We start from the raw sequence: 144,179 nt of genomic DNA on the forward strand, positions 1-144,179 counted from the left end.
CTCAGAAACTGGTAGTCGCCTTGCGAGAAGTAATTGTGAAGCTTGTTTCAGATGGATGGTAGGCAGTTTTGGTTGCAATCAATTAACATATCCATCACTTTTTAGAACATAGATAATTACAAAAAATTACAAACTGTCTTGAAATATAGTGCACTAACAGTAAAGTGTTACGAAACTGTACATTCACAAATAGAGCGCTGTACATTATCATTACGTGATTTATTAATATTTTGGTGGTGGCTAGTCGACTGATTTGATTTTTAACTCTATGGTATTCATCAAATTAGTAATCAAGAATAGTGGTGACGCCGGGTCGACACTGGAGCAATGCGAAAAAAAAGGATTGTATCTGATTTTTTGCAAATATGTTGTGCAGCACAAAGGGGACTGAGCAATCACAGCAATGCATCCAAACATGTTCTACCAGGAAACAACAGAATGTAAAACCGAAGAGTGATGAAACACATGGTTATATTTGTAATTTTATTTCAAATTACTCCAATCTATAAAAAGGCCATTGAAATTACAAGTACATTTTTTTTGGTTGTTTTTTTTTTTACTGCGATTGCCATTGAATGAAATGAATTATGAATTAAAGATGGAATGAAAACATCAGGGAGTACGTTGCCACGGTAGAGTAGTACTTGTATTTATTTAGGTGTTCAGTCTCTTTCTCTGTGGTTATTGTGATTGAAAAAAAAACCCACAGACTCATTTTACCCAGTCTAACCTATATTTTACATATGTATGGTTCTCCATTGCCGCCTCCTGGGTTGTAGAATATCTCTCAGTTATGTGAAGAGCAGAAAGCTGTGCAGACATGCCTTAGATGTATCCTATAATGTGGGTTAACAAGCAGGCTAAATAATAAAGGTGTCTGGCTCTGTGATGTGTGTTACAGAATGGAACTGTTAAACTAGGCAACGTACAGTATGGTGTGAAGTATTTCACCAATAAAGTAAATGTTCTCTGTGCTTGTACCCGCAATCCGTGTATGGGCTCTGTTCTTTCTTCTGTGCTCTTTAACAGTGTCACAGTGTACATGTAAATACTAATTGTCGTCAAAAACTAGCTCGTCTCAATTTAGCTTCATCCCAAGTCAAATCATACAGAAGGACAGTCAGACTTAAGTAAAATCAGACAAAAGTCTTCATTAATGAAATTAAGCAAACTGTGGCAAACCAGGTTACATGCATAAATTATATATATATATATATATATTATATATATATATATATATATATATAGATATATATATATTACATATGTGTGTGGTGTGGTGTGCACACACACACACACACACACATATATATATATATATATATATATATATATATATATATATATATATATATATATATATATATATAGATATATATATATGGGAAAACTTTGCAAAATTACTGTGGATAACTTTCTGCAAACGTGTAGTACTAATAATCTGTATGGTGTGTACAATTTTGTTTTATATGCAAGTCAGCAGAACTTTGTTGTCAGAAAATAAAATTCCATTCAAATCCTTCCCACCACACCTATTTAAAGTATGTGTAATACCCAGTGTAAACAAATAACCTCAAATAGTATTACTAATACATGACACATTTTGTTAAAAATAGTCTACATTATCTTTATTATTATTACTGATTGACACAGACTACCTCATGCATATACAGTAATTATAAGAATGAGGATCAGTATGGTTTAGAATTAGGTGCTATTTTCATTTATCTGTATTAGAACATACTGTACATATTCAGTACTGGAAAGTTCCAGAATTTCTATCCAATAGACAATGAGATAAAATTGCAAAACAATTTGCAAACTCTAACTACCTAGCATTGAGTCTTGCCACCTCTAACTTTAGAAGAAAGTTTGGATTGGGCAATGGCATGAATTGGATAGAACTGGCCAATCTATACAACGTGGGAGGCAGATTTTGCTGAAGGAAAAAATATATCTACCTTTTCAATATTTATATTAATTGAATAATAATAATAATAATAATAATAATAATAATAATAATAATAATAATGGATATATATGACGGCGAAAAGCTGTATAGTTCCGTTGTCCGTTCATCCACCCAAGTGTATGGAGCATTACATTTCAGCCCTGGAGAATCGAATTGTACTGGAACATTTACTTGCCATTCTTATCAATATCATTCTGTTAGTGCCCTTGCTGCGGTGAGGGGGAGAGTCATGAACTGCCTCCACCTTGGAGAGGAGGAAGAGGGACGACCAGAGGGCAGCTGGGAGGCTTACCACAGCGCTCTTGAGGCCTTGAACCTATGCCCTGCCTGCGTGGAGTGGAGCCACTCTGAAGTCAACTGCCCCCACCTCCAGGAAGTGGAAGAAAAGGAGCACCAGTTCCCAGTGCAACAGGCAGAAGCCCCGCTGTCTCCAGCGCGAGAGGGAGAACCGCACCAGTATCCACCAGCAGAGGAAGATTGCCTGCTGTTTCCACCTTCACCAGCAGAGGAAGATTGCCAGCAGCTCCCACCTCCACTACAAGAGGGAGACCACTTGCAGCAACCACCTCCACCACCATGGGACAATTACCTGCAGCTCCCACCTTCACCGCCAGAGGGAGACTGCCTGCAGCTCCAACCGTCACCACAAGAGGAAGGACCTGGCCATTACATAGGGTGCTGAGGGGAGCACGGGAGAAAACAGCCTGGCCGCAGCAGCCGCGAAGAGGGCCAACACTGCTGCAGCCACTGCCAGAGTGGCCAACCCCAGCACCACAACTGGCCCTGATTCCATCACCAGGGGTAGAAGTGGAACTCCTGCTGTCACCTTATTGGCCAGGGGCTCCCCTCCTGCCATCACCTCCTGAGGGTCTGCACTTACCGTCGCTTTATGAGGGTCTGCTGCTGCCGTCACCTATGGCTGGACCGCTCCTGCCCTGTCCTTCACCGCCTGGGGTTGCCTGTCCCACACTGCCTGCAGCGCCTGGGGCTGCCTGCTCGCTGTCGCCTGGGGTAGCCAGGGATCACTAGCTCTGCCTCGCCTAGGATCGCCAGCTCTGCCTTGCCTGATGCCGCCCGTATACTATTGCCGAGGTATTTTCTGGAGCTGATGTAGTCAGCCTGGAGTCAGCCTACAAACTTTCTCTTCGTCAGTCCCAGCAGGTGCTCATCTATTTCACATTCAGTTCACTAACAAACATGCATCATTCTCCCCAATAGCTCGAACTAGAAACACTTTGTTTCAATAAACGCCTGCCTGCTCTGTCCAATTGCAAACAAAAAAAATCCTATTGTTTCTAAAAACATACTTATCACCCTGGACTGAGTCGACCTGACTCACTAACCCTGTGCCTTGTTTTTGTCTACATCTTGTTGGCTCCAGTCCTCTCTCCTCTCTCGCTAAACAGTAATCTGCAATCTGCAATCATAGGAGAATAGGTGCAGAAAGAGCTTTCAATACCGCACCCGTCTGCAATCAAAAGGATGAAATTACCTTCAGCTTGATTTTATTTAGTCACCAGCGTGACAAGTATTTTGTTTAAATCTTTTATTTGTTGTTGTTAATAAAAAGCTGAGTGCCATAGCATCTCAGTTTAAACCCCAGTCTGCTGTGTTGAGCTGCAGCTACTTCCTGGTCTGACGTCACCATACACGTCATCCTGTTCACAATGCCAAAGAGAGATTCAGGAGAAGTAGACACTCACAAGGGTACAACTTAGCAACAAGTAACGATGCACATAAAAAACTGATGTACTGTATTGTATCTTTCTTTCATTTTGGAAAGAGTTTTTTTCAGACCCAGTAACACCTTTGTTTAAACATTCTGTGCCTTACTTTAACAGCACATGTGTTCTCTGTTTTTAAACAGTTATTGTCTTCAGGATTGAAAGGCCTGTTCAAAACACACCGCAAAAGTCATAGTGTAGTATCACAGTTCACAGAAAGTGCAGGCATTTACTTGGAGGTTCTCACAAGAATGGTGCCCATATAAAAATGGCATGACAATAAATGTAACTTTCCTTATTACAGCAAGTGCAGGAGGATACTACAACTCTGACAGTGCGAAATTTGAAACATGTACTGAGAGAATATGCTCCCACCCAGTCCTCTGATGAAGAAAGTGACATGCCAATCTTTTATATTCAAACAAAGAACAGTGACACACAACAAGACTCACAAAACAACAACAAAAAAGACAACAGTATATTGCATGTGGTTTTATTTTTAACTTAAACAGAACAACATAATGTACTCCACATTCACCTGACATAATGATTGTGTCACTCTATATTGCTCTGGTTTGGGGTGATCTGAGTTCTTGGCAGAGACAGCACTAGTTGATTTAAACAGGACAGATCAATCTCCATTAAATGGATTTTATTAACACAGGAACAGGCCGACCACGAATCATAACTAACTCTGGGTACACATAACGTAACTACACACTCACACTGCATTGCTTATGTCATGCCTTCATATTACGGAAGCATATCCTTACATACAGTATGTGACCATTGCTGAAAACAAGCTGGTTGTAGTCTTCCCAGCTGATAGAAATGATATACAAAGATTAAGGTCTGAGTTATTCAGATGTAAGCAAAGTATAAGCAGGAGAAAGCAACTATAGCTTTTTAAGACATATGATCAAATACAGATTACCACGTTTTTTAAATATAGGAAGAGAATAATACATTAATTTGTATAAACAACAGGTATGATAAATGCTTCTGAATAGGTAAAACAAAATAATTATTGGTTGTATTCTTTTTGCATAAACAAGTATAAGCTTTTAGAATAAATTATCTATGTGCATTCTGACTCTAAGAATACATTCTATACGCTAATTGGCATTTTAATATTCAAAATTATTCTTCACAGCTTGATAAAGTAAATATTGAATTAAGTACAAGTTGTTTAACATAAACACTTAGCTAGAGTTTTAGCAGCTAGAGTTTGGGTGGAATAAGTAGTGAGAAAAGGATGGATTTGGTAAGATGTTGCTAAGAAAGAAGTGGCAAGTGCGTCTCAGGGAAGAAATGTGTTAAGAGAAGGAGAGGGAGGGGTCAAGAGTAACATCTAGGTTTTTAGCAGAAAGAGATGAAAAAGAGTGATAGAGTCAATGAATACTGAGATAGCGAGATCAGGGGAGGGAGAGGAAGCAGAAGGAAAATAGAGGTCAGATTTAGAGAGGTTGAGTTTGAGGTAGTGAGAATACATCCAAGTTTTAATGGTGGTTTTCAATAAAAGCCAGGATTGTGCTCTCCACGATAAAAGGTTTTAAACATCAAGCTTTGGCCTTCCCTTCCTGATTTCATGGCTAAGATTGTGTTTTATTTCTTTTATTAATTTTTCTGTGTGTGCGGGACAGCATCCAGTCCTGTGGCATCTTATTTATATTGTTTCTTTGATACGGGTATAACCACTAGTGCTGATTTATCACTGACAGGAGGTTACATTTTATATTCTGAAAATCACTAAACTTTATAATTACCATTAATAATAATGTCAGGAAAGTAGTACATGAAAATTCAAGTCAGAGTGGTCATTTTGATGGATTACTGTTTTTAAATGCACTGATTTGGCAGTTAGGATTTTTTTGACTTGTCCTAAATATATGTATTAAACATCTTAAATCATTAATAGACCCAGGGTTGCAGAGACTTATGGAGATATATTACGTTATACCTAGAACTACCGGAGCTCTCATTTTGACCGTCATTGTAAAAACAGTGGGTTTGGCTTAGTGCACGTGAGATTGATCACATGATCGAGCTGCTGAACTTGAAAGCTTTGGGTTTATTTTGAATAGCTACAACAGGAGACTTTTTCAGACCTGATTTATTTATCAACAACTGTAAAAATACTTATTGTCTATGAAAATGAATAGACCAACACAACGTAGGACTGCACAACAAGTCTTGTAGTATATCAGAAGATGAACCTGGACACGAAAATGCACCAGACCAAGACAGTGATGAAACTTACTCTGATCAAAATTAGGTTAGTGACAGTGAAAGAGAGAACGAATTTGCAGAAATTTTTGGACAGAGACAAACACAGCCACGCACTGCACATGTACAGAAGTGGCATCTCTGTGTTGATTGCACAAACTGGACACAAGTTTTTTTTGTTTATATTCCACATTTTGAACAATTTTATGTTTCCATCTTTTGAACAGTTGTACATTCCATCTTTTGAACATTTTAACAATCCATGTTTTTAACAGTTCCATCCTTTAAATAGTTGTAAGTTCCATCCTTTGAGCTTTTGAACATGTTAATAAACCACTTTTTTAAAAATGTAATCCCGTTGTGCATGATTATATTGAAAAACAAAAATAAATTTACAGAATAATAGTGTAGCAAACCAGCATTTGTATAAACTTTTTAAACAACACTCAGCTCCCATTCCAACACCACCCCCAAGTCTCATGCTGTAACAGGTGTCCCTCCCGTGTATCAAGCAGGCTGCAAAAACAGTGTCACAAACATAATCCTGAAGAAACAAACAATAACACAGAACAGTTTCGTAGCGTTCGACGCAACAATAGTTTTATATGCATTTTAATATAGCGGTTAAAAAGACTGCACTGGTATTTCTGGGTACAGTTGTAGACAAAAGTTTACATACTCCTATGGTAATGTATAATTTATAGAAATTTCTCAAAAACAAAAATGAGGAAATAAGTTACAAGAAATAGATGTCTACAATTATTTATTTCAGCAATTTTATTTTGCAAAACTCAAAAAATGCTAATTCAAAAGTATTCATACCCTGACAAGGAAAATGAAATTAATAGCTAGTTCAGGCATGTTTAGTAGTAATAAACTCTTTTAAATTATTAGTATATTTCTCAGTGAGCTTTATTAGACAATACTATCATAGCATCAAAGGGTATGAATACTTTTGAATCCACATTTTTGGAGTTTGGCAAAAAGAAAATGCTGAAATAAATAATTGTAGACATCTATTTATTGTAACTTTCTTTCCTCATCCACAAAAGCAAAGCTTTTGCTATAAAGATTGTTGCTAAAATTCTTTGTTTTTGAGAAATTTCTAGAAATTATAAATTTCTAAACTGTATTTCTTGAAATACACATCAAATGTTGACACATTTTACCAGCATTTGTCTACATTTTAAATCTTATACCGACACCAGACTAGACAAGTTGCATCCTTCAAACATTGTAGATATTTGATGTTCATGTATGTTACCAGTGACTTGTCACCTACCAATGACTTGCCTTCGGGACAGTGTAAATGAATCATCTCTGCAATAAATCAAACTCCACACAGCACAGTTTCATGATCATTGATTTCTAGTAAACACACAGCAATGAGTGTCAGATTCTTAGAAACACAGCCCTTTTATAACATTTCACCACCTGTTACAGGTGTTATCCAAGCTGATTGTTATCATCCCAGTGGTATGAGCCAGTACAATAGGTACTTCCAAGCATGCTGACAGATTCAATTCATGATTAGTTCACAATTCTCAGGCATGTCAAATTAAAACTTTATCAAATACACCTTAAATTACAGATGTGTGCCTTTTTACTGATAAGCTCCACTCAGAATTACAAATTGTATTATAGTTGTTTTGGGTTTTACAGAACTGGTCAGTAAAATGGACACAAGTTTGGTTCTGTATTGCTTAATGTTACTGAATAGCCAGTTGGCAAGCAAGTCATTTTAATCTCTCCCAGTCTGGATTTCACTAGAATGCTGGCATATATCAATTTGACCACTGGGGCCTTCTCATGTAATTGTTTCCAAAAAACATAACAAAATCCACCTCTTCAAAATTCAACATTATCAGTGAGTTGCAGAATGTAATTTATATGTATAAATAAGTACCAAATAAAATATTGTGTGTGTTTGCCGGTACTCGTCATCCTGCACATGTCTTGACTACTTGCATGCAGTTTCCAGCATGTTGTGCTCTTGAGATCGCATGTTACACAATAAATTATCTTGTACGGCGTTCAAAACCAAGAAGGCTTCATTGGTCAAAGCCAGTCAGATGCCCCTGTTACACAGCTCAGAGCTTCAGGGTTGCTGGACAGGAGTGCAAACCCTCTCTTGAATTCAGCTGGTGGTTGCTTCAAGTTGCAGAGGGATTCTGGGAGACAAGGGCTCTTAATCACTCCTGTCAGTAAGCTAACACTGCAAAGGTTAAATCGACTCAACGTGCAAGAGGGGTATAAGACAGGAATAAAGCATGCTCAACCAGGGTCACATTCAATAAGAGAAATCAGATCTGAATGAGGCTTTCTCATTGAAGGTCACAACTCATTATGTAATGTATTTGAATGGGTATGTGGAAACAAGAGACTGTATGAGAGAATCGGCCCAGCAGAACACTGAATAAATCAGGTGCAATTGCATAGTGATGTCCTAGACCTATTTAGCACTCACTGAAAATTAAGAAACTTCATCCACACATAATTGAGCAAGGGAAATGTCTTAAATATTCTGCTTCTTCCTGGTTAACTTATTGCATTCTCATGGGGTGCCGTGTGTAAAAAAAGCGTTCATATTTTAACATGTCTTTTTTTTTCAGATTTAACTTAAATCTTGTATTTTTTCCCAGATTTAACTTAAGAACATAAGAACATAAGAACATAAGAAAGTTTACAAACGAGAGGAGGCCATTCGGCCCATCTTGCTCGTTTGGTTGTTAGTAGCTTATTGATCCCAAAATCTCATCAAGCAGCTTCTTGAAGGATCCCAGGGTGTCAGCTTCAACAACATTACTGGGGAGTTGATTCCAGACCCTCACAATTCTCTGTGTAAAAAAGTGTCTCCTATTTTCTGTTCTGAATGCCCCTTTTTCTAAACTCCATTTGTGACCCCTGGTCCTTGTTTCTTTTTTCAGGCTGAAAAAGTCCCTTGGGTCGACACTGTCAATACCTTTTAGAATTTTGAATGCTTGAATTAGGTCGCCACGTAGTCTTCTTTGTTCAAGACTGAACAGATTCAATTCTTTTAGCCTGTCTGCATATGACATGCCTTTTAAGCCCGGAATAATTCTGGTCGCTCTTCTTTGCACTCTTTCTAGAGCAGCAATATCTTTTTTATAGCGAGGTGACCAGAACTGCACACAATATTCAAGATGAGGTCTTACTAGTGCATTGTACAGTTTTAACATTACTTCCCTTGATTTAAATTCAACACTTTTCACAATGTATCCGAGTATCTTGTTAGCCTTTTTTATAGCTTCCCCACATTGCCTAGATGAAGACATTTCTGAGTCAACAAAAACTCCTAGGTCTTTTTCATAGATTCCTTCTCCAATTTCAATATCTCCCATATGATATTTATAATGTACATTTTTATTTCCTGCGTGCAGTACCTTACACTTTTCTCTATTAAATGTCATTTGCCATGTATCTGCCCAGTTCTGAATCTTGTCTAGATCATTTTGAATGACCTTTGCTGCTGCAACAGTGTTTGCCACTCCTCCTACTTTTGTGTCGTCTGCAAATTTAACAAGTTTGCTTACTATACCAGAATCTAAATCATTAATGTAGATTAGGAATAGCAGAGGACCTAATACTGATCCCTGTGGTACACCGCTGGTTACCACACTCCATTCTGAGGTTTTTCCTCTAATCAGTACTTTCTGTTTTCTACATGTTAACCACTCCCTAATCCATGTACATGTGTTTCCTTGAATCCCAACTGCGTTCAGTTTGAGAATTAATCTTTTGTGCGGGACTTTGTCAAAAGCTTTCTGGAAATCTAAATAAACCATGTCATATGCTTTGCAATTATCCATTATCGATGTTGCATCCTCAAAAAAATCAAGCAAGTTAGTTAGACATGATCTCCCTTTCCTAAAACCATGTTGACTGTCTCCCAGTACCCTGTTACCATATAGGTAATTTTCCATTTTGGCTCTTATTATAGTTTCCATAAGTTTGCATATAATAGAAGTCAGGCTTACTGGTCTGTAGTTACCTGGTTCAGTTTTGTTTCCCTTTTTGTGGATCGGTATTACGTTTGCAATTTTCCAGTCTGTCGGTACCACCCCTGTGTCAAGAGACTGCTGCATGATCTTGGTTAGCGGTTTGTAAATTACTTCTTTCATTTCTTTGAGTACTACTGGGAGGATCTCATCCGGCCCAGGGGATTTGTTTATTTTAAGAGCTCCTAGTCCCTTTAACACTTCTGCCTCAGTTATGCTAAAGTTATTTAAAACTGGATAGGAACTGGATGACATGTGGGGCATGTTGTCAGTATCTTCCTTTGTAAAAACTTGTGAAAAGTAATCATTTAACATATTTGCTATTTTTTTTTTCTTCCTCTACGATTTTGCCATTTGTATCTCTTAAACATTTAATCTCCTCTTTGAATGTTCTCTTGCTGTTGTAATATTGGAAAAACATTTTGGAATTGGTTTTAGCTCCCTTAGCAATGTTCATTTCTATTTCTCTCTTGGCCTTTCTAACTTCCTTTTTGACTTGCATTTGCAGTTCTGTGTACTCTTTCTGTGTACTTTCTTTTTGGTCCTTTTTTAATGCTCTGTAAAGTGCCTTTTTTTGCTGAATATTTTTTTTAATTGATCTATTAAACCATTTTGGCAATTTAGTTTTACATTTAGATTTGTCTACTTTAGGGATATAATTGTTTTGCGCCTCTAGTACTACATTTTTGAAGAACAACCATCCTTCTTCTGTGGGTGTTTTCTCTATTTTACTCCAATCTACTTCTGTTAGTCTCTGTTTCATACCTTCATAGTTTGCTTTTCTAAAATTGTAAACCTTAGCTTTAGTCTTTACTTTTGGGGATTTAAAAAACACTTCAAATGAGACCATGTTGTGGTCTGAGTTTGCCAGTGGTTCTCTGACCTCTGTTTTAGTTATTCTATCTTCGTTATTTGAAAAGACTAAATCAAGGCATGCCTCCCCTCTAGTGGGTGCCTTCACAAATTGTGTTAGGAAGCAGTCATTTGTCATTTCCACCATTTCTATTTCATCCTTCGCGCTACCCACCGGGTTTTCCCATTTTATTTGGGGGAAGTTGAAATCCCCCATTAGTATGGCTTCTCCTTTGCTACACACATTTCTAATGTCATTGTATAACAGATTATTGTGCTCACCGTCTGAATCTGGCGGTCTATAGCATGCTCCTATTATTATGCCTTTTGAATTTTTGTCTGTTATTCTGACCCATATTGATTCGGTTTTATTTTCTTTGTCCAGGTTTAACACCTGGGCTTCAAGACTGTTTCTTATGTATAGCGCTACCCCTCCTCCTCGTCTGTCCTGCCTGTCTTTCCTATACAGTGTATACCCACAAATATTATATTCGTCCCCATCACTCTCAGATAACCACGTTTCTGTAACACCTATCACATCATAGTTACCTGTTAGTGCAGTAGCTTCAAGTTCTAGAATTTTGTTTCTGATACTTCTAGCATTTAGATAAATACATTTAATGGTTGTCTTACCTGAGTTGTTGTTCTTGTTTTGATGCGGTCTCCCTTCTGTTTTTTTGTTGATTTCTCCCCCCTTCCTTTCTAGTTTAAATGCTTCCGAACCTGCTCGAGGATCTTTTCTCCAAGTAGACTAGTTCCCTTGTTATTTAAATGCAGTCCATCCCGTCTATACAGATAGTCCTCGTTGTAGAAAGTGGTCCAATGTAGAAAGTGGTCCAATGATCAAGATAGGTGAAGATTTATAAATGTTGTACATTCAGATATAATTCATATATCTAGTTACAAGATTTAACATTCAGCTAAATATTTAACTAAATCTTAAAATTCTTAACAGGATTTAACATTAAGCTAAATATTTAACTGGCCAGCTAAATATAGAGTTTGTATGCAAATGAGCTCTGCCCACTTTGTGTTTTCCCGTAATTTGATTGGCTCATGTAATATGAATTGTCGAATTTGGACATTTCAGCGTTACAAAAGTCAATCAAATCGCGTCAAAACATAAAGGAGGCAGAGCTCATTAAATATTTATTTATTTTCACAACATTTATAAATCTGAGGGTAAAATATAATATTTAAGTTAAATCTGAGAAAAAAAATACAAGATTTAGTTAAATCTGGAAAAAAAAGACATGTTAAAATATGAACGCTTTTTTTTTTTTTTTTTTACACATGGCACCCCATACATTCTCGGATGAAAATTACACAGCAGACACCTGACCAAATATTATCATCAATGTTTTTGTTTAGCCATTACAAATTCAATGAAAACACATTTCATTTTGAATAAAACCGATCATTGTGGCACATCTTCTTCCAAGTTAACAATCATTTTATATTAGAGCGGGAGAATGAATATTGTCACATCCATCTTCCAGTTATAGCTATGTTATGACAAGTGCTTTGGCCTTTTCTTTATTAAGGTCCTGATTTTTTATTTAAAAAAAAAACATGTCAAAGTCAGTTAATGCCGCTACAGCTATGAGTTTGAACTGAATCAGTCATGTGATGACAGATTGCTATGGTATTCTGTGCTGTCAGTGGAAGCCATTAGGACATCCCTCAAAGTGGCCTGTGTAAAGTCAATGGCAACGAGATTCCACTTGGTGATTTACAGTGCAAGCCTCTGAATATCTTACCATTTGTTTTTTTTTTGTTTTGTTTTATTGTGGTAATTCCCCGAACTGCTGTAATATTGAGATTCACTGAGGTGACAGTTTCACCATGCTTGACCTGCTATTTGTTTTTGAATGATGTCAGAACGCATTCCTCCTCTTTAGATCATTGAACATGAATTATCTATCCATTTTATGAAATAACTGGAGGTCTTGATGAATGAGCTTATCTAAGGCATTCCTTGTATTAAATTTCAAGCGTATAACAATGTGAAGTTGCATTAAAGCAAGCATAATATCTGGTCCTGGAGAACCCATTAATGGCTGTTATTATGACTAATTTCTGTAGCCAGGAATGTCCCGAGTTTTCAGCCAACCTTTACACCAGCAAAGTATTAAATCTGTGCTGTAAATCTGAGAATTTTCGAAGTTTGTGTGCAACATTGTCATCTTGGAGGTTGATTAATGACTGGAAGGAATACAAGCTATGGACATGCTTTATACATCTCAGGTCTGGATTCAGTCAGGGTCCAATCCATTTGTTTCCATGACAAATTAATATTTGCATTTTAATGTGTGCATGTGTTGTTTGCATTTTGTTCCACATGAATTCTCTTTCTCAACCCACTGTTGTTTGGTTGATCCATATACATAGTTAATGATAGACTGCTAAGCATAAGATTTATGTGACAAGAATCTAATCAATAAATTCAGGGAATGACACCTATCATGTCCCTGGTGCTGGACAGGTGAATGTTGTATCGCTTATGGTTTATTTTTTGACCTGTTTCAAAGCCTGTATGGTAGATTTTATTCATTGATTGGAATTTAGGGGGAAGTGTTGCCATTCTTCTGTTAAATTTAAATGATAGGAAGTAATAAAGACAAATGTTTATTCAGGATTGGGCCTTGTTATGAACTTTTCTCTTTTGGATGATATTATAGTCAGCTACAATTTCTGAAACTTGTAAATTCATTTTATGTTCAGTTCACTCTGCAGAATATTTTCCAGTCTGTGTCATAATTTATTTGACATGTTATATCCGTTTTGGCTGGAGGCTGTTGAGTTAAACAATGGCAGGTTTTTTTTTTGTTGTTGTTGTTTTTTTTTTTAATCTTTGTAGAATGCTAGTGTAAGATGTTTTAAACCTTTAGACCTTTTTTGTTCAGTGTTTGCTGAATTCATGGGTAGGAAAAAAATATGATATTTTTAAGGCTGTGGTTGAATTTATATTATTCGATATGGTCTTGAAACAACAAATGCCTATCTAATTATGTTTATGTTGACCACATAGTTACATTACAGATTTGCTTATCACACTCACCACACCTTGGGGCCTAAAGTCTAGGTTTTGGTTGGGTTGCTATAGAGACTCTTTTTGTTTGTGATTCAAGACCTCCAAATTTTTAAGCCCTCAATTTCTACCATAACAGAATGGATTTTATCTAGTGAAACCTGCATGGCAAAACACACGTATTTAGCTGTTTGGGTTAGCCACAAATGAAATGAACACATGCAACATAACAATAGTTAGCCAGATAAAACTTTTGTTGGATTCCTCTACACATATGAACACAACAGGGTTGCTATCCATTGGCATTGTACATACAGTTTTATATAAAATGCACAATTAGCTCAGCACCTAATTGGACTTAAGAGCACAACAGTACGTATTGTACATTTCAATTGCACACCTGTTTCATAGAAACATTTTGTGAATGAAGGAATTATTCTGTTCATACCAGACATGCATTTGATTTCTGTCTATGCAATTATGTTCACATTCATACAGTTTACAGTAAGTATCGGGGTCCCGAAAAATATAACGATATACGTCCCCACATGTTAACATCCTGATAGATAGAAATCATTTTTGCATGATGAAAGCTGGTCCATAAACCCTGGTAACACAGGTCAACCCAAATCCGGTTTGTAAGATGTGGTACTGGCATCACTTAATTGTAGGACAGCAAATTCACTGACATGATTGAGGACTGTGTAGAGGAAAGGACCTCAGGAATTGATAATAGAAGATATGTGCTTATAACTTAGAGAAGAGTAATGTGATTCCCCTTGGCTCGCGGAGAGCCGCCCTCGCAGAGGTGAGATCGTACCGATCGGTCTCCATGGCTGGGAAGCAAGCAATACTTTCCCCAAGGGTGACCTAGATAGTTAGTATTTGGCCAGGAATCCCCCTTGACTCGTAGAGAATCTTCCTTGTGTAGGATGAATCCAGCCGCGGCTGGGCTTTTAAGGTTGGGAAGTGAGTTTCACTTACCCCCAAGAGGGAGACCATTGCAGAGGAGGGTGCTGTTGTAGGTAGAGAGCCAAATAGAAGACGAAACGTAGTAGTGGAGGAGAGGAGGATGGTCGAAAACCAAAAAAAATAAACACAAGACAGAGAGCAAACTCAAGGCTTGGGGTTTAAATAGGGGATTAGCAGATGTTATTGGTAGGAGGGAAGTAGGGGGAGAAGCCATCATTCATGCCCACCGAATAACACACAAGTTTCTGTTCAAACAATGTGATCAACATAGCTTTCTATTTTATTGACTGCTTCTTTCAGTTTTGCAAGAGTTATAAAGAAAAAGGTTACTGCTAACAAAAGATCATCACTATAATACTGTCAATCCTATGACATTCAGCCATAGTGTCTGGTACAGTACTATAAAAACATGCTGTCTCACTGTATTAAAGGTATGGAAATAATAAATGGGAGTTGTATCTGGATTAATAGGCTCATGACAGTTAATTTCATGAGATGGGTCTTACCAGATGGTAAAGCTCTCTTCCTACAGAAGTATATCTCTACAAAGCATTCTTGGACTCTGAAGGCAACTCAGAAAGAGACTAGTGATTATTTCTTGCAACGTCCTTGCAAATGTCATACAGCTCACACAGACATACACAACAATTAAAGCAAAGGGATTGGTAACTGCACTAACAGCGTAATATAATTAGCATGCATTCACAGATCAAGTGGCTGCTTTCTTAAATACAATTTATTTCAGAAGGGTTTTACTTTGCTGCCAAAGTTTTTTTCTTTAAATACAGAAACATGACCTTGAAAGCAGGCAGACAAATAGCAGATAGCAGGTATACTGTTATTTTGCCTCTGTCATGTACCTCACTATTAAGATAGTATGATATTCAGAATATATATTCTAATATGTCCTGTACAGTATGTCCAAGAACTCTCATTTTCACTTTTTATTTTTATTGTCGGTAACTATAGTTCAGGATTTACAAAAAATATATTTTTATTCCAAATTGTTATCTGCACATTATACTTCTGAAAAAAAAAAAAAAAAAAAACACTACTTACAGTTTTAAACAATATAAGCAAAACATGTACTTGCAATCCCCTAAATTAAATGTACAGTATACAGTATTTTCCTTTCCAAAACTTTACCCCAGTAGGGAGTGCAGCTGTAAATAACAATACATAAAAATAGAAAAATATAACTACAAACATTATTTTGTTGGTCTAAATGCTGAACACAAGGCATGTTAACCATAAACACGTAGAAATCAGTATTTACAAGGACTGCATTTAATTCAGCGGGGTGGTCCAGATGGTGGAAATAGCTGCTTTAACCTCCTGGAGACTGGGGTTTGAAATGAATCCAAGATCAATGAGTCCTGACAGCTGTCATTCTTTTCTGCTGTACTAGGAGAAACTGAGAAACAATACTGACTTAAGTACCTAAAGAAATAATAGTTAGTAGGTCAGTGTGTAGGTCATTTGTTTCCTGACTTACCTGCAAGCATTTCTTTGACATCTACCATGGCAGCTGATGGTTTTGAAGGTTGCTGAAGGTTGCTCTTGTAGTGGTTAGAAAGCATATTGTGAAAATGGTCTTTGCAGCAGTGAAGTAGTGTCATTACACTGTGGGTGCCAGTAATCATATGCAATCAGCACAAGACGATTGCAATTGCATGCTGATTTCCAAGAGGAATTAACAGGTCAGAGTCAGACGAGTGGTAAAGACTATCATGCAGCATGTAAATAAGCAAGGCTAATTGTAAAAAGATATATTTTAGTTTTAGCGAGTGAGAAGGCAAGTTATCACCATTAAACTCAGTCACGTTTAAAATACATATTGTAGCTTCTTGTTTTTTTTTTTCTCATGAGATCTTTGTTAAAGCTGATATTAAAGGTTATGGTTTACTAGACTGATATTAACAGACACTCTGCTGTATGGGCTCCTCTGTCCGTCATATCGCTGTGTGGTGCAAACCGTGTGTCTGTTATATGAAGCTGTTGTCTACATTGAAGTGTTTGTGGTTATTCCTTTTAATTGGGTTTTCTAATAGTCTTTAGTGCCAGGCAGTTGATATATGTGGTGCTCCCTTTTTTTTTTTTTTTGGTAGAACCCCATTTTTGCTTACATTTTTGCTTTGCTTCCCTGAGATATAAGTGAGATTATTTGTTTTTGTCCTGCAGCTTGCAGCTCCGGGTAGAAGACAGAGCACAAATGTCACAAACAAGGCTTCAAGGAGGGAGGATGCTTATAGTGGCGCAGCTAGAACCTGTAAACTGAAATGTAAACTGATTGCAAGGTCTACATCATCCATGGCAACACTCTCAAATACATGGGGGAGTATATTCCAGACGTGAACTGCTGTTTTCAGAAATAACCATTTTACAAAATGAAATAAAAGCCTGTTATCTATTGAAAATCACAGGTGCTCTTTGCAATGTAATGCGGTAACCCTGCTTCGTGGCAATGGTGCCCACTGGATTCTGAGCTGTCCTTCATATTATATTCCTGCTACTACACAATTTACTGTGTACCGATTCTTATCACACTTTTGTCTATTACCATATAGGCTAAAATAAATGTTTAGCTACATGGTTCTGAATTGGCTGGTTTACTGATGATTTAAACACATTTGAAATCAAATCCTGAATGATGTGTTGAGGTAAATAACAGAGACACGCACATAAAACATTACAAAATCTAACTGATATCAGTCACTCTATTGTTATTCCACAAGCAGATTGGAAACAGCACCAAACATGTTTTCGTTTACACCAAAAGTTATTGCAAATATCACAAGCAGGTCAAATAAGTTTCCAACAAAAAATACACCAGCATGGTCAACACTATGTGAATTTCACACTTTATGATTGTGACGGAAAGATGAGTTCTGGTGATGAATCTTCCTCCCAACCTGTGAGGGCGCTAAAGAACGAGAGGAGAAGTATCTGGAAGGGCTGGCCTGACAGTTCGTTTCCGGGTCAGGGAAGCGGGTCAGCCTGGAGGGAAGTGCAACTCTGTTGTAAGACCGTATTGATTTGAGAGGTAAACGAGAAGCAGCTGCAAGTAATAAGGCAGCTGCAACCGTTTATCTCGATATCATGCGGGATTACATATAGGGGCCAGGGTAACGCTGGTCTTCTCCTTCGTTTGGGTTAAACGCTTGGAGAGAGAAGGATCGAGAGAGGAGCTCTCGTTGTAAAGAGGAATTGCGTGTTGTGTTTGTTTTGTAATTGTCTGCGTTTTGCACCACCAGACAGTTAACTCACCTATCCGGAGCTGTCGATCAGGGTCAGCACAATCCGGATCACCACTGCACGGAACCGTCACGAAATACAGTGTCTTCACCCACCACAAGCACGTCTGCACTCACCCAGGATTGGTGACCGTGTGTTCGTTTTGTTCGGGACTGTGCCCTATTATTGCTATCCCCGTGCTTTACACATTGTTGTGTATAGCCGGGGATTTATTATTTAACGGTCACCAGACCTGGATTATAAATAAAAGCACCTTTTCACTGGAAACTGTTGTCTGCCTGTCACTCCTGCATCGCATCACCGCTATACCTGTTCCCCTCCACTAGCCACTTTGCCACACGTGGTGTCAGAACACGGGACTATGGACCGCAACGCGCTGGCGGAGCTGCTGCAGGCACTGGAGACCAGACGGGATGCAGAGGAGAGACGGAGGGAGGAGCGCTATACGGCGCTCATTGAACAGGTAGGGCTGATCGTTGCTGCAGGAGCGACCCCTACCGGAACATCATTGATGTCGGCCCCGAAGGCACGGGCCATGAAAATGACGGCGGAGGATGATCCGGAGGCATTTTTGGTGGCGTTCGAGCGGCTGGCAACCGCGGCGGGATGGCCTCGGGAGTTCTGGGCAAGCCAGCTAGGACCTTGCCTGGTCGGGGAAGCGCAGGCAGCTTACCAAGCCCTGAGCGACCAGTACGCCACTGACTATGACCTAGTCAAGCAGGCTATCCTCCGTCGTCTCAACATCACCGCGGAGACCCACCGGAGGCGGTTCCGCGAGTACCGGAGAGCCCCGGAGACACGCCCCAGGGTGGTGGCACAGCGGTTGTGCGACCACATGGTCCATTGGCTGACCCCAGAGAAGAAGACCGCTCAACAAATGGGGGAAGCCATTGTGGTGGAACAATTCTGCCATGTGGTCGGCGCCGAAACTCAGGCGTGGGTACGGCGCCACAACCCTGACACCCTGGAGGAGGCGGTCAAATTGGCCGAAGATTTTGAGGACTCTTTGACGTCAGCCCGGGTCGGGATCCTGTCAGCCCCTGCCCTGCTCAGGAACCAACCTCTCCCTCCCTCTCCTCCAACACCACCACCATCACCCTCGGTCCCGGCACCCAGACCTCCCAGACCGCCGACCCCGTTGGGCCCCCTTGCCTCCCCCCCATGGAGACCAAGGATGGCCCCCAGCTGGGGTAGAGGTGTTGCCCCTGCCCCGTTGCCCTACCAGCAGCGGGACAGATATTTAACCTATGCCCCCTCTGTCCCTCCACTCTGTTTTAGGTGTAACCAGCCAGGACATAGGGCCAGGTCATGCCCCGCTGCTATGGAGTGTGACGTGGCTGCATGCAACTGGACACCTGGAACGGGTAAGCAGGGGGAAAACGGTTGGGAGGGGCCCTGTCTGATTGACGTGGTTTTAGGGAATGTGAAAACCCACGCGTTAGTGGACACAGGGTGTGAGCAAACCTTGATCAGGACAGCTCTCTTGGGCGGTGTGTCGTGGCGGCCACAAGGTCAGGTGGCCATCTCCTGTATCCATGGAGACACGGCGGCATACCCCACCCTAAAAGTATATTTATCGGTAGGACCGATAAAACGTCACCTTGTAGTCGGGGTGGCGGAAAGGTTGCCGCACCCAGTTATTCTGGGCCGAGACTGGCCAAAATTCAAAGAATTGGTGCAAATAATGGCAGTCTCAGCCACACACGTAAACGTGGCAGAAAAAGGGAAAAAGGAACGGATTGGTGATGTGTTTCCTTTTCATCCTGAAATGTTTTCCCCTCTGTTCCGTCCTAGAAAAACAAATAAGGAGAGACGGACCGCGAAATGGGAGGGAGCGTCTTTGAGACAAGGCTGGGGTCTGGTGGGAGAGTGCTGTAATGGTAACAAACGCCAGTCGAAGGGAGTGGGAACGCAGTGTGACCGAGAGAGCGAGGTTACTGGGCCGACTAGGGCAGAGGTTATTCCAGCCCCTCTCAATATACCGGACCCGTGGTACTCAAGCGCGGACCTAGTGTGGGGCCAAAAGAACGACCCGTCACTGGTGCACGCTTGGGGGCAGGTCCGGTCCATTGAAGGTAAGGATGTTGATGGCGCTGGGCCGCTAGTATATCCACATTTCAGTATAAAGGGGCAATTACTATATAGGGTAAACCTAGCCGCGGGCACAGGACAGCCTGTAACACAATTATTGGTTCCCCCGTCTTGTCGGACCGAGGTCATGAGGCTGGCGCATGATATCCCTTTTGCGGGGCACCTCGGAGCCGAGAAGACGAGGGAGCGAATATTGGCTCGATTCTATTGGCTCGGTCTTCATACTGATGTGTCGAAATATGTAGCCACATGCCCAGACTGCCAGCGAGTAGCGCCAGGTCGAGTGCGCCCCGCTCCTTTGATCCCACTGCCGATTATTTCCACTCCGTTCGAGCGCATTGCAATGGACATAATGGGCCCATTGCTACCTTCTGACTCTGGGTATACGCATATATTAGTAGTGGTGGATTATGCAACGCGATACCCAGAGGCAGTTCCATTGAGGTCCACTAGTGCAGCTGCAATAGCCACCGAGTTAGCGCAGATTATGGCTAGAGTAGGGATCCCCAAGGAGATTTTGACTGATCACGGAACCAATTTTTTGTCCAATACGTTACAGCAGGTGTACAAAATATTAAAAATACGTCCCATCAGGACGTCCGTTTATCATCCACAATCGGACGGTTTGGTTGAACGTTTTAATCAGACCTTAAAGTCGATGCTGAGGCGATTTGTAACACAGGAGCAGAAACATTGGGCATCGCTTCTTCCCTACCTCCTTTTTGCGGTGAGAGAAGTGCCGCAGAGTTCAACGGGGTTCTCCCCCTTTGAGCTCCTGTACGGCCGGCAGCCTCGCGGCATTCTCGACCTGCTGAGAGAGGGGTGGGAGGAGCACAAAGGCTCGTCTAAAAATGTAGTGAAGTATGTGCTCCTACTACGAGATCGGCTGGATTTGGTCGGTCGTTTGGCCCAAGACAACCTCAGATCGGCTCAGCACCGACAACAGCAGCATTACAACAAAAATGCACGGATTCGAACCTTTCGACCAGGGGACAAGGTAATGCTGCTACTTCCCTCATCTGAATCGAAACTGTGTGCTAAATGGCAGGGGCCGTATGAGGTGATTCGGGCTATAGGGAAAGTAAATTATGAAATTAGACAGCCCGATCGCCGAAATGAACGTGAAATTTATCATGTCAATTTGTTAAAGCCCTGGCAGGCAAGGGAGGTCTTATTTATAGCCCCAGGCAATATGGAGGATGATTTAGGTCCCTGTCCAGAGACCCCGAGCACAAGAGCGATTTCTATGGGGGAACAATTGGTTCCGGATCAGCAAAGAGAGCTGCGTAAGCTTATTGAGGAGTTCAGCGATGTTTTTTCTGACGTGCCCGGCAGAACAAACTTAGTTGAATATGACATTATCTCTCCACCAGGTGTCACAGTGCGAGAGAGACCGTACCGGATCCCGGAAAGTCGACGAAGTGGCGTTCGCAAAGAGGTATGGGATATGCTCGAGCTTGGGGTGATTGAGCCTTCCAGGAGCGAGTGGTGCAGTCCGATCGTCATAGTGGCTAAGAAAGACGGCACCAACCGCTTCTGTGTGGATTTCAGAAAGGTGAACGCTATTGCTAAGTTCGATGCATATCCTATGCCTCGGGTCGACGAACTTTTAGACAGACTGGGAAAAGCGAGGTTTATTTCCACTCTGGACCTGACGAAGGGATACTGGCAAATCCCTTTAACCCGCAGCTCCAGAGAGAAAACCGCATTTTCAACACCAGAAGGGCTGTTCCACTTTAAAACCATGCCGTTTGGGCTACATGGTGCGCCCGCTGCCTTTCAGAGACTGATGGACCAGGTTTTACGCCCACATCATGAATATGCAGCAGCGTATATTGATGACGTGGTGATATACAGCTCCACCTGGCGAGAGCATTTGGCTAGGGTTGCAGCCGTTCTTCAGTCTCTAAGGGCAGCCCGGCTGACAGCTAACTTGAGGAAATGTGCGTTTGCCAAAACAGAGACTCAATATTTGGGATTTTTAATGGGGAATGGAAGGGTGAGACCTGTAGTCACCAAAATCCAGGCTTTGGTTGATGCAGCGATCCCCAAAACCAAGACTCAGGTGAGGTCACTACTGGGCTTAGCCGGTTATTACCGCCGCTTCATCCCCGAGTACGCCACAGTGGTTAACCCGTTAGTCGACCTCACCAAAAAGAGTGCTCCAAATTTAATTAAATGGTCAGCTGAGTGTCAGGGAGCGTTTGATACTATTAAGCGTACACTTTGCCAGGCCCCCACTCTTATCACACCGGATTTCACCAAGAGATTCATCCTCCACACCGACGCATCGGATGTAGGTTTGGGTGCAGTCTTGTCCCAAAAAGTAGCTGGAGTAGAGCACCCGATATTATACCTCAGTAAAAAAATGTTACCTCGGGAACGCAACTACTCCGTAGTCGAAAAAGAGTGTTTGGCCATTAAATGGGCTACTCACTCTTTACGATACTACCTGCTGGGACACTCATTTGATCTTGTCACAGACCACGCCCCACTCAAGTGGTTAAGCACAATGAAGGACAGCAATGCCCGGATAACTCGGTGGTATCTGGCATTGCAGCCCTTCATGTACCACATGGTACACCGTGCGGGGAAAGACCACCAAAATGCGGATTATTTTTCCCGGGAGGGGGGAGTAATGGGGAAGGTAGATTTAGCCGAGTGTTCCTTCGGCTCCACTCTGAGCGGTGGGATATGTGACGGAAAGATGAGTTCTGGTGATGAATCTTCCTCCCGACCTGTGAGGGCGCTAAAGAACGAGAGGAGAAGTATCTGGAAGGGCTGGCCTGACAGTTCGTTTCCGGGTCAGGGAAGCGGGTCAGCCTGGAGGGAAGCGCGACTCTGTTGTAAGACCGTATTGATTTGAGAGGTAAACGAGAGGCAGCTGCAAGTAATAAGGCAGCTGCAACCGTTTATCTCGATATCATGCGGGATTACATATAGGGGCCAGGGTAACGCTGGTCTTCTCCTTCGTTTGGGTTAAACGCTTGGAGAGAGAAGGATCGAGAGAGGAGCTCTCGTTGTAAAGAGGAATTGCGTGTTGTGTTTGTTTTGTAATTGTCTGCGTTTTGCACCACCAGACAGTTAACTCACCTATCCGGAGCTGTCGACCAGGGTCAGCACAATCCGGATCACCACTGCACAGAACCGTCACGAAATACAGTGTCTTCACCCACCACAAGCACGTCTGCACTCACCCAGGACTGGTGACCGTGTGTTCGTTTTGTTCGGGACTGTGCCCTATTATTGCTATCCCCGCGCTTTACACATTGTTGTGTATAGCCGGGGATTTATTATTTAACGGTCACCAGACCTGGATTATAAATAAAAGCACCTTTTCACTGGAAACTGTTGTCTGCCTGTCACTCCTGCATCGCATCACCGCTATACCTGTTCCCCTCCACTAGCCACTTTGCCACAATGATCCATAATGAATTGTCTTTTTTTAATTATTATGTTTTATTTCTTAGCATGCGCCCTTATCCAAGGTGACTTAAGATTGTTACAAAATATCACAGTAAAAAGTATTTCATTACAAAATATCACATTCAGAAATATTTGCAAGCCTTTTAGTATGTGATTTTCACGTATCAAAAAAAAATCGCAAATGTTTTTTGCCGTAAACAATGATACCCATGGTTGACTCAAATGAAATTCATCCTACCACTAGAGGGAGTAAGTAACCGACAGCACCGATATTGATGTGGACCTGAAAACATCCACAATAAAGCCAAAGCATGCAAACTGGCTTATGTTTTATCTCTACAAACTCTCTCTTTCAGGGATATTGAATGCAGTTAAGGAAAGCCGCACTACCAGCACAAGTGATATTCCCATTTAGAAAAAAAAAAAAAAAAAAAAAGGATTTGAAATTGTTTTTTCAGATTGGTTTAGAGTACAATATCTTCGTATTTGGTACAATTTAGACTCTCTTCTAAATAATAAATAAAAGCCACTGTAAATGTATTCATTTTCATGTTTTGCTACAGTAGAGTATAATTCAGTAAAATCCATGTTCTAACTGTGTGGGTGGCGATTTATTTATTTGTTTATTTTAAACATTCCACATAGCTTTTCTGTGACCCTCTCTGTTGTAAATAAAAAAAATAGAATGTTTGGTTTTAAGATGCTAAAAAAAAAACTGTTTTAACTTTGGGAAATACTTTCTAGTAGTATTCTGTTGGTTTACTATGATATCAGAATTTGCATTCAGTTCTGTCTTGGAATTAATATTGCACTAGTTGGCCTATACACTGCATACAGCACTTTAAATGTTTGTATAGTTCTTGCATGAGAACCAGTTTTGGTTGATTGATTTTCATATTAATTTCCTGTCAGTAAATTATATAATATTAACCATCATCAGGTCTTCATGTTGTGTCTAGAGTATTATGAAGTAGTATACAACTTTAAAGGTAACAGGTCTCCAACATTTCTGGAGCAAAATTGGTCTTCTGGGTGTGATTCGCCAAATATTTTGGCTGCAAATATTCCTGGATTTACAGAGATGAAATTCGATAACAGCAAAAAAATAGAGAATACAGTAAATAATTACATGTAAGAACATGTTTGACTAAGAGCAGTGAACTTATATTAAAATATTTGCTTATATAAAAAATATAAGCATTGGTCGATTTTTTTATACAAGGCTATACTATGTAAGCTACCTCTGTTCATAAATTCATACTTTACATTCGCTAGTAGTAACTACAGTCTTAGATTACACTCATTTTTGTATTTTACGGTTCCTAAAGTGTGTACTGAGGCTGCTAAGAGATCATTTCCTTATTTTGCTCCATGGTCTTGTAATGACTTACAGTCTAAACTTAAGTTGCCATCCCAAATAACTTTAGTACATTTCAAGAGTAATCTGCATGATTCTTTAACTGAGAGCTGTGCTTGTTTTAAGTAGTCAATTACACCTGTATTGATTGTCACTAACTGATTGTTTATTGTATTAAGTATGGCTGTGTTTTAAAAGTATTTTATTTCTGTATTTGTATTTTTGTATTGTAATAATATTTTATTCTATTGCTTCTACCTTTCTTGGCTAGGCCTTTTAATCGCAATGTGATTTCCTAGTAAAATAAAGGTTTAATAATTATACAAGTAAAGTCCAGTATGAGCACGTAGTAAGTAGGATGAATGGATGAGAATGATTTCAAATACGACTGCAATAGGCTGTCATTTAGAAATTGCTAAGAATTGTACATTTGAAAGATTATTAACTCACTGGTCTGTATAAAAAAAAGAATAGTATTTCTGACCTAAATTAAATGGCCTTGTAATGGATGACCATTCAGTATCGGTTCATATCATTTGATAAAGTTCAACCTGACTTGTCTTTGTTTGGCCTCATCTGGGACCTGACAACTGGGTTTGTGCTGCACTAAGGATAACCAACCCAGTGAAGAGCTCCCTGTGTACCCCTAACTCAGCACAACCAGGATTCAAACCAGAAAGCGCATAATCACTTGACTCACCCCCCAAATGATCATTTTCTGCTCATACCATTGTAGCTACCCCTCAGCCGCATTTGAACATAAGTACAGAGCTGTTGCACTGTCATTGCATTTGGAAAGGGTTTGCAATGTTACAAACAGTGTTATAAATTTATAGTAAAGCCTTTAATATCCTAAGACTATAACTCTTAAAATGGAGGCATTTGCAAAACTGTTTGGTATTTATATAACGGCTTCTGTTTTATGTCGTTAGTGATTAGACATTAAAGGTGTTTTCAGCAGAAATAGTTTAATTAGAGATACTATCAGGAAATCTTGGCTATAGCAACTTTCGTTTAAGACTAATTCCCCTGCCTCTTTATTGTTTAGTGCTGCCTTTCTAATTACATTTCTAATTCACCTACAGCACTATATAACTAATGTCATGAGACTGCTTTCAGATAAGTGTGTTGCTCTAAGTGAAGTAGCTTGAGGAACTGCTACAGGTACAGATCAATATGGAAAATCTGCATTTAAAACTATAGGGACTTCAGTTTTCGGTAAAAGAGCTAGATGAAAAAAGCGGCTACACTTTACAATGGATGCAAATGAGTATGAATTTAAATGTATAAGGTGCTATTCCTGTGGTGATATCCACATGGTTAGTCAAACCATTACAAAATAACAACAAAACATTTGTTATTCAGATGTTACTCCTGTGCAATCCTATGCATTGCGGTCATTATTTTAAAGTGTACCAAAAAAGCTACGAAAGATAATGATAATCCAAAATAGCATACAACTGTACCGTTAGGAAGACGACGCAGTAGATCAAAATATGTACAATGGTTTTTTCGATGAGACGAAAGAAAAGCTGAAAAGAAAAAATAGAAATCTGGTTAAGAAAGCAATATGTAAAAAACAAAGAAACTCGACATCGTTCGAAAAAAGAAAAGAAAAGTTTAATTACATGCGGTACTTACCATGAATCTTAATGATAAACAAGACGGTTCGTTTCACAGTTCCCATGGACTGCATATATGGTGCTTTAAATTACCTTAACGGTGTATAAAGTCTTCTGTCATGCGACTGCTTTCCCATAAGGTGTTGGTCTAGAGACCGTATCTTACAGTACAAATGGGACCAATATTACAGCTATTTGTTGGCCGCTTGCATTTATGTCCGGAGTTCAGTTTGCATTGCGGTCTTAATTCTACTTTTTGTATTTAAACTTAATTCTACTTTTTGTATTTAATTAATGTACTAACTCACAATTAAATTTACTTTCTACATGCGTTTCATTTGAAAAGTAGTAGATAAAAATTTAATAATTCAGCCATCTCATTTCAAAAGACTACAGAGCATTAATAATCTCTTTTAAACTTTATTACACAGACCAATGATCTCTGATAGGTGCTTCATTATTACCCTGCAGTATAATTCTGATAAACAAAGGCATGAATACAGGCCTCATCATTGACCATCCGATAGTATGCAAGTTGTCAATGAGACTGAAACCTGTAAACAAAATACATGTAACTGACATTCTGTAGACCCTAACATGTAATCGACATTCTGCAGAGCATAATGCCACAAGTGCCTGAAGTTATTGCATCTTTTTCTTCATTGAAATATTATCCTCCAGCTAGAACATTCTGGTTCGAGGTCGTAGGTTCGAATCCCAGCTCAGAAATTGATTAATTGCGTGGCCTTGGGCTATTTAATTCCTGCGAGCTTCTTTTTCAAACAGATCTTGACCTTGGTATACATTAGGCCTGCTACATCTCAGCTAATGTATTTCAAAATACACTGTCCTGCCACTTTAACAGGTCCAGTCCACTCAATTGGATATTGCAGTGGAATGCTCTTGATTACCCTTGTGAGTCGCACAAATGCTGTAGTTTATTTAAGCATAATTACAGATCAAGTCCACCAAACAATGCTGTGCTTGGACCATGATGGCAATGGTTACTTTCAAGACAACAATACACCCATCCTCCACGCCAGAATGTTTTGAGGAGAATGACACTTCAGGCATCTTCCAGGACACCACAGAGCCAGATCTCAATCCAATTTAGCATGGCTGGGATAAGCTTGAACAACATATTTGCCGTCATGATTCTCTGTATCTAAGCATTTCAATGTGCCTTTATTAAATATAGTACGATTTCAATGTTACTTGGAGAGAATTCTCATTGTTACAGTATGATGTACTCTGAACATCCATGAGTTTTAAAGAAATATACATCTTTAATATCTTTATTTACCACTGATTCTTTAAGCCGAAAAAAAAAAAAACACCTGCTTATTTTATTAAACTACAAAGCAATATATTTCAAGGTCTCTTAATTCAAGACTGGACATAACAAAAATATGGCCCACTATTTTATCTTCTGTCATGTCAATTATTATTTCCTGCCCTCTTTTCTCCTAACGAATGACATGAATAGAATTCAATTAATGATAAAACGTGTATTGATTCATTTTTAAACAAAACCCAACTTATAGAATTGATAGAAGACCAAGCAATTCATCTTAAAAGTCAAATGTATTTGCAAGAAGTGTTGAAGTCTATGAATTTATATTTTCTTGAGATCCCCTTCCAACTTCCCTCCCTCCATGGAACATGTTCAGTTTGGAGGAGGATCGGAATCAGACAAGCAAAATTCTCACAAAATTCCACCTTTATTGTAGATATTTAAGGCTATACACGGACTTGGACACGGAAATAAACAGAAAAATACTTTGTAATTTTTTTCCCCCAAGTGTCAGAAAATGATAGACTTTATTTTTAAAAAATCACAAGGTACAAGGTCACTGCCGTTTCTGTTTCTGTGTTAAAAGTTGTGTGTGTGTGTGTTACGCTGCAACAAAAAATCTATAAATTGGGCTTGGGTGTCAGAGAAGTGATCTTTGCTTGCACCTGTTAATCTTCCTGCCTACCATCTGTTTAGTAAATGAAATGTGTTTGTTCTCTGTTGTCAACCAAGCCCTCTACTTTCCTTCTTGTCACTAATGAAGATTAATTTCTTCAGTGTGTTGAGTATTCCCAAGGGCACACTGATGGCATCGAGCTTGCTGCAGTTCTACATAATCCATTAGCCTTGTAGCCTGGATGCCAATTAAACACAATGGACCAGAATGATCAAACAAAATTCCAAAGCAGGGTTATTATTGGCTGGCCCAGCATGTTTATGTCTAGTCCAATCTTACCTGTAAAAGGCTTATTTGGAGCTTTGAATTCGATTGGATATGCAATAAGCCAAGGGAGGTTTTACCTCTACTGGACGCAAGTCACTTCAATTAAGATCTGTCTAAGCTGTGATCTACACATCTGAAGGAAAAAAAACAACAACATTATGGCAAAGTGGTTGGTAAGGGGAACAGATGTTGTGGTGATGCAGTGCAGGACTGATGAACAGACAACAGTGATTCAGTGGAAAAAAAGTGCTTTTATTTGTAATCCAGGTCTGGTGACCGTCAAATAATAAATCCCCGGCTATACGCAACGATGTGTAAAGCGCGGGGATAACAAAGCAGGGCACAGTCCCGAACAAAAACGAACGCACGGTCACCAGTCCTGGGTGAGTGCAGATGTGCTTGTGGTGCGTGAAGACACAGGAATGTTGTGACTGTTCTGTGCAGTGGTGATCCGAATTGTGCTGACCCTGGTCGACAGCTCCGGATAGGTGAGTTAACTGTCTGGTGGTGCAAAACGCAGACAATTACAAAACAGACAAAACCCAAAACGCAATACACAATACGCTTTTCTCTTTCTGCACGAGAGCTCCTCTCTCAGTCCTTCTCTCTGCTGAGCTTTTACCCAAACGAAGGAAAAGATCATCATTACCCTGGCCCCTATATGTAATCCCGCATGATATCTAGGTAAACGGTTGCAGCTGCCTCTCGTTTACCTTTCAAATCAATACGGTCTTACAACAGAGTCGTGCTTCTTTCCAGGCTGACCCACTGCCCTGACCCGGAAACGAACTGTCAGGCCAGCCCTTCCAGATACTTCTCCTCTCGTTCTTCAGCGCCCTCACAGGTCGGGAGGAAGATTCATCACCAGAACTCATCTTTCCGTCACAATCATTTAATCCTCTTTAGCGATACTTTGTACTGTGATAATTTTGTAACAATTCCAGGATCGTTTAAGGGCACCTGCTAATAAATAAATAAATAAATAATAAATAATTTATGTCAGCGGGAGTTTCTCATTACAGTGTACTGCAGTCTTAGTTATAATGTAAAACTGGTACTGGGATTATTGGGTTGAAACAAACATATCTTATTCCTTCATGGGAAGGTTTTGTTCTGGCAGCACTGTGGGGATATTATAATTGAACAGTAGTTATCACTGGTAAATAATAAAAATGAATACAGTAATTTTTTTTGTTATTAATATGAAATAGCACTATGAATATTTAACTATTGTGCTGCCTGAAAACAGGCAGGTATCTGCGGCCTTTGAAACAGTATGACTTAAAACACGTCAAGAGCCTAGGAGCATTGCCACTTCATGTTTTATCCATCTATTGTTATTATTACACTGTTACCCAGTTATAACACGACCCATTACAGTGCAGAATCAGTTATAACATGGTAAGGTTGTGGCTCCCATTTCCCCCATAATGCAATTTGACTCACAAACATTTGGTCTTATTGTTGCTTCACATCACCTTATTTAAAACCATTTACATAAGACTATGTTGTTTATTTGTGTGTGTGTGTGTGTGATTGTGTGTAAGCAGGAAAGGGGTAAGCTTGCCTCAGCTGGGATTGATTGACATCCGGGTAGGCAGGGACATGAAAGCCCACATCAACGTGGACAGAGCCAATAGCTGAGTCAGACAAGCTGCTGTGTGAATGTGCAAGACTGTTTGTTGTTTTTGGTGTGGTCCAGCCTACAGGAGCCAGAAATAATCATTCCAATAAATCGTGGATTCGAGCACCTGCAAATTGTGTGTGTCTCCTTCCTTCATTTTTCACAGTACGCTACAACATTAATTTGGCCATTGTAAATCATTTCAGGAACAAAAATGCCAATATTCGTTATAAGGCAAAACACAAATAATGCATTCTCCAATTATGGACCGCAGCAACCTCGTTAGAATGGGTTGCACTGTAGTATGATTGTGCTTTCCTATCTCACAGTTCATATCTAAAAAAAAAAGGCCAACAAGATGCTCGGATATATAGCGAAAAGTGTTGAATTTAAATCAAGGGAAGTAATGTTAAAACTTTACAATGCATTGTAAGACCTCATCTAGAAAATTGTGTTCAGTTCTGGTCACCTCGCTACAAAAAGGATATTGCTGCTCAAGAAAGAGAGCAAAGAAGAGCGACCAGAATTATTCTGGGTTTAAAAGGCATGTCATATGCGACAGGCTAAAATAATTGAATCTATTCAGTCTTGAACAAAGAAGACTACACAACAATCTGATTCAAGCATTACAAATTCTAAAAGGTATTGACAATGTCAACCCAAGGGACTTTTTCAACCTGAAAAAAGAAATAAGGACCAGGGATCACAAATGTAGATTAGATAAAGAGGCATTCAGAAGAGAAAATAGGCATGTTTTTACGCAGAGAACTGTGGGAGTCTGGAACCAACTCCCCAGTAATGTTGTTGAAGCTGACACCCAGGGATCCTACAAGAAGCTGCTTGACGAGATTGTAGGATCACTATCAAAAGATAGGCCGAATGGTCTCCTCTCATTTGTAAACTGTCTTATATTCCCCTAAACACTATGTGCATTGTAACTGAATTTGCAGTAGACAATTCAAGTTTGTCCCCTGATTTGCCCCACCTGCAAATGGGTTAAATTCTAATGTTGAGGAGCAGCACTTACTACTCAAGTATATTACAGACAACAGTATCAAGATGTTTGGCAGCTAGCAGCTGCCACAATTGTAGTAAATAAGGGATCAGATAATCCCAGTCAACAAACGTTTAATTGACCACCAATGACATTTAGAAAAGCTGTCAGGCCAAAAAAATAGGAGCTTTGATCAAAATTTAGGGAACAAATCCAAGGAACAGTGGCTTGCGGATGGCATATTGAAAACTGGGAACAATTCCCTCCCTCAGTGCAATGATAAAATGAGAGACAGAGAGAGGGGGGGGTCACAAAAATAGAGTAGGAGAAGTATTTAGGCTCCATTTAGCCCCTCAATTTTGGTTTTTAGAGAAAATACTGCTGATACAAGAGACATCTGTGTGTAGCCAAAGTTCCAGAAGTCTGTGGAAACAAAACCACCAAAAAAAATACAAATCCATAAAAATATATTTTGACATTTCAGTGTTGCAGTCGTATATATATATATATATATATATATATATATATCTATATATATATATATATATATATATATATATATATATATATATATATATGTGTACTTCACTTCTTATGCGTCAGTAAGAAATAAGTGAGTACAATGTTACTGAATGCAGCACGATAACCCATTCCCAGTGTAGGAGAGCAGTTTTTCTGCAGCTGTAGAACCAGTACTTGATGTGTTATTTCTTATTGCTCCACATGAAGAAGAAAGCCAGGAGGCCAATTAAGTAGTTGACAGCATTCATTTGTATTCTTTACAGATCCTTTAGTCAGTGAATTAATTCTCCCACAGAGAAATAATACACTTTCAAGTGAAACAGACTACAATTCGTTAAATGAAAGAGGAAACTGTGCTTTATTTTTGGAAACTCCATAAATGTGCATCATAGAGTGGTAACTGGATTAAAATGCATTCAATTGGAAATCATGTTCTAACCCAAAATGATTTCCTGTGCATTTCTTCGCACTGGTCATATTATTTAAGGTTTAGTGTTGGTGCCATCTAGTGGTGACAGAAGTCATTGATTTTTTCTGGGTGTTTGGAGTCATCTTTATGTTTGGCATTACATTGCATTTGTGTATGCTGTTATCCAAAGCAACATTATCAACAGTTTTAGACATATTGCACTTTGAATATTGCTGATCCCTCAGTCCCTCTTGTTTGTGGTTCATATTTTGGCATATCCTTGGGAATACAGAATTTCTTAAATTAAATCATGGATATTTTTAATTAAAAGACAACTATAGAGTCAATTAAATGTTTAACAGTCAGGGGGTAGTACATTAGGATGGTAGATTATTGTCTCAGAAACACTTTAGTTGCAGTTATCATGTGCCATTCCTATTTAAGGTTCTGGAGTTGACAGGAATCAGTCTGTAGTGGCAGTCTGTGCTGGGAATATGAGCCTCTGTGTTGGTGGTTTATCAGAGCTGTATTGTTTCACATACTAGCTGGGTTACTGGGCTTGGAATTCCAATGAAGATTAAATGAATGGCAGAGACTGTTGGAAATAGAAATGGATTGCCAATTAAATATTAGTGGGATTTTCATTCTTGTCAGTAATAGATGGTTCTCTTCACTGACAGGGAAGCCTTACATCAGAAACTATAAGCAAATAGGATAATGTTCCACAAGCTGCAATACATAAATAGCTTTGTCAGGTCAACATTATGTTTAACTGTGTGAAGCTATTTATTATTTTTCAGATTTTTGCAATGACACAGGAACCAAAAAAAAAAAAAATGTAGCTTCTGCGTTCCTGTAATTCACAACTGCTTTTTAATCACTTCCACATAGTGACTTGAGCATGACTCCACACAAACAATGTGTAGGTATGTTGAAGATTCTGATTCAGCACCTTCAATTACAACCAAATAATTTAGTCAGCTGCCTTCGTGTCATGTATTTCTTCTTTACTAACTTCAGAAAATCAACTGAATTTGATAAAAGCAAAAAGCACATAAATCTGACATTCATGTAATTAATCATTGTGCTTTAACCAGAAAACCTGGGTCACTTCAACTAGAACACTTTCAATCTCTGCAAATTGCTTGCAGTTGCCACTCACTGGCCAGAATTAGACTAGCATAATAATATTAGTGCTTTGGAATTAGAGGTGTTCACTTTTGGTTTAAACAAGGCAGCACCTCAGAGTACATGTTCTGGCACTTTTATGTTTTTTATAGTGTTATTTCTCACCACTCGGTAAGGACAGAGTGTATAGGTCCCAGAGTGTGATAAAGTTAGAGGTTCCTTTATCTAAATAAAGCTTTACAACTAAGAAAATACAGCTGTGCATGAGTTTAACTTAAGCATGTTAAGTTCAAACAGGTCTGGTTATTTCTGTGCAATACAAACATGTTTGGCTATTAGTTTTGTATTTACAAAGCAGTGTCAACATTGCCCTGTCTTTATATATACATAATATACCAATGTTTATGGTTAAACCTTGCTAGTTTTTGCAGTTGAACGAGATGTCTAATGCTAACAACCCAGTTTAATTTCCACCCCTGCAAAGTCAAATGACTATTTACCTGGCTTGAATACTAATGAATAGTAATTTAGTTCTTTTTTTTTTATTCTCTCTCCAGGTTGCACTCAATGCATGTTTTAGGTGTTAGATTGCTAAAATGTTAGAACTTTGTTCTTGTTTTTGATGTCCCTCTGTATGAAAACAATGGAAAACAACGTGGGGTTGGTTTATTTTAGCAAAGCTTATGTAAAGTCATGTATTTTTGGCATCACTCAACAGTTCAGGTAAAACAAAGCAAGTCCATATTAGATTTATTTTTTTGCCTTGAGGGCTTTATATATGACTAGAACTTAAAAATGAAAACACATGTTTTTTAATTTTTTAATTTAGAAAACAGCTATCGTTTAAATGGCACAGATATCAAAAAACCTATGTAATAAATAAAAACAGATTTATAAAAGCTTTATGGATAACTGAATCATCAGCATTTTGAATAAACTGGAGTTTTATGGCTGTTAGAACTCATAAAAGTGGAAAAATATGTATCAGCAAAGGCTGCAAATGTTGAAATGTGTGACATTTTCCTGGAATTCTGATATCGATGTTAACTTAAAGCAGCTGGTTAAAGGAAACAAAACACTAATGAAATGGATTGGTCACATATGGTAAGCTAAATGTTGCATCTCAGTGGAAAGAGTTACAGAAGCATATTGCTTTGAAGGTTAAAGATAAATGATTGCTGTCTGCTAGTGTATTACACAACATGCATTTTGATCAATTAGCACAACAATTATAGGCCACATACAATCTTGTGTGTTTCTGAGAAAAAACTCCAGAATTACTTAATAGTACTCAAGCTGCCGCCCACGCAGAAGAAAGGAATCAACATCTATAGAGCTTGAAGTATACAAGGTAATGTGTTTCTTGTTAAGGAGGGCTGACAAACAGCATACTTAGCTATTTCACATCAGATGGCCCTACAGGAGATCTTTAACTATTAATTATTTTACCCCAAATTGTCCTCTCTAATTTCGAATGTCCAATTGCATTCCCACAATGCCTGGGCTCACTAGGGATCTTGCTGATGAGGAGAAACAGTCCCTGCCAGCTTTATCTTTCTAACTTGCACAAGTGTCAAACCAATGCAACATAACTGTTTTAGACTTGCTGAAAATATTTAAATTAGGCCTATTTTCAATTAGACTTGTGCATGGAAGAAACTAAAGTCTATATTGTTTTATTTTGAGCAGGATTTAAATTCAGCCACACAGTCCTGATAAAGCTGTTATTTACCACTTAGTGTTAGATGTTAATTGTTGGACTTTTGAAACAGTACTATGGTATTACACAAAGTAAATGCTGCTTTTAAACTTTCTATTGTTCTGATGCAGTCAGGCCAATGCTAACTGTGCATATCCATATTAAACAAATCAAGGTATTAAAGTCATTGTTAATAATTGGGTTAGCCACAATAATGTAATCCATATTAGAAAGGGTTGTTATGGACACTTTAATAAAATTAGAACATTTCAAAAACACCTATAGGAATAGAAAATTGCACAAAAAGTGTATGACATACTTGCTGCTTAGGAAGGGTCAGCGCCATTATTACCAAAGATCATGTAGGGGGCCACTCCATTATTACGAGGGAGCCTAGGAGAAAAAACAAACCAACAAACAAAAACAGTTTAATGGACCTCCCAGAACACACTTCGTACAGTACATGCTGTAAAGTAATTTTAGACAGTGATTGGTGTAAAACATTACACTAATTCTTTCAACAATGCAGATCATGTCAAAGTAATATTTGCAGTATAGGAAAGAGAATTCCACTCTAAACAGACTGCTAATGTTGTGTAGGTCCTTATATATTCATGGCCATTGTTATTTCTTTGTTCAGTAAAAGTCACTTATTAGTTAAATCCAAGGTTTATCTTCATGTGAAAGACACTTAGTGCTGAAAGAGTTAAAATATCACCCTATGCAGAAATTTGCAAATCTCAACTCAGTGATCTCCCCCTCATTGAGAAAAATGTAATAGGAGGCTTTCAAGCGCCACAAAAAAGGCTATAGACTGCTAAACAATTATTATTTTGTGTGAAACACAGTCAGGTACTCTATTACAGTCATCGATTGGAGGCACTTCATAAATTTCAGTTTTGAGAAGATTGTCTTTTAAATGGCACTGTGTCCAAGCTCAGAAAGCAGTTTTTAAATTTTAAATTGACTCGCTGATATGAATTCCTAGAAGTATAAATCAGTTTTTTCATATGTATGCAAACGTAAACTGTGTGTTGTGTGTTCCTCAGTGACATTATCTTTCTTTGTAAACGAAATATGCAAAAAATGTAATTCGCTTTTTTAGTTCAATAGATTTATTATCAGTATGCTTTGGTAAACCTGCCCCTTGCGTAATTAATACTTATCACTTTCTCAATACAACAAACACCTCCTCTAGAGAATACGTTATTGTATGTTTCTCTTTAGAAGACATTTCCTGTTCCACAGACCTGGCAGTTCTCTGCACCTGCCAGATTAAAGCAGTACCAGCAGGTTATTTCCAAGCCCAGTTAAAGACCTGCCATTCTCCTGAGGAGATAATAGGTTTAAACACTGCTCACAAAGAAGCCAGGAGCAGGGGGGCAGGATATAGCAGCCTGCCGCCATTCTAAATTGATTAAAATTACAGCCTTTCTGTGCACTTCAGTAGAGAAACACATACTTTAGGAGGTGTTCACTAACTTCACAGAACACACACAGTATACATAAAAACCTCACAAACAAAAAATGTATTGGATGAGAAACTGAATTTTCCCTTCAACAACTATATATATAAAATATATATATATATATATATATATATATATATAGAGAGAGAGAGAGAGAGAGAGAGAGAGGAGAGGAGAGAGAGAGAGAGAGAGAGAGAGAGAGAGAGAGAGAGAGAGAGAGAGAGAGAGAGAGAGAGAGAGAGTAATGTTTAATATCCATTGAATTGGATATTAAACATTATTTCACATATACTACATTACTAAGCATGTTTGTAAGATAGAAAAAATAGATACATAGGGAATTATACAGGCTTATCTGCTGCTTAATGGTAGTTCATAGTTTAGGGATTTTCTAAATGTTTATTACTAGTAAACTAAACAGAGGCGTTTAAATGTTTAAAAGGTGGCAGACTTATTACATTGCTTGGCCCAGTGTGCCCACCATACAGTCCCTTTTTTCATATTTATATATATTTTGGATCTCATATCATTTCATGAAAATGTGATCTTCACCAAACCAATTTCCTTCAATATTGCCACATTTTCTTTGGGAGATTAGTTCAGCCTTTTAGAGGCAATATAGTTATGGATTCAAAATCATATAATGAGGCAGAGAACCCAAAAGTCCCCAAAAGTGTTTAGATTCAAATGACAGTAATTGAAAGGCTTTGTATCCCATTGCCTGTCTACACAGCCACCATCTCTGTCATTACAGCTACTCTATAATGTTAAGGATGACCAGAGTACTAATACTGCTGATTTTGTTTCTTCTTTGTCGTTTTCTACAAGCATTTTAAGTCTTTAAATCATGGCCGAACACAATAAATAAAACAAACTGGCGCTGAAGTCATCCTATCCGTATATAGTTTAAGTTATTTTGTGTAAGAAGCCAATAAGTTTGCAACAGGATTTATGAATACTGGCCTGGTTCCAAATACATTTTCCAAACCATGCTTTATCAGAGGAATTAATCAGTCTGTTTTAAATGAGAATTGAATGTGCCTGATAATTACTCAGGCCATGTTTAATCTTTCTATCAGCTAGTGTGATTTATTCATCAACACTTTGCTGTAACTTTCACCAGCTGTTCCCAGCAATTGCTAATTACACAGTCCATACAGTTTACCTACAGAAGCATCCTGGACCAATAGGCAACCATACATGAAAGAGAGAAACCCTTTGGCTTTTCTTGGTCCCCAATGCCACCTGCAGTCATTCTAAATGCCCTCATCCTCCAGATAGGGGGCACAACAAATAAGCATTGCCATTTTCTCTAGAAATATTTTTTAACAACTTGTTGGAAGAACTGGTGTCAAAATAATATCTAGGCTTACATTTGCCTTTCCATGGTGAATGATTTGACAGTTTGTTGACTGAAAAGACAACCTTGTTTGGGCTTGCATACACCATACTCCATTCATCGTGCTTTGACTTAAATGAGAGTTTAGCCTCAGACTGTGTGTGTGCTCTTGCTTGAAGTCTTATTTAAGGCTGTGTACTATGGAATCGGACGGATGGAGTCAGCCCAAAACCAGATTGCCAAATTGGATAATAGTCACGTGATCTGCAAGTCAAATCAGATCAAAGTCACCTTGACTACGCTTTAAAATTGAGCTTATAAGAACACATTTAATAATAAGAAGTCAGGTGTTCTGTGTGATTTCACTGGGGCTGACTACTTCACCTGATTAGAATTGTGACCAAAGAGCCTTGTGTTTGTCTGAGCCAACAATACTTTCATCTGATTTAGGTCGATTTGAGGATGAATGGTACAGTAATGGTGTAGAAATCATAAACTTTAGCTTATTTTTACCTTAGGAATGCCCTGAGTCGTTCATCCCTCCTCCATTTGTTATAGAATATATAGCAGAGAAAGATGAGGACCAAAACCCCAAGACAGCCAAACACAGCTCCAGTAAGCACATCCCTGGAAAAACACAATGCAAAGGAAACTAAAGGAACGCTAGCTTTACATACCAGATAAAAAAGCAACAAAAACTTTGTATTCATTGTCACATACTGATTAGCCCCTAAAGAAAAGGATTAAAGTACTTTTAAAATGTTTATTTATTTGCTGAAAACTGTAAACATAATTTGTTATTGTACAATGCATAGGGTTGGCACAAAGTTACTTGGAGACTAAACATTAATGGAAGCGATAAGGCATTACTCACAGAGTACTGGTCAAGTATTGTGCTTCCACATAATGTGCTTCACATTGTCACAGTGTGGCCCACCAGGAGTCCCTAGCATACATAATGTTACATTAGCTAGCATCTTCATTGTAGTAAGGCAGCTATTGCTGCACTTATCAGTTTAGCTCTGTCCATCACAGACAACATGCTGACCCTGGAACACCTTTAGCATGAAAACAGAACCATGGTGCTGTAGTTCTAGAACTTTATTTCAGTTAACTGCTTCAGCAAGCTGTTGAAGCAAATGGAAATCACAGTGGTATGTACAACTCCTACCAATTATTATTATTATTATTATTATTTATTTTTTTTTGGTATGACAAAACCTTTTTTGTCTCCAAATAAATTGTTTGAAAATAAAAAAGAAAATAATCTTAAGCATCAAGCAGTGTCCAACTACTTCATACACCTTAGTGATGCTGATGTACTGTTTTTCAATGACTGTCTCATGTTCCTATTAAAAAAGAAAATGTATTTTCCAAATTATATTTGCTCACTTTAATTGGATTCCTGTTTACTAGGTACTTTCATAGAACTGAGCAAACTGAGCTGCAAGCATCCCTTCTGCTTAACAAAACACAAGCTCCATCATTAGGTTATCTGTGAGCTTCATGGGAAATCTCCTGATATGCAGCAGCAGAACACAAGTGGATATGATAGATCAGCAAGCAAAACATCATAGAATATAAATAAAATCCAAAAAATTTAAACTCTTACTAAATTTGTTTAGCTTCTATCTTAGGCTTAAAGCTAAAAATAAAATGCAATTAAATAAAAACTGGAAACATACATTCTTGAAAAACAAACATACTGGTCTATTTAATCTTGCTGTCATAATATGAAAGCAAACTAATTATTTTTATTTTTTTTTGACGGTAAGCCATATTCTCATAGTATTGCAATTCTAAATCTCGAAAGATGAAGTTGAAAGAAGCGTAAGTGTGACTGTCCTATTGCTAATTGAATGTGGTGTTTATCAGTTTCTATATAAACTACACCTCCACATTCAAGCAAAGGTTAAATCGGAGGATTGGCTTTGGTACAATGGCAAAGAATCCAGATGACTGTTTGTGACCTCAGCACGGATGTATAAAGTAAGCATCATTCTTACAGAAGCAGAAAATCCTAGATTGAGACATTTTAACTGCTATTTTAACTACAGCATGCTCGGATAGGTACTCAGCAAGCACCATGTGCCCAATTCACAAAATCTTAGGGACTGAATGTTTTAAGAACCATATTTAAAAGCTTTCTTTAATTTTGTATTAATTGATCAGGTTCATGAAACCTTTTCCAGCTGCTTTAATGAGGGTTTATTAGTTCTCCATGTTATTTATTTATTTACAACGTATATATTGTTGCACACGATTGGACTGAGGTTATAAAGTTTACTATTGTAAAACTGCTAGAAAGACAAATGGAAGAAAACATATCAATTCTAGATTTTAATTCTGCTGCTATAACCTAAACTATCCCTGTGCTGTAGAACAGGGAAGAACACAAGGCGGTTAAACACAGCGTTGTTCCATGAGTAGATAATGAAGAGCATTATATAACCTCTATTCCACGAGGAGCTGAATTGCAAAACTGTTTTTAAACCATGCTTATCAGTGGACAGGAAGCACACTGGAATACAATTAGTATTAAGAACATTAAAATTAAATGTAGCACATTTCCAACACATTTCAAGCAATTAAGGAAGTTTGTTTTCAGAACGCCCATTTGGTACAGGCTGTGTCAGTTTATGTACTTTTATTGCCTACAACTCCAACCTTTGGGATGGGGTTTACTTGTCAAATCGCCTGATCTAAAGTTCTGTTGAAATAGAGATTTCCTGTTGTAGTTCTCTGCAGAAAAACATCTCTTCCCTGAGATATAAACACTTTAGAGAATCTACTCATGCAAATGTATTAAAAAAAAAAAAAAAAAAAAAAAAAAAGTGCCCACTATTATTTATGATGCTAAATCTCTAGAAAGTCTGTTGATGTAATCTATAAATTGAGAAATAAACACGGGTGTTGCTAAAAGCTATGATGCAGATACACTTCTTAAAGTAAATAAATTGAGTACGTAATAGATAAACATGTGTGTGTGTGTGTGGGGGGGGGGGGGGGGGGGGGGGGGGGGGGGGGGGGGGCATTATTATGGAATGGAATAAAAGTGGTATGAGTCAAATAGTGGTTCATCCATGGTTTGCCAGTAGTCGGACGTAACAAACATTGTATTTTGACCCCTGTGAGGTGGTTTGGACTCATGCAGGGAAAAGTCGCTTCTTTAAAATAGGAAAATTATACACATGCACTTGAGCATTTGCTTACTTAACAACCGAAAAATGGCTGTCTACATATCTGTGATGTAATTTTTCAGAACAACGTAAACTAAGATTATTGAGGAAAACCAAATAATATGAGAGACAAAACCTAAACCTGATGTTATGGTAGCAAAACAAATCCACCATGTATGCTAGAAACAAAATGCAGTCTTTACAATTAAGTATGTAGTATATTATATATATACTATATATATATATATATATATATATATATTATATATATGATAGATATGCAAAAAAGGTTCCTCATGTATGGTCATGGCTCACATTTACCCCATAATGCCATTACATTAACATTTGTATTTTCATTATAAGGTGGAACACAAATAACACTGTCATTTAATTATGGTTCCCCACTACAGTGTTGTAGAGGGGGAGCACTGTAATATGAGCAAGGTAAACAATAGCCATGGTGTGAAGCTATCTTGCTTAAGTGACTCTGCATACAATGCACAGTTCACAGCCTACCCCTGTAAAGTGCTTTGTGATGGTGGTCCACTATGAAAAGCGCTATATAAAAATATATTATTATATTATTATTATTATTATTATTATTATTATTATTATTATTATTATTATTATTATTATATTATTAATATTATTATTAGGTGTATGATAAAGCAGTAAGGTGTATGATAAAGCAATATGTAAAAAAAAAAAAAAAAAAAACAGAAAGCATTTTATAATTTTCAAAAGCATTAAATAAATGCATGCAGCTATGAAATAAAATATGCTATAGCAACAGCAGTGCCAGAATTGAAATGTCATCCAATTTTAAGACATTTGAGGTCATGAAAGCTGGTGATTAATTATTGTTTAGTTTGTCCAATAAAATGTATCACATCTCCTTCTGTTTGTCTATCATCTCTGGACAGATACTGCTACCACTTAATCAATCAATGACATATTTTTAAGAAATTCAGTTACATGAATGAGAATGCCTGCCACAGACAAACATATTTTTGGGCGATTTTAATTCTCTGAATTATAACAGATACTGCAGCTGGGACACCAAGCAATCTAATCTTGAACATTAAAATGTTAAATTCTTAATATTTACACATACAATTAAATATATAGCCCAAATTGTGTTGTAAAATTAACAAAACCATATGTGCGTATAATTCTAATGGTTACAGAAACACACACAATACTAATTTTAAAGAGCTTATACATTATTTATATACAATATACCTTTAAAGTTATACAAGATTCACATTAAAAAGCAGATTTTTACTTAATAGTGTTCTTAAATGATTAAGATACAAGCAGCAAGAGTAAATAAGGAGTCAGTGCACTATTATAATACTTGACTCGTTAATCTTAAAGAAAATATGCTCAGTAAAGTTTTAAGACAGGCATACAGTAGGTATATAGAACATCGTCAACATTTTAATTCTCTCAATCTGCTTGGAAAGGCATGACAAACCGCTAGTATAAAAGTACAAAACAGGAACAGCAGTGTTTATCATTTAATATAAACAGTTTAATTGTGTTCTTGATAAACTCTGTTACTCATTGCTGCCTCCTAGTGGGATACACTAGCCTCGTCGACAGATGACCAAATACAGAACTGGAGGTGGCGCATTTGTTTCCCTTTTAAACCCCCTCAGATACTTAGCAGAGACCACAGGAAAAGACCCTGACGACAATTCAGTTTACCGAATCCAGCAGGGTCTCAAAGCATCAAGCAAACTTACAGTTCTCAAAGTGTATCAAACCCAAACCCTGTGCTGCACACTACACTAATACAACAGTCACTTTGTTCTTTATTGACAACTATGTTTCATTTGTGGAGTCTAATTTTAGTTTCCTTCAAAACTGCCTGGGGGTTTCCAGTACTATCTATCGTCCGCAGCACCTCAACACAATAGAGGCAGCTGACAGCAATTAACCAACAGGTGGCAGCATAAAGCTTTTTTGAAGCTGGTGTTTACATTCTGCATGGCAAATAGACATGAATATGTACACACACACACACACACACACACACACACACACACACACACACACACACATATATATATATATATATATATATATAAATATATATATATAAATAGAAGTGAAATGACAATTGGTCAATAAAGATTCATTATATTTTCATTAAATTAGCATGATTGATATAGGGGCCTATACAATTAATATGAAAACTGGCATCACTAAATGATTAACACAGTTTTACTGCTTTTTATAGACAGAAACACACAGAAGACATAACCATGCCCTTTTAGAGGTTCGGTTTCCACAATCTTTGTAAACAAAAGCCCCCTGTTTAATGATCTAATCAGTGCCTCTTTCTAAGTTCCTTGATTTACATTTCCATTATGCAAACTCTCTCAACAATATACCTGCTGTATACAGCTTGAAAAGACTACACCACTCGAAACACCATATGCTAATATGTGTATCAAAGAGTTTTTTAATTTATTTTACAGTATAGCATACTGCAACTGTTTAATTAACATTAATTAATTGAAAAGTATTTGAAAAATGACAGCTGATATATGTGTGTAGCAAAATATAAACAAAGAAGAACACATACGAGCTTATGTTGCCTGCTGGAAGGCTATCATCTGCAGTGTTGATGCTCTGAGTATAGGTTGCAGTTGTAGAACTTGCAGACAGTGATAATCCTACAAAATAATTGGGAAAACAATCATTAATGGATAATACATGATATAGAGAGTAATTAAAAAAAAAAAAAAAAAGTAAATGACAGTAAATTACCTCAGGAAGTAGCTGATATATAAGATATACAGAGATGTGCATATCTCTCAGGAGGCAAATTCAACTCAAGTTTATCACGTTTGGAAAAATGTGGCAAATTCAACTCAAGTTTTATCACGTTTGGAAAAAATGTGCACCCTAGTAGTAGACTATATATATATATATATATATATAAATATATAATATAATATATTATATATATATGTTGTCTATTATGCAGTTGATCCTACTTGGTCAGGTAACCATTGTAAGAGAACTTGCTCTCAATTGTTTTTTACCTGGTTCAATAAAGGAACTGATTGCCTGATTGACTCATCTCTTAAAGGGGTGCTTTTACATCAATTTTATTTTATTAGGTTTAGTAACATTATCTTTGTCCCCCATTGTATTGTGATTCAAATCTTTAAATCTCAAAAACAAAAGTTGCACATAAACAGTTGCACCCTGGTGCCTGTGCTGTTGACCATTGTAGTGTATTGGTAGGAACTTCTCCATAGCATTGTATTAATGATAATGCTGCTAGTGCTAAGAGGCAAGCACATTTATTTTAAATGTGTATTAGTAGAACTGGTTACAGCTACCTGAATGAATAGGACTCAAAGACTAGTTAATCAGTTATCAACATACCTGTATCAACGCTGATAGCTGCAGACTTGAGGATTACATTCTGATCAAAGCATGTACAGCTCAACATGTACACAGTGTCTTCTATCAGATTTCTCATCGGTATGGACCCAGTACTAAAAAAGCAAAACAAACAAACAAACAAAAAGATTAATAAAGTAATTTACTGTTAAACTTGATCTCATCTGCAAAACTGCTTCTGAAAAGCGTCGTGGAGAACCATATTAGTGTTGTACTGAGCACTGAAGCTTGTGCTTCCACACCTCACTTTAGAAAATCAGCCTTGAGGAGTCTTTTCAAGAGCTTTTCTTTTTTTTCTGGAATGGTTAGTAATCAAGACTAATAATGACCAAAGCAGAAACAGCAATAGAGAAGTATACAGAGCAAATAACAGGCTATTAAACAGGTAAGTGGTTAAATATTACTAACATTTATATTATATAAATTATCCCTGCAGCAAAGCTTCATAGTTCTGATCTATAGATATTGTTACTTGTTTAAAATAATGTACAGTACCAATAAATCTTCCTAACTAAAAGATCAACACACATAATCCATTCAATACTGCCACCTAGTGGTTATTTTAGGCTAATAATTGTAAAATTTGAAATCAATCAGCAAAACAATGAAAGATATATTAAATAAAATATTGAACCATTTCAACAGTTTTATAGACTTCAAGACTTTACATTTCTATACCTTTAGATACAATTATGATGCACTATGTTGGGGTATGACTCCTCCAATAAAATCTTAATTTTATTGTAATCTTAAGAGTTACATTTGAAAAGATTCACATATGTATTCATTCAATAGACCAATTTGGCAGAAATTCACAAAGATATGCACTAAAAAAAATGGTATTAGTACTATCTGACAGAAGTTACAAAACTTTAAATAAGCAATTTAGGACTTCAGTTGAATGGTTCTTATTTTAAAGTTGTTTTATTTCATAACATTATGAAGAAAATGGTGGGGTACTCTTCAGCTGTATCCAGGATACAAACAATAATGAAGCATTGTTGGGTTCCACATTCCCAAATGAAAACACACTTTCAGTTACCTGGGTAATAAAAGGATTTCACCTTGTTGTTCACCCTTTGCAAACACAAAGAGAGCACATTCTGTTACAGAATTGCTAGCTGTACTCCAGTTGACTGTAAGACTTGTGGTGTTTGTCTGTTCTACTGACATAAACACTGGAGCCCCTGCAGAACAAATATGAATACAAATCAGAAGATATTTAGAATTATAACATGGAGGATAAACTGGATTTAGTAGATCAAGTAAATGGGACAGTTAAGTACAGGTTATTCAGTTACTAATTAAATTTTTCTTATATATATATATATATTATATATATATATAGATATATATATATAATTGTATATATATATATATATATATATATATATATATATATATATATATATATCTTTATATATATATAGTACCTTTCATAGTGGACCACCATCACAAAGCGTTTACAAGATACACGAATAGGGTGTTTGAACTATTCATCAGTGGCAGAATCACTTACAACAACGTCTCACCCGAAAGACGGAGCACAAGGAGGTTAAGTGGCTTGCTTAAGGTCACACAAGAAGTCGGTGGCTGAGTTGGGATTTGAACCAGTGACCTCCTGGTTACAAGCCTGTTTCAGCCCCCAATCTGGGCTATCATTCTTTTGATCTGCTGCATTGTACTGCATTGCTTGAGAAAGGGCCATCTGTGAAGATCCCATACATTAAGCCATCTATTTCCATGTAGCGGTGTAATATACGACTGTGTAACAGCAGATGTACTCTAAACAAGGTAATGTGCTCTTTTGACTGGTTTCTGTAAAATAATTCAGTATACAGATTTTTGATTGATGATCTCCTGCTTTGGATTGCATTAGACAGTGTCGCACAAACAAGATAATCAAAAAACGTGTAACGCTCCTGCAGGTGGTTTATCTAATGTGTGTCCAGGCATGGCATGCTGGGAAGTTCCTCCATCTTGGCCCACAGGATAATTCTGCATCAATCAGCTTTAACAAACATGCCTCAAGTACCGACCTTCTTTATTGTTCACTGCACGGTCATGAAGTCAGTTTCTCTCTTTTTAGGAGACTGCTTCACCATGCAATCCTTTAACTAGCCAGTGTTTCATCCTTTTTTGCCTCTCTTTCCACTGCCATATTTCACATGGTTTTTATTCATCCTAGTTGAACAAGTATATCAGTAAGGAACATACCCCATGGCTGGAGCAGGCTTGTCCTAAGCAAGTGTCGTCACAACAGGTGGTTCTCTAGTTTGCCTGAAGTGTGACTTACATATGCACATGCGCCACACTATTTCAATTTTATTTACTGGTAGCAATGTTGTTATTTGAATTAGGTTTCTATTCTAGTAGACTATTCCTCAATCTAAATGCTATTTACTTTTTTGTGTATCTCTATATACACTATATATCAAGATTAATGTATCTTCATATGGGTATGTCTGGGTGTGGATTAGTTAAGACCATATGCAAAATGATCATAACCTGAAGAAACAGAAATAAATAAAACACGATTGAAAACACACATCAAGGTGTGTTCTGGCAACTACCAAAATGAAGATGAACTTGAAAAACTTGCATGTCTGGATTTAATCCCCTTATGTATAATGAACAAGGTTTCTGTCCCGAAAACACTGTGGGCATATGTGTGCACACAAAAAACAAAAAAAAAAAAAAAAAAAAACAGTAGTTAAAAAGCCTTATTTTCTAAGCAGATTGTATTTGGCTACATGTGTTATAGATTGTAACAAATGTGAGTTGAGTTACCTTACAATCATAACATGAACTTATTTTTAATTTAGAAAACATTTATTAAAAACTCACTTTAGCAACATATACTGTATGAAATTAAAAATAAAACACAACAGTAAAAGCCAATTAATCTGATTCCTTAGTTTAGCAGTTGTAGTTTGATCATAGAAAAGCTTTACTTTCTTCTTGAAAACCACACCAAAAATAATTAGAAACGTCGTGGCTAGATTGTTGATACTTACCCACACTCTCACTGTTAACATACATTTCATTTCCCCAGGCTATTAAAAGCAAAAGTACAGTTTTTACCATGTTCAACATTTAATACAGAAAGCCAGCCACCTTCATTCCCTATCGGTTGTACATCAGAGTCTGAGTGGTTGAAAAAAAAGTAAGCAGAGAGATTGGATTCGATTACCCTGGATGCATTTCTTCAGTGGGTGTTGTGTTTTCTTTTCTTGATTCTGAGTTTACCGGTGTTACCAGTTTGGAAATAGAAAGCACCTGCTTGACGCAAGATGTCAGATTTAAAAAAAAAACTAAAAACTACAAAAAAAACACACACACACACACACACACACACAACTGAATAGGCTACGTAAATCAAGTTAGATTTCTTTTTATATACATTTTTTAAGCCCATACAGTCCCTAGTCATAAAACTGTAGAGACAGTTTTAAGGAATGTTTTTGAAGGCTGTTTACAAACATTTATTTAATGTAAAGAGTGTTTTGAAAATAAACTATGATCCCTCTTGAAAGCATAACTTGATTTAGTTAACACAAATGGGTTTTAAACAGTTGTTTTGTGAATAAGGCCCAATATCTTCTATAACTGAAGTGCTTCATTTAAATGCTTGCTTTATCCTTGTTTGCTGCTTGTTCGGTACTATCAGCCAAGATTAAAAGTATTGGTACTGTAAGTGCAGCTCTAGGTAGTTGTTGTCGCTAAAAAAAAAAAAATACACTTTCTTCACCAAGGTAACCATTTAGATTTCTGCCTGCTACAGAATTCACAGACAGCTACTGCCATCTATGCTGGAATCAGAAACACTATGGTCAGTTTCACTACTGTAGGGCAAGTGTATAATCATCCACCTTTTCCTAATTCTTAAAATTAGGATCTGTTTAACGTCTAATTATTTGTTCTGTATGATTTTTATAGTTTTCTGATTTAGATCATTATTTTGCCTTGCTTACTAGATATTCCACCAAAAACTACCCCTGAAAAAACTTGGGAGAGGTATATTAGCACCGTTCAGACACAATGGCTCACCTATGGGGGTTGAGTGCATTGCTTTAATTGTGTTTCTAAATGCACCATCGCTGTGGACTTTAGTTCTACCTAGTGGTTTAGAATTAAAGCTGGAGTGAAGTAAAAACATATTCCTGTCAATTCACTTTGCCAGTAGCTTAATTCATTGGTACCACATGCTACATTTGTGCACACAGGAGACCATATACCACTTACTGTGAATTCAGTTTTATTGTTCCTTGTAGTGAACAGATCCAGAAGTGTGATTATTTTTGTAACACTTACAGCCAAACCTACTTGATCAATGTGTCTAGTCCACCCTGAATATCAAGTCTGTTTGCAACTACCCAGATTAAGCTCTTGATTTTCTTTTCTTTTCTTGGTAAAAGAAAATGTAATGATAAATTAACTCTGGTTTAAATACCTAGTAACTGCTAAAAAAAATGATTATGTTTTGACGCATTGATCATGGTAAAGAAAATGGAAATCTAGTGCACTTGTTCAGTTCACCAGCATGCTACACTGCCCGTTCTTACACAAAACACTGTGGCCTTGACGATTCCCAATTGAGAAGTATGAAATTAGTAAACAAAACATTGTGTAAAGTTGCAAGTTTTAACAATTTTAAGCACACAGAATAGTACACAACTTAAATTGCAATCTTTTTTTTTTTTTTATTGACTCCTTCCATGTTAGATACTCTTTCACATTGCAGTAAACCTCTGATTTGCAGTAAAGTAGTAATTCCAACAATTTTTTTTTTGTTGTTGTTATTATTTTTTTTTTTTACTACAAAGGCCATTTACAGAGCAAAAAAAGCAATGTTTAATTCAGGCCCAGAGAACTCTGTCTTTCTTTCATTACAAAGATGTCCATCAAATTTCTCAATGTGGTTCTTTCTGAAAGCCAGTATTTTTTTTTTTTTTTTGCAGCTTACTGCACAAGAAATTAGTGGGAAAAAAAATAAATCACCACAATTAGGCAGTCCACAAAATGCCATTTACATTTCGTCGTCATCAGACGTATCACTGCTGCTTGTTTCTGCTTCATCATTGTCAACTGTGGGTTTAAAAGTGCTGTATTTCCAGGTGCCAAATTTGAAGTCACAAGAAAGACCATTTTTTCTAAGGCCATTTTTCTGCAGCTGAAAAACAAACAAGGTTTTAGAGAATAGATTAATATGCTTATATTGTTTGGAAGAAAATACATGCAGAAGTCACAGGAAGCAAAAAACAAAAGCTTGTTCCACAGATCTGTTATAAAAGACCAAAATAACGATGTATTAGTCTACCAACTTGCCCTTATTAAAAGAAGTGGGTTAGCCAGACCTATGAGAATGGTTCCATTAGTGCCATAATACTGATACATTTCTCCTAACAAAGGCTAGTGTAATGATTTAAAATTGGTCATTTATTGTAAACTGCATAACAAAAATGCACAAGTCTATTTGATTTTGTTACTCCAGGCATTTGTTTCGAAATAGTTGGGTATAATTAGAGTTTATTTTGTTTGGAAATAATTCAAATGCAAATCTAAACCCAAGTGACTACCAATATTTTTTGAGATAGACAGACTGGACAAAAAACAAACAAACTACTAACATTTTTTAGGAATATATTGTTAATGATGTCACCATGGATAACAATGACTTGATTAGAAGTCTACAGAGCAAGGGTGCAATGAAAAGAAAAATCAAACCAATTATAAAAAGCAAAAAAAGAAAAAAACAAAAAAGAAAAACAATTCCTATTCAACACCAAAGTTTGTAACGGTTTCATTCCTTTTCATTATAAAAAAGCCAGTTAAAATGTTATGCAGCCCGTGGCAGGCACGCAGGCAATTTGTGTGGCGCATTGCACTGTAACGTATAACGAATGGAATAGACCACAAGGACCACAAGCATTTGAGTTGAGTGAAGCAAACAACCTGTGTAAAAACGATTAAAACTGTCTCATTACAAAAGAAGAGTACCAAGTGATTTCCAACTGACAATTAGTACATGTGTTAGATATATCAGTATGTCCAAAAAGGATACCATAATTGAAACTAAAATGAGGCATATGTAGCTGGATGGACTTGAATCTGCTAGTAGTGCTTTGATGCGGCTGCTTATAAGGTGTGTGATTTCGTAGGTTGCTGGTTCCAACTGGTATTGAACAACATGCATTTATATTATCCGTCCATGCAAAATTCTTCAAACATTTCTTCCCATCATTCTGCTTTTTGCATAATCTAACACTAGTACGTGCTGGTGGCGCTGCATTATATATCATGTTACTCTTTTGACGCTGGGGCAGTGAGCGAGAATCATTGAAATTATGAAGAGGCTGATCTGGAATTAACAGTTGCATCCTTACTAAATTGTATTGGGAGTAGATGGCAACCATTCTTGCAATACCTCCAGGGAATGGTATGGGTTAATTCTGCAGAGATTTGCATTCTCTAAATTGAGATTGTTTTTGGTGAAACATTAGACATGTATTCAGTCTTGAATTTAAAAGCACATGCCAAACAATGTCAGGAGACAAGGTGCAGCTTTTACTTATTATAGAATTCATGTCAAGTAAGTGATTTACAAATTAAAGCAGTCATGTGACAGATAGATAACGAGTGCACTAAATATCACTGGTGCTTCTAATTTTGGTCTAACCTCAGTACAAGCTTGACATATTAAACAAATAGATACCTGTTCACTAATGGCCTGGAATTCCCTCATCTCATCCTCTGTTAAAGGAGCATAAGTCTCATCATGTTCACTGTCTTCTTGCCACCCCATCTCTTTTAGAAGCCTGCAAAATCAGAAAGAAAAACATATTTACACAATTGTAAGCAACTTGACTTCAAATGTATTTATCTATAAGAAATTAATTACCTATTAAAACTACATTTTACTTCCTAACAGTTTGTTTCAAGTGGTATTTTTGTACAACCACCCCTTACTATTTTAGGTGGTTCTTGAAATAGTATAACACTATACCAAATAATAATAAATACAAAGACGTATTCGTCTAAAGGTGAACTGAGAGTGATTGAGAGTCAAAGGCAACGAAATACATACCTATGCTCTGCCTCAAGAGAGCTTGAGAGAACATCAGCTTGTGTGAAGGTAGCAGAGCGGATCACCGGTGCATTACCATTCACTTGAGGGATCTCATTTTCATATCTATTCAGATTCTCATCCCTACATCGATGACTATTGTTACTGTTATGCATGTTAAGTGTTTCGTCATCCTATAATAAAGGAAAACAAACTTAAAAAATACCTAAAAAAATACATGGCAGACCCACTAAAACAATGAAGGTAGTATCAGTCTTACTTTTTAAACTGCACATTTCTGACTACTTCCTAATTTTATGTAAAGAGATTTAGAAAACTTTTGTTATAATATTGCACATAATCATCAATATTGTATGTATTCCCTATGTATCAATTAACTTGTTAGGAATGTATAATTCATAATAATGTTAATTGAATACTTGTTTTATTTTTTAAATCCACAGATGCCAGAGATTTCAGTATGTACATAAACACCGCAATAATAGAAGGTCTAATGACATTTCCATCAATACCTTGAATTGATTTCTATCACCAAGATCTTCTTCATCCACCTTGTCCTGTTTGAAAGCCTTCAAAAACTCACTCTTCTTATCAGATCGTACACGTGTCAGTTTCATTAAACGAGGCTGAGTCATCTTGTCTACAGGTGATGAAGAGCTTGACCGGCTGCCCTACAAAAAAAAGTAGATAATGCAAATTGATTGAACAACAGCCAAAATAACATTCCAACAACCAGTGAGATCTTAAGTGTTTTTTCCTTATACTTCCTCTGCACTAAATCCCAGAGCAGCCTTCAGATAAAATCAGGTTTATAGGTAGTACAGTTTGAACAGCCTAAGATACAGTAATTGCCTTTGAACATGGAAAATAAAAATCATGCTTCATACTGATAAGGCTAACCGAACATGGAAAATGCATTTGACATATAGACGTTATTTAAAAAAAATAATTTTTAATTTTTAATCATACCTTTAGTGGTGGGGCAGCAGGTTTTGGGACTAACCCTTTAAAGACACTCGGACCTGTTCCGTTCTTGGTTGGCTGGTGATGGGGAGGTCCTGCAGCAGGAAATCCAGACGCTGGATCTTCTTTAGTGACCTTTTTGATAACCATCATTTTGGAAGTTCTTGATTTTGGATTCGGTGGATGTTCTACTTAAAACAGTAGATGTATACAAATAAAATAAAAAAAATAAACAAAAGGTGGCCAATCTGTGAACTGTTTTACCTCAAAGGTCATACACAGGGTTTCAAATAAGTCATCAAGATCTATATACATATATTTGTAGAATGAAGAAACCATGTAACTTAATATAAATGATGTTTACTTCCCAGTGGATCTACAACTATCCCTATTAACACACATAAAAAGATCCTGGAAAAGAATTAAGTGTTTTACAGAACATTTAGAAATAATGGAACTCGAACTCACCCCATACACCAGCAGCAACAGATTTGCCCAGGTTTTGCTCTCTTTCAGACTCAGGATTAAGGGATGGCTTGAAAAGAACATGTTTGTAGTTAGTTATTTTAAGGCTTACACAGTAAATGTATACAGTAACACTTTTAAGAACTGAGTGCTTAATGGTAGTGTATGAGTAGTTTAACAAACACTTGGAAAGTCAGTCAACTTACAAAATCCTCAGCCTCAAACTGCTTGCGTGCATCTCTTTCTTCCCTTTTCCCGTTTTCATTCCTAGTTGAGTTACTTTCACGTAGCACCTGGTTCTTTCCACTGTGGAACACACCAGCCCTGGAGCGGGAGTTTCCTCCATGGTAGCCACCACGAGAATTCACACTTTCAGAACCATTTCTTCCTCGCCAACCATTCTTTTCCTTCCTTCCAAAATTTCCTATGAGATACAAAAAAAAAAAAAAAAAAAAAAAAAAAAATATTTACTGTGCACAAATGGGTATTTTATTTTTTGGTTGCTAAAAGCAAGCTAACTTAATAGGAGCTGCACAATTTGGGTTCTCAGATTGTTTGCTGAGGACAAGAACATTGAACTACAAAGTCCAAAAACTGAAGAAACATGTTTATTTTCATGTGTTACCCTAAAACTTGAACGGCTGGGTTCACATACCGATTAGTACTGATCTTGTACTATTTTATCTAAAATAACATTAGTTAGTTAAAGATTAGGGCTAATCTAGGTATGTAAAACCAGCCATTAAATGTCCATATCTCAAAACTATAATTTTTGTTAGCTGCAATGATCTAGCTGTCCGCCCACAAAATACACCTTAAGACAAAAAGGGCCTACCTCCCCCAGTACGGCCATTAGAAGACTCTAACGCATCAGAAGAATTACGTCGTCTATGATTTACATCACTGCAGTTGTCCAGGCGCACATTTGGTTCAGGTTGCTTTTCACAGTTTAGAGACAGCTGGAAATGAAGATTACTCCAGTGAGAGGATGTAATTTTACTAAATTAAAGCAAGTCTGCAAATCACACAATAATAATAATAATAATAATAAATAATAATAATAATAATAATAATAATTTGTACTGGATTCTTTGCCCCTTAAATGGGCACTTTATTCCGAAGATAGCTGGGTAAAAGTCATCAAATTAGCCAATCTTTTGTGTTGATGACTTTACACCAAAATAAATAAACTATGGATTAGAGAAATACCTTTGCTGATGAAGGTGGAGTGGGAAAATTAAGCCAGGCTGGAGCAAAGTCATGCTGCGCCATTTAGGTCTAGGTCTTAAGAATTTTGAACAAGGCATTAACACCTCATGGCGGGTCCCTGGTCAAGAAACAGAGAGAATTGTCAGAATTATAAATCATGATAATCATCACAATTAGATAAAACAAAAAACAAAATATATACAATCATATCTGTATACTGGTACTCTACAAAACACCACTTGCGAGTCAAATAAATTAGGTTACCAATCCTTCAGTATCCAGCAGCAGTGTGTTGGTTTCAAAACTGAAGACACTAGGGTATGTTAGCCAATTGCCTTATTTTGGTCAGATAGGCCTATAATCTTTTTGTTGTTAATGCAAGTTTTAAAAATGTTTCACAAAATAAAATATTCTGACTTGCTGTAAACTTTGCAACTAATGATCATGGAAATAAAAAATAAACACACAAGTAAACAGGGGTAAAAATGAGATACCATCACCAAAAGAAATAAATTACAAATTAACAATGCAACAAGGAAACACATTAGGAGCGCAGTTTATCTTGAGATTTTGTGTACAGGGCAACAAGGTATAACTGAACTAGATTCCTTTACAACTTAACTAGAACCCTGTGAAACCAGTTATTTATACAAGCGATTTCACCATGTTCTGTTTATGAGTCGTTTCTAACCAGTTGATGACACGTTGTGATTGAGTGGGGCAGATACTAGTATCCAGTCAAGAACAGGAAAGCATCAGGTATGACTGACATCAACTTCATTTTCATTTCCTTAGCTTGAAAATCTCTGCCCTGGACACATGGTCGGCTGCTGGTAAATTGAAAATTAGTGCATTAACTAGCAAAGTCCAAGCAACCCGTTGCACAGTTAACAGGTTTCAGGTTTCAATTAAGAACCTGAATGTGCTCAAAAATAAACAATGAATAAAAGCAAGCCTAGTTATAACTATCATGCCAATATTGTAAAAAGTAATGTGGTTTCCATTTAGTCTGCCTCAAAAGGTTATTTCAAGTAATCTTTTGCAAACATATGTAAATTAACTTTTCAAACATGACAGCAAAAATAAACACTGTTAAGCGATATTACACCAAACCAAAATTAACCACTAACATACAGGAACAAATTTCACTTGTCCAGAACCCAGCTTTTACTGCTTACAACTAAATTCAACTGGAAATCTCATATTGGTCTTTATACTAGTTGTAGTAAATTGTTTGGGAGAAATTAACTATTTTTTTCTAAATATAAATATTTGGTCTAGTCATAATATTTTTTTTTATTTTTTTTGTAAAATACACCATGTATATTCGTCAAGCACAATGTACAGTAGTCTTATTTTAGTGCCGGTGTCATAAGAAATAAGTTGATCGCGCAAGCGCAGTAAAGGACACCAGTTTTCACTCATATAGAAAGTGTCAGCTTTAGTTTAGTTTTATCCACATTCTTAAAGAGACATTGCATGTTATGAATAAACGGTAAAACAAATAGTTCCTGTTTTAAAAAAATAAATGTATACAGTTCCCATTGGGTTACGATAGTCACATCAACTGGGCAATACGGTAAGCTTTTACATGACATTTTTCCTGATTCAAAATCAAATTTCCTGTTATATATCATTTAATTGCTTTGTTTAGCTCTTAAAATTGGGTACTGAAGATATTAGGCTAAATGTAGGCTATAACACGCGAATGCTGTAGAATTGAATTCCTTCATTTATAACAATTTCTACAGGAATGTTTCCTGTATTTACTAATTTTATTTATATATACAGTACTGTGCAAAAGTTTTAGGCAGGTGTGAAAAAATGCTGTAAAGTAAGAATGCTTTCAAAAATAGACATGTTAATAGATTATATTTATCAATTAACTAAATGCAAAGTAAGTGAACAGAAGAAAAATCTAAATCAAATCGATATTTGGTGTGACCACCCTTTGTCTTCAAAACAGCATCAATTCTTCTAGGTACACCTGCACAAAGTCTGGGATTTTGTAGGCATATAGTCAGGTGTATGATTAAACAATTATACCAAACAGATGCTAATGATCATCAATTCATATGTAGGTTGAAACACAATAATGAACTAAAACAGAAACAACTGTGTAGGAGGAATAAAACTCGGTGAGGAACAACCAAACTCAGCTAACAAGGTGATTGCTGAAGACAGTTTACTGTCAAAAGTCATACACCATGGCAAGACTGAGCAGAGCAACAAGACACAAGGTAGTTATACTGCATCAGCAAGGTCTCTCCAAGGCAGAAATTTCAAGGCAGACAGGGGTTTCCAGATGTGCTGTCCAAGCTCTTTTGATGAAGCACAATGAAACGGGCAATGCTGAAGACCGCAGATGCAGTGGTTGACCAAGGAAACTTACTGCAGCAGATGAAAGACACATCATGCTTACTTCCCTTCGCAATCAGATGTCCAGCAATGCCATCAGCTCAGAATTGGCAGAAAACAGTGGGACCCTGGTACACCCATCTACTGTCCAGAGAAGTCTGGTCAGAAGTGGCCTTCATGGAAGAGAAGCAACTGAGGCTGCTTAAATCCACAGAAGAACTGTGGTTAGTTCTCCAAGATGTTCGGGCCAACCTACCTGCAGAGTTCCTTCAAAAACTATGTGCAAGTGTACCTAGAAGAATTGATGCTGTTTTGAAGGAAAAGGGTGGTCACACCAAATATTGATTTGATGTAGATTTTTCTTCTGTTCACTTACTTTACTTTTTTGTTAATTGATAAATATAAACTATTAACATGTCTTTTTTTAAAGCAATCTTACTTTACAGCATTTTTTCACAACTGCCTAAAACTTTTGCACAGTACTACTATATATATATATATATATATATATATATATATATATATATATATATATATATATACACAGAGAGAGAGAGAGAGAGAGAGAGAGAGAGAGAGAGAGAGAGAGATTTACCAAGGAAAACAAGATTGTTCCCCAACAATTAAACTCTGAACATGTACAGAAACAAAAGGAATATTACACTGCAACAAAAGCTGTGCCACTACCTTAGATTCCAAAATGTGGTCCTATACTGTAGTGTATAGTCCCAGAAGACAAAACCCTACCGTACTGTAGTTTGCAAGAAACATTTCCTAGTGCGCTTTTAAAACTGACTGGTGCAATGTGGAGCAATTTGGATAATAATTCATAATACAGACTACTGTAATACTACACTTCTATTAGTGTTTTTTTTTTTAATTTTCAAATAATAATTCACTTTAAGTCAAAAGGTGCACAATTTTGAAACGTTTGAATTTAAATCAAGGGAAGTAATGTTAAAACTGTACAATGCACTTGTAAGACCTCATCTTGAATATTGTGTGCAGTTCTGGTCACCTCGCTATAAAAAAGATATTGCTGCTCTAGAAAGAGTGCAAAGAAGAGCGACCAGAATTATTCCGGGCTTAAAAGGCATGTCATATGCAGACAGGCTAAAAGAATTGAATCTGTTCAGTCTTGAACAAAGAAGACTACGTGGCGACCTAATTCAAGCATTCAAAATTCTAAAAGGTATTGACAGTGTCGACCCAAGGGACTTTTTCAGCCTGAAAAAAGAAACAAGGACCAGGGGTCACAAATGGAGTTTAGAAAAAGGGGCATTCAGAACAGAAAATAGGAGACACTTTTTTACACAGAGAATTGTGAGGGTCTGGAATCAACTCCCCAGTAATGTTGTTGAAGCTGACACCCTGGGATCCTTCAAGAAGCTGCTTGATGAGATTTTGGGATCAATAAGCTACTAACAACCAAACGAGCAAGATGGGCCGAATGGCCTCCTCTCGTTTGTAAACTTTCTTATGTTCTTATGTTCTTATGTTCTAATGCAGTACTATAGTACATGCACAAGCAACTTTCAAAACTTTTGTTAAGAACATGTTGCCACAACAGCTGACACAATAGTGCTTGGAACAAAGGAAGGGTTTATTTTATATTATATATAAGTAGAATTGCATTTTCAAAACTAATACGAGTAAGTACTTCCCTACCACACATGCAGTACTGCACATTCTAGACACAATAGTACAATAAATAGTCACCATATGCACTTGTCATCTCTGTAATTTGAAACATGATTAGTATTTGTTGATACTCCTTCATTTGCTTGATCACATCTAACTGGTTCTTTTAGCTCTCTACTGTACACAAAAGGTTAAGTAAAAATGATTCAAATGCTAGAATTTACTTTTATTTTAGGAACAGGAACATAAACAAAGACTATCGCGGCTGCTGCTATACAGTATTGCAAAGTCACTCTTGAAAGCAATAACCTTTTCTGCTTATCAAAAATGCAAAAATGTAACTGATGGGGGAATAAAAAAAAAAAAAAAAAAAAAAAAAAGGACAGCTGTATAAACACAGAAATTACACAATGTGGTTTCACTTAAAAGAATTGTGAAAAAAACTGCTGCGTTCCAACTATAAAGAGTGAAGTGTGTAGTCTGCATCATTGAATTGGCCAGAGGTTCAAACAAAGTGGCAGCAAAAGGATTTATTTTTAATGGGTAACTCCAGTAACATAAGTCAGACAAGAATCACAGAATACAGATGGGTACCAAATATTCAGTCTTCAACGCAAATGATTAGTACCAATCTTGAACTCTTTTACCTAAAGCGCAGCTACTGTGATGGGTACCACTGGATTTTGACCAATGAGTTTCCATAACACTGAGAATCTAAAGCGGCCTCCCAAACATATTTTGAGATATTGGCTGAAATTATGGCAATTACAGTACATTACGCTGTTGAAGCACCTTTTCCACTGCTATCTGCCATAGGGAATTCACATGTGTCGATGAGCAAGTTATCTCTCTACCATGGCCAACATTTAGCCTACTATCAAATTATAGTTATTCGGGTCAATGAGTTCTCAGCCTTTATTTTAACACTGTAACTCAATGTTATGTATAGTTTACATCAACAGATTAACTGTCCAAATGATGGAATAATTCTTTTTTTCAGACCTTAAATTGGGGAAGTAAACCAACCCTCTGAAAACAGTGCACTAACCAATTGGGGAAGTAAACCAACCCTCTGAAAACAGTGCACTAAGCATTATTGGTGTAGCCAGGATTTTTCAGGGGTGGATGGAGATTTTTTGATGATGGTTAATAACACTGGCAAGGATTTCCCCTGGGGTGCTGGTCATTTTTGCACATGGCTGGTATTTTTTTTTTAATCAGTAACTCACCACTGCTAACCACCCAGTAACAAGTCAAACACTTTTAATTTGATGTACTTCAATAGCACTTTAAATTATTTTATATATTTTTTAAAAGATAACTGAAGTTTAAAAATAAATAAATAAATAAAAATCAGCGGATAGAAACCACAAACCCCAATGAAATGATCGTTCTGTGACAAATCATGACACCCTGAACACAAGCACCGTTTCATACTGTAATGAAATCTGTACTCCTGCAGCATATTTTTTATTGGTTAAGTCAACTTTTCACCTTCAAAAGTTAAGTAGTCATAGTTTCAGTAAAAGTAGGATGTTTACATACAAACACATTTTGCAACCAATAAAAAACTTTTAGATTATGGCACTGATTTTCGAGGACCAGTAAATACATGCCTTACTCAAATTTCACCTTGAACCAGTGATGAGTGAAGTGACCCTGAAGTGCTGTGAATAGTTATGAGCTTTACCTGTGTCTAACACTGGCATATAGACAGTCTATAGAAACCTTATACTGTAGTAGTTTTCAATGACAGTTGTTGGGTAATAGTGGCAACAAAAAAATAGAAAATAAATAAAAAACGGTCCATTCATGTAAAACTGAAATATCATTGAAATATTTCTCAATGCATTCCACTTAAAACATCATGAAATATGTCTGCACAATTGTATTAATTAAATTGTTCAAAAATTAACTTTAATCTAATGGACTTTATGTCATGTGAATCCAATGTCTTTAATCATGTGACCTATATATGCAAAGAAATAAATGTGTCACTTACAAACTATTACACAAGGCGTTCCCGCAGGTGCACTTTCAACCCCTTTGTTCCAGTTTGTTTCTTGTTCTCTCTCAAGAAAATATTAAAATTTAAATAAATAAATCCCGAAAGTCTTCTGCCAAGTTGCTCTTGCAGATCGGGTCCTTTTGCAAACGCTGGTCACTTAATCCTCAATCAGCTTGCCATCTTCATTTAAATTATTCCAAGTTTCAGAATTAAAAAACAAAAAACAAAACAAAAAAACATATTTCCCTAAGGACCTTTAATCACCGTAACATATGATCAGACTTTTACCATGTCTATGTAGTAGTGAAGCAGCTGTGAGGGGAGTCTTCGAAAACTTTTAAACCTATAAATTCACATATGAACTGAAATTGGTCTAGGTTAGGAAAAAAAAAAAGTTGGTAAAAAAATAAATAACAATAATAAAGAAAAAAGAAAACTTGGTACCTATCTAGATATCATCCTCATGCTAGCTACAAAAACATATTTAAAAAAAGAATGACATAATAAAATAAGAAACCCAGGGAAATTTTTACTAGTCCCGTCATCTATAAATTCCCTAAATTACCACACGAGGATGGGAATCTTAAACGTGTTTACTGGTACATACTAATAATTAAAATAGACTATATTAAAGAAAAACAGACAAATGAATTTATAAATATACATATATACATATATTTTTTTTTTTATTTAAATATCACCTACGGATTCATGCTTGGTCCATGCCAAACCACCACATTTGTGAACAAGGTTAGCAGGATCACTTGTATGTACTCTAGATTAATTAATGTCTACATATCCCTGGGCTGCTTTAAAAAATATATAACTATATATGACGTTTAATGGGGTTCCCTAATCTCTTCTTGCAAAATGTCACTTCCAAAAGGACATTCGTCTTCTTTGTTTCATCGGGAATACATGAGAAAACTATTTTCCTTTTGCTGTTCCGGAGGTTGATCACATTTGTGTTTCCATAGGACTGTTCAATGATATTGACTTGCAATCAACAGTTCTTCACCTGTAAGAAAACACCACACAATATGTAAATTAAAGAGTATAGTCAACACAGGAAGAATACACTGTGTTGCAAACATATTTTAAAAGCATTACTTTTGACCAGACTGCATTACCTACAGTATGCACACGACTAGAATCACATTAGCAGCCCTTTATTTATGTATTTGTTTTTGTATATGAAACATGTTTCAAAGCATTTTAAACTTAAAGTACATTACGCCTTTATAACATGATTATCAAAAACATCTACACGAATAAGATACACACTGTAGCAGTGGACATCATTTACAAGTTATTTTTGTAATAACTCGTTTCAGACACACTACATAGTTGGTCGCTATGGACCACGGTACATACACTTTGGCAGGCAGGCAGGGTTTACTGCTAAGTACATTAAAAAAGGACATCTTAAAAAAGTAAGATAATTTGCACTTCACTTACCTAGGATGAGACCGTTGCTTTTGTATTCACCAAGACTAGTGTAAATACCGACACTGCGACTTATTTACTGTCCCTATAACAACTGATTAGCTGCCGAGAATTTGCCTCTTCCTTGGCTTCTGCGAAACCCGATACTGTTGGCTATTTTTTCCCGTTCTTATTGGACGCATACAATCTTTCGTTTAAGACACGGACTGTTTTTGATATTCCGGTAAAAAAATCGTGCTACCTATTTTGTTTAATGTGTTCATTATTTTTTTTTCTCCTTTTTCTTTTTAATTTTTGCCGCTTTTGCCTGTCTCCTTCCCAAAATGGCGCCTAAGCTATCCGCAATGCTCAGCGAGAATCTCGTGCTGTTGGACGTGAACTGCTCTTCGTCCCACAACAACATAGGGAGTCAGGTACACACTGTTTTGTGTATTTTTTAGGTTTATATATATATATATATAAAAGCATGGGCGTTAAACACTTGCCAGCTTTGAGTGTTTATTTAGAAAGCGCAAATCACATAAAACATGTTTTGCCTTAGTGTCCTATCTATTTAATATGATAACTTTCAATATGATTCTTTACAACTTAGTCTTCCTGTGTGACATTGTGTATGTTCGCTGCACATTCATCTCAGGAGCTCCTGATGTGATCACAGGCAGCCACTGCGTGTTCATCTCAGGAGCTGCTGACTCGCCGTGAACCTGCTTTGACAAAATCAGCTGAGCCTGTGTAGACTGGAAAAAGATCGGTCTGCACATGCGCAAAATGAGCAGGGGACATTGATTTCCATGGGGCACCAAATTCATTACTACACCGGTCTAGTGACCATTGTGGTTATTCGATAAAAAACAACCTTATTATATTAATTACTTCATTGCAATCCCTACAAGCAGAGAGTTCTGAAGATCCATGTTCTTTTACTATCTGGTATTCGTCTTCAACAGGAAGAACAAGAACAGGATAAAGAGTTCCCCACCTGCAGGGGAACAGGTTAATGGTTACACTCTGGGGCAGTTCCAACTGAACTTAGAAAGATTGCAGCACTGGATGCAATTGCTGTCAGCAAAAGAAGGCAGTCTTGACAACAAAGCATGGTTCAGTAGCTGGCAGACTCTTTATTTGCAGCAACAGGTTCACAGCAAGTAATACAGCTCACAGCACACGATTCTCCACTGTGAATCACAACACACCTCTTTTATCCTCCCTCAGACTCAAACACAGAAAACACAAAGTTACAGTTATATGAAGCTCGACCAATCAACTAACGACCACTGACCTTTAACTAACAACAATGTAACAGGCTATAACATTCCTCAACCAATCAGAGTTCTGTACAGCCGCACAGGATTCATTTGAACAGTGACTCCCGTGTAGACTGCCTTATCTGGCGCCAAGTCCCAGTACCCTGTCACATGGTGCAAGCAATCAAGTCCCACAAGTTAATAGTTCCAGGATGATATACAGCCACAGACAAAGCCGGTCCGCCATGCACCCTCCACTACATACCCCCCTCCCCTTAGTTCTTCTCATCGCTGAGGAGACAAACAAAGTCCTAGAGGCAGCGAGGTGGATGTCTGTTGCATTGTGGCCGACAAAAAAGGGTCAGCAGAACGCACCCCTCCCAGTATGGGGCAAGCCAGTCCCGATGGATCATCACCTTCCGATCCCTGGGTGGCAACTGCACCCGACAGGTCACCTCCCCAAGTCGTTCCAGGACACGGCAAGGTCCACCTAAGCACTGTCCAGCTTGGGGCAGCATCTACATTTACACAAACTCCCCAGCCAACAAGTACCATCCCCTCACCCGAAAGTCATAGTACCACTTTTGGTGGCCGCTTGTAGACTGCAACTGGCCGTGGGCAAAGAAATGCACAGTGTCCAGGCAATCTTGAAAGCAATCTTTCGTACTTAGGCCCTTCGGGTATCCTCTGCAGCATCCAGTGGCCTTCCAAACAGTAACTCAGCCGGGCTTCTGTTCTCCCGGCCAAGCAGGTGTGCAGCATATTAAGGTTGGCGTCTTGTGTGCGGAGAGTTCGGGCACAAAGTGGTATGCTGCCCCCTCCAAGAGGAAGAGGAGGAACTGCCTGCCCAAAGGCTGGAGGAGACAACTGCCTGCCCCAAAACGAAAGAAGGGGAGGGGAGGTTGTTCCTGGAGGTGAGGAAAGGAGCTGGTGCCATCTCCAGTGACAGAGAGAGAGGTGCTGCCTGCCCAAGTGCCAGAGAGGGAGGAGCCACTGCCAAAGGAGCCAAAGGAGCCAAAGGAGGAGGAGTCGGTGTCTACCCAAGATCCAAAAGGGGAGGAGTCTCTGCCATCTCCAGTGCCTTCAGAGCTGAAAGGTGAGGAGCTTCCCCCGGCTCTAGAGTCAGCAGGGCAACCGCCAGGCCAACCTCAGCAGCCGGTACACCGTCTGCTGAGGGGAGCATGACGAAAGCCACCCACACGTCCCCGTCCAAAGTGTGCAGCGTTGCTGCCAATATCACTGCCAGGATTATCACTTCCAGAGTTCCTGAGATGCTGCCAGCATTGCCACTGCCGCAGTGCCCAGCGTTGCCACCGCCAGAGGGCGCAACATTGCCCTATCTGTAAGGGAGACTCGACAGGGCAATAGTCATTTGGGATTTGGGGGTAAAAGGGGGTAAATGGCCACCCCCTCACAAGCCAAGGGGTTATAATAGGGGTTAGAGGCACCCCTTTTTCAAGGCCCAGGAACCCCCCCCCAGACGAAATAGGATGTGTGGGGACCACCTCCACCACAACCCCGACAAACCCACACACAAGAATCCAGAGGGAAAAAACGGACAAGGGGGATGGAAGTTAGTCTTTTAAGGAGCAAGGTGGCCAAATGCAACCATGTGTGCGTTGCACAAGGGGGGAGGGATGTGGCTGCTGTAAGTAGCAATTACAGGTGTGGCCATTATCTTTGTTTGTTGGAGGAGTGTTTGTGCTGTGAGTTTTGTATAGTTTTGCTTCGTGGTAGTGAAGGCTAATGTCCAGCCTAAGTGTGTTGTTCTTTTGTTTAAACCTTTTATTTTGGCCCTCGTACCATGTTTTGTTTGTTCCTGTTCATTTTTATGTTTAATAAATGAGCACATGCATGGTTAGATCAAGAATCGGAGATAGTGGCGGAAGTACTGCTGGAAGGCTTTTTCTTCTGGTTTGAAGTACCATAGGAGCTGCACTTGGACCAAAGGTGCAACTTTGAGTCCCGGGTCTTTGCCGTCGCCTGGGGATACATAAGACCTGCACCACTCTGCTGCACCCCCAGAGCGACGGGCTGGTGGAGCAGGTTAACTATACTCTCTCCGTCCAGCTGGCTATTGTCATCACTAGCCACCAGAAAGACTGGGATGTACAACTGCCCCATGTCCTGTTAGCCTGCTGTACTGCCGTGCAGGAGTCGACTATTGTTATTATTGTTGTTGTTGTTGTTATTATTTATATCTCTGCAGACACCCTTGCTCAGGACAACATACAGTTGTATACAAAAAAAATACAAATAACCCCTATTGTAACCCCTGGGCTTCTGTGAGGGGGTACCCATTAACCTCTTTTCTAATCTCTAATCCCAAGTGACTTTTGCCCTGTGCACCCTCTGTTGGTAGCAACGCTGGGCACTCCAGAAGTGGCAATGCTGGCAGCAGCGCAGGAACTCTGGCAGTGGCAACGCTGGCAGTGGCAATGCTGCCCGCGGCGCAGGGCACTCCAGCAGTGGTGACACTGGCACTGGCGAAGTTGGCAGCAACGCTGGAAGTGGCGCGGGGCATTCCAGAAGTGGCTGTGGCAGCAGCGTGGACGCTGAGCCCTCTGGACTTTTGCCGTCTTCCCCTCAGCAGCAGATGTAGTGGCTGCTGAGGCTGGCCCGGTGGTTGACCTGCTGACTCTAGATATAGAGAAGCTCCTCCCGTTCTGGCTCTGAAGACACTGGCGATATCAGAGACTCCTCCCCTTTTGGCACTGGAGACGGCAGTGGCTCCTCCCACTCTGGTACTTGGGCAGGCAGCACCTCCCTTTTTTATTTTTTTTAAACTGCAGTCCTGCTCTGGGTCACAAGGGACACTATCTCTCTTTCGACACCACATGTGTCAGGGTAGCACCACAGCCCAGACTGTCTACCGGCAGGAATTAGACCCAGAGACAGAAAGCTGCAGTTTTAGCACGCATGGGCATGTTTATTAAACACAAAAGGTACAGGGTTGTAGTAAAGGTTTTTTTTCATCATTAAAACTTTTGCATCTTTATGTATATTATAATATTTGGGAATTTGAAAGTGAGTTTGTTAAGACTTGCTATGAAAAAAAAATTATAAACATGATTCATATGGAGAGTGATATTTTCTCCACAAGTTTGTCCTTACTGTTGCAATTTAACAGTTACACTTTGATTAGTAAAAGGTGGCTTCATGTGATTGTTTGTGTAAATTGATTCAAAGCTCTGGAATTTGCAGGAAATAAGCGAGACTGTAAAATGTTTGTTCCATATGTTTCCTGTAATCAGCTGTTTTCTGGGGTTTTCCAGAGGATGTTTAAGGGGCTAGACGGTGGTGACATTTGCATTTGCTGGTTGTTCTTTCCAATTACAAATTTAACACCTAACATAGTGAAAATCTAATAACTCAAGCAAGACGACTCTTCTTTTAATATAGTATTACATTTTGAAAACCCTCATTAAAATTAACTAATTCCTCAGAAGTTCCATGTAATCTTGTTAGTTTTCCAGACTTTTCTTTTTTCTCTGTTTTTCCAATTTATCCAGAGCCGTGCCTCCACACAATATATGTAATGACCCTGTATTGTGCAGATAAAAAATCTTAATGTCACAGTTTCTTATAAAATAGGTTTTCTACTGAAAAATATTGTTTAAGAGTGCAATGGGCAACATTCAAAAAAATAACACACAAGTTACTGCAGACCTTTCTAAGGGGGTTCTAACCAAGTTTTTAAAGTCCATTTTTATTACCTGCTATTTTCTTACATCTTATTAAGCTGCATTTTGACTCTGATTCCGATACTTTTAATAAGTTCTAGAAAATGCCATTTTCAATTGAATAATCAATACAATTGTAAAACTGTAAATATGACTTACAGACGGTTAGACAGACAGGCAAACAGACAACATACACCATACACCCAAACGCCATACACTCCCAGAGTATGGTACACTTACGTTTGTGCTAAAGAAGGTTCTTAGCAAGTTTCTTTACAATTACACAAGGGGATCTCAAGGTTTAAGTGTGGCATACAAACAGAAATCAGACAGACTGACAACTAAATTTGTAAGTGTGAGATACAGTTGGTCCGATTCCATACCCCAGATTGTTCATTTCAAACTGTGTCCTCTGGTCCTGGTCTTTGTGCTGAGCTTAAAGTATTGGCTAGGGTTAACTTGATCAGCTTCTTTTAAAGATTTTAATAACTTCACAAAAGCTGTGCATTTTTATTCAACGTCACATAACGTATATTAAGCAATGTTGTTATCTAGAAGAATTTATTGTCATGCTGTAAAGGCAAGTTGAAGACCTAAAGCTAGGTGAAGTGCCTTGAATGGCAGACTCATAAGTGTCAGGTAAAATCAGGTAGGAGTGCTGGTAATCTCATACAGGCTCTGTATCTAGAGAGGTGCACTTTCACATGGTGTGCCACATTAATAAAATATTTGGTGTTACAATATTGTAGCGGATTACGGCAGCTGAAGAAATAATGAGGAGTCAGCATGTAAAATAAACAACTTTTATTCACAATACAAACAGGTCAGGAATCAACGACACACTACAAACCGAGCCAGGCCACCACTCTCCTATATACAGATCAGGCCGACCTGGTTTGGGACAATCAGGCATGAAATAATAAACAAAGGAATACATTTATGTAAATTAGGCACAGAAAACACACTAATACAGATTAAGATATAACACAACCAATGGGAACTAACACACTCAATCCACAGTCCAGGGGCCACGTCCCCCTGCTCCTGCTGCAGCTGCTGCCTCTGACTGCGTTGCCCTGCCCTGAACAGTGCTGCTACCCCTCCGTTACAATACATTCATCTCTGACATACCATTATGGAAAACATCCATCAGGTGCTCTAGGGTTAATTTTTGTTTTATTGTTTACTTAATTTATTTGCATTCATTCTGAGTGGGTGTTTTCACATGAGTTTAGGAGTTGGTCATCAGGTCTAGTTTTTCTGCCACAAAAACTTAGACTACAAACATCCAAACAAAGTGTCTTTTTCGAAATAAGTGCTGTACCACTTTGACTCGAGTTTCATTTTGCTGCTGGTGGCAATACAGGGCAGTGTTATAGATGGTACTGGGAGGTACCAGTACAAAGACAACTACAAGAGAAAATAACTTCCTAAAACCAAAATCAAAGAAGCTTTACACAGACTGATCATAAATTCAAAAACACCATGTTTGAGTCATTGCAAAAAGAACTACTCAGAATGATAGCAAGCATTAAAAGATAGTGGCAGTAAAATAAAAAATGTAATTTGAAGCTACTTTTTATTATATCAGAATATTTGTAAATCAGGAGTACATAAGCAGTTTGCATCATACTGCATTGTAGAACAAATTGATATCTCAATTCACAATATTTACCATCATCATGGTGTACCCTGTCGCTGTTAATGGAAAGTATCTATTGAAGCTAATACAAACTTACACTGCAAGAGACATCCTCTTAGATTGGTCTGTGACTTAATGAACAAAACATCTCACAGATACTTGCTACTTCAGCAGTGTTCATTCTGCCACATTTTAACACGTATATTAATAAGTCAAAGGATATTTTATGTTGATGAGAGTCACAAAAGATTTTTGACCTGATTTGTGAATCACTAGTTAGTGCAATTTGTGTGCAACAATTACCATATCCAACTAGATTTCTTTTAGTGTAATAGTGAAACTGTTTTGGATAAAGCATATGGTTTGATTAGTGGGTAGATGCACACATTTGACAGCCTGAACAGATATAACTCTCACAATCTGAAAAATGTTTACACATGGGCAAGATTCTCAAAGCTCTTTACTTTCTGAATCACACCAAATAAGGCAAACTGTTGAAATAAACTTGAACCAGGGACCTCATGGTTATACATCTGTTTCTTTAACCATTGGACCACACAGCCTCCTGTATTAGACTGATTCTGTACCTACTTGCATTTGTCCTTGTTATAAATTAAGAGTAATTGACTATCCTTTAAGCCTAACATGTATGATGCACAGAAGGCTACATTCTAAATTAACATACTGTCTGTAAACAATACACACAAATTAAGTCCTCCCCACCCTCCATGCATACTATCTTTTTGAAACACTAATTTTAGAGGCTGTGTTTTTGAATTTTTTGCTATTAAAAATCATTCTATCCTTAATGTAGCTTTCTGATGGGAAAAAAAACATGTGTTTGCTTTAACCATATATACTTCAGTTGCCTTTACAGATGTGTAATACACCTTGAGACACTCAGTGAGGCTTGAGAGTTGTGCCTTTTTATTATTTTACTAAAAACAAAACTGATTTTACATCAAAATAACAAAGATTGTACACACTTATGCTACATAAATATATCGGCCATTCAAAAACTAACAAATACATAAGTTAATCATCAAAAAAAAAAAAAAAAAAAGCCACAAGTTAATAAATGTCTGTTGTTATTCAGCAAAAATGGCAAATATAACTAATTACAGGGGTGGGTGCTCATTTGATGAAAAAATTAAGCTGTCACCGTTTACCTGTTTTTTTTTCTCTCTTTTTACCACAAATTAAAAAAAATGTAACTCTTGTTCAAAAACATAAAAATTATGTTACTGAATAATTGTCAACTATATAATAAATACACTTGGTATACAGTACATTAAACAATACTTTAATCATGAAAGTTTATTAAAGGGTATCTGAGGATAATAAAAGTGTGAATTTTTGCACAACTTTCCAGTGTAAAATAATATGGAAGTTACTAGATACAGTAAAATTACATCCCCGTTTATCAGGAGAATGTAGATGGGGACTCTGATTGGCTCGTTGTTTCCATCCGGGTACCTAGCGCTGAAGCACTTTATTAGCCAAAGGTACCAATATGGCGGAGGTAAGGAGGAAAATATAGAATAAGCATCAGATTTTAAATTATTATTTTTAGTTTTTGTAGACTATACCCTCCGGATGAGTTTAATTGACTGTGTTTATTGAGCGTTAATGTTTTAGTATGTTTGTTTTGATGGCTTAGTGGGGCGGCTGGAATAATACAAATCGAGTTGGTTGTTAAGCGGGATCCTACGGGAGTAGGCCTAGGGTCCCTATTTCTGAACACAGACTAAGATTGTTTTGTAGAAATTATTGGCGAAAAATGTGCCGTTTTATCTGAAATGTTAGTTATAGCAGTTGAGAGTCAGCGATGTAGTTTAATGTAATGTTGTTAAACGCTTAACTAAATATGAAATGGATCGGCCGAGTAATCGAAAACATTGCTGTGTTTTGCTTTGGCTCTGCCTGATTCTGTTAATTGCTGAGCTCAGTGATACAATCAGTCAAAATTAGTCGTAGAGATTTTATATTTTGTCGGTTTTGATAAAGAGTGGATAACTTTGTCTTATACTTTAAAATAAGTATTTCTAAATACATTATTTATTTTTTTTGTAACGGGGTGTAAAATCGGGTCGCTTTTTTAATTATTTTGGTTATGTGTACACTTAGCGGTGCTAGATTTGATTTTGATTATCGGTACTATTAGGTTCCGGACAATCAGACATGGGATTTGTCTCTGTGCCTTAATTTTAACGCTAGCAATTAAACTGATATATCCCTTTCCCCTCTGTTTTTAGGCTTCCTTTGGAAGTTCAAGCCCAGGTAAGCGCAGAATGGGTCTTGTGTATATGTTTTCACATGTAATCGTAGATGTGGTAAGATACTAGTGTCTTGTCAAATATGTCGACTATAATTCATGTCTACATTTATAATTCTTTGTGGACTGCTGTGTTTATTACAAATATATAGGTCTCTTGACTTAAGTCAAATTGACGCGATTTTGATGTTTTCTTTGAGTACTATTAATAGTTTGCATTTCGAATAGAACACGATATGCTGTATATGGCAAGCATTTTCGACTGAGGGTTCTTAAATGTTTTTGTCTTTGAAAATATTCTTTACAGTCGGCTCGTTGTCCTCTGAGGATCACGATTTTGATCCAACAGCAGAAATGTTAGTGCATGAGTATGATGATGAGCGAACTCTTGAGGAAGAGGAACTGATGGAGGGAGAGAGAAACTTCAGTGCAGAAATCGAAGATCTACAAAAGGTACATCAGTAAATAAATAAATAAAATAAACCCGTCAACCATGCTTAATATATTTGTTTGAAGTGTTACTAAAAGGCTAAATTTTGAGAAACTATTGCATGTATCTTGTAAAAGCTTTGTGGGGAAAGTGTTTGTAAATGTTGATCTATGTTTTTATTTTCTTTAACCAGTTTGGGGGGGGGGGGGGACTATAATGGCTTAGAAATAACTTGTATTTAATCATTGATTGAGCTGCACATAGTAATAGCTACATGTCTTGACAGAATCATTATTGAGTTTGTTGAACATTTTTTCTAATAAGACTTAATGTCGCAAAATATGGTAGGGTTATATTGGTGGGAGCAACAGTCGTGTATAGTTGCAAAAAGTTGAACGGACCAGATTTATCCAAATGTTTATACCACGATACAATTGTCAAGTTTTTGTTCAAATAAAACATAACTTAGTATAAAACTTATACTTTAATTATAAGTATGAAAAGTGTGTCAAAGTTGTTATTTACTTGCTATGTAAAACTAGCAAAAGTGTATACCTTTAACAAAATGGTCCACATTGCGTTTTGGTGTAAATCCTTTAATGCACCTGGCCTATAGCTTTTAAAACCAGTAGTTAGTAATTACCCAAGTCTAAAATTGATTTACATTTTTTCACCCCACTTGTATGATAGATGTATGTGTTATTATTGGAAAGTTTTGTATACTTGAAAATCTTAGCCATATATTGAAGCATTAAAAATAAAAAAAAACACACAAACCTGGAGTGCAGTGTTTTTTGTTGGTTCTTTGGTTGTAAACTGTAGTGTTCAATTTGATATAGTTATTTTGGTATTTAATACAGTTCCAAGAACTTAACTAATGTAATTTCCATACTCCACACATTAACAGGAGGGTACCATGCCGATAGAGGAGCTGCTGGCCATTTATCGATATGAAGCGTCTGTCAGTACTGTTGCAGGCTCAAATGTGGGTAGCTCTCCAGGGGAACTGACAGATGAGTTACCTGATATGACTTTAGACAAGGTGAGTTCAGTGAAATTGAAGGCATAATATTTTTTTCCAGATAGTTTTGGGGCAAATACACAAAACAGCTAAATCCAGTAAAGTAGCAGACGAATGTTTTCTCAACATGTGACACTGAATCTGTAAGTTTGGTTAGCAAATGTGCACAAAAAAAGTAAGGGTCAAACATAGATCATCATAAACAAATATAGTTTATTTTCTTTCATAACACTTTTATAATGTCATTCTTCTTGTGTAAACCTTTATTGAACAGGAGGAAATAGCTAAAGACCTTTTATCTGGTGATGATGAAGAAACACAGTCCTCGGCTGATGATTTGACCCCATCAGTTACTTCACATGAGACAACAGATTTCTTTCCTCGGACTCTAAGATGTAAGTTTTGTGTGTATAGCAGGTTAAGGAAATGCTTTGTTTTTGTTCAAGACAACCATTTGTTGTTGTATTTATTGATTAGGTGGCCAATAAATCACCTATGGTTATACAGTTAAAGGGTAGTGGAATTAAGACTGGTGTTTTGATAATTAAAATAGACCTTTGGAGGTTGAATCAAAATTCGCGCTACTCTTTTTTGTTTTTTATTAATTACATTTTTTGGTGCTTATTTTTAACTATTTGAGTTCTGTAAATTGCTTTTTATATACTGTATGAAATTATTGTTTTCGGTTACTTTCCAAAATGCTTTTTTTTTTTTTTTTTTTTTTTTTGGTCACTGTATAATAACTTTCCTTTGCTGTCTTCCACAATGAAATAATGGTCACGGGCACATTTTTCTGGGTTTTTTGCGTGTCTAGGCATTTTTTTACATTTCGCCACAATTTGCAATTCTGTTTTATTCTATCTAACAGTAATATAGCTTAAATCCTGCGAACAAGCAGAGTCTACAATAGAAATGTAGGAATTTGCTTCTACTCAGTAACTGAGGTGGGTTTAAATTATTGTTAATGAATCAAGTCAGGAAGTAATCATTTCCAGTGTTTGTTGGCTATACACCGATTTCATTATTTTTTTTTCGTATTGGTAATTTATCAGTTAAAACCGAATATTAGCCGTAATCTATGAGTAGTGGTGGCTTGTTTATGCACATTTATACAGGCTGTGTTTTATAAACAAAATTTTCATTATATATTTTGTGTTGGTTTTTGATTTTCAGCAAACGCTATATATGATTGTGATAGAGAGTCAGAGGGGGAAGATGATGGTGTAAATCCCTCTGAAGACTCAAGAAAGGTAACTGATTAAAAATGTTGTGCTGTTAATGTCTTGATTTAAAGAATAGAAGGACATCAGTATGTTAAATAAAATAATTTAATATAGTAATGTTTTCCTTTCTGTCAACAAGCCTGGCAGAGTTTAATTTTACAATAATTATAACTTGGTGTCTGTATGATATAGCAGATTTCAACAGTGTGTTGATTTGGAATAGCAATGGATATTTTTAAATAGGTCTTATATTTAACATTCTGCTAAAAGCTGAACTTTTTTTGTTGTTTTCTCATTTAAATTTTCTTTTACCAAAGGAAATAATGGTAGGCTCTCAGTACCAAGCAGAAATTCCTTCCCATCTGTGCAAGTATACTGATGATGAAAAGGGTAAGTTCTCCATATCAAGTTATTACTGTATTATAAATGCATGTTAAAAATGCCCTATAATACAAATATCTGCATATTTGATTTGTTACCTGTGTTTCTTCTCTGTAGTATATGAAGACGATGATCAACTCCTTTGGAGCCCAACTGTCCTGCCTGAGAGTGAGGTTAAAGACTTCCTGCATGAGGCATCACTGCGGGTAGTAGATGGAAAGACACAGGGAACAGCAGAAGGAGCTCAAGTTAGAGACAATGAGCAAGTGAGTACCGTAACCTGTCTGGAAGCAGAACAAATGTAAATCAAGATGCATAAATACAAATTCTGTACTCTTTTTTTCATTGGCTCCAGTAGCCTGTTTGGCATTCGTCTTTTTAGGTGCTAATGAACTTTGAAAAAGATCACAATGTATTGTTGCACTTTTAAATGTACTCTTTCCTCCTATTTTTGGTGTTCCATAACCTGTAAGTTCAGCGTTAAATCATTATAAAATTGTGTTTTTTTGTTATTTTTAGGCACTGTACAAACTATTGAAGTGTAACTATAATATCCATGAAGCACTTGAAAGGTACCGCAAGGATGGAAAGTCTTTGAAAGGTAAAGATAGATTGGGTCAAAAACAAGCATGTTTTGATGTTCATCCCCTGCCATTGGTGTAAATACAAAATCAGAGCCCTCAGAAATATGAAAAGGTAGATTACCATGACCTGCATCCACTGAGTGTGTATATATATGTATAACAGTTGCCCCACGTTATACCGGCCCCCTTTATAATGCCACCCTTGCATACCGCCAGCTATTCTCTCTGAACAAATATCACCAATATAAAAACAGTGCTATTTTTCCCCCCGTTATATCGCCACCCCGCTGTCTGCCACCTGCCAACTTCCTAAGCCAAGCAAACGTAAATATAAGCATTGTAGTTTCCCTCATTGTAGCGCCAGCGAGATAATCGTGGCCAATTAAAAGAAAGTTATGCAGTTAACGTTTGACTCGCTTTCCTAATTCAGTGTTAACTGAACGTTCATACCAATGTCATCAACACTCCCGCTCCCAGCAAAACAGAAAGTACAACATGACGAGTCGACCCTACATTTATCACCAGAGCAAAAGAAAATAAATTCCTGATGTATGCATCTGAAAGTAAGAAAGCAAGACATCGCAAATGTTTTCTCGCCTAAGTGAAGCATATATGCCGTTAAGATGTTTATTTATTTTTATAGATGAAATGCTCCCATGGACAGAAGAAGAATGCAGAAATTTTGAACACGCACTTCAGCTGTACGACAAGAATTTTTACCTTGTACAAAAACATAAGGTATGAACAAAACACAGTTAAAATAAAGCACTGTAGATAAAACAGATTAATGTATTCTTATGAAGTCAATACTCCATTGTAATGTGTTTGTCCGTTTGTATTGCAAGACCTATTACTACATCTGAGTTGGTTTGCTTTAGACGGTTGCCTCATCTGTTTACAGTTCAGGGCAGTCATTAGTGGCAGTATATAAAACATTTTGAGTTGGATTTTCTAAACCTGAACATACTGTAATTTATTTATTTTTATTTTTTTTTAAAGGTTACAACAAGAACTGTTGCTGAATGTGTAGCCTTTTATTATGTGTGGAAAAAGTCAGAGCGTTTTGATTACTTTGTCCAGCAAAATAGATTTGGAAAGAAAAAATACAGCAGCTACCCTGGTGTGACGTAAGTAATGTAAATTTTACTAAGCAGTAGTCTTTGTGTTTTGTGTTGCTGAACAATATGAATATGGTGCCTACATTTCTTCACTTTTTGACAAATATGCACTACTTTCTGTGTCTAGTCTTTTGGGAAAAACAATCACTGTGTGGTCACTGTAGACAAATGTTTACATCGTAAAATAAATAGAGAAAGCTGTGCATGAGAGTACAACAGTCTTCTAGAAAAAGCCCCATGAAGTTAACTGGTTTAGGCTGTTAGCTGTTTCTTAGATGTGTGGGTCAAATTCAGGTGAAACATGCACAGGATGATTAGGTTTACTTTTAAAATATAATAAACATGTTTGAGGAGCTACTGTCCTTCTGGCTCTTTCTGTATAAAGAATAGACAGAACCTCTTCCAGCAAGGTACTACATTTAAAGCTGTGAAACTGTTTATAAAAAGATACTGAACTACATTGAACAAACCATGAAATGTCTACATTTGTCTGAGTATTTTTAAAGTGGTTAACATGACATTTTTCTTTACAGGGACTTAATGGATCGGCTTGTTGATGAAGCTGAAGGGTTAGGAGTCGATGGTTCCCCTTCAGTATGTTCAAGCAGTGGCAGAATGGAGCCCATTCCTGACCAACAGCTCAGTATACTGAACTCAATCACTGCTAGTGATTTGACGGGTGAGGAAACGTGTTTCGATTTTTAAAGCAATCTTTTGCGTTTTTTTTTTTTTTTAAACTTTGTTTACATTTTTTCAGTATTCACAGTCAAAGTAAACAATTCCAAATGCCCCCCCCCCCCCCCCCCCCCCAAGTTGTGAATTAAATATTTGAGCAGTTTTTTAATGTTATATATTCTTTGCATTGTGCTACATGTTAATTAGATTCATTTTTATTTATTTTCCCTCTTTAGCACTGACCAATACTGTGGCCACAGTCTGCAACTCGACAGATGTAAACTGTTTGGAATCCTATACTTTCTCCCCACTGGACAGCTTGCACAGAGCACCACTGAACCATGTGCCTGTTGTAAATGAAGAGCCCCTAAACTTTACTACTAATGGCGATACTGACTGTCTGAATTTATTAGATGCTGGATTCTACCACTCTGATTTGAACCAGATCAGTATGTGCAGCGAGGACTGCGAAAGGCCTGCAAAGAGATTAAAAATCGGTCTTTCCGAACCATTTATCAATGACGTTTCTGTAAATAATCTTGGTGTGGACTTTGAGAACCACACACATCACATCACAAGTGCCAAGATGGCTGTGTCGGTGGCGGACTTTGGTAGCTTGTCCTCCAACGAGTCTAATGGATTCATGAACTCGCACACACTACATCAACACGCAGCTCTCCAATCTGAGTGACTGACAGTGAAAAAACATTGATTCATTACCATTGAGCTTTATGGCTTAAACCATCAAGTGTGTAAATATACTCATTCACTGGAAGTTTTAATTCTTTTTTTTTTTTTTACTACGACATCAGTGATGTCTTTTATCATATAGACCTAAATCTTGATTTCTCAAGAGTTAAAATAGCCATTTATTTGTCAGTCCTAAATGTGGAAGTGTCATAAGTTGATGTTCATAGAAGCTTGGACCTTAATGTTGTGGTGTAAGTGTGAGTTCTGCAGGCTTTTTTTTTTTTTTTTTTTTTTTTTCTTCGTTCTTCTCTGAGCTGAACTTATGACCACATCTCTAAACCAATGACAAGGTTCTTGAGCCACATGGAATGGCTGCCATAATATTTTTTGTTTTGAAATGGGTACTTTTGGAATATCAGTGTTTACAGGTACCAAGACTAGACCCTGGCTAATGTAGCATTTTGTAAGGGTCCAAGCTTTTATATTATATGCACAGATTAGTGCAAACACTTTCTTAAATGGAGCCTTCTGTATATCAGAAGGGGAGCACTTCAGTTTACAAAACCGTAAGAATTATTTTGTGGAAGCAGGCACAGGGACTGCAGCTGAAAAGCGGGGAAAGCATCAGTTTTCGAGCAGGCAAATTGGTGTGACTGCCCTACGATGAAAGTTGGACTCCACTGCCAGATCTCTCTCTCTCTCTCTCTCTCTCTCTCTCTCTGTATTTAACCTTGTAAAATTGGCTAGAAATTTAACATTTCAGTTTTATTTTATACAAAATATTTTTTCCAAGCCAATGAAAGTTTGTGATTTATGATATATAAAGTTACACATTTCTTGGTGTATCCTAAAATAAGTTCATATACTATAGTTAAAGTACTGTTTTTAATTTTGATATTAAACATACTTTTGTGTCATTGTTTTAAAAGTAGTGATGTGAAAAACTGCAGTTCATAATGTTTAGAGTTGGGAATTATCTGTATTTCAGTTGTATAGTTCTATAGTTTTCAGTATCACATGGCAACAAATAGGGTTCATTTACTCAGCAACCGTGTGATAATACGTTTTCATCATGTCTTGTATTTCAATCATGACAATCTGAGTCTTGAAACTGAAAACGGACTTTAGTGGATAAAGGGTGGGTATTTATTAAAAAATAACATTATGAACTGCACTCATCACTCATTGCTGCTTTAGTCTTTGTATGTTTCAATGCTTTTCTAGTAATTGTACAGTGAATTTAAAATAGGCACATTGAACTTTTCTTAATTTTGAGAAGTATAAGAATCTATTTTGACTGACTTGAGTACTATTTATGTAAGTTAAGTGCATGTACATCTTTAGTAGGCTTGTCATGGTGAATAGTAAATAAAATCTATATAATATAGTTCAAATGTTTTATTGTGCAAAAGGATGTAAACACATAAGGACACAACACTTAACGGGTAGTCTTGGCTTGTGCCAGTATTATGTAATTTCCCACATTGTCAGCTCCTTGTTGCAGTGTTTTTTGCAAGTCTTTGCAATGTGTTGGATCCCTATTTTCAAACTCTGTCATCTGAATCTAGCTGCATATGGAGAATATGGTGTACACATTAATTATGTATTTTGAGTTTATTAGCTGGTCATCTCACATGCTCATGACAAATGCCTTTGCTCAAAGCTTGCCAGATCAACCCATTGCCAGTTGTTAATGTAGTACTGGTGTTTACTTGATTTATCTATGCATTTGAAGAGATCTAAAATATGGTAGGACATTTTTTCAGGGCAACTGAATTTTGAATGTCAATTCACAAAAAATGTGGTTACTTAAAATGGCAGTCTCATGATGCAAAGAATTGAAGGTTACTGAATTACTAATTGTTGGGTAGTCTTAAAGTCAAACTTGTTTGACCACTTGTGAATTTGTGTTGACAAAGATTTTAATTTGTTATAAGGCAATAATTTGTAAATATGTATAGACTTTACCTTTTTAGATTAAACTTGTTTTGAAATTTTGTTTTCTGTCATCTGCAGCAGTGAAGGGCAGCATGTCCATGCATGCTAGCTGCAAATTCACAAAGTGTACCACTAAAAAGGCTTTACGTTTGTACCTAGCTATTTAATGTTGCTTTAAAGTTTATATATTTGTTCCTGTAAAATAACTTCTTTTGATACAGATTGTACTATTTGGTAAACAATTTTGAGGATTAATCATCAGAGATTCATATCCGTGGTAAATGCAGATAATAAACCACATCAACTCTACAGACCTAAAAATTGTTTGAGGTGAAATCATTCTCATTTCTGAAAAGAAATTTGCTGTTCAGAACATTTCCATCACAAAACAAAAGTGGGGTGGAATCATATGTTTGTATTTTGCAAGTGGTTATAGGAACACACAATATTGTTTCTGGATCTGAAGATTAATGTTGCGTATGAAGTGATTTTATCGTGAGCTTTTTAAAAAGGTTAAAGACATAAGGAGTCCTATGGAAGTTTGAACACTAAAAGGAAACAAGTGCTTTGAAATGGATTAATGTAGGATTTAAGTGCAGGTCTCGATTGTCTGATTCTTAACTTTAAGACCTATCAAACTGTGTGCTTTGTTAATAGCTTTCTTACCTGTCAAACAGTTTGTTTTAATGTTTTGTACAATACAAATAATATCCCTTTACATATAAAAAGCAGGTAATTTCTTACCTAGAAAGCTTTTAAGTATTTGTATAAAGTTCTTGACAATTGGATGACTGGTAAAAAGAGTACCTGGTGCTGTGGATATAGCAATATATCCCCCCCCCCCCCATTTCTTTTTTTCATCATAACAAGCCTTTTCATATTTGCATACATATTTATTTCTCCCTCATATTAAACTTACTTGAAGGATGTACATTACTGTGATACTGGTTGGAAAATACTAAAGTGTGTACAATTGGGTCACTCAATTCTTTCCTCTTGTCCATGCTGAGCTTCAGCAAAACCAAGTGATATTTGCTTTATCCAAAGTTGATATGAAACAGCCCTAGGTATCATTAGAATGTAAACTAATGGAAATGTACTTGTAGGGAAGTATGTATATTTGAAAGCCCTCCCCCTGAAACATATAAAATAAAATGAGATATTTTAAAGAAATAGTAAGTATAGTTTGTTTTGTTAGCGGAATATTGATTTGTACTTTTCTGAGATATTTTTTTTACTTTTACTTTTAATAAATAGAGCAAAGAGGAGAAAAAAGCATTAACAGTATTGCTGAGTTGAATTATTATTAGTCACTGTTCTGGTATAAAAATTTTAAAAAGCCTGAATTTATAGACAATCAAAATTGCATTTAGTATCAGGAATGTTCAAGGGGAAAACTTTGTTTTAATATTTGTACATAAACACTGAATTTTTTTATTTTTTTTTGGTTTTGTTGAGCATTATTTTCTGTTGTACTTTTAATACCTGGTGTAAATATCCAGAAATAAAAATCTGGAAATCTTATTGTTTTTTGTTGTGGATGATTCTTGTATGTACAGACACTGAGGTCTCTATTGACTATGACGGCGTTTACATGGACAGTTTTCATCACGTTTTTGCCGTACTTATCAGGAAATGCATTGCTATGCTGTTCTGATTTAGGAAAAAGTTGTCCACACCAATGCATATTACTCAATTCATAGTAATTTTTTTTTTTTTTTTTTTTTGGGGGGGGGGGGGTTTAAATGTCCATGTCTGCCTAATAATTTGGAAAATAACGACTGAATATCGTGAGGAGAGCTTCAAAATTAACAATAGAAAAGAATTAACTTGCACATGCACATTCTGAATTTACGCATTACTTGTATGTGGAAAATGTGGGCACAAAGGGGAGGGGGGTTACAATATAATAAAAAATGGTATGATCCTTAGGCCTATATGAATATAAGATTGAGAACAAGGGGGTATGTAAAAATTCATACAAGGTTGCTGAGCAGCTTCATCCACTGGCAGTTCTACAGGCAGAGTACCAAGCTGAACATCCTAATGTTCCTGCACACATCGGCCGGTCCCTATACCCTGCCTCTGCTCCGAGAAGCCAGTGACTGCTGGTCTGCAGCTGTGGTAGAAGTGACAGGCGCAGAATCCACTTAACACACACACATTATAATGAAACGTGGATGTCTTGTAATGTTAAAAAAAAAAAAAAAAAAAAAAAAAAAAAAAAAAAACTAAAACTTATTTAAAAATATCGACACCCCTTTAGTATTTTGTGTGTCTTCCTTTTGCTTTTATTAGGAACACTGTTGTACAATAAAATGTACTACAGTACAAAAAGGTTATCACAGATGTTGGCAGTTTATCTCTCCCAGTGTTTCTGAGAGCAGTTTAATGTACAATTGTGTAGTAGTTTGAAAACAGCTCCTCCCCTTGCTGGATGTCCCTTAGTGCAACAAGGATGACACATCTCAGAGGCCTGTAAGTGAAAAGAACAGTTCTGGTGGCATTACACTATAAAAACCAAACAATACATACACAAGCTCTCCGTAGTTTAACAACTCAAACTTCAAAAATACATTTCTAAAAAATGTACAAATAAAATACTGCACTACATACAAATCTGATATTTAACGAAAAACCAAAATGAACATGCAAGTTTTAAATCAGTTTTCATCCTAATAACCCAAACCTTTGTATGTCATGCCTGTAATTCACATTGGGGAGGTACTGGCGAAGTTCTACTGGAAATTCTGCAGGCACGTCAAATTCCTGATAGCAAACATTAGCAGATTTTTCTAACACAAAAGAGAAAGAGAAAACTTTATCCTACGCCATTCCCTGCATTCGTCACTGCAACAGCTAGAAGATTATTCCAATTGTAAATCAAGAGATCTATTTTGCAGCAAAAATAGTTATCGCTTAAGAGCCACCACTAGGACAGCTCTGAAAAAACATTTTAAACAAAAAACAGATAACAGTTAGTACCTGGTTTCACTTAGCAGGCTGTCTCAAACTTACAGGACTCTCAGTTCTCTGAGGTCTTTCTGTAAACTTACTGGCATTCTGTTTTTGATGCTCCTTTTTTTTGTTTTTATGTAACTTAAACTATTTAGAAAAAGATGCTCAGTACTTGTGTAACCAATTAACATTTAAACAGACACAGACAGACAGGGTGTAAATACAAAAAGCAGAACTTGCCGTTTGAGCAGTTGTTTACATATTGACCCACAGCCAATGGGTTCTCTGGAGAGGTGGTGAGCCAAGTGATGTCACTCAGTTTAAAAGGACCCAGTCTGTCCCTTCCACTGCATGACCTAAAAAGTGTTAACAGTAAACAGCAAGCACTACACCTGGATTACCCATGATCATACTGCTGAGCAATGTTTTCAGTGGGCTCATGCAGTTGATGTTTCCTTTAAAAACCGGACGCGACCCCAGTGACCTGTCAAGCTGAAAGGCATTCCTCAACAAGCAACACAGAACTTTACAACTGGCAGGGAACTATAACCAGAGACTATAAAAAATACTGCATGGCTTTTATTTCTTTTTTTCTTTCTTTCTCTCTCAGATGATATATATAAAAGAAAAAAGAACAAGGTAAAAAATTAAAAATAAATGCTCTGATGAAGATAACATGTCGAAACGAGTCAGCTTTATTTAGTTTTTATTTTTACCTTGAACTTAATAAAATATGAATAATTGAGAGACACTTTGGGATATAAGTTTTTCATTAAGCGAGAGCTGCCGTCTTCGCTCTTCAGTGGTGGAAACATCATATTAAGTATTTTTTTTTTCAATTTTCTTTTCCTGGGACGAAGCACCTTGAGTGCTGGAATTGATTGAGGCATCTTTGTTGCCTGTGTAGTTAGTATCAAATTCAATATATATACACTCATACAGAGGCACTGCATATAGAGGAGGCCGGGGTTGGTTGTCACACGGGTTGGTTGTCACGGTGCTCATAGCTATGAAACTAGATGACGCAGGCAGGTGATGCTAACACTGAATGTGTGTTCTATTGTCTGGAAGTCAACCATCTTGTAATTTGAGGTAAATTCCATCTAACACAAAGGTTAGCACATATTTCTTTTTTTTCATACCCAAAATAAAAAATGCATATCTTGTTATTTATGTTATAACTCTTAGTAGTATTGGAGTTTATTTGAACTGGTGGCCATGTTAAATAGAACCAGATACTGGCTATCTTTTGATGTAAAAACAAAACCAGTAGGTTCTTCTCCCAGTAGTACTGAGAATTAAATTATTATGTAAAGTCTGGTTGGGGGTTGGTTACATGTAAATCCTATAGGAAGAAGTCTTATATTTTTTCTTTCTACTTTTTTTACATCAAAATGTGGGATATGTCACCATATAATGCTTATTTAAATTATTTCTGTTTGTCCTTTGGTTCTGTGGAGGCTGTGGTATTATTTTGTAGCATTGGTCAACATTTTAAATATATATTGGTCTGGATTTTTTTATGTTCACATATAAAGTAAAAATACAACTTTTTCTGTCATTGTACACAGTAGAAACTTTATGTTATTAAAAAAAAAAAGTTGCATTATTGTCTACTGTAAAAGCAAGAACATACGCTGTGACAACCAACCCCAGTATGGGGCAGGTTGTCACAGGTGACCGGCGCATTTTCAACCATCTAAACATCATATTTGTAATAAAGTTATGCTGAAATAAAAAAAACGTCAGTTTGTACGTGAAGGGTTATTCTTCAATATAATGAGGAACAGAACCTCACAGCATGTCACCAGATTGAGGAAAATAATAAAGAGTAAAACGTATGACAACCAGCCCCGGCCTCCCCTAGAGAGAGAGAGAGAGAGTGAGAGAGAGAGAAAGAAAGAGAGAGAGAGAGAGAGAGAGAGAGAGAGAGAGAGAGAGAGAGAGAGAGAGAGAGAGAGAGAGAGAGAGAGAGAGAGAGAGAGAGAGAGAGAGAGAGAGAGAGAGAGAGAGAGAGAGAGAGAGAATATAAGTTAGAGCTAACTCAAGTACTAGTGATTTTTTTATTTTTTTAGATCCCAAATTCTATTACATATAGCTTTATGTCCAGGCTCTTCTGAACGATTTAACTAATACTTAATATTGTATCTCCTTGAACAGCGTATATCGCAAAGATGTTAGTGTAAAGAAGAAGCTCCTGTTTATCAATTGTAGGTCAAAGGAACTCCGTTTACAGACTGTTCATTATGAATCTGAAATGATAAACAACGCCAGTAATTATTTTAAATTCTAACTACAATCAAACTTTTTTTTTTTTTTACCCCATCAGCAATCTCTCTACTGTACTGTAATCTGTCATCAGTTTTTCCTTTGTCTTCACACTTACCTAAAAACAACCTTTGAAATTCCGTTGTCATTACCGTCAATGAGGACGCCATCTATGCACCGGAAAACAAAAGGGTTCCGGATGGACTGGAAGAAAATGGGCTCTTGTGTTTGATAGACTGTACCTGTGAGAGCATCAGGAAGAAGGAATGCATCACACTTCATGAAAAGAGACATATTATCTCTGAGCTTTTTCAAAAACGTGTTTCTGGTTGAAATATATTTTCTTTTTCATCTAAATTGTACTAGCTTCCGCTGTATTTTCACTGTTCCCATTCTCATTGTACAGTGCAGTTTCTCATCACTTTAGAGACTTCAGCAAAGATTCAAGAGAGGAGATTGTTTATTTATTTATTTATTTATGAAAAGGATACTGGTCTAGATAGTTCTCTATCCTTTGTTAAGCTGTGTTACACAAAAATTAACGTTATTTAATAGTAAAGGGTAAATATGAAGCAGGTATAATTATAGGAAGTCTTAACATAGCATCATTTTATGACCATAAATAAAACAAGCCATGTATTATTGTTAAAGCACAATCAAAACATAGGTCCACTGTCCATTACGGAGAGCATTGGGCGACTCGAATAGCTGTGAACCAGCGGCTCTACAGTGGTATAGGTTTCAAAGGTAACAAAACTGCAGGAATCGAACATCAGATAAACCATTTTAAGGTAAAAAAAAACAAATTTACTGCAAATTTATTAAGGTCAAGGAAATTGCGTGTACTCTAAACCAGTGGTACTCAACTCTGGCCCTCGAGATCCAGTCCAGGTTTTTACTCCAAGCAGGTTCTAATGTAGTTAATTGAAGCTGCTAAGAGGCAATTAACTAATATAGGACCTGGTTGGAATAAAGACCAGGACTGGAATAGATCTTGAGGGCTGGAGTTGAGTACCACTGCTCTAAACCTTTAAAGGCCCATGTTCAGGTTAGATAACAAATACTTCTCTTGAGAAAATAAGCCAAGTGCATTGCTTTTATTATTTTTTTTTACTTTTACTTTCATCAAGTGCACCAGAGCTCATTTCCTGCTAACACAACCCTTAGCTCAATGTTGCATTATTTAAAATGGTTTTATATTTAGAGAGATCATTACACAGTATAAGAATAAGACTGATACAGGGCAAGTTATCTCGCTGGAGTTAAGAAATAGTGAGAAATTATTTGGAAGGTAAAAAACAGTAAAGCAAGTAATTATACGTTTCTAAATATGTCCATCATTGCAGATGGTCAACACAATGACTGTTTGGGAATTTAACACTTTAGAATGATACACTACCCGGGTACATGGACACAACAGCTCCTTTTGGCACAGTCCCCTTGGCAACAAAGACTCCTCTTCCTGCAGACAAGAGTGAACTAGGTGCTCTGTGAATACTAAACTCCAACGTATCCAACATGACTTCACTTGAAAAACAGGAGGCTCCCCTTTCATTACAATGATCAGCCCTGTTTATGACCTGACAGGTAGTTAATGTGTCTTGGTATGCAGATTGCACAGAGGCTGGAAGAAAACTTAGAACCTCCTTCTGCCTGAACAAATCACTTTTAAATAGAGCCCTGAAGAGTTTCAATAAGGATGCAGAAACAACTTCATCAGAAATAAGTTTGTCTTGAGAACGTTCCTTGACGTGGCGCAGTGTCCTGTAATAGAAACAAAAACACATTTCATTGATAGGAAAAACACTGCTAAAAAGGAATTCACTAAGCCTAATAATGAAAAGAAAAAAAAGACAGTCAATTAGCTGCATCAAGAGTGTGTGTATGTGTATATATATATATGAATGAGAAAGAGGATTCAAATTAAAAACCTCTACAACCTCTACTAAATAGCTATAAAGATATTTAAAAAATGGAAGCTTTACTTTTATTTTTATTTTTTGTGGCCAGCGACAAATTAGTAGGTCTATCTAGCTTTCTCACTTCAAACTTTGACAGCGCTATTGCATTTCTGGTAAACAATTTAGTCGATAGAATTACTAACCCTTATAAAACTGAAGACTGGTTGAAGTATTCTAGCAAAAGAATGCATGGTTTTTAGTGTTGGATATGTGTTTGATGTGTTCAGTGAAGCACAGGGGTGCACACGGCTTTTTATATTTGGTATATTGACTTTTAAAAAAGGATTTCCCTTTTGCTCAGCGGAATCAGATACAAGTGTTCGGACACTCCATTGTACCTTGCTGCACAAGTGTTCGGACACTCCACTGTACCTTGCTGCACAAGTGCTTACGCGGATGACTGTGCAAGGCTTTAGTTTACGAATTCAGTCACCTTACTATCTAAAATGACTTTCAATACAATATTTCAGAAAGCGCTTCCCTGCTTCCAGCCTTCCATTCTGAATGTAGGTCAATAATCCAGGAACCAGAAGAGCTGGTAAATATGGGAGTACACGCATAGCAAGTCTAAGATTACTTAACATAATATGCTATCTATATATAGGCCTATATATATATATATATATATATATATATATATAAAGAAAGAACAAGGTAAAAAATTAAAAACGAACAAGTCAGCTTTATTTAGTTTTTATTTTTTACCTTGTTTTTAATAAAATACAAATAATTGAGAGACACTTTGTGATATACGTTTTTCATTAAGCGAGAGTTGCCATCTTCGCTCTTCAGTGGTGGAAACATCACACTAAGTATTTTTTCTTTCAATTTTCTTTTCCTGGGACGAAGCACCTTGTGTGTTGGAATTGACTGAAGCATCTTTGTAGCCTGTGTAGTTAGTATCAAATTCAGTCCCCCCTGTTTGTTGTGTGTTGAATCTTTGGATCTGCGGATAGGCGCAGAGCTCCATAAACTTTTGATTCAGCAAAAAAAACAAAAAAACATTGTAACATAAAAAATAATGCTTTTTTAAGTTGAAATGTAATATATACATGTTCTGTATATAAAAAAACACAGTACCTATAAACACTGCGTTGCCCATAATGTCACTCTTACATTAAAAAAAAAAAAACAAAGAAGGAAAACCATATTTCATGGGGAACAGAATTTGATACTACACCAGCATTTCTACAGTAGCGATCTCAGTTAACGCAGGCAGGCGCATCACACAGGGCGAGGCAATCCACACACAGATGGAGGGCGGGTGCCGATAATGCTGTAAAAAAGAGCCGGCTCCTTTGCAAGGAGTGTATATCGGTTTTATGTCTCTGTGTGTGATTACATCGCCTACCAGCCCTGCTGCTGATTTCCCCTGTGCATGCTACAATAAACAATGCCTACAGAAAGTCTACACCCCCTTTCAAAATGTTCACCTTTTGTTGCCTTATAGCCTGGAATTAAAATGCATTAAAATATTTTTTTTTTCATTTATCTACACGTCCTACCCCACAACTTCCAAGTGAAAAAAATACTCTAGAAATTTGTAGAAAATTAATAAAAAATAAAAACTGAAACAGCTTTCCTAATAGCAATCCTAAATTAGCTCAGGTGTAACCAATCATCTTCAAAATCACACAGCAAGTTAAGTTTCCTCCACCCTTGTTAAATTGTACTGATTCACATGATTTTAGGATAAATTCAGCAGTTCCTGTTGGTTCCCTCTGCTGGGCAGTGCATTTCAAAGCAAAGACTCAACCATGAGCACCAAGACGCTTTTAAAAGAACTCCGGGACAAAGTTGTTGAAAGGCACAGATCAGGGGATGGGTATAAAAAAATATCAAAGGCCTTGAATATCCCTTGGAGCACGGTCAAGACGATTATTAAGAAGTGGAAGGTGTATGGCATTACCAAGACCCAGTCTAGATCAGGCCGTCCCTCCAAACTGGATGACCGAGCAAGGAGACTGATTAGAGAGGCTACCAAGAAGCCAATGGTAACTTTGCAAGAGCTACAGGCTTTTATGGCCAAGACTGGTCAAAGTGTGCATATCCCACGCACTCCACAAATCTGGCCTGTATGGTAGGGTGGCATGAAGGAAGCCATTACTCAAGAAAGCCCACCTTGAATCCCGTTTTGAAGCACTCAAAAAAACACTCATGAGATTCTGTAGCCATGTGGCAAAAAGTTTTGTAGTCTGACAAAACTAAAATGGAACTTTTTGGCCTAAATGCAAAGCGTTATGTTTGGCACAAACCCAACACAGCGCATCACTCAAAGAACACCATCCCTACTGTGAAGCATGGTGGTGGCAGCATCATGTTATGGGGAAGTTTCTAATCAGTAGGGACTGGGGCACTTGTCAGGATAGAAGAAAAAATGAATGGAGCAAAGTACAGAGAAGTCCTTGAGGATAACCTGCTGTCCTCTGCAAGAAAGCAGAAACTGGGACAGAAGTTCACCTTTCAGCATGACAACAACCCAAAGCACACAGCCAAAGCTACACTGGAGTGGCTAAGGAGCAAAAACGTAAATGTCCTTGAGAGGCCCAGTCAGAGCCCTAGCTTAAATCCAATCAAAAATGTGTGGCATGACTTGAAGATTACTGTCCAGCAACGCTCCCCAAAGGAACTTGACAGAGCTTGAACAGTTTTGTAAAGAAGAATGGTCAATTATTGCCAAATCTAGGTGTGCAGAGTTGGTAGAGACCTATCCCAACAGACTCACAGCTGTAATTGCTGCCAAAGGTGCTCCAAGTTGATTAACTCAGGGGGGTGGAGATTTACCCAATTATGATCTTCAGTTTTGTATTTTTAATATATAAATTTTTTCTCAATAAAAACTTGTTTCCCCCTTAATAGTTTGGAGTATTGTGTGTAGATAAGTGGGAAAAAAAAAAAAATCCTCATTTAAATGCATGAAACTCTGAGGCACTGACACAACAAAATGTAAAAAAGGTTCAAGGGGGTATAGACTTTCTAGCCCTAATAGCATTCTGTACATGAAAAAGTATGGATATAAAGTATACACACTCAAATTCAGTTTGGTATATTTGATAGAAAATCAATTTTTAAGTTGCACTGCAAGATTATTATCTTGGTAAGATTTTTCTAAGATTGAAAGAAATATAACAATAATCATTCTATTGACATTACCCGGAGAACTGAAAAGAATACTTAAATACAATAATACGAATGTTTGGAAGCCTGCTTATGCATACACAATATGTTTTGATATATATCAAACATATAATTATATATATATATATATATATATATATATATATATATATATATATATATATATATAGGAAGTCTAATACGTGACTTTTTATCTAATAATCTACCACGATTTTTCAAACGTATTAGACTTCCCAATAAAATTGCCTTGCCGTTTTCTCTTGAATAAATACAGGATTGATCTACACAGTAGTAATTTTCCTGTTACCAATGTGTGTCGCTGTAGGTTAAAAAAACAAAACAAAACAAAAAAACAAAACAAACAAATAAAAAAAAAAACATAGCATTTCATAGTCCTGCATGTCAGAAATGTTTTGATTTAGATCCCTCCAAGACACAGTGTAGTTCAGGAGTACACAACGTATTTGATAACACAGCCTGCAACACTTAGAGGTTCCGGGTTGCAATATTGTATCGCCACTTGTACCTTTCTCCCTAAACACGCTTCCTGTTTAACTCGCCGAATCACAGGGCTAACAATCTGCATTACCTCTCATTCTTGCCCAGGTTTAGAGCTATCCATGGCACAAATCGGTATTTATAAGAGTTCCACTTGTTCGCCAATGTTTGCAGTGTTGTTTTAATCATAACTTTAAACTGTACGCTGACAATGACATCTTCACATTTCCAGCACAAACTAGTAATTTGTTTTTACTGCTGACATCTAGTGACAGGGAAGTATATTGCGTTAAGTAAATAATCCAGAATCACACTGCACACGATCATTGCTTATTATCATACCTCTTATTATATATATATATATATATATATATATATATATATATATATATATATATATATATATATATATATATATATATATTTGTTGTTGTTGAAAATAACATTATTTTAATAACTCATTAGTTAAAATTAAATATAGACCAAAGTTATAAGATCATATATCGAAAGTAGGTGCTTTACATGTAACTTTGTATTTAATGTAACACCCCATTGCCCATATGTGAAAAGGAAACTTTAAAGGATAAATGAACAGTAAATGTTATGATATGAACGATGGGGTGACTATTTGGGTGATTAGACTCCTTTGGCACAATGAGATTCCATCTATAGTTAAAAAGAATGGCTGCAGGGAACACTTGATACGAAACTCATTGTTGCCGAGTATACTTTATATACCTAGTCAGTTGATCCCATGAGCAGGTATCAACAACATTTTTTTGTTTTGGTTTTGTTTTTTTTTGTTTTTGTTTATTTGTTTATTGCTCTGCTCTATCACATATATATGAGATAGTTCTGGGATATAATCTATGTTATGTGTGAAGTGTTACACACACATACCCTAAAAGCAATCCCCACACACTCTTTATTAAAGTTGTCAACAAGTATATATTATGGATTTACTTCAGGTATATCAAACTGTATGAGTGCTTATTCTAAATTCCTGATGCATTGCCCTAATGCACCCGTGGCGTTACAGTCTGTTTAGCTGAATTTTTATTTCACAGAAACTAAGTCAAGTAGACTGAATGTTTCAGCTAATACCTTTTTAAGAGAACAATCCAAAATGTTCCAACATTTTATCTCGCCTGAAAAGTTGTTTACCCGATTAAAACGCAATGCCCTCTAGTGTCAATTCAGAAGTACTGCTGTTTTGCCTTCATTTCAGTCATTTGCATCTCACAGGTCTGACACAAAAATACAGCGTGTTTGTATCTGTATTATTCCCCTGTCTTATGACTATTTCAATACAATTTCCAGTGATAGGCCGACAAGCCACAAACATACATCTACATTAGAAACAATGTGTTGCAAACATGTCTAACCCATGCTTCTAGAAAGTATATATTTGCATATGCCTATTGATTTGTTGAAATAATGTTTGTGCATAATCCACAAAAATGGCAAAGCTAACTGCAAAGGACTTCAGAGACATAATAACAGAATATTAATTGAAAAGGAAAGGGTGGTCATAGTAATTTTTGTAAGAATGCACCCCATTGCTAAACAAGTATATGATCAGTATGTATGACGAAGGAATAGTTGTTTACTTCTTTTGTGTATTTAAGTCATCGGGAGAGTTCCCATTGAGACCAAAGCCTCTTTTACAAGGAAACACAAGAAAAGTACATTACATGTATAACACATTTCAATAATTCAATAAACAAACAATACATTAATACAAAATAAAATCACAGAACCCATTAAAACATTTTAAAATAATAATAAATCTAATTAGACAAAACCAGGCATTGCATGTTAGAAGTAACTCTTTATACAATGACATTTTTTTTTTCTTTCAAAAATATCTTTTTCATTGGCCTTTTGTTCTGGGGCAAACAATTTTATCCACAGCCTACACTATATCAAAAAGCAGTGATAACATAAACAGAAGGGTTTCATCGGCCATTTACATTGGTTTTATTACTCATTTAAACAAAACCTTTGAAAATAATATTTCAACAGGAACGAAAAGCTATTAGATTTTATTTAAAAGTGAGTATTTTATAAGGGAGTTTACCTCTAAAACATCCTGTTTTGCATGAAATTTGTCCCCAGTTAGTAACAGTCCAAACATTGGAGACAATAGAGAATAAAGTCCCTACGGTCAATGTAAAGTGGTAGACATGTGCCTTGAAAAGGATTTGTAAAATAAATAAGTCAGGCAACCATAAAGCACACAGATGAGTTCAAAAAGAGAGTCAGGGCACCTGTGTCCCAGACTACAACTGCAAAGAGCAAACAAGGGCCACTGTCACATGTCTGAAAGGCGACAATTACTATGCACAGAAACCACTGAATACAGAAAGCAAGCAGTGCTTGCCAGTACAAGGCTGGGGAACATCCCCTAATCAAAATCACGATTCTGCATCACAAATAAATTAGGTACAGCAACACAATATTGAATGTGAGGGATATATGGGCAGCGTCGCCAGAGGAACCTCATAAAGTCGCTAGATGTGGCTATTTAGACATTCTAAAGTCGCCAAATATGTCACTAGACAATTTACCACTCCTCTCTGAATCACTTAACCATTAAAAGTGAACACTAATATAAACAATATTACATGTATTAATGATGGTTGATCATTTTTAAATATTTTACATTTGTCTGGATTATCTACCTATCTACAGTCAGTTTAATGTAATTGATTAACATTGACTTTAGTGTAACATTATGCATCACTTATCATGGATTTAGTACATTATGTTTGTTTAAATAATTGACGTCGTTCTCTTCTGTTAACAAGGGGGCACCTGTAGCTATTTACATTACGATTAGCAGATCACTCATGATCTCTTTGGTTCACAGCCGCAACCAGTCTCCGCAGCAACTTCTCAAAGCTGCGTTGAGTTGTGCAGGATCTGTACAGATTTCTGCAGGTGTAGTTGAGTGAGCAGCCCTCGAAGAATGCGCATCTCCGCGATTCTTTCTAGAACTGCAGAAATCTGCACTACAAAAACGCCACCATTGTACTACTTCAGGACAGGAGATGTTTTGTGTATTGAGCTGTTTGTGACTCATGATGGTCATACAATTTGTCAACTCCTTTCTCTGAAAATCGTTGTTGTCGGCTGTGAAAGTCGCTAGATTTGTCGCTATTCGAACCTTAAAGTCACTAGATCTAGAGACGAAATCGATAAGCTGGCAACACTGTATACTGGTACAAGAACATTGTGGGTGCAAGCACTCAAGATGGCTAAAAGCACTCAGAGTCGAGGCTGTGGGCATTGGAACTGGGCAAAAAGATGGACCCCCACATTCCCATAAACAATAGCACAATAGCACTTGGACTATTTATGGGGTTTCCTTAGGCAATGCATGGGTGAGCAGCTGAAGTAGTTCTACAAGTACGTTTACACATCCTTTCCTTTTTTTTTTTAGTACTGTCCGATTTCAAATCCTTTGAGCTTGCCTGGAGAATCCTAACTGCTTGGTATTTCACTGACTTTCTCATTCCATTCATGTGACAATGGGACCTTTCAACTGCTGGCCCCAACTTCACTCTCTCTCTCTCAGTTAAAACAAGCTATAGAGAAAAAAAAGAGAAACATTTGATAACGCACAGATTAGTTTAATATTCCCATCAAAAACTGCTTTCTGTTTTACTTCTGATACACTCGCATCATAACTCGTTATTGGAGCAACAGAAGTCAGAATGACTGCATCCATCATACACATTGAAATGTATAGAATACATTTATATGGCGTTTGAAGGTATTTACTTGTTAAGAACTGCTGATTATGTAGCCATGTGGTAACAGCTTATGTAAGCTTAGCCAATGGGCTTTGTCAATGCATTTTATTAAATGCTGGACTGATCATGCTACAGGAGACATTCCTGCTGTTTACATTTGGTGTGTGTGTGTGTGTGTGTGTATATATATATATATATATATATATATATATATATATATATATATATATATATATATATATATATATATATATATATATATATATATATATTTTTTTTTTTTTTTTTTTCTCATGTGCTCTCGTTTCCATCCAACCAGTCAATGTGTGGATCAATGAAATCCTACCTTCACCCGACGAGGCAACACAGAAGTTTGGATTTCTATTGTGTAAATCGTTGTGGCTTTGAGACTGTACTTCCCTTCTATTTTATCTGAAGTTCATGTTAGTGGTTTTGCATCTACCTATACCTTGAAGTTTTGTTTCCATTGGCACATGGAGCAAATGAAAGGCTTTCATTTGATTTCCAATGAAAAATATGGTTTGCTTGGTCTACATTGGCAACATTTTTCCAGTAATCTTTGCAATCAGTCTGTGTAACCTTAAAGTCAGTTGTTAAAAAGGTCATAGAAAATGCTAACGAACGTTTAATTTAACACTGCTTGGGTAAAAATATATATATATATATATATTATATATATTATATTATATAGATAGTATATATACTCGAATTGTACGTCCTTAACATGCGGTCTACAGCACTCAGTATTCCCAGGTGGTCTCCCATCCAAGTACTAACCAAGCCCAACATTGCTTTGCTTAAGCATTGCATGGTAAGTTCGATTTGAAGAGCTTTTTGCCATCAGAGACGTTGCCCAGGGGTCACTACAAGGAAGTAGCTCTTCTTGACCCTTGTGATATGTATATACATAATAATATACAATGCTGTTAGAACAGTGTAACAGAAATGCCAAAATGTTTGTTCAAAATCTTATTTATTTACTATAAAGACAAACACCAAAATAATTCAAAATTATGCTATAAAATGCTTCAAAAGGGGTAAAAACTTTAATAATTAAAATATCTTGATATATTTAAAAATTACAAAGAATACATCTAGCCAATTTCTTTTCTTAACCCAGAGTTTTCAGTAACAATTTTCTTGCACAGTAAGGTGCTAATAGAAGTTAGCCCTTAAGCCCTGGAAGTCTTAAGAATAACAGTCACATTATAATTATATATAATATATATATATATATATATATATATATATATATATATATATATATATATATATATAGAGTATGAACTTTGGTAGAGGAAAATCTATAGGACACCTGAGGTAGTAGAAACTGGAATAAACAGCAGTAGACGTTATTTACAAATTAAAAGTACCACCAGGTAACATAAGAACAGCACAAAAATAATTACACATTACAATCTCAGTCCAGCTCTGATCCAAAGAATAAGATTATATCACATCCATTAAAAAAAAAAAAAAACAAAACAAAACACCACAATTACCAGCAAGCTGAGAAATACTAACAAACTCCCAGTGTCAGGAGAAGCCACAGGCATTAGGAATTTTAACATTACAGATATAGAGATTGATGAAGTAATACTGATTAGCTGAGGTTCATCAGTTTTAGAATCTGCCAGAATTTGTTTTGTTTTCACTATATAAAATGGCAAGGGTGTATCATTTAAAGCTTTGACAAAATAAAAACTTGGAAAAATAAAATAACACAAATAAAAAAAAAAAAATACAACAACAACCACCTTTCAAGAATCTTGAAAAAAGTGGTACAAAAAAAGTACAGGAGTCAAGTACAATAAATTTAGCTACCAAACTTCACATTGATTTACATTTGAACTCTTTAAGCTTTGTCAAGCTTGTACTCCGCATAAAGAAATATACATTTGCATAAAAACTTTCAATTGTTTATAAAAAAGTACTCGACTTTTTTTGCTTTGTTTTTTAAAATCACAAAAGTACATATTATTGCCGTCTCTTTTCTCAGCACAGAGCGGCTGAAAACACAAATCGGATGATATCACACACTCATGTTATTTGTGTTTTTGAACATTTAACACAGTTCAAGCATAATTTTTTCTCAGCTGATTACAATCAGAACATCACCACCTGAAGAGCTAAAGTTGAAATGATTACATGAACTAGGTACATGCTCTAAACCCTAACAGCCTGCCATAAAGCTGAATAAAATCAATGTATTGATATCTATTAGTTGTACAACAGTCTGCCATTTTCCTTTGATACTGCAGCCGAAAATTAACACAAATAGAAAGAAAAATAACAAAAAAAAATACAGTATCTGCCATATGATAAAATAACATTGAAAAGTGGCTTGTGTTGAATACCAAAATAAGAGTAACCTTTGTACAACAACAAAAAACAAATCTAATTCTGATATCCTGGTAGCATTAAGAACCTATTGTGAATAGCTGTACAGAGGATTTAAAATAAAATAATTACAATACTGTATATTCTCTATCAAAGTGATCAGACTGGTAAACACAGTATAGCAGAAAAGGAAAACGCCAGATAAACATGACAAGCAGGAAGAGCATCAAATGTGGTTCTTTCAAGAAATGTAACAAGACTGCTTTTAAAGATTTGTGAACTAACAATGGCATCAAAAAATGTATTAATTCAACAAGGCTCAAATGTAACAATGACAGTTTATAAAAACAGCAGGGTGATCACCATGGCTTTTGGAACCCTTAAATAAGAACCCATAATTTTATCTGAAGAAAGGTCTCACAGGTTCAAAGGTATCTTTGACATTAACAGGTTTTTAATAATACTCAAAAGCATTTATTTTTTATTGTAAAAAAATACACCTTTCAAGACTGCAAAATGACAATTCTTTCATTGCATCTGTATAGGCTTTCACATTCGGCATCAATTTGCCTGCGCCTGTTTAATATTTGTATTTATGTATTTATTTTTAGAAGATCCCCTTTTCCTGAACAGTTAAATGTAAGACCTTTTATCTTTCAAACTACAAAACCAGACGAAATGGTCCGACAGTAAAATGCACAAACAAGCTGCAACATTATGCACTGCAGCCAAAACACATGGTTTACACAAAACCACTGAACAAAACAAACAAAAACAAAAAAAAAATTACTAACTGTTTACTGAAGTAACAGAAATTTTAAAACCATTGACAATGACTTACTCTAACCTGTTTAACAAAATAAAATTGTTAAAAACTAAAATTTGGAGCAGTAATATACTCTCAATGTGAAACACATGACGAATTCTGTGACATCTTGCTGTGGGTTCAAAACATGATGCACTTTGAGCCCAGCTGCTAATATTGCCGAAAGAGTGCACCAACAAGAAAATGTTCATCACTGAACTGTCCTAAGACTCTACAGATTGCTTTTTTCATTAAAAAAAAAAGAGAAGATGCTCTTATGGTCACTAAAGGCCAGTTTTTCTCAAGGCACAATTTAGAAGCTAAACTTGTGACTAACTTGCATATTGTGATAAGGTACAGCTCTGTATGCATCAGTCACATAATAAAGCAACAGCCTTTCAGAGACCTCACTTTCAGGGTTTGTTTAAAGGCTGCTGCAGCACCGCTGTTCTGTGAATTTGTTTTCCTGTGTTCAGTAGTATCTTTCACGACTAGCTTCCACTCTTGTGGTATCGCCTCTACCACGCTGTCCGGATGATCGGGTGTTTTAGGAGCTCTCGCGCCGGAGGCCTGTCCAGTGGCTGAAGTTCCAGACATCGCAGAACCACGTCTCTAAGACCTGGAGACAGGTGAGCTGGGATTGTAGGAGCACTCGTGGCACTTGCAATCTGAGGTTTAAAAGAAAAAGAAAAAGCCATCAGACTCCAAAACAAAAAACAAAAAGTTTCAAAACAAAAAAAACGTAAAAAATTATAAAATAGAATCCGAAATATATAAAACAGAAGGTGACATACCTTAAATATCAATGCAAGGTGATTGGAGTGCTTCTCTGCATTCCACGGTGGCTTAGCACAGGACATCTCTATAACAGCACAGCCCACACTCCACACATCACAGCTCCTGCCATACTGCAGGCCTCTCAGAACCTGACACAAAGATTGCAATGTTAGACAAGCAAGCCACTCCAAGCACTTTACTTTTGTTTTGCAACATGTTTCAAAGAGAAACTTAAACTGGGCCCTACTTATAATTTTTTTTTTTTTTTTTTAGCATTGTACCCCTCTCTCTCGTTCATTTTGCATCACGAGAACATTCCCTGTGACGCCCACATACCCAGTAAAAACAAAAACAGCTCTGTATGCATGTGGATTCTAGGAAGTAAAACATATCTACAACTTGCCAGACGCATGAAGAAAAAACAGAAAAGGCACTGCAAAGAGAGGAAGAAAAGTTTGGTAAGCCACTAGAAAATTTTAGGATTAAAACATGTGGCTCCTTTTTTATCCCAGTGTTTTATTAACAAGCTGCATGTCTGGATGCAATCAAAATGTACACGGGCTATGGCATGATATTATTATTATTATTATTATTATTATTTAGCAGACACCTTTATCCAAGGCACATAGACTAGGGTGTGTGAACTATGCATCATCTGCAGAGTCATTTACAACAACGTCTCACCCGAAAGCAGAGCACAAGGAGATTAAGTGACTTGCTCAGGGTCACAAAGTGAGTCAGTGAGTGAGCTGGGATTTGAACCGGGGACCTCCTGGTTACAAGCCCTTTTCTTTAACACAACCTCCTATATTGTGCACAATTTAACACTACTACTTTCGTCTTATTACATTTTTAGGTTTAGAAGCATAACTTGTATTAAGGCTATTATCTTTACTGGTCAGTGAATTATTATTATTATTCATATTTAAAATGTCAAAAAACTTTACCATGACTTGATTATAATATTGCATAACAAAAGCTACAGTAATACATTGATTTATCATCTTATTCATAACTCTGCTAAATGTAGTACGGTCAGTTTTTGTTGGAAATAACCTATTTACCATTTTCAAAACATTTTAGGTAAGTGAAGGATTCTTTTTTTGCACAGCCTCTAGCTGTGTGATACTCACTAGCAGAAATAATTTTTTATGACTAAAACCCAAAAGAAAAGTACAAAGTGATTTTTGTGTTTTTACACTGAATTAAAATCTGTGCTTATGATAAAAGATAAATATAATTAACTGTAGTATTCTTGAAAACCAGGACAACTTATTTCTCTCCTAATTAAACATGTTTTGGACTACAATCATAACAAGGGATTAGGAGCCCATTCATTGTTGGGGCCTCAAAGCGATTTCTAGTGTCTTTTGTTCAGAGTTACTGAGAACTCTAAATCCACTTCAGCTGGTTCTTAAGCAGACAACTCAGACTGCTTTACATAGCATTGGCTGGATTTCTCTAATCTTTTTTTTTTTGAGCTACTAAACTTGTAAGCAGCATCAGACAAAATATAACTGGCTTATTATCTTGCTGCATGTAAGCAAGACACGCGGTCCTACACTGCATGCCTTTTCTAAAAGTTGAAATGCTCAGTACCGGAACGATGGATTACCAGAATGTCAGCATGCAGTTGCCTTTCCTTTTCTATTTTACTTTGAGTAACTCCAAGGACCTGTCTTTATAAAGCAGCCCTACTTGATCAGCAATTAAGCTTCAGATGACAAAACACACACGCAGTCTTACCTCTGGAGCCATGAATGCGATGGTTCCCAGAAGCTGTCCCTGAAACTCACCAGCACCAGTGCCTTTTGATGCCAACCTGGCAGCAGCGCCAAAGTCCGCTATTCTCAGTCTCTGCCCTGTGCTGTCAATTAGCAGATTGGCACCTACAATAAACACAACAAAAAGTGCTGGTGGTTACCAAAGAGGCAACAGCAGGGGAGGAAAATCCATTTCCCTAGTTACTGCCTTCCATATTCCCCCAAACACCACATGCACATTCCAATGAGACCCCCCCCTCCACGTTTCCCCCGACAACTGCAGGGAAGCATGCGCTCCTAAACACTGCTAGCATGTCATTTGATATGGCTTGTACTCAGTTCAAGGTTTCAGCGCTGAACGGTCACCGCGAGACCAAGACCTCGCTCGGCTCTGGCAGCAGCACAATGCACCGCTATTCTCTGTAGGAAACACTCCTGCTCCATCAATTTGCCTTCTGAACTAGCCTTTCGCACCTTTGATGTCTCGGTGGATAATCTGGTTCTCATGGAGATAAGAGAGGCCACGCAGCAGCTGCTGTGTGTAGTTTATGATAACCACTTCCTTGAAGGCTCCGTACTTGTTCAGTAAATGAGAAACTGATCCACCTGAAAGAAAAGGAAAAGTTAAGAAAGTAATCTTTCACTTTTAATGAGCAGTTTCTTGAGCCACACTGCTCCTCAGATGCTGTTTCTGCAAGAGCCAAGCTGTAACTTTCTACAGATCTTAAACATGCAACGGATTAAAGTCATAGGTGTTTTTTTATTAAACAACAAAGCAAAGTTAAAGTAAGACACATGCCAATATTAACAGAATAAACAACCCAGGTTACTGTTGATGAGCACTTTATAAATTATTATTATGACTTTAAGAGCAGTACATAGTTCCTACTACAGCATTTTCTATTTGTTTCTCTGAGATTTCTATGCTTGAAGATATGACTAAGACCACAGATTCAGGCTACAGCATGTGTATCAAAGGTACAGGAAATAAAAATGTGCATTATAAATATCATATGGGAGATACTGAAAATAAAGAAGGACTATGAAAAAGACATAGGAGTTTTTGTTGACTCAGAAATGTCTTCATCTAGACAATGTGGGGAAGCTATAAAAAAGGCTAACAATGCTAACAAATGCTCGGATACATTGTGAAAAGTGTTGAAATTAAATCAAGGGAAGTAGTGTTAAAACTGTACAATGCATTAGTAAGACCTCATCTTGAATATTGTGTTCAGTTCTGGTCACCTCGCTACAAAAAGGACATTGCTGCTCTAGAAAGAGTGCAAAGAAGAGCGACCAGAATTATTCCGGGTTAAAAAGACATGTCATATGCAGACAGGCTAAAAGAATTTAATCTATTCAGTCTTGAACAAAGAAGACTACATGGTGACCTAATTCAAGCATTCAAAATTCTAAAAGGTATTGACAATGTCGACCCAAGGGACTTTTTCGACCTGAAAAAAGAAACAAGGACCAGGGGTCACAAATGGAGATTAAACAAAGGGGCATTCAGAACAGAAAATAGGAGGCACTTTTTTACACAGAGAATCATGAGGGTCTGCAATCAACTCCCCAGTAATGTTGTTGAAGCTGACATCCTGGGATCCTTCAAGAAGCTGCTTGATGAGATTCTGGGATCAATAAGCTACTAACAACCAAAACGAGCAAGATGGGCTGAATGGCCTCCTCTCGTTTGTAAATTGTCTTATGTTCTTATGTTCTAAAGGACTGTATTGCACATGGCTGAATAGCTTTCATGCAATTTTTTAAATGCTCAGTGTCTAGTCCAATAACAGAGCCATTTAACACATTTGGTTTTAAAGAAATCTGCTTCAAAAGCCTTCATTTTTACCAACATATTTCCCATAACATAAAACAGGCTTGTTTTTAATAATCTCCAACAAACTCCAATTTAAAAGGGATTTGGCCAGCAGTAATTACAGTGCAGTTGCTTCTTTTCAAAGAGCTGTGTGGATACAATGATCTGGTGTATTTTTCAGCTATTAGGTAAGCTTTAACTATTTCATTACCTAACACTGCAGTCTGCACACTTTGTTCTGTAATGCTGTGCCAACTCACCTGCCATCCACTCCACAAAGAGATTATAATTGTTCTTTTCACACGTTGCCCCCAACATTCGAATGATGTTAGGGTGGTTCAGATGGCCCATCATCCTGATCTCTTCTCTTAAAGCTTCAACCACCTCTTCCTGCTCAGAAGAAGTGTTCCTCACATAGGTAACCTGAGTCGAGAATCAGAAGAGTCATTTCTATGCACTGAAGTTTTGTTTACAGTATGCATTACAGCAATGCATAGACTTATTAACAGTCCAATTTAAAGCTACAGTGCCCCAAACTCATACTCAAGTTTCTATTAAAGTATGAATCCTGGGTAACTGTTTACAATATTTGTTCCCGTTAGTTTAGCCTGCAGTGTACTTCTTTGTAAACTAGACATTTTTAGCTTTCCAATTGATTCAGTAGGCACAAACACTTTCCTCCCTTCATGAAGCCAATTTGCCACAAGCAGGATGGTAGTACATCTAGAATCTCAGGGGAGCCAAAGAGAAATATACATAAATGAAAAAAGGTGCTACTTTTGTTAAGCTGTTAAAATACTACAGGAAATACATACAGATCTCACATTCAGCAAAATGAGGTGAGAACATGTCAAAATATTGAATGTCACATCAAGTACATTTTTGAATGAACCAATAAAGTCTTTCTAGCTAACAAAATAATTTCATTTAAAAAACAAAAAAAGAGACCTCTTGGATGCTTCAATGTCATTATTTGGGTATGATGCAGTTTTGAAAGAAATACGTGGATATTGTATTTTAAAACGTGTGAAATCTGGTACTACACCAGGTTCTCATCGATTCATTTTATAGGTCATGTCTTAGCAGTGTGTTCAGAGTCATCAGTTTACTGGCTGCAAAGCATTTCAATAGGAAATCTGCTGGTTGGTTAATGAACAGTATGTGGGCTTGAGGGGGTGTGGACATTTAAATCTCCAGATGAAATGGAAGTGCAAGACCACCTGAAAGTAGGCTTGCAAACAGGTTCTGTTAACCTTGTGTTGTACCAGATATCACATTTTAAATTCATACACTATTGCTATATAAGTTTTCCTTTCAAAATGAGACCAGTACAGAGAATGGAAATGCAAGCCAGGCAAGATTTCTAGTATTATTCTGCTAGCTACAACCAACAATGAGCTAGATCTGTGTGAATATCTGAAACACAACCAAGTTATGTTCCAAAAAGACATAGAAAGTTGCATGTGTGTGTACGGTGCTTCAAGCTGATATTGAATACCTAGTGCTCTTATTGTGTGAAAAAAAACTAAAGATGAAGCAATCAGGGATTACCTGTTTGACAGCCATTAATGTCCCTGTCCCCACATCTTGAGCCTGGTAACAGGATGAAAAAGCTCCAAGACCTATCTGTTGTCCTTTGAGCCATTCTGCACCCTCTCTGTAAGGGTGTTTTGCTTTGGTATGTCCAGGCAAAGTCTCTGGGGTCTGAACATTTCAAAGAAATATACAGTCAATAATGACATTCTCCATAGCTTGGTTATTGAACAATTATATCATTACATACATAGGTAATTTCTCCTTTTTCAACAACGGCCTCTACTTGCTTTTACAGTATACCAAACATTGAAAGCCTTTGTTCCAGGAACGGATTGGAACATGTAATGTACCAGTGATACTAATGGAAACTACTTGCATTCCATTAAGTCCCTAGAGAATTCTGATAGTAGGTGAGTGAGAGTCCTGGGAGACTTCAAGGATATCAAAGCATGGGAAAATATCCAAAAGGCATTATCATATGAAAATATCCTACAGTGTAGTGTAACGTAGTGAACAACAATAAAGAAAAGAAAAAAAGAAACCTAACATTGAATCTGAAGACATTTCTTTAGAAAGAAACTGACTTGGACGCAGACCAAGTATTCTAGCAATTTAGCCATGGTCTCTAAAAAATCTTGTCCTTTTTAAAAATGTGTGTTCTTCTAAATCTGGTTCTGTAGGTTATTAAATGTTCTGTGGTATACAATCAGGCAAACAAAAAAGGGAACTTGAGTTCCTAGATACCCAGATAATTTAGGTGTAGTTAAAAAAACCCAATAGGATGCTAAAAAAAAAAAAAAAAAAAACAACACTTACGATTGTCCTCTAGACTACTTTTAATATTGTACACTGCATAATCCCCACTTCAATATACCCACTTCAATAAAGTTGTCCATGCAACGCATTTACAGAATGCTAAGAAAAACCCAGACACTGTCAAAATATACAGATCAACAGTAATCCCAAAAGTAGCACTTACATCCATCTGAATAATAATCACATCCTCTCCTTTGTCCACCTGAAGCTGAGGGATAGTTGGCAGTGCATCCTGGGATGCAGACATTGCCAGGACGACAGCTAGTGCTTCCTCCTCCTCAGCCTCCATCTTCTCTTTGCACTGCTGATGCTGCTTCATGTCATCGCTGTACGAGTCATCGCTCTCAGTCCTCTCAGGGGACAGTACTGCCACCTCGGACTTGAAGGTGACCGTGGTGTCACTGGCGGGCGGCAGGGAGGCCTCCAGTAGGTCCTCCATGCTGGAGTTTAGCTCCGCTGAGGTGTCCAGACGATGGTACTTATCCTCCACCGGTGTGAAGACCGTGTCCTCGCTGGGAATCAACACGTTGTTGCCGCTAGAACTACTCTCACAGTGCGAAAGGTCTTTTAGGTCAAGCTTCATGCTTTTCCTCGCTTCGTAAAGCTGCTTCCCGCTGTCACTCGGAGATGGCCGGGAGGGTTTTGGTCTGTGGATCTGGCTGCAAGGCAGAGGCCTCGTCTGGGTGAAAACGGGAGACAGTTTCTCAGGCTCTCTGCTTCCAGGGGAGCACTTTTGAACCTGGAGGGAGAACTTTCGTTGGGTGCTTGGGGAGGCAGATGCCAGCTTGTTGGGGATAAAACCCTGAGGTCTAACCTTGGCATTCTCAGTTACAGGCAGATTTGGGGGGTTAGAAGAAGGAGAAGGCAAAGTTGGGAATGAAGTTGGGGAATGATTTGACGAGGGGGAGTTCAGACACTGACTTCGCGGCCTGCTCTTTGCCTGAACGGGAGCCTTTGGCTGTTCAGCAGAAGCACTTGGCACTGGAAGTCCAACAGAAATGCCAGCTAACCTTTCTGCAATGTCCTCTGGACTGGCACCAGCTTTAATATCGCCAAGACACCTTGCTATTCTCCCAGGTAACTGCACAGTGTGGGCAGGGGTATTATTTTCTGTGACGCTTGGTGAGTTCTGCGGGGCTGAAGGCTCTACAAATTCGTCATGACGTCCAGCTGTGGTGTGCATATCCTCCATGCCCAACTGAATGGCTTCAATAATGTCCATCTCTTCCGCGATGGCCATGAGGCGGCGCCGCATGCGTGTATAATGCGTAGAGCTGGTCACACTCAGCATGTCCAACAGCTTCACAAACACATGGGGCACCCTCGCAACCATCCTAGCAGCACTCAGGAAGACTCTCCTGGACAGCTTGCCAACCATGGAGTGGGAGTTGTCTATGGACTGAAGTGCAAAGCTCAAAAGAGATAACAGCTTCTGATACCTGTAAAAAAAAAAAAAGGAACCAAAAAGAACCAATATCAATAACTGTAAATTAAAAAAAAAACCACATATTTAATAAGTTATACATTTGAACCGCACTGCTGGCCCAGTTCGAATCATGACGGGATACAGAATGGATTTTTTGCAAGAGATTTGCTTTGTTTGTTTGTATTAGTTGTGGAAAGTCTTAACTGTAGAAAAACAGTACCTTTCTGCAACAGCTTCTGACTTCTGGCAATCCCCGCTGGAAACAATATGGGGGTAAAACTCAGCAGGAAATTCCAGTAAGAGCCTGTCAATGAGACAAAGACGGCCCAGCAAACACTGCCAGTTGCTGGCTTCCGTCTGAGTGCCGAGAATACAACTTAGAACATAGTCCACACCTTCAATACCAATGGACCCTGCAAAGACACAGGAAATAGTTAACCTAGATAGACAGATAGATGGATAGACAGATAGATAGATAGGAGACAGTGTCTAAACGAATATGTCTAAGAGGGCATGAGTGCCTCTTACTGTACACTTCATTTATAAGTTCTACAGATTGGTTAGTCCTCTGAGACACAAACAAGCAATTCAATATTTAGATCTTAAAAATACTTTATATAATATATTATGTGTGTGTGTGTGTATATTCTATGTTACCATGAGAACGCTTAATTGCAAGAAATACATCCTTGCATTCTTCATGTTCACAAGTAGGTACGTGCAGAAATTATATTACAGTAATTCATGTCTTTCTGCGCTATGATGCTTTCCCGTCTGCAGCTTTTAAAAACCTTTTTTGTACAATAGAAACAATGAATAAAAAGAAATGACGGCAACTCCAAAAGAACAAGGTTCATACCCAAACCAGAGGAAATCAAATATTTGCTGGCATAAACCTCACTAAGTTGTACTTGCGTTCAGTGCGAATTTGTTCAGTCACTCCATCAGTCTTACCTGCTTTAAGTATTTCTCTCCCAACAGCCAGCTCCCCGATCTGACCTTTACACAATTCCAGCAACGTGGAAACAGAGAGCTGACTTGTACGGCTGTAAGAACAAACATTTTACACACATTAGCGTTGCAACCACTGCAATTTCAAACATAAACAGATTTGTGTCTTCGGCACATAAAACCATTTCTCTTTAAAAACATTCACAATGGTAATGTTACTTCTTTAATGCAGGAACACAAAATCGACCAGAAGGTGGCACTGTTTACAACCAGATCTTCAGGCAAAGGGTTTAAGGGCACTTGAATAGAAAATAAAACGTGCACATCTGATTTACACAAATAACTGAAAAATGATAAGATTCACCCTCTAATAAAGCAAATTAGGGGAACCCTTTTAAAGGAAGATGTGTGTACCTGTTAGCATCTGCACACTTAACCAATATGGTCTCCACTACTGGCCTGAGAAGCTGCTGTAGTCTTGTTCTTTCTGTAGGAGTGTGGCACGGCGTGTAAACCAGCATGGCTCGTAATGTTTTCTGTGAATGAAGGGGGGGGGGGGGGGGAATACACAAATTTACTGCTACACTAAAGACTATGACAGGTACAATAAAAAGTTTATCCAGAGTTTTAGGTAGTTGCTACTGGAATTAATTCATTACTTAAAATTAGAAGCATACTATTATGAATTTGAGACTGTGCTGTAGTAGCACATGTACTTGGCCTTCAACCAATAAATTATTAGAGAGAGAGAGAGTTCCAATATGAAGAGGGAATACTCAATTACTAATGGGAAAAGCAATCGTGTGCAAGCTGCAGCATACATATGGTACGGTTATAATAAAATACAGTACATGCCTGTGCTCGAACATAGTAGGTTCATCATTAAAACAAAAAGGCCAGAACACTGTATGGCTGTATGGATTGAAAGGAACAGCTGTGACCCAGGGAATTAATTAAGACTGCCAACTGAAATGGCTCCTAGGCTCAACAGAAAACAGCTTTCAGCAGCACAGGGAGGTCCATCTGCTTTAAATAAGGACACCCTACTTGAACACCACTTGCCATAAATGCTTTGGGTGAAAGTGCAGGTTTGCACCCATGTCACTTTTTTGCTCAGCCCAGCCCTCTCTCATGCTTCTCCACTATTTCGCTCCTTTCTATAAACCACAGCTGTGATGATACGGAAACCACATGCAAACAAACTTTTTCAATAGGCTGTTAAAACAAAAAAAGTACAGTAGCTACAACTCAAATGGACTGAGTTTATGGTCAGTTTTTTATTCCATGGTGCAGTCTACTGTACACCATTTGTGTGAAAAGATAAGAAAGACTTAAATATTAGGTACTATTCAGGCCAAATCATGCATCTTTCTGCAACAGCAGACTAAAAGCTTGAAGAAGGTTGTAGTTAAGAACTGTATTTACATCAGCATCTAGTCCTCTTACAATGTACTCTCTTCTTCTTAAACTAGCTCCAAACAAAGCAGAGACTAAGTCCAAAGGCTCTCAAACATCAACCCTGTAGCGGTTATTTATAGCACAAAGCTACCTCCCCTCTACTGTAGAGAATAATAGAATAACAAGCTCAACACAAGACCCTTTCTGACAAACACATGCCTGAAAACCAAAAAGAACAAAACTTTTCTTGTGCTCATAAATGCCAACCTCTCCAAGCAAAATGCCACAGGCAAATGTCAACCCTCTAAAGGCCTGAATTCAAAAGAACAAAACTTTACTATAGAGAAGAATAATTAGGTTAGAAACCTCTCCTGGTGCCTTTCTCTATATAGCCTATAGCACTAAAAAGCAAATATAGTACACCCTGAAAAGAACTAGATCTCAAAGTGCTGTAGTGAAACCAGAGTTTTTCCAGAAGCACAGATTTAAAACTTCAGGACATTAAGGTACGTGTTTATAAAACCGGAGTAAGCGAGTCAATCTCATTTAGAGACCAGAGTTAAAATTAGAAGGAAATTAGTACATTAGAAAAGGTATGTGCGCCCCCTGTCCGTGTCCCCCCCAAATTTACAAAACTTTTTTAAATGACTAAACCACAAACAAGGAACTTTACATGACTCCCCAGAACAGGCATACAGGTTTTTAAGTGTATTTACATGTATTAAAGCACTTGCATAACAAATACAATTGAAATGTTTATGCTTGTTTGTGTCACTTTCATCACATGGTATCACAAACCATTTCAGGATCAATAGCTCCAGTCTCATGATTAAACTGTATGACTTTTTTTTGTGTGTGTGTTTGGACGAATGACTAAAGCTGCGTACACACTGGACACGAGCAAGCAAAGTCGTCGAATGTCAATCCACACCAGACGCGACTTAAACGAGCCAAAAGACTGGAAATAAAAACATGACCCCGCCCGTGCATTCCTATTGGACATACTGGAGATGGGCTGTCCCGTTACAAAACAGGTCTTGTTTTGATAAAAGGCTAGCACCCTGACCTCTGGCAACTTCATTCTTAAATAAAGGTTGGACTTGTAAAATATACAGATCTCAGTTATTGAACATCCCTATATACCCAACAGTTTTATTGTTATCATATATTAGTAGTAATTGTACAGTTGTATGCATAGAACAAGGTCGTGTACCATGGTATGATGCAAGACTTATTTAGTTTTCCTTTTAAAACAGTCCAGTGAACATATATGGCTGATAATCTTCAAAACTATGAGCTTGGTAATGTTGGGATGTGTCACACAGAACACAAGCGTGTTGCTGGCTTTGTTTTACAATATATAGAATAGCAGGAACCCGATAATATTTTTGTGTTTGGTGAATCGCTTTATGCGTATGTAAAGACATTATTCCACAGAACAAATCTGGTGAACAAAGTGTTACTTATCATAGAAGTAAACAAACAAACCAAATAAAAGCCACAGCTTAAAATGAGGTCACAAGTTCAAGCTGTGTGAATGTGGGACCTTTTTTGTGTCATTTTTAAAAGCCAGCAAAAGTGCACATTTTTCATTTAAATGCTAGATATATAGACTGCATGTATTGTCTGGTTTATTTTTGCTTATTAATAAACCTATTTTTATGCAGCGTGCATAATCGGAAAGAAAATGTATCGGTGCTGCTAAATGCACCACCTGCAAGCCACGACTACTAGTACTACATAAAATGATTAACTTGTTTTGAGGCGTGCGTTTGACGTGTTTCAGGGGTGTTAACCTTGCTTCTGATTGGTCAGTTTCATTCCAGTCGCATGACAAAAAACTAAATAAATAAAAAATAGAACAGGTTCTATTTTAGCAACATTTTTCAAAGCGACGTCGCTCACTGCTGGTGTGGACACTCCCATTGACTGCAGAGACTTCTAAATTATTCGCGCACGTCCAGCGAGGATGCAGTTTAACCTTTTCAGAGTGTGTAAATGCCATATGGATTTGGCTTCTGTGTTGTGTAAATGCAAGAGAATCAGCGTACCAGTGCAGCGACATAGACTTTGTAGACTGGGTCGGCACAGACCATGGACAGCACACTGCAGCACGACTCGACCACCACGTCTCCTGAGATATCACTATGAGATGGCCCGCTGGCTCCTGTACCCAGGCTGTTTCCATTGTTAGAGCTGGAATTGCCACTGCGCTCGCCATTGGCCAAAAGCAAAGCTCCACTGACATCATGTGACAGGCGCCTGAGGGCCATCTCTCGAATATTCCAGTTCCGAGAAAAGAGACAGCCAACCAGCTCGATTCCAAATACCTGTCCAACAGTGAAAAGTGTAAAAGATTAGTCTCTCATGACTGAACAAACTTCTATGGCCCGGGGAGAGGGGTGTTTAAAAAAAAAAAAAAAAAAAAACTAAAACCTATATCAAAAAGCAGTTTGTCAAAACCACAAGAGAGTAAGAGTAAGAATATTCTAAGAAGGGAAGGGGAGTTACAGACCATTGGAATTTTACTAAGGCACAATAATTTACACCAGGCTTGTATAAGAGCTTCACCTTTATCCAGGGCTCAGCGAGTTCTTTGTAAGCGGGAGGGATCTGCTGAGTTCCATACTGTGGCAGGTTGAAGTTGCTCTCCTGCTGGCTCCGCTGCGTGTCTGTGGGGGGTGGCTGGTGATGTTGGTGTGACTGAGAATGGACAGATCGACCTGAAGAAGCATCCAAAGGGCTTGGCATCTCATGGCTGCTGAGAAACATGATTACTTTAAATGTCATCCCTTGGATTCTTTACCCACACTTCAAGCATTTTATGATATTGACCTATTTTCAACTTTTTTATACAATGACTTTTGACAGCGTTAAGACATATCAAACCAGGGATGGAATAAGACTCCTTTTGCAGAGCATTTTCACCCATTCCAGGTTTTAATACAAGCTTGATGTAACAAGCTTGGATGTGTCTTATTAAACTCATCGTAAAACCAGGAATGCCTCACACCGCTGTGCAATGGGTCTTACGTCCATCCCCGCAAACAGTAAATAGTCTATTTTTAGAAGGGTAAGAGGTGACACTTTGTTTCTGCAGTGTCCCTGAAAAAAGCATGCATGTCTTCTGAAAATATTTTTTTCCAAGCTAATATCTTTCGGCATTAGTGATCAGAGCAAACATTTGGCACTAGTGATAACATGCAAACAAGCAATGGTGCCCGATAGTCTGGATCCTGTATTTGTGGGGATGAAAGCCAGCTCAACAAACAATATCTCGATTCATAACTGACAGTCCCTCCCACAATCAGACATTTGCTGCTTGGTGTAGGTCTCTGCTACTAAATACCGTAATTCTAAACTGTGGCTGGGACACGCAAAACACTGTAGTGCAATACGAGTTTAGGTGCTTGACCCATTGTCATCACAGACAGTTCACAAAGAATGGTGCAACCATTTAATTTAATATTGTTGCCCCATTTGACTATATGAACATATATTTTTTTAATTTTCAGAAGCAAAATGGAAATTAAGACGTTTACATAATTAATTAGTACCTGTAAAAATCGTGCGACTTCCACTTTGCTCTACAAAGAGGGCAGATAAGCGTTTCTCTGGTTCTTCTACATTCTTCCGCCCCTGAAATGCAACACACGAAACTCAGTGAAAGCCAAAATGTCTTGTGATCAACTGTCAGATGAGACACAGAATAGTTTAAGTGCTTGTCTGCAGTAAAATGTTATTTCATTGTAATTTACAACACACTCTTGAGTTCCATCCTCTCTCTTCTTGAGTGTAAAAAAGCTGTTAATTTAATTGTGTAACATTTAGGGATTATGCCAGGAAGAGATACAAAATATCTAGTTCATAACTAGATTTGATTTTGATGTTTTAGAGTAGAGATACTTTCCTTTGCTTATCAGCCATGGAAGTTCGTGGTAAATTCACTTACAAATAGACATGCAGTGGTGATGAAGCTTGTTCCTGCAGCCCTCCTCACATACAGTCAGGCTCTCTTCATCAAGCATGTCCAGTAGGCAGATGGGACACATCTGCTCCTCCTCATCCTTCATACTACAAAACGAAGAGCAAAATCCCAGTGACACTTGCAGCAATATATATTTACAATAAATTTAAAAAGACGCACCTATAAAACTTTTCAGCGGCACGTATCTCAATGAAACAAAAGGGTTTATGTGGGAGATCTGTCTTCAATATTTACATTGAAGGCACATGTTAATGTATCAACATCACTTTTAAAACAAACGTCCAATCAAAATCAGTGATTTAAACCTTCTCACTCATCTGTCCAAAAATCACAGCTAGTAAAGCTATATCAGGCATCACACATATTTTGATGATCCAAGTACTTTTTTTCTTCTATAGAGAATTGTTTTGGGGAGGTAATTATTGGACTAAAACAAGGTGCCTATCCACCTAGCAACAATGATTTGGAATGGCTTCAATTTGAGGTAAAGGCCCACCTGTTCTCGTTGCTTGAAGTGGAAGTGCTGGATGAAGAGGACGTGTGAGAGTTCGACATGCGAGACACAAACTTTTGGATTGTACTGCGAGAGGGAGCTTTGATCCTTGAGCTGCGCCGGTTGTGGTACTTCTGAAACAAACTCTCAACCTGTTCAATTTGGAGAGAAGACAAACATGTATAAATTTCTGCCCACAGTCCAAGCGCAAGTTCTGTATTTAACTCTTTCAGCACTGCCAGCCTTTCTACAGGTCTAGGAAAGACCACAATTTCAGCCCCTGAACACTAAACACAGAAGACCATTACAATCATAGAGCATTTATACTGCAACATGTTTATTTTTACAATAAAATATCTTAAACTATTTAGCGAGTAATACCAGGGTTATATTTTTCTATATTGTAGTTACTTTAAAGTAGTGGTGGGGCATGTATCAGAATATTTGTACGAACATTGATCCACGTGTATTCGAAGGCAGAAATCCATGTACATGTATGCCAGATATTGGATAGAAATCCAAAATACGTATCAAGGTGGTTGGCCTTGCACTGATTTGCCACCTTGCCAGAATTTGTGGGCCAGTTTCTAAAATGTCAAGTGAAAAAACAGCTCCATCTGATGTGTGGAATTAATAAACAGAGGATCAACACATCTGCTCTTGACCTCCTTCCTATTGAAGATGTTGGCAGCAAGAAATAAATGATCCAGATTAGGATGCACAGCCAAGTTGCCAAATAATTAGGAAGCGAGTAAGTATGTGGAGATGCATTTGCAGGTACGTCACGCCAAAATACCTCATGGTTTCCAGCGCTAGCTTGCAAGGGAAATGTTATGTACAGTGATCAATGTTTTGTTTTATGTTGTGATCCTATTTTCTGTTATGTTTAATGAAATAAACAAGAACCAAAACAATGAGTTTTTACCCCATATTTATTTTATTTGAAGCAGTCAAATTTAACAATTTGGGCTTGTTTGTTCAGCTAAAAAAAGGCATAAGTAAACCTCGGTAATTCTATTACTTTATGAAATGTGTCTGATGCCACTTTGTTTATTGCAAAGAAATGACAATGGCAGGGACGTGACATCTACTTTGTACTGGTTTGGTCTGAAATACACTCAACCTGCTGTTCTGGGACAGATTATTTTTACTTTAAAACAGTGCTACATATAATGACTTTGACTATGCTTTGCAAATGAACAAATATCCAAATACTTGTCTGAATTTTGAACATTAAAATACCACGGTCATCCCTGTAATACTGAAGAAATTCAAGAATGAGGAAAGGCCATTCAGCCCACCTATGCTCGCTCGCTTTGGAAAGTGTTGAAATGGTTAATCCTGAGGCATGAATTGCATGTGTGTCTTGTCTGTGACACAGGGACACACACACACTCTACTGTATAGAATCTTGGAACCTTGCCATGAGATTACCTCAAAGTTTTTAAGAGTTTTCCTCCACAGCATGGGATCACAAGGCTCGAGCTGGAAAACTCTCAGCATGACAAACAAGACATGGATACAGAATGTTCCACGACCACAGCTGCAGGTCTGCAATAAATACAGAAAACAAAACGCTATAAAAAAAAAAAAAAGGTTGGACACACACGGTCTCTCCCTCATAAAGTACCTTTTAAACAAGATGCAAGAAAGCCTTTGAAGTTACTTGTCTAGGTATTGCATGGCCCATCTGTACATGTAACAGTGGAGCACTATCTCTGTACACAAGGTGGTGATAATCTGGCATGTCCCTTTCCATAACCCCACTGCAGTGAAAGTCAGCACTAATTCAGTAAAATGTTAAAAGGGATGCTGATGTAAAATCAAATGATGTGATCAGTGCTCAAGCTTACCTGAGGCCCAATGAAGACCCGATATTTATTGTCTGGGCTGTCTCCTCCAATAAGGAAGGAGTTGGGTCCAATCTGCTGTAGCAAGTACAGTCGTGCCCGCATGACTTTGCTGACTCTGCGCTGTGTTTCCTCGGGGCTATAAGGTGAAAACCCGTCTGGTGAGGGAGCCCGTCTGGGAGGAGTGACTCGTCCACTCTGAAACTGAACACAAACAAGCCATTATTATTTACAAGGGACAACCCTGCAGATAGTTGCTCAATTAAAGAATTGTTCGTTTTTTTTTATAATAATAAAGTGTAGTCAGTAACTTTTTATTAATGAAGTAGTTACTATACTTTTTTTTTTTTTTTTTTTAAATACTTACAAATGAGAAAAAGCTAGCCAACAAGGGACATTATTGGGTTCTACTCTGTATTCAAGACATTTCTGCTGTGTCATTAATTTAGTCCACAAAATAACTGGTTACTGAAACCTTCCCATTTCCGTGTCTTTTTGCACTGAGCTCTGCAAAGCTGGCTAGAAGCAGTTACTGTAGCTTAAAAAAGTGACAGAGGTGCAACTGAATAGACAACAGAACCCTGGTATGAGTTCAGCACACTGGATGGCCTACAGCATCAGGTTCAGGCATCAAGGTTTTAAAAATCTGCAAGCTGTATTTAGGGTCAGATTGAGAATATTAGGAAACTCAAAACAAACAAACAGTCTGACTGATGGCATCAATAAAAAAAATAAAGATTGTCGAAATTGGATTACAAAAGCAGAGTTGTTATTTGCACAACAATTTGTCACATCTGAAATGCCTTAAAGTCCATTTTAATATGCATAGTCTTAAACTGCTGCCTGCTAGACAAATGATTAAAACATTAAATCAAAATTGCACTAGGATTTCTAGCAGTTAGTCTACGCTCACCCCTTCAAACACACTGAACTTTCGACAAAAGCTGAAAAATGACCTACAATATGGGCAAAAGCTAGCCAGCAACGGAAATTATTTGATTCTACTCTGTAGAGACAATGTAAAGTTTCTGATGATAGTCGATGGATTAAAAAATATGGTTATCATTCATAACGTTAATGTATTAACAGTAAGCCATTTCTGCTGCAGCATTAACTGAGTCCAAGAAATAATTGCAGTGACTGAAACTTCCATTATTTGTGTCACTGCCTTTGCACTGAGTTTGAAAACCTGTATCCAACTTATATGACTATTGCACAGATATCAATTACCTTAGTATCTCTGTATAGATCACAGAATTTTCAGAACTTTTTTTTTTTTATTGAACTCTATGGAAGAAAATGTCTGTTTAACAAGCTCTGGTGTTTGTGGTCAAGATACATATTACAGGTGACCATTATGACTGGATCAACTCACAGGTACAGGGGACACCCTCTTCCTCCTCACGCCAGGAGACTCAGATTTGACAGTGGTTTTTGATGACGAAGATGAGGAGGTGGTGACGGAGGAGCCCGAGCTGCTGGGAGAGGGACTGCGGCAGGCCCTGGACTGCTGGGAAGCGCTGCTCTGCAGCTCGCCAGGGGACTCTGAGCTTGGCTTGTTTGCGTCCGAGCCCTCTGCTTTCACCGAAATCGGTTTCACAACCTGTGTGACACACAGCACAGACTTGTGGTTTTTCATATATGCATGAGCAGCAGCTTGCTTTCTTTCAACTGTAAATATTGTACACATGATCTGCTGTGCAAGGTGCCCTTTGAATTGGAGGTATTGGTAATGCATGCACAGAAATACCATCCTTAACAGTGTTATAGATACTCCAGACATCTTATTTGTATTTTTTATGATCTGATCACAGTGTAGAGGATCTTAATGTTAAAGCTCTTAAAAGTGAACTTAAAAATCTGTCAAGTACACCACAGACTAAAATCAAGACAATCTCACTAATATTATATTATACCAATTGTTCCTCTTACAACCCTTTAAGCCTTTAAAGCCCCTTATATTGCCAGTACTTCGTCATTACTCCAGTTATGTCACTATTTATCTCCCACTGAGTTATCAGAGGAACGGAATTTTTTTATTTTTTTTTTAAATAAAATATATACATTCTTCTACATTACACAAATGTAAACAGCAACGTAAGTTTCATTAAACTTCCCCTTATATCTAAAGCTTGGACTTTTGAGGTCTTTAAAGACAGTGTTGTATATGCAGTAACATTTAATATCATTAATAGTATCAACTTTTCAAATCAATGTATCATCATAAAAATCTTTGGCTTGCCATTTTATGGAGTCTAATGCTGAAGATTTCAATGCGACAAACATTTCCTATGGGTCAGTAACATTTTATGCTCTGCACTGGAGGAACCAGCAACATCAGTAAACATTGATCCGAAGACAAAACATGTCTGCATGTGGCATTTAATTTTCAGTCCTGTAAAATCAGGAAGAGATACCCATATAAAAAAAATAAGCTATAGTGTTCTATGGTGGTGAAAACCCAAGAGTTTACCACAGCATTCCATATTGTATTTGTTTTATATGGGTATGAATGGCTCCTGCAGCACTGTACCTGTTGCTGGTCAGGAGTCCTGTTACAGCAGAGCTCCTGTACTCACCACTGGTCCTCTCCTGTTCCGCCTCTCAAGCCATTCATGTTTCCAGGCAGGCATACATGTTGCTTTGAGTTTCTCCCTGATCATGCGCTCCTCTGGGCGGTCATCCATTTTCTGCAACCCCCGGAGGGTTTCTTTATTCTCCATGTCACGGCTATGGAGAGGAAAAAAGATGAATTAGGAATGTGACAGCGTACGCTTCATTATAATAAAAAGCATAAAAGCTATTGAAGAATGCAAGGAGAGTGCCAACGTCACCTATCCTGTACCTCCATTCATCTTTCCTTAACCCCCCTCACCAACATTTACAATCAAGGTCACAACTCGTTTCCAATTGGCTACAGTGGGATATTTTAGAATAATAACGAGCCAATCAGTAAAGTACTATGTAATTAGAGGGACAGCAGCCAACGAGCAACACACTTGACAACCAGTGCAACTGCTACAAAGGAAATGTTAAGAGCAGTAAATTGAAATTTGACAGGAGGCTCACGTTGTCTTAATTCAGCGTTTTTTTGGTTACTATTTTTAATCAAATCACAGAGAACAACAACATGTGATAAATGTAGTGATTCTGCAGCAGACAGGCTCTCCACTAGCTGTTCCTTCTTTTCACAAGGAGGCCTGGGTTCAAATCCAGCTCACATCACAAGTGAAATTAATTTGGTGGTCTAAATTGTACTCCCCAGTACTTTGGGGGGGGGGGGTGATGGTACATCCATTCAACTTTTTGTCAGTCCCGCTTATTTATTGTAACAGGGTGCTGCACATGTGAAAAGACGTTTTGATGAGAAAGTACAGTTGTCTGAGCCTATTAAATTTACAGGGGTGAAAAAAGGGGAAGGGGGGATAAAAAGCCGTTTGATGAAAAATTTTACAGTTGTCTGAGCCTACTTTTAAAATTTTTTCTACAGGGAAGTAATGAATCATACAAATGTGGGCAGGCAGGTCTATTCTCAGTTGCTTTTTCAGCTTACAGAACAATGTAGTACAATGTACAGTAGCCTTATTTAAAAGAAAAACAAGGGGAATCCTTAAAAGCTACAAGTAGCATAAATATTTTACAGTAACTGATTAAATAAGGGAATTTAAAAGAGACCCAGAATGCACTGGTGGGACTGCACATAGAATACAGAGTTCAGTTCTGGTACTAAGAGCAACCAAACTAATCCAAGGGTAATAATAGGGAAGACAAGAGACCGAGGAGACGCACGAAGGACAAAAGGTAGGATACACAGTGTCCCTCGTACATTGCTAACATTGTATGATATTTTCCACTATTCTGAAGTGACAAAGTACTGCCCCACAGGCCACAAACTAAGCCATATAGAGTACTGTAGGCAACATGACATTGATCTCATCTCAGCTGCTGTAAAATTGACATTGACAATATGTTTAGTATCCGTCAGAAACAGATATAAATTACTGTACAGTCAAACTTCCTTTGTACTTCAATCACACACAACTCTCAAATGTAAACATTGTATTTAACATATCCTACTTTTGAGGTTGTGCATTAAGCTTTTTACTCAGACTTACAAAGTCAAATTATCACCCATTTCCTCCATCAGAACGAAACTCAACAGCTACAGCTCAGACCAAATCCACATCCACTTTATTGTAGCCTATCCAACACCATCACTAGAATACTGTGAGCACAATAAAAATCAGCAAATGCACATTCAACTTACATTTGATTAATTGGTTGCAAAATACAATCAATTAAAAAGGTGTTTGATTACTCACGAAATCAGGAAATTGATTAAACCCCCTTACTTAGTTACTGTAAAACTGTAGGGAGCTTGGGCTATCAAGATTCACAAAGTAATCCAAACTAACTATAATGTAAGTACGACTGGTCTATAGATTAGCTCTCTACAGCCTCTTAAATGTAATTTTCTTTTTTAATTATCCTCTTAATTTTCTTTGACATCCTGCTAAACCCACAGAAGACACTTAAACACTTTCTAAGACAAATACCCTTGAGTTAAAAAAAAAAAAAAAAAAAGATGAAACAAAAAAACTTTTAGAACACACACACACACACACACACACAATATTTTCTTCAAGAAGTGCAAACCTCTTCCCAAAACCCCTCCACTGTACTGAACGCTGGCTTATCACCAAAATGTTCAGCAATAAAAACAATGGTTAGAGCAGGAACAGGTAGTCATTGATGAAGAAAGCATTTTAAATAAACACAGTCCAAGTCTTTTCAAATTGACAGGGGAAAAAATTCTGCTTCTTGTAATATTGTCAAAGGAAACAACAATATTGAAGAGGAAACAGTAGTTTCCTGTTAAAATGCAGAATATATCACAAGCAGGTGTAAGAATTTCAAACAGGAAATCTGCAACACTCTATAAATTGCAGATGATATTGAAAACTACAATACTACTGCACACAAATTACAGGTGGACCTTCACACACCAGAAAGAACAGGTTTGGTTTTGTGCACGGTACAGAGCTGCTCAAAGACACGAGTGAATCTAGCTACCTGCAGACTACTTTTAGATATTTGCTGAAATAGTGGGGAACTCTTTGGACCAACATATTTTATATTCTTGAATGAAGACAACATGATTCATAGATTTTCAAAGTGAAGATACAGTACTCGCTGTAATACACCCAATTCATCTGCTTAAAATAAGAAAAAAATATTTGATTTGCAGGACTATAGTAAATGAGCTGTGAATAGTCTGTTTATAAGATACTGTACTGTACTTGTAGCGTACTCCAAGATAAATTCAGTGGCAACTGGTTTTTACTTCACTACTACTGTAGTATTGTATTTGCTCCTGCCTCATTTGTGAGCTTCCCAAGCGATAATGGAGCAAGTCTTTCAGTCAGTCCTGGCCTTGGATACAGAAACAATGATCTAAAACAATGCAAGCTTACAATCTCCACCATCTTTGGATAAAAAGCAGCAGTACAGTAGCGGTCGTTGCCGATCATATGACGGCCATCTCAGTTTACTGGGTTCTAAACAAAGGACCTTTGTGTTGTCCATGCAGGTGGGACGTGGAAGTGCCAGCTGAGGCTACGTTTCAATCGCGATCGAGATACAGACTGCCTGTTATAATGTAGATTGCCGAAGAACGTCTTAACTTTAATTGCTGAACACAGACATAGACAGGCAGACAGTAGTGGGATCTAAACCAGTAGTGGTTTCAAGAGGGCTGAAGCACATACACACATTTTCTCTGCCAAATGACTCGACAAAATATCTCCCAGACCTGGGGATCAATTCACTTACACAAATGCTGCTGCTTGGAGCGATTTCAAATGTAGCACTGACGTCAGCTTGTGCCCACGCTAACAGCATTGTATACAACAAAACAGAGTAATTGTAAGGAGAACAAAACAGGCAATTATGTTAATGCACTTCATAAATATAACATTTCTGCCAATGCATGGTTTTGGTTGAAGTTCTTGAGATATTTTCTTCCCCCTCCTGTACAGGTATACTACATGTTGCATTTACAGTCTGACAGTGTACAAACAAGCACAGGAATTATGGAGCAGTTTTCAAAAGAAGTCACAAAAATGGTCTGAACAGAATGAAAGCAGTTGTGCTTCTACCAGTACAAACGAACACTCTCTCACTAAAGCTATCAAAATCAATTTAAAATTGCAGTTGCTTTAATGTAAATATTAGCAATTGTCATTTCAATGTCCATTACAGATAAAACACGTCTCCTTGCTTACATACAGTACGGCTCCAGAGCGCTGTTAATTTCTTGGCTTTGCAGCACAGCCATTACAGCTGTGTTGCATCAGAGGAATCACCAAACTGCCATGTTTCCAGTTTAAACAAACCCTTACTGTACAATACATATTAACAGCTGGTTATGTACTGTAACTCACACTCTGAATGATCCAGTTTACAAAACTGTAAACAAATGAAACTCAGTGCAGCACGTACTGTATGACTTGAGCAAGACTACTACTGTAGCCTATATATAATGGGCAGCTGTGTAACAATTCATCATGGATTGTGTAGTTTTTATTGTGATACAGGAGAGTACTGTAAATCTGTGGCAAAAGAAACAACCAATTATACTTCTGATTGATACAAAACAAGTTTACAAGACACGAATGAACTTGAATTCAAGAGCAGGAAGGAAAAAAAATTACAGCTGAATGCATTTTAAAGCAAACACCACATTTTACTAAAAAAAATAAATAAATTAAAAAATTAAAAAACACAACAGTGATGATTTGGTTCCTTAAATGGGCACCAAATTGAAAAAAATAAATTAACACATTGTGCCTTTTGAAATCAAGAGCGTTGTCTTTTGAAGATGCATTTACAGTAGTGCTGGTACAAACAACCAAACAAACATTTTGTTTACATGTATTCGAAGGCAGAAAACTACGTCCGTGTCAGCCAGAAATGACAGTTGATAGAAATGAGAAATACGTACCATAAACTGTTGTTACTTGCACTGATTTACCGTATTGCCAGAACATGTGCAGCAGTTTCTAAAATGGAAAAATAGCTCAGCCTGTGTGGGATTTCTATATTAAAATAAAGAAGATCAACACAGCCGCTTTTAGTCCTCCATTTACTCTGGCTGGCAAACCACAGCATTTTAAATGGAGTCCAGATTAGCATGTGCATCGCATGTGTGTGTGTGTGTGGTGTGGTGTGTGTGTGTTGTGTGTGTGTTGCTGTGGTTGTTTGTGTGTGTGTGTGTGTGGTGTATTGTGTGTGGTCACACACCGCACTGTGCCGCTTCAGGTCCGCACGTAAGACTTCTCTCGACCATCCCGTAAGACGTGCCGCTTCAGTCGTGTCCGACCCTCCGACTGCATGTATACATCAGACTACTCAAGGGGTCTATATGAATCCGCACGGATAAACGTTTCCTCGGTCTGCAGCGCCACCATCGCATTCGGCGCCCTGCATAGATAACATGTTATTAGTCTCACAAAATCAGATCACGCATACTAGAACCGAGCCACCGTAACAGACTCGCCCATGCCCAAGCTCTGGTACAGGTCCCGAGCGGGAGGAAACTCTAACGGATGGAATAGAACACGACATGACAAGTAAGGACAGAACACCGTTAATGACTAGTGATCCTCGACGTCGTCTGCGACGTGCGCGGACAATACTAACCGCATTCGGGATTCAGCGATTACTAACACCTCTTGACTCTAGCTGATCATACACACAGCATATATATCGTCACGGATACTCATTTCACAAGGATATTCGTGAAAATTTATCGATAGTAATAATAATAGGAAAACTAATAATCTAGTTAAACCTATACCAATATGGTAATAATATATTTCGTGTCCGTCGTACGGACACGTACACCTTCCGCGCCAGCGTGTACAATTGAGTTCAGTACACTTAAGTGCATTACTGTGATGAAATCACAAGTGTATCGTTAATTAATAGCTTCCTAGTACCGTCGAAAAACGGTGAAGAGTCTTTTGCATGATACTGTCTACGGTGTCGCCCCACGCGCAAGGCTACACACACCTATTTTGATCACTATAATTCAATGTATTATGTGCACATGATGTCCCCATTGTCACATTTCCCCACTAGCGATACAAAAAAAAGTCGAAATGTGTAGCAGTATGATGAATCATACCGTCGTTATTCGACAGACTTACCCACATTCTTTTCTTTTTTCTTTTGAACCATTACGCTCACGTACCCCTATATCATAGCCGTCCATATGCAAAGTTATGCCGGATCTGCTAGCGTGTCAACGTGAGCCTTTTCATGTCTTCACATATCACCCCGGTCTAGAATAAGTACTGTAGATTCGTATTACAACATATTGGTAGACTAGTTAGTCCGTATTTCCCCACATCAACTCAGCGAAACTAATGTAAATAAATGAGTAATACGTGGACTTGTTATTACGCAGTTTTTCTACGTGTAAATTGTTAATGAGTACCATCATCACGGACGTCAATAGCAATCTCCGTAAATGTGCACGTTATCTCTGATTCATGAAGGAATTAGTGTACTAATAATGCATGTCTGAATCATTATCATGTACTCGACCTGAACCGTTTATCTTACCGTCCACTGATTACACACTTCACAGCCCGAGTGATCAAAGATTAATTCCACTGATGAGACTGGAAATCCGTCTGTCTAGTGTATGCTGGTGGTCTCGTCGTTGAACGGAACCGTCTGTACCGTCAAGATTAAGGAATATCGTGTTTATCAACGACCAAAAAACCTCTTAGGAATAATGCATAGGAGCAATCACCATATGGTACAAAGATTAACATAATTTATGACTATCTTCAATGTGTTAGTGGAGTATACAATCACACGAACGCATCATAAATAACTTGATCACGACCTGTAGAGTGGGGATTTTAGACCATGTTTATTGAGTAACACCGTGAGACTTGATGGTTCAACAAGTTTAATGGCTGATTTCGTGGTTGTGTTCTTCGAGTCAGCTATTGCTTCGTGATTGGTCGAAAATTCGCCCGAATGTTCTCCATTCTTGGGCCGTTATTTATTAGCAGAACTCAAGACGTTCAGTGTTTTACGCGTAAGTAGTTACGAGTTTAACTGTTGTCACACTGAATGCTTTTTCCGTTAATGTTTTGTATCAGAATGACTTACGTGTTGCGACATTAGATATATAGTCAGATACAGTTTAGATGCCCCCTCTACAAATATCTTAACAATTAGTGTCCCCATTAGCGCTTCCACTTGTTCATGTTGCGATGCAGAGTTGTCATAGTTTCTACTGATTGATTCGCTCTCATGGAAATTAGTTAGTGGTTCAGTGCGTACCCCCCCGGAGCCTGTGCAGTGTCGCCCAGAAGCTTTCATTGTGTGGGACTTAACATAGCACTGTAAGTCTCAACATCTCCAAAGTCATTGAGCTGATTGTCGCTACATCAATAACGGATGCAGCGAATCAAGGCACACGCGGTCACCACCTAGAATGACCCTTCTGGTCCTTTATCTCAGTCAGCGTTATCCGTATCGGTCGTTGAGTCCCTGCGAGACCTCTTCGTATCCATCTCTGCCTATGAGAGTGTGGTTATTCGTTCTATTTTGTCTACCGAATTCCCCCCTGTGCTGCGGAATAGCTTTGCAGTGGTCTTCCCTCGCGTTAGTTCGCAGTTACTTGCGCGTGTCCGTTTGTGCCCTGCTGGCTATGATGCCAACGGTGTCGCTTAGAATGAGACACCACCTTGTAGGCTCCGTGATCGTACACAGACCGTTCTATCTACTTTTACCACCTCGAACTGCGAACACATGTAAGTAATCACGACCAGTATACGTACGGTTCCTGAAGTAGTAAAGTCTAGGATCATAACAAATCTTCTGTCGAAGAAGCGTTACTCAAAAATAGAATTTTCTGAGCACCAAAGTTGGTTTAAAAGTGCAGGATGTGTAAATCCAGAAGCCCGCAGAATAGTGTCTCTTCTCAGCCTCCTGCGACTACCAAAAAGTGTGCTTTTTTTGTTATAAACTTAAGGTAGATTTAGTGTTATCACCCATTAACTCATGTTGAAACGCCGCCCGCGCTCCCACAGAAGGCAGTGGTCACCTACGTCCTATATCGGTTGAAGACCTTCTCTAAGAGAACGTAACTCTCATATGTAGCCGCTCGAGTTTACCGTCGGTGTAGTTTCTGAACCCGTGTTCCAGCTTGAAGTTACTCTTAGTCTCGACGATTTATGAATTTCATCCATAACCCCACGTGATACGGGTCCCATGGCATGTAGAGATGTAAAGCGTATTCTTCACGCAAGATTGTATTTAGTCTATCGCACACATGGGCTGACAACTGTAGGTAGGTCGTGTTATATTTCAAACTTTATGTCACAGTGTGTGCTTGCTGACACAAAATTTTATAATCGTGTCACGCATCTAGTGGTATGTGTTTAGCCGGTGGACCCCAACGTACACTAACACGAAAACGACACAACTATCAAACATCGTGCGATTGTTACCCCCATTGCGTGGAGTTGTATGTTACTGGCGTTGCCCCTATACCCCCGTGTTTCGCATCACGAATCTCGTCCGTTGCGTCTTTTTAACATATGTCATTGTGGTTACATTTTCGGGTCTATAATATGTGTCTCGTAGTGGACGTCATTTCATACTGTCGATACCACGGTAGCTCTGTCTTCTACGTACATATTGATTACAGCACCATCTTTGATCTGGATACCTCCTGAACGATTGTTCCAATTCGACGTTCGACACACTCATACTTTGAACCGTGAATTCGTCGATACATCTTCTCGAGCCCCAATACTTGCGCACTACCCATTCGACATGACTTTGGCACCAATCTGAGACTACGACAGGTAATTCCCGAGTTGGCGTGTACAGCCCCTCCACACTGCTCCTCTCCCAGTAACACTCGTCCGTCGCTAGTCATCTAGCGTCACTGTCCACTACGGGATTTTGTGGCTACTAACCTGCTCTTCTACCGTTTTCTTCCCCTTATATGATGACTTATTTTAGTGTTTCGTCTTAGCTCTGTCGTCTATCTACAAAATTTTAGGCCCCAGACGTATTTAATGCTAAGAAAAAAAAAAAAAAAAAGAACTGCATTAGCTTCCTTAACGTGCTCAAAAAATCTGCATTAGGGCCTAACGAACATAGCACATGCGATTACAGTCTTACTGTTCATACTGGACAATGAGTCCCGCAAGGACATAAACACATATACCGCAGACAGACTAGCTCACTGTACGAGTGTTCCGCTTGATTGTTTTTTTCTTTTTTCTGGCCGCGGCCGTCAAACATGCATGTAGTGTGTGGACATGTCATCTGATGTTTGGATTTAAAGATCGGGACATGATTTTATATATTACTGTGTTTTGTCGTAGAGGAAGTAAGGTGAACATTACACATTCATATGACTGGCTTTTACAATACAAAAAATTTTTCTAAATCTAGGACGTACGATTTGCTTGTTACCGAAACTTTGTTGCAGGGGTTCAACATTTAATTTTTCTTTTAAGATATTATCCTATCATGTAAGTCTTATACTTTCCACAAAGAACGACGATTAACTTAAAAGTAAGCACAAGCTGTCATAATCCCTTGAGACCATGATAATGTACTCAATACTTAATCTGTGACAATTTTTTCTACGTTCGCCCGAAGGATGAAAACAGGCGATATTGTATCACTCCCAGTTACTAGTTAGCAAGTCTTCCATCCTATTAATATAGTACCCTCTACACTTGTTTTACAGGAACTAAGGTTATATAGTTGACATAGATCCGACACATCTTACTAGTACGACGAAATCGATTTCATTAGCAATGTACATAAGTATTGCAGATTCGGTACATATTTATTATGTGTGCGTAGCACCATAATGATATTGTGTACTACACTATCGGACCGGTAGTATAGAGCTGTGAACGTACCACGTTATGATTATACCACATGTCATACTAAGAGATTCAAGTCCCGTTTCCAGACTTGTTGCCGCTATGAACGGTAACTTGGTGGTTTGACATAATCAAAACGTATATAAATTTGTACAATGCATACTAGTGTAATCGTAAACTATGTATATCTTCAGTTTGAGCACAAGTATATAAAGTAGAGATGTACCTAGTTGTATGACATTATCGATATGAAGTGCAGTATTACGTGACAGTCTTAATAGTCAGACATACATGTTTAGTTCGTTAATTCTGATTGATAAGATCTATATACGTAGACACGACTATTGATAGTATATGATGGGTAGTGAATGATAGCTTTATCTGTATTCACGTTTCGTGCTCCACTTTGGTATGTCAGGGTGCTCGGAAGTGACGCCGATGTTACATATAACATATTTACTGAAAAAGTGGTTTTGAAGTGATGGTGAATCTTTCACGTTCTAGTGTATACTTGATAACGATTATTGATCGAAAATAATAAAAACGTCAGTACAACAGTTCTGACTTCCGCCGTAAGAAATAACCAGTCAAAACAGTTTAGCACTAGCAGTCGTGAAACAGTCCAAGACGTCTGAATCTGTCATTTTAACCGGGGGGGGGGGGGTAGTAGATAAAAAAATGACCTATCTTGGTTATTACACCATTACCCGTCGACAAGTTCTAAGTATCAGACACCGGTCATTCACTACTACCGACTGAGTAGATTCGTGACGACCGCTTAACGCTTTTCCATGGTTACAATAGGCTTTTTTTCGGACGTGGTCTGTCTTCCAATATGCAGAACAGTTTATTCCAGACTTATTATGTAGTGGACACATATATATATCGTTTCCCATGAATCTATATTCGTATAGTGGGTTGTTATTCACAATGAAAATACATTTAGACAATTCAATAACTGATGTTGGGCTGCTTACAGTGTATTTCGCCTATTATTCACGAGGTTGTACGATCGTGTACCGGTTGACGCGTTTACTGCTGCCTCTCACACGTTTCGTCGATTTGGATTAGTAATCATATTGTCAAAGCTATGAGTAGTCAGACGGGTGTGTTCCCAGGGAGTTCACGATCGATGTACGACCTAGTTACAATTAACTGCTGATCAATGGTTCACATACTCACTTATCCTGTCAGCAGATAGCATTTATTACGTAGTATGGCATAATAATCCCGATCGCAGCAGTTCCGTAACTTGAGACTCTTACATATTGCATAATACGCAGTTCCCAAAAAAAAAAAAAAAAAAACCAATTCTGCGTCCTCTCTAATGTCAACGTTAGATCATTATAACATGTATATAGTACCTAGAATGCTACATTTTAGCGCAGAGCTAGATGGAGTCTATAGATGTGACTGTGGGTTGAGCGTCATGGCCACAGTAGTGGTGCCATTCTGGTGTCAGTCTGCGTGTACATCCATAGTGCATATCTAATTGGTCGAACCTGGGGTAGATGAGTGGGGAAGGACTCCCTATGTCTGGGATGATTGCGATCGTTAAAAATGCGTCTCTCACTCCGGTGAGCGAGGTCACGACTTTTTTACCACTTCTCCTTCCTTGGTCGGCCTAGATCGGGATCTTGTGTCCGACGGTTCAGTGTATATTATGGTATTGTTTTGACTGCCAGTCATACGTCTGTACATCACCCGTGTACCCGTGTATTAGCATCCATACTTGCCCGGATAATGTGACGTACTTGAGTGAACCTGTATACCGAGTGACACTCAGTCTTTCTTTTTTTTTAAGTTTTTTACAAATAATTGCTGTTGACTGACATGCGTATCGAAGTCGTCACGACATGCGGATTTATCTCTATTTTTGACGTTAACCAACAGCGGAGTCCCAATTGTAGTAGGAGGAGAATTACTCCGCTCGACTGTTCAGTTTCCGTGAAGACGAGTGTCTGGTCCCATTGACGGTTTTTGGATCTTGGAGCCATGTAATTTCCGTTTAGCGGAGTGTATACTAACTGCCGAGAGACGACTTATACATGACTAGAGGTGATGTGGTCTGATTCTGCTGTAACCCGACCACCACACGATGACCATCATCGTACATCGTTTCTACAACACCTTGATCAGATTCCACGGGTATCAACGACGTAGCGTGTACTCACGAAGTTCTCATCCACGATAATTATAATGTTTTCTACAGTAGAACATTTTTTTTATATCGCTTCCTCTTTTTCTTCTTTCGTCACAGGCCAAAAGACCATTTGCTAAGTCGAGATCACCGTAATTAAGAGTAACCGAGCCGGGGCAATGGACCAGAAAAACAAGTCAGACGCAAGCGTATCAGTGTAAGCCATTTCACACCACTAGGCGGCGCTATCAGTATTCTGTAGGGAATAGAGATTCCAAGTAGGTTTAGTTCACGCAGTTTTTCAGGGCTACAGAATCGGCGTATTACTGCGATTTGTTTTACTCAAAGTAGTACTTCCTCTTATGCATGTCTGTCTAGTGAATGTCATCATAGTCGTGATTGGCTGTTGTCTGATTAGTAGCATCATCTTTTACAAGTATCATCACCGTACTGCTATCCGGATTGAAGCGCTAGTATTCACTTATCAAATTTATGAACACCCCCACCATCATTAATACGTCATTTCGTCCCTATAATCGTAGGGGGAGAGGTCACACTTGGCGAGTTCCTCAATACTATGAGAGATCGTATGGATTTATTTTTGCTAAATTAGTAAACGTGCAGTAGATACCTATCAACTATCAGAGTAAACCCCATGGAAGGCGTCACATACTCGGAAATGTATACACTAATCGCTATTGTTTATAGTGTTATTCGAGTCGGACTGCCGGAGTACTCCACAGCAAGTCTTTACGACTAATACTGCATCCAGCCGACTACTAATGGGTAGCAATGTGGATTGGTCCGTTCTGCACCCGTAAGGCTATACGCTACAATACTACTTATAATCTTACCACCTCTCAGTGTTGAACCTGTTTCTCATGTCTCGCGCATGACTGCGTTACGGTGAGTAAAGTACTTTCTCAAGTAAGTTTAGTATTTTTAATTGGACGATAAGTCTCTGTTCTATATGTTATGTTATTATTACTATCGTGGTCTCTTGGCCTTACATTTAGTTAGTCGCTATTATCGTGCCTCCAGAACAATCTCGCTCACTACGAGTACGACACTCGCTGTCATAAATGATCGTTTTACGTCGTCAGTTATTTGATTATAAGTGTATAATTCTCGATGTATTCAATATGTTTTTACGTACCTACGATTCATTATGTCTCGTTGATAAGAAGTAAGAAGAAGACTAGTAATAACCCTCGGTTAAGTCCTGACAGAACAGAGGAGACATTGCCTGACTCCAGTGTCCTGACATCATGACTTTAAAGGTGATGATTACATAAGCAGTGAGGGAATGTTCCAATGATGACATTAAAGTGGCCAATTAGATGTACACCGGCTCGTTTGTATCTGTTCACTGGTGAATTATAACCATCCACAACTGGAATCTGTCGATTGAATTCTTTTTTTTTTAGTCATAATAGAGCTTCCGTTGTGGTATTGTACGGTGAATTTAGTTTTTTTATTACAAAATAAATAAAATTTTTTTTAGTTACGGTCAAGTACAAAACTCTCATTCCCAGGCACCTTCGGAAACAACAAACAATCAGGAAAAAGGAGACCCAACTTATGTTTGTTCGTTTGTTTCGTTAGAGTTAAGTTAAGGGAAACCCAACTTTATCTATAGTGTGACTGTTTTGTCTACATGGGACCAAACCTTTAGATATTGCGTTCATATTTTTGTTTGGTGTATATTTTTTTTTATCAATTTGCTTGGTGTTCACACTTACAAATGTACCGAGTTTGTTCGGGTGTGATGAGGAGTTTGGTTTTTGGTTTATTTGTGCTCACATTGCAATTTGCAAGTGAACACTGCTTGTTTTGTCATGATTAGTTGACAGGATGTTTACAATGTCTGCAGTGCATCTTGATATCTTTTAAGCTGACAGTGACTGGGGGATGAATCTGGTTTTTGTTCAATCATTTTTTTGGCTATGAGCTGGAGGGACAGCAATCTCTTTGTCAAGTTTCTCTCACTGTCCCCACTATTTCACTTGACATTTTGTGACCTAACTTACATTTACACTTTTAAATATTGCAGAATGCCACACACACAAACACACACACACACGGAGTACAATGCTACCAACCAACTACACAGAAACAACCAGGAAATTTCACTTCCTCCTCCTCTAGCTGCTTAAAGTGTGTGGTTTGTTTCCTGTGTGCAAACGAACCAAATTCCCCTGTTGTTCACATTGAAGTGTAGTAAGCGAACCAAACTAACTGAAACCACCTCTAAGTGGACTGAGTTCAGTTTATTTGCCAAGTTAACTTTGTTGTTCACACTCCACTCCAAACAAACCAAATCTCCCTAACAAACTCAGTGTGAACACCCCCTTATAATAAAATGCACTCACTGTTAGTGTAGATATTAAAACAGCTTTAAAAAGGAGGCATAAATCTATATATCGTTGAAAATGGTATCATTCATTCTGATGTTTGGTTCTCACCTACTGTACAACAGTACATTGCATTTAATCTTTTCAATGTCATTCATTATTAGAATATAGCTACACGCAGCAGAACGTACTGCAAATCATCATGTTTAAACTAACCTGTGGAAGATTATATATTTAATGTTGACTTCCACAAAGAATCTAGAGTGTGCTCATTCTGAAAGATAAAAAAAATGCCCACAGTGAAATATAGGCTGTACTGTATCTTCTTGTACAACAGCGACTGAATAATCCAAAATTATTTGTATTTAATACTTACAATCAGTAGTTCAGCATCTAGAGTCATGGCAGCACAATAGATTTTTTGTGTTAACTCTCCAAATCCATAGTGAAAGTATTAAATGCAACTTTAATGGCTACAGGCAACTAAAATGAAAATACAACAGACATTTAAAGCAAACTAAACACAATGTATGGGTTTTAACCTCTTTCCATACTTGTAATTACCGAGTAATAAGATGAGCTATAGTACAAATAGTTCAGCCAACGAAGCCAAGCAGATGACTTGATATATTCATCATAAAAGTAGAGCTGGAAAGTGAAGTTTCATGGTCAGGCATGCCCACAGACATGTCCCACTGTGTGCATTTGGCTCTGAACACAAGCACTGCAAGCTACAAACTCCACAAGTCCATGCACTTCACACAAAGCCTACAGTACATGGAAACAAACTGAGCGGAAACCACCACAGCTCAAGTCTTGTAACAGTTTTAATTATTATTCAGCCAATGCACTGTTGCCTGGTAATGGATTTTACAATTTTATATTAAAATGCAAATTTATCAACTACACATGGCGGAGAGCCCTGGTACTGTAATAATATGCAACTATCCATGTAACCAAGTTAAAACATTCCTTTACTTTCTCAGAAAAAATGTGTTCTCACATGTTATATAACGCTACTGCAATGGATAATACAGTAACACGATACGTCTGTGTAAGTTCCTGGTAATGCAGATGTAGCCTAAACTTGCACTTGCACCCGTCTACCACCATTTCATAATCTGACCACTCAGCTGGGGAAATACTGTACATAATCATAAAGCTTAGTTAATTATCAAAAAAAAAAATGTACAGAAATAAATAACAAACAACATCTCTAGAGAAATAAAACCTAAAAAAAAAAAAAAATAAAAAAATCTTGAATCACTGTGAACAGTTTTTTGTAATATTATTTTCCTGATTTAATTTAGGTTTTGGAAAGTACAATATTGAACAATAACTGATAAACTTTTTTAAAAAGCAGTGCTGGAGCACCAAATTAGCAGTACATCAAAATAATATAAAAAAAGCTGAATTGTCCTTAGAAAGCAAAAAATCCAAAGTGAAAGGCTACTGATACGGTATAAATATAAACTGTAAAATACCTTCTACTACTTCTGTTTTATATGTAGATTTACAACCTTTGAATACATGTTTGCAGTTACCATCACTTGACAGAGAAAGCCTTTCTACAGTACACAGCAGCACTGTATTGTCAAAGGGCAAATATTTCCAGGCAAATTCAAACTGTTATGACTTCTTACTGTGTTTTCATGCAGCCATTTAGATTGATTTATTGATTACTAATTTATATGGCAGGTGTCTTTATCCAAGTAAGCACACAAAACTATAACATTTACTAGAAACCATTAAAAGTCTCTTAAATAGTAACCCTGTTCCCTCAATAGCTTTCTTCTATTCAGTTACTAAATGGAAAGTGCTGAGTGACAAAGAAGCTGACTTTTGACCTCTCTGAAGAATATCATTTGAGGGTATCCCCTCCCCCCCCACTCACCCTCATGCTGCCTAGCAACAAAGCATTTTTAATGGTTCAGACTCCAGGAGGCCATACTGTAACTACTTGAACTTCTCATGATAAAACCGCCTACAATCGTAGTGAATGTTAAAGTTTATAAAGTAATGTCCTACAGCGAGCAGATTCTTCTTTTATACTGGACAGCAGAAGACAGTTGTGCTTACTGAATATAGCAGTACTGACATGGTTGGAGGTTATTTTTATTTATTGACAGGTTTAAAAAAATAAAATAAAAATAAAATAAAAGGGATTGCAGATTGATTTTCACTCCTGTTGATGCCATCTTTATATCCTGTCTGCTTGTGTTGTAACAAATATGTAAGCACTAATGCCAGTGGCTGTGGGGTATGTGACAGTTTGCATACACCTGGAAGTTTCTAGTATTGGCACAGGATACACACAAACACAACCAGGATAATCATCCAATCGGAGGCGGAACAGCACTTTCAAACTGCAGGGTGTCAGTTTACCAGGTTTGAAAAAAATAAAGTGCACAAATGAATGCTTAAGAGAAATGTCTACAGTATGTTCCAAAACATAACAGCATTAACAAGGATTAACTTCAGGGTAAGTCCAAATGACCACCACAAAAGCTATTAAAATACCTTTGGCTCACTTTCCATAATTCAGTTTAAATCTGTTAGCCTTCAGCACATTATGGTATTTGATACAAGTTAACCAACAATGGTATATATAGCCCCAAATCTAATTTCAATTACTTACTTACATTTTATTAATACATTTAAGAAAAAGGACATCAAATTAATATATACTAAATAAAACAATTAGCACTGCACAGCAACTTCAACCAACTACATTCCTTATGGTTTTAGCCTTGCTTTTAAGTCTGGTACTATACACATTTGTAATCCTTACTGCACAGTCAACATCATTCATATATGTTTTAATGAGGTTCACCACTGCAGTCGCCCCAATCTAAAGATCCTGGTTTCAGATTCCTACTATAGCTCAGCTATGTTGTTATAGAGCAGCTCTATGGCATTTTAAGTCAATGCACCTCCTTGAGCATCAAACAGCCCAGATGTAACAAAGGGAAGAAGCCCAAATATACCCCTGGATACACCAAGGCCTCAGGCCAGTGCCAAGCCCGGAACACAAAGCCCTACTGTGAGTTTACTAAAGCGTACCGCACATCCAGTAACACTTACAATCTAGGACGCTTTTTCACAAATATTTTTTGGGGCCTCAGAGCAACATATTGCTAAGAATAAAATGGCAGTAGAAGATTGTTACAGAAGAATGCCACTCACCTATTGTAATCGAAATAGCATCTTTCTTATTATTACTGAATTTAGACTTCTTACAAATGCTTGCTTAAACAGTTATTATGTGGTCTGGGGCGATTTCCTGTGACAAATCTTCTGTGCGTCATTGAAAGGTTGACTTCTTTGTAGAAAAAAATAGAACAAAAATATAATTTGCAGATATCCTGTCAACTGAAATCTAGTCTACTTGTTACCCACCTTAAAACCTAAAAGCTTCCAAAAAAGCATTTGCAGAATTTACCAGAGACATGTGAAGAATTGCAAAGCCTGTGAGCGTCAGCATATTTGCAGAGTTCTGCAGTAAGTAATGGGGGGGGGGGGGGGTGTTAACAATATATTACTGTAAAAAGAGCAGAAGCACAGTAATGCTGTACATACAAGACTCTCTTAATTACAACCACCACTGTCAACTAGAATAGGTAAACAAATGTATTTATTCATTCTAAACAATAATTAAAAACAGTGTATCTTTGTAAAGTGTAGGCTATTTTAGGTTAAGCCAGTTTTAGGATTCACTCAATATACTGTAACAGAATGCTCATTGTTAGCATTCCTAATGCTAATACCTGGAACCGTACAAATTGACAGGCTGACGAACAGTAATTGGCTCACACCAGAGCAGCAGCTGGCAGCTCCTGTTAACAGTAAAAGAAGAAACTCTAAAAGAAGATAATTTAAGATTACTTTAAGCTCATTTACTGGACATTTAGTCCTAAGAGACTTCTAAATACCACTACCAGCTAAACTAAAGCTGAACACATGTAAGATATTTAAATAGGGCAATTTAGATGTGGTAATGTTAATTTTGTGCTACTGTAAATAACAACCAACTAATTTGTTTGGTCTTTACGCTAAATAACCACTACTACGAAGCAGACAAAACCACAATGACAAGGACCACAAAATAATCCCCTTCAGCACTACAGATGGGAAGAGCTTACTGGCTGCTTACTGTACAATACATCTGCACACATACAGTAAGGGGCACTTTTCTGAAAGCATGCAAAAGAAAACCCCCAGCCACTGGGTATGAACTTTCAAGAAGTACAGTACAATACCATTCCAGACCCACTGATACTAATCTGTTAAAATAGGGTTAGCATACTAAAGCCAAATTTTAGCTTGGCAGTATAACAGCGTTTGAATTAAAAAAAATAAATACAGCAATATACTTTTTTTTTTTTTGTTTGATTACATTTTTAATTCCTTAGGCTAAACATGTAATGAGCACAACAATTTAATTAAAATGAAGCAATACATAAATCCATACTAAAGTAGTCTGTCTCTGCACTAGTGTAAACAAACACTTGAGTAGACACAGTGGTGTCAGACTGCACTGCAGTCAGCGTTTTAAAGGGTAACACTGCTAACCAGAACAGTTCCAAAGACTTATGATGACACTGCTATAGCCCAACATCAGCCAATCCATATGTTTTGTTATGCAAAGTGTTTTGCATGACTTGCAAAAAAAATCATTTTGCAAATAACTGCTCCTTTGACATTCGGGTTTCCTAAAGCATTTATGGGAAAAAAAAAAAATAGGTTTCAATTGTTCAAAATTCTGTCGCAAAGTTTTACTGTACTAGTGGAAGTAATTACTGCATTAAAAATGACGACATCTGTCAGGAGTAAGAAAAGTCACCTACACATACACATTGCTATACAAACCAGAATGCTTGAACCTACACAGGAACTAACCCCAAAACAGCTGGCAGCGCCCATCTGAAAAATCATTGTAGGTTCTTCTGTTTGAAGAGCAGTTTGGGGTTGGGATTGGTGACAATTTGTACATTTCACACATCAGTGCTTGAAGAATAGTAGGGCCGTATTCACAAAACTAAGTTAGGACTTCTTTGACTCTTTCCATATTAGTGCAAAAGCCCAAACCCTTACTTCTCAATTTAGTCTAGTGTCCTATATGGAAATAAATCACAGAAAAGTGATAAAAAACTAGACAGGTTAACTGGTCCGTTATGCTGAATGGGGTTACTTTTCCTTGACCACAAATAAGTCTGTGGTGTTGAAAGTATAAAAAATGTTTTTCAAAGTCTGTTTATATATAGCAGCTGGTGTAACAGTTCCCCCAATATCAAACTGTAGTTTATTCATAAAAAGCTTACGTTTAATAACTCCACTATAAAATGTCTGCCAAGAAAACACTCTTGTTTGGAATTACAAAGTCATATTTACTAGAATCCCATCTTACCAGCCTGTAGACAGAGAGTTAAGCTAAAATGAATACCTGTTGGGAGCTTTTTACTAAATATGTTGATCAGAGAAAGGACAATGCCCCTTTAATTACTTTCAAAACAAACAATGTAAAACAGTTGCTATAGGTACACAGTTAACGTGTTTGGCCTTTCAAACTTTCAAGTACAGTAACCCTTATATGAAGGCAAACATTAGATTCAAAACAGTTACAACTGCAAAAACTGCAGCCAACGAGTTGGCTACAATAATTTGAAGAAAAAAAAAGATGCAAACGGATAGTTACCAGTACACAGTACAGGGTTATTTTTAGATGGCAAAGTATTCCAAACATTTTCAAGGAACCTTGTAGGCTCATTTTTGGGTAAAAAAAGGCTCCTTAGTCAAAACAGATGCTCTCAATAAAACATAATAAATATGAAATGACTTCTGGGTCTAATGTGAAGCCAACACAGAGTAGGGTCTTGTTGAATTAAAATGGATGTACCTATTTTGAAGCTACTTAGGCACATCTTCTGAAAGGCATGACACTTCAGAAATTGGGAAAAAATGGTTCAGTGATATTGTTGGCAAACAGAAATAAAGCAAGGAAACATTTTAAGAATTTAAAGAAGAAAATCAATTTACTTCTAGTGCTCCTAGCCATGGGTCTGATTTAAGTGCCTGCCACAATTTCTCCAATAATTTTCCACTGGGTTTTGACAAAATCTTCAGATTTGACAACCCACACCGTCAAAAGACAATACATCTTGCTGTTTATATGACATCATACCCACCTTAATGTAACGTTGATCCTCTTGAGCACACAATAGTCAGTGAGCTTAGGGGAAATGGTGACCTAGCTATGTAATATTCTCCAGGGACTGGGAAGACAGTCTACAAAAATAAAAACAACTTTACCATGCTCACGCTCAGTTGACCCTTTTAACTTTGTCTTATTCAACCCAAAAAAGCAAGACTGCAGTAAAAAAAAAAAAAATTCTTTAGTCTTTTTTTTAAAACTTGGTTTTGATCTGTTCCTACGGGCTATGTTTTTTTTTACATGATAAATGCACTGGAAATAATTAACACATTTTGTGAAGAAACTGAAGTGTTGTTCATGGCCTGAGGCCTAACTGCTCCAATGATTCAAAATGGGTTATGATTATGTCAAGCATGTTAAAGAAAACCCTTGTAGAAATGACAAATGTACAAGTTCTATAAAATCTAAATGCAAAATCTACTTCTCCTCAATTCTGTGACTCTGCATACTGTACACTACCTGAAATTGTGAAGAAGCAAGTACCAAGAGTACAGCGTTTCAGAATGGCCAAGAAATAGAAATTAGGGCATGAGACTAAACAGCTGAGAAGTCTGTATCATTTATTAAAGGCTTGTTTTGTGCTGCTATCAAATACAGATGCCATTATTAACAACCTGTTTTGCAGAAAGCTGTACTATTACTCTTTATACAAGTGAAAAGCAAGTACTGGTATATAGGGCTCTTGATTTTCCATTCTTGGGAAAGACAAATTCAATTTTTCAAAATGATCAATTCTGTTTTTTCTGTTTTTTTTTTTTAACAATTTATTAAGAATTAACAATGCAATTTGAACATAAATACAAACTTTACATAAATCTATTGAATTATTTTTTTTTTTTTATTATTATTTAAGTCCCTGAGATAATGCAGTTTTCAGGAAAAAAAACTTTCTTAAAGCAGTCCACTAGTAACAATGTACTGTAGCTCAGTCAACCAATAAAGGTGTTTGGAAAATGCCAGCAATAAGCTGTTTTACAATATACAGACTAGTCGAAAACGAGGGGCATTACTACAAAAATATACAATTTTCACAAAATTACAAAGGAAATACAATGTTCTCTCCCATCTGTAGTTTTCACCTTCAACAACGCAGACTGTTTTATTCTGTACTTGCTATAAAGCTGCTTGCATGTGTTTCTCGTATACCCTGGACAGACAGAGCTGCCTTAATTAGAGCAGGGCTCTTCAACTAGATTTTTAAGGGGGCCAGATTGGAAAAAAGTTAGGAGTAGGCAGGCCCGAGTATTTTACTCTGCACATTTTTAAGCAGTAATAAATATTATATAACTTAATGTTCATATATTGAACCAGACTTACACATTTTACCACATGAATGGTACTTTAATAACAGAACAGTGTGAGCATTTAATGGAGTACCATTACAAACATTTTAAAATGTATGCCTATGTGACATATTAATAGCAGAACTTAAGAGATCAGCGCTTCTACTTTTGAGCTTCTAACTTCTGTTAACACATTGTCTTTGTGTTCGATACAGTTGATAAAATAAATAAGTATTTTTTGGTCACTTATTGTTGAATCTACAATATTCACCATTTTCTGTTCTTACTACAGTAGCTAGAGTACAGAGAGACAAGTTATAGCAACAGAAGTAAAACAAAAACTAAACAAATCACTCTGACTATGTAGTATTAAGGAGTTAATGATAAATTAGAAATAATAAGTTATAAAACTAAAGGTTTCACTTCAACCACCGTGTCGTTTCCTTGTGTTGAGTGGGTGATGGAGTAACAGATTTGCGATAACTAAATAAATCAATACATAAATTCAATTAGTTTTTTTTTTTTTTTTTTTTTTTTTTTTTTTTTAAATCGAGGGATTTTTTTTTGTTGTTGTTGTTGTTTTTAATCAGGCACTTTTCTGTATATACATTTCCAAATTATTCTACAGACTAGAACAAACAAAACAGCTAGTTGCTTTTTTAAACAACTCGACACAGGCAGTGCCGCAGCAGAGACAGTCAGTCCATCAACTTAACGCCCACAAAACCAAATAAACATACAAAAACGTTTTATACAAATGTCATCGCTGGGCTTCTGGGTAGTGTAGTTTTCAAAGCAATCCATTATTTTTTATTGGAGAAAAACAGCGGTAAAAGACTGTTTGTGCAGTTTTTTTTTGTTTTTTTTGTTTTTTTTTTTTTTTTTTTTTTTTTTAAATGGTGCAATTGCAAAGCAGAATTCCATTCCCAAAATGCCAATTCCGTTCCCAATGCCTAATTCCGAGATTGTGGAAAATCAGTAGCCCTAACGTGTATGAGGTGCTGTATATCTGTGCATGCAAGTTTAGGAACTACAGTCTCGCAAAGCACTGAGCTCCAGGCACTTTCTGCCAATAAATATTTAAGACTTGGGTGTCGACTGTAAATATGGAGATTGCCTTGCTTGGTTTTCATGATTCAGTTGATCAGTATATTAGGTTGCAAGCAAGACAAAATGTGGAATTTTGGTTCACAAACTGGACCTCTTTCCCATTTTAAGAGTCTGTAATTTTTTTTTCTGACTTCATGTGATTCTACAGCAGTGCTTTTCTTTGTATTTCTTTAAAATATTCTGTTTTATGTTCTTGCTAAATATGATACTGACACACTGTAGTAAACAGCAGTTTAAAAATTGTATTCCAAAGGCTTGTAAAAAGGCAAAGAAATACAGAGTCTGCATGCCAGGCTGCATTCTGATGGGACTGGGAAGAGATCACAGGTGGTGATGAACTGTTCTAGTGAGCGCAATACCATGAATGTCATCAATATCCAGAATCATATTTGAACGTAACCTCTCAATGACTACATTTGGATTGCTTTTGGCAAATCATGAATAGGGCTTTGTCTGCCATTCAAACGGTTTCACACAATACACAGAGACATTTTAAAGAATAGATCACAGTTCATGCCACATTTTCCATTCTTCAACAATGACTTAAAGCTGCAGGTTGCTGTCTTGCCTGTGTGAATGAGGTGGAGCCCTGAGATTTTACCTTTCAAGGAATCAGAGACAACAGTGTTACCTATTGGAACGCAGCCAAAGTACTGAGACACCCAAGTCATCCATTATCTGTTCACTACTGCTCCAAATTCAAAATGTCAATCACCATACTGCTACAAAGCACTGTACCTTTACCCAACTCTATCTTATTTCCAGTCCCCCTTACCCATTTGTTGCCACTTGGTGATTACTCCTGCCCTTCCTGCAAATACAAATAGTCAAAATACTACAGTATTTTTAATAGCCTTTCTAGTAAAGTCTGACAACTGAATTCATATGTATAATTATTGAATAACAGTTAATGTTTCCTCTCTGCCTCCCTCCCGGAGTATCAAACAGTTAAAACCCGACAATACAAATAGTAATAATAAGCGGGGAAACAAACCACCATGCGACTCATTAGGGTACTTTCTATACTACCCATATGTTTTCGGCATCAAGTTTGTACGCAATGGGGCAAAGCAGGATATTACAGTAATGGAGAACTCGTGTCTGATCACGTGTTAGAGGCTCATAGTCCAAGTTCAGGGAGCACAGTTTAAAAAAAAAAAAAAAAAAAAAAAAAAAAACACGTTTCCGTGTTTAATCGGTTAACTCAAGCCTGACTAAAGGATGGCATTTAGGAGTGTGAACTATGAAGATGTACAGTTCACACACTATCAAATGCATTATTATACAAACAACGAACATATCCAGCACCAAGAAGGATATCACGCAAGGTTTAAGAAAAAAAAATAAATAAAAAAACGTGTTTCTGTTGTCTTGGCATACCTAGTCAAAACAAAGATAACTTCCCATAAATACATACCACTTTTTAAAATATAATTTACAACAAATCAACAAAACTGAATTACAAAGCTGGAACAGTTTTATCTATTTTTAAAAAAATCCAACGGATGCAGAACATGATCAATTCAAATATCTGACTAAATAGGTAGATAACAGATGCATATTTTATTTCATTTCATCATTGTATGCTACAATCCTAGCCAATAACATAGAATATGTAGCTATGTGGATTAATAATGTGGAGTGCTTTCCAAACATACATCCGGTCTCTGTAGGGAGCCGGACAGCTAAACAAAACTGTTCTTGATTAATTTTACTTAGAAATATTTTTAATCATACAAACTTAATGATCCATAGAAACTAAAGAACAATCAACGTTCCAAGAGAACAAATAAAAACAAAATTGTACACAACATAAAAACATACTGGTTGTTATACTACTAATAAGAAGTGAATGCCAAACACATTTAGTTTGAGTATGTATGAAAAGTAACACATTTACATTTCCGGAGAAGCTTAATCAATGTTCCTTGTCAAAATGGGAAAGCAAACACCCGTATCCTCAAATCTGAGGAAATCCAAACAGATTCGCTGATTAATTGCAAAACTAACTCATGAATTACAAAACTAGTAACATGTGTTTCAAGATCAGTTAATAAATCATACTGCAACCTCGAGCCCCAGGAATACACAGACGATCGCTCTCACTCCTAAAGCTTCCAGATAATGTGACCAAAGCAAAATATATCCGTGCAATGTAAAGTACTATCAGTCAAAGTTAAATAAAATATAAATATCAACACTACCCTATTCACAACAGAATAAGAAAAAAATGAATACAGATGTTCATGTAGAGTGTACTTTCTGGTTAAATAAATAAAGGCATATAAATAAATAAATCAATCAATCTTCAAATCACATTAGCAAAGCCGTAACCAACTGCAAAGAACCGTTCCCAGCAATCATAAACAGCGGCACTCTTCCCGATGTAAATACAATCACACTGGTTAAGAAACGTCCAAAACAAAAAAGGGGGAAAAAGTGCAATACCTATTTGGAGAAGAGATCATTTCCAATGAAGCCCCAGATGACCCATAATCAGAACTGTTCTCTGTATTGCATTTAATGTTCAACAATTCCTGAGTAGCGGTAAATGGACTGTTATTCGTATTAGAAACTGAGCGGTTATTCGCAGAACTGTACTGAGAGTAGCTTTGCTGCAGCAAGGTCGGCTGAAATCCACCGGGCGAAGAAGCCGATAAGAAGTGAAGCTGCGCTGATACAGGAGCAATTCCGGACTCGGGCGACAGGAGCAGAGACTCTGGTTTATCCAGATCTACGCTCCTGACTTTCCGTAGTTCTTTACGCCTCCACGATTTTTGCCTAGCTGCCTCTGGGCTGTTAGGAGGAACGAGTGCGCTAGTAGTATTACTGTGATAAGAGATCCCAGCGTTACTGTCGTTATTCAGATCACTAATTCCCGACGACGAGGTCCGGCTCCCCGTCGCCGCCATTTTCTGTCACCGAGTTTATCACTGAGGATCTTTTAGAGAGAGAGTAGAGTAAATTGGGGGAGGGAGAGAGGGGAGGAGCAAGAGGGCCTGGCGGTGTTTACATATAACCATAAAGAGCGTAACTAGAGCTACATGTTTTGCGTAAGTACCACAAAGGGTTTGCACTGTAGTGAATGAGTAACGTAGAGGGATTCACGAAAAACCGATGGTACTTTCAAACAAACTGGCAGTGTGGGGTGAGAAATGATGTGGTGAAACACAAAAAAAGGAGCAGTCACAGAAATGGTACGTAATATCTATATATAATATATATCTAAAATATATCATATTTGTTCATATATATATTGTTATAGATGTGGTCATGTTGTCATATTTGTATTATTTGGACAATATCTACATCCAGTATGTGACAACAGTATAAACATGAATAAACCTATTTCAGCAGACCCCTCCTTCCAATTGTTTCATTTAATTAAACATCATAAATATATATAATTAGGGTGAGTGTTCTTGTACTAAGAACACCCATTAATATATAAAGCTACATAATCTTGTTACTACATCAGTGTATAGTATCTATATATATATATATATTATATATATATATATATATATATATATATATATATATATATATATATATATATATATATATATACATATATATATATATATATATATATATATTATATATATATATATAATCTATTAGTTTTAAAAGCCAGTCAAGTTTCTGTTTTTAAAAAAAAGGTACATGCTGCTCAGTTCCTCAGGGCAAATGTCTGACGTTATGCAAACTAATATAAAGAATTATCAGCAGGGTGGATGATCACGAGTCTCTTGTGAGCATGTCCATATGCTCCAAACATTGTAATCTACCTGAAAGATGACCTAACAGTTTCATAAACCAGACAGAGGCGCAAACATATGGGCTTTTCAAGTAATTATAACTAACAAACAATTCCATTAATTTTAGCCAGTTTGTACTTCCATAACTATAGAACATAGCTCTTGTGTGCAGCTTTAAAAGAAACGTGCTATTGCACACTTCTGTTTTCATCTCAAAACATGATATCTGGTACTACTTTAGGGTAACAGAAACTCTCAGTGTCGATTCAGTGGTGGTGCTGAAAGCCATTGAACAAAACTGTAACCCCTGTATATGATGGAAGCCATGCAAAACCAGGGGGTGCTCCAGCACCCCTAGTTCAATCGCCCTTGGGGCGATTGCAGCGTATCAGTAACTTAGTCCGTATCAAGTGGATTAAAAAGAGGTCTAGAAAATCCTGCATATCTGTACTCAGTTAGTCCTGACTGCAACGTACCAAAGAAGCAAGTGGTTTAGCTAGTCTGAACAAGTTAGCCCGACAATGAGGACTAACCCATAATAAGCCTCTGTAAGTGTGGATAGAAATTCAGAATTTCAGTTGTAGACAAACTCAGACATCTTGTACATCGTCATTACAAACGTTAGGTTACTTACACTAACCCTGGTTCCCTAAAGGGAAGACGACCACCACTACTTTAGGTATGAATATTTCTCCCCATCTGGTAGGTATTGCTGAGCTCTCTATACCAGAGTTGGAGAAAGGCCCCTTCCTGGGATGACGCACTAGGTCCCGCCTACCGAGGGAAAAAAAACATCACTCACAGGAAGATCTTCCTCTTTTCCCATCAAACCCGTGAGAGCGACCGAAGCGACCAAAGCGGGTGGTGGTCGTCTTTTCTGTCAAGGAACTTAATTCCAGTTGTACTAATGGGATCCGATCCTGGGTCTGGGCTCCGACCTTGATCTTGATCTCAATTGAGTTGTACGTTGAGCAGGATCAGAACTTGATCCCACTTTTGAAAAATGGAGGAACTAAACGTAATTCGTTATTGTGTATTTGTATTTATTTTAAAAATATGTGACAACATAGCTGGATTGTTTTTGTATGGTTTTGCAACATGGATGGGAAGCCCCATCCACATTAAAAAAAACCTTGTGCAGAAGGTGGCCTATTTATTAATTGTTTAATTTATTGCCAATTGGGAGATGGTCACCTGCATAAAAGCCTGCAACAAGGATGAGAGAGAGAGAAAAAAAGGAGTTTAAAACTGCTAAAATATAAGAACAGTGAAGACGATTGCTCAGCCTGACCCATGTGGTTTTGTGTGCGAGATTTGTTTTTGTTTAAACCTTTATTTTGCTCTGTGAGGAAGTGTTTTTTGGGGGCTTCCTATCCACGCTGCAACACCATACAAAAACAACACATCTGTGCCGGCAAATATATATTTTAAATAAACAATAACACAGCTTTCACCGTCATATTTATATAAAATTAGACATTTATTTATTCCCACACGTTTTGTGTTTTAAGTAAGTGCTTATATATTTTGATGAATTCTACCAGTTACAATTTCTTCTTTTTCCTTATATGCTACATCAAAACCTCCTCCTCCGGGGAAGTCCACCTTCATGACATTTAGTTTAGTCTGCTCGCACGCAAAAAAACAGTCACTGTATAGTTACCTGTTTAGTTACCGCACGCGCTGCTGATCCGTTTAGTACAATGCCTTTTCAAGATCCGGCTCCAGTAAACCCCGATCCGATCCTGTTTTTTGATCTTAGTCGTACAACCGGCCCCAGGGTTTACGGTAAGTAACCTAACATTCCCATTCAATTCGAAGACCACCACCACTACATTAGGTATGGGATAATGTATACCAAAGCCATTGTGCGGGAGAAGGAACGGCAGCTTATGAGGAATGCGTAACACTGTCTAACCCAGATGTTAGCGGTGTGAACTTACATGGACCAAGGACTCTTGTGCCTACAGAAGACAAAGCAGGGTCTACCACATTATTACAGTAGAACCTGGAGAAAGTATGTGGCATAGCCCAGCTAGCCACAGTACAAATGTCAGACATCGAGGCATCTTTGAAAAAGGCCCAAGATGTATCCAACCCTCTAGTGGAGTGTGCGGCTACCCTACGAGGTGGGGGCAAGCCAGCACCATTATACGCAGTCGAGACTGT

The 144,179-nt window shown here is 37.6% G+C and overlaps 5 protein-coding genes and 1 long non-coding RNA gene across 9 annotated transcripts in view; 1 reads left to right on the forward strand and 5 right to left on the reverse strand.

Moving 5' to 3' along the window:
• LOC121328347 overlaps window positions 1-3,557 on the reverse strand; it is a 21,466-nt gene extending 17,909 nt beyond the window's left edge. Inside the window, exon 1 of the long non-coding RNA XR_005951672.1 lies at window positions 2,853-3,557. This is a non-coding gene — a long non-coding RNA (uncharacterized LOC121328347). The remainder of the gene's footprint in view (window positions 1-2,852) is intronic.
• Window positions 3,558-15,091: 11,534 nt separating this feature from the next.
• LOC121300874 lies at window positions 15,092-47,851 on the reverse strand. Of its 3 annotated transcripts, none has more exons than XM_041229832.1 (7): window positions 47,588-47,844; window positions 45,613-45,757; window positions 44,553-44,665; window positions 43,741-43,831; window positions 38,482-38,595; window positions 35,480-35,553; window positions 15,092-16,210 (listed from the first exon to the last, which is right to left on the reverse strand). In XM_041229832.1, the coding sequence occupies exons 1-6, from the start codon at window positions 47,664-47,666 to the stop codon at window positions 35,487-35,489; spliced, it is 609 nt and encodes a 202-aa protein (XP_041085766.1). In that variant the 5' UTR covers window positions 47,667-47,844; the 3' UTR covers window positions 15,092-16,210; window positions 35,480-35,486. The 3 variants fall into 3 exon arrangements, with proteins under 3 accessions (XP_041085766.1, XP_041085783.1, XP_041085775.1); XM_041229841.1 differs by lacking the exon at window positions 15,092-16,210 and adding an exon at window positions 29,110-29,285; XM_041229849.1 differs by lacking the exon at window positions 38,482-38,595 and having other exon boundaries at window positions 47,588-47,851.
• Window positions 47,852-48,850: 999 nt separating this feature from the next.
• On the reverse strand, window positions 48,851-62,447 carry LOC121300891 (vasculin-like). The gene is made up of 11 exons (XM_041229862.1): window positions 61,760-62,447; window positions 60,296-61,319; window positions 54,295-54,412; window positions 53,921-54,044; window positions 53,292-53,509; window positions 53,089-53,155; window positions 52,627-52,808; window positions 52,170-52,328; window positions 51,658-51,830; window positions 51,286-51,388; window positions 48,851-49,743 (listed from the first exon to the last, which is right to left on the reverse strand). The coding sequence occupies exons 3-11, from the start codon at window positions 54,355-54,357 to the stop codon at window positions 49,600-49,602; spliced, it is 1,233 nt and encodes a 410-aa protein (XP_041085796.1). The 5' UTR covers window positions 54,358-54,412; window positions 60,296-61,319; window positions 61,760-62,447; the 3' UTR covers window positions 48,851-49,599.
• Window positions 62,448-69,796: 7,349 nt separating this feature from the next.
• LOC121300901 (mesoderm induction early response protein 3-like) lies at window positions 69,797-79,981 on the forward strand. The gene is made up of 13 exons (XM_041229875.1): window positions 69,797-69,838; window positions 70,572-70,596; window positions 70,899-71,044; window positions 71,929-72,063; window positions 72,317-72,437; window positions 73,216-73,292; window positions 73,583-73,655; window positions 73,764-73,912; window positions 74,166-74,247; window positions 74,874-74,968; window positions 75,230-75,357; window positions 75,882-76,027; window positions 76,260-79,981. The coding sequence occupies exons 1-13, from the start codon at window positions 69,830-69,832 to the stop codon at window positions 76,712-76,714; spliced, it is 1,641 nt and encodes a 546-aa protein (XP_041085809.1). The 5' UTR covers window positions 69,797-69,829; the 3' UTR covers window positions 76,715-79,981.
• Window positions 79,982-80,912: 931 nt separating this feature from the next.
• On the reverse strand, window positions 80,913-89,707 carry LOC121300906 (SET domain-containing protein 9-like). The gene is made up of 6 exons (XM_041229887.1): window positions 89,566-89,707; window positions 85,277-85,641; window positions 83,996-84,119; window positions 81,850-81,965; window positions 81,341-81,446; window positions 80,913-81,127 (listed from the first exon to the last, which is right to left on the reverse strand). The coding sequence occupies exons 1-6, from the start codon at window positions 89,661-89,663 to the stop codon at window positions 81,040-81,042; spliced, it is 897 nt and encodes a 298-aa protein (XP_041085821.1). The 5' UTR covers window positions 89,664-89,707; the 3' UTR covers window positions 80,913-81,039.
• Window positions 89,708-94,542: 4,835 nt separating this feature from the next.
• LOC121300913 (mitogen-activated protein kinase kinase kinase 1-like) lies at window positions 94,543-141,193 on the reverse strand. Of its 2 annotated transcripts, none has more exons than XM_041229908.1 (20): window positions 140,698-141,193; window positions 115,795-115,945; window positions 114,591-114,818; window positions 113,219-113,419; window positions 112,800-112,916; window positions 111,369-111,517; window positions 110,837-110,958; window positions 110,442-110,523; window positions 109,456-109,642; window positions 108,936-109,214; window positions 105,901-106,022; window positions 105,490-105,581; window positions 104,756-104,948; window positions 103,273-104,548; window positions 102,309-102,461; window positions 101,018-101,180; window positions 99,413-99,544; window positions 98,922-99,064; window positions 97,193-97,324; window positions 94,543-97,066 (listed from the first exon to the last, which is right to left on the reverse strand). In XM_041229908.1, exons 1-20 carry the CDS (start codon window positions 141,159-141,161, stop codon window positions 96,917-96,919), a joined length of 4,536 nt encoding a protein of 1,511 aa, XP_041085842.1. In that variant the 5' UTR covers window positions 141,162-141,193; the 3' UTR covers window positions 94,543-96,916. The 2 variants fall into 2 exon arrangements, with proteins under 2 accessions (XP_041085842.1, XP_041085834.1); XM_041229900.1 differs by having other exon boundaries at window positions 109,456-109,645.
• Window positions 141,194-144,179: the final 2,986 nt, after the last annotated feature.

The sequence above is a fragment of the Polyodon spathula genome, chromosome 2 (genome assembly GCF_017654505.1).
Source record: "Polyodon spathula isolate WHYD16114869_AA chromosome 2, ASM1765450v1, whole genome shotgun sequence".
Taxonomy (NCBI): domain Eukaryota; kingdom Metazoa; phylum Chordata; class Actinopteri; order Acipenseriformes; family Polyodontidae; genus Polyodon; species Polyodon spathula.

Excerpts from the sequence above, each read along its gene's own strand:
- LOC121300891 (XM_041229862.1), bottom strand. The coding sequence starts at position 54,357 with ATGGCGCAGCATGACTTTGCTCCAGCCTGGCTTAATTTTCCCACTCCA. Across the intron at positions 53,156-53,291 it reads AGTTTGAGGCTGAGGATTTT|CCATCCCTTAATCCTGAGTC; the intron begins GTAAGTTGACTG and ends GTTCTTTTCAAG. Across the intron at positions 52,809-53,088 it reads TGTTGCTGCTGGTGTATGGG|AACATCCACCGAATCCAAAA; the intron begins GTGAGTTCGAGT and ends TGTTTTAAGTAG.
- LOC121300906 (XM_041229887.1), bottom strand. The coding sequence starts at position 89,663 with ATGATTAAAACAACACTGCAAACATTGGCGAACAAGTGGAACTCTTAT. Across the intron at positions 84,120-85,276 it reads TGTTGTGTCCATGTACCCGG|GTACAGTCTATCAAACACAA; the intron begins GTAGTGTATCAT and ends ATGCTCTCACAG. Across the intron at positions 81,966-83,995 it reads ATTTCAAAGGTTGTTTTTAG|GTCATGCAGTGGAAGGGACA; the intron begins GTAAGTGTGAAG and ends AACACTTTTTAG.
- LOC121300901 (XM_041229875.1), top strand. Across the intron at positions 72,064-72,316 it reads CTGATATGACTTTAGACAAG|GAGGAAATAGCTAAAGACCT; the intron begins GTGAGTTCAGTG and ends TTTATTGAACAG. Across the intron at positions 74,969-75,229 it reads ACCTTGTACAAAAACATAAG|GTTACAACAAGAACTGTTGC; the intron begins GTATGAACAAAA and ends TTTTTTTTAAAG.
- LOC121300874 (XM_041229832.1), bottom strand. The coding sequence starts at position 47,666 with ATGTTGAACATGGTAAAAACTGTACTTTTGCTTTTAATAGCCTGGGGA. Across the intron at positions 45,758-47,587 it reads TGTTAACAGTGAGAGTGTGG|GGGCTCCAGTGTTTATGTCA; the intron begins GTAAGTATCAAC and ends TTTGTTCTGCAG. Across the intron at positions 35,554-38,481 it reads CGACTCAGGGCATTCCTAAG|GCTCCCTCGTAATAATGGAG; the intron begins GTAAAAATAAGC and ends TTTTTCTCCTAG.
- LOC121300913 (XM_041229900.1), bottom strand. The coding sequence starts at position 141,161 with ATGGCGGCGACGGGGAGCCGGACCTCGTCGTCGGGAATTAGTGATCTG. Across the intron at positions 113,420-114,590 it reads AGAGGGTGTCCCCTGTACCT|TTTCAGAGTGGACGAGTCAC; the intron begins GTGAGTTGATCC and ends GTTTGTGTTCAG. Across the intron at positions 99,545-101,017 it reads CTTTGTGGAGTGGATGGCAG|GTGGATCAGTTTCTCATTTA; the intron begins GTGAGTTGGCAC and ends CTTTTCTTTCAG.